Source organism: Pundamilia nyererei, unplaced genomic scaffold (assembly GCF_000239375.1).
Source record: "Pundamilia nyererei isolate P.nyererei 1_Seehausen unplaced genomic scaffold, PunNye1.0 scaffold00033, whole genome shotgun sequence".
NCBI lineage: Eukaryota > Metazoa > Chordata > Actinopteri > Cichliformes > Cichlidae > Pundamilia > Pundamilia nyererei.
In genome coordinates, this window is record NW_005187434.1 from 47,619 (window position 1) to 159,721 (window position 112,103).

A 112,103-nucleotide genomic window follows, 5' to 3' on the forward strand; every position below is an offset into this window, starting at 1 on the left:
TTGCCTGCCTAATTAAGTTATATGAGACAGTAAAGTCACCAAATGTCTAGTTTGGTCTGGCCACAGGTTGTAAACTTTGTAGAAAATCTTCAAAGTGTTATTGTAGAGAATGCAACATACCGTAGTCAGTCTCAGTCTTCCAATGTTATATTGCTTTCAGTTCTCAAATAGTCTGAGATCCCACATCTTTGCTCAATCGTTATGTACCAAAACCTCATTTCCAACCTTCCCAATGATTGCCTCACATTATTTAAACCATCATTTTTGATGGATGTTAGCAAGCATCCAACCCTCTACCCTCCTAGCAACCCCACGTCAAAACAGAGGGCAGCCCTTTCACATCCACTGACCCAGATGCCGCACTTCCTTCAAAGGGCCTAATACAAAGCAGATGCTGTGTGGATGGCACAGGTCTGTTCTATAAGCAGCAGGGCAGTTTTTGTGCTGGCATCACGCATTGTGCCAATTCTGACCCCAGGGGTTTAAGGGGCCCCTAGGATCTGTCTGTCACAGCTAAAGGCGGCATGGAGTGCCTGGCGCAGACCTTTGACATTGATAAGACTGGGAGTCACAGTTCATGTAGAGAGGTGCGCAGAGACACAGTTTCTTTCTTGCAAACACACACACACACACACACACAAACCAGTTTTCATATATTGATGTATTTGGCAGAGCAGCCTAAGTCAGCATGCATCCATAAAGCTCGGTCTGAAAGCTCAGATAGCTAACTGGGTGACAGTCCAGGACACGGGAGAGAAAACACACTGTCCATCACAAATATCTTGGACCCAAATCTGAAAAGATGACAGCTGAGCTGAGGGCTCTTAAATCTGACAGATAAAGCCACAGAAAGCCCCACAACTAAAGAGGCCGCACAATGTGAACATCCAAATTTGCTTTTATTGACTTACCCCATGATCCTGACTACGGTCTACTCACTTACTTTCCTTCCTACTGCATTACATTACTTCCTGGAACACAAACTGCACCTAGTAAATAGGTAGCGCTGCAGTATGTAGTGTTTTCTAAATAGTAAAGCACAATTTTGCACTAATAAGCTAAAGTAAAAAATTAACCTTTGGCCTGGAACAATGCAGAATAATTCTTTAAAAAAATAAAAATTCCTAAACCTGTTGTTCACTGTAATCATTTCTGAGCAGTGAATAATACTTCCAGATTACTTTTACATAAGCAGGCTTTGCCAGGAAAGTATCTCAGTATGTGGACATTGAGCTACAACATTGCTTAGCACTCAAAAGTTAAGCTCAGATCAAAGGCAAATGGAACAACACACATATGCTCTACTGTATACGGGGCATGAGTTCACCATCCAATCACTCAGTATTCACTCATCTCATAAGTTCATTTTTCATGGAGACAAACTTTGTTTTAGTTATCTCAGTAATGCACACATCATCACCTGATACCCAAATAAACACGCTCAAACATAAAAAGCACCATGATGAATCACAGCTACAATATCTGTGATAGGAAGTGGTATTCTGGCCCCAACACCTCTCAGCCCTTCTTGCAAAAAAAACAAAAGGAAAACTGGTGGCAACCTGGTGTTAGGAGCCCAGTTCGTAAAAAACTGTTACATCGGATCATTTGCAGTCACACACATACACACACACACTGACTGATCTATTGGATATCCCTATCAGAGGTGCTGAGGAGGTGTCTGGTTGCAGGGCTGCTCCTGGGGTCAGAGCTTGTTGCTGATATCTCTAGAGTTTCTCCTGACAGTGGCCTCAGCGTTGTAATCTTTAACATCAATTATTCATTATAAGCCTAAGACTTTACAGCGGTAGTAAGCGTGACAGTGCAAGATTCACCGTGTGTCAGCTGCAGTAAGTCAGGTGACTGAGTTAAAGAAATAAATGCTGTCAAATATTATGTCAAATTACTTCTGTTTGCAATGGTTTATTAGGGCAGTGCAGATTAGTTGGGCTCCAAAATATTCCTTCCCTTGGACCCTACAGGCACGCGTTCAGGAGGTGGAGGGGTTGAACCAGCAGGCAGCAGTGAGGGTCAGATAGGACGTTCTGGAGCTGAAACAAACAGCCAAATTTGGAGGGTGTGTTTGATATCTAACACAAGGTACATGAAGCTTGCAGGCTTCAACTCAAGTAGTTTTTCAGTGTTCTTACAGACTCTAATGTTTGACAGTGACTGAGTTAAATTTTTCTCTTCTGTTCATATATAGGAAATTTGTCTTTTTCGACTTATCAAAGACAGCATCTGTCAACCCTTTTCACTACTGGAAGCTTAGTAAAGAAAAAATCCTAGCCTCTGAAACCACAATCAAGCGCTCTGCTTTTCTTCTCATCATTTAGAGGAGACTACTTAGTACTGCAAGTTGTAAAAGTGGAAAGCAATACCCTTACTTCCTTTTTGGTTGAGGATATTGTGGGATAACAGTCTGTCGAGTTTTAATCAAGGGCTTTCCCATGCAGCATCCCTGCCCCGAGGCTTCCCTGAGCCTGAGACGCCCATGGTGACATGGTGAAGGCTATGTGGTTGTATATATATATATATATGCCTGCTCACTAAACGCACACATGGATACACACACATATGCTAACACAAAGCCGTCTAGAGATTTCTGACACAAGGAGGCCTGTGGTAGGATCTCATGCATCAATCTTACAGCTCGGGTTGGTGATCTGGAGTCAGTCTGGCCACAAAAAGAAACTGCTCTGTCATTAACATCAACTAATATAACAGTGTTCCTGGAATGCTTGTGTGTCTGCTCAGTAAAAATTCACACTAAAGACAGACCACGCAAATAGACCGAATAAATGATACTAATCAAGATAAACAGATAAAGTAAACAGCGACAAACAGACAGATGGTTTGGCAGAAAAAGAGGCATACCATAAGAGCTGATATTAAGCCTTTATGTGTACTGCTCTTTATTTATAGCCTGCTAAACCAACCATTCAGTGTTGTAAACACTGGAAAGTGGAAGTGCCCTGTGGACAGATTGAGCAATTTATTATTCAGAGGTTATGCAAAATATGAGCAACTCATAATTTAAGCTTTAATAAGCAGAGTTGGGTTAAAAATGAGCTGCCAAAATTCATATAAGGCTACCACATTTAACACAAAATGAAACAAACCAAAAACAGAATAAAAAACCTATTAATAATATCGCCATTTAATTTAATTCATATGCATAAGCAGGATATTCCTTTTAATAGAGTAGCTGCTGTAAAATGCTAGTTTGCATTTGTTATGTATTTAGCCCCAAACCATAGAGTCTCCTCTGATCTGTTTATTGGTTTGGTCTCTGTTGGAGTTGTTCTCCACACTAAGTGATGCCACCAGGCCAGTGTGTGTCGGGCCGAATGTCAGAAACCACCCACCGTCCATTCTCAGCCCAGCGTAGCCGCGGCTGTCATTCCCGGTCAACTCACAAGCCCATAATTGCACTTCACATGTACTTTCTACATGTATTTTTAGATCAGTGAATGTTCTCGCCATACGGAGAGGTTGGGGTGAGGAAATTAAGAAACTTAATAAGCGAGTAGAGTTAAAACATACATCATTAAATCTAACAAAAACTCGGCATTACTCACTGGGCTTATTTTAGAGGGCTCTACGCAAAAGAAAAAAAGAATCCTATTTATTTGAAGGGGGAAAAACAGAAAACTTAAAATTAGTCCAACAAGAATGGAGAAAGTGTTTTTTGTGAAGTCAGGATGGGCTGATTTGCAACAAAATTATGCCATTCCACATTAGAGGACTTAGAAAACTGTTCAATGAATACTTTTCTAAAGAACAAAAATGCATGAGGTCAGCCCTCCAGCTATTGTCAGACGATACTTTTCAAACCAGGCATTTCTCCTTCAGGGGCAAGAGACTGCCAATCAAGTGCATTTTGCTGTGAAAAAGGAAACACAGAGAGGGAGAAATCTCCTGAGGTATTGTCCATATGGCCGTGGTCGGCTGCTCTTAAGTGGAGCCAATGGCATCTTGCGTCCCCAACCAAAAACAAGAGATTTTTCTTCTTCTTAGTGTGAAGGAAAGGATATAGAAAAAAAGAAAGTGGTTCCAATTGAGTAGGGACCAGTGTGCAAGCAGTTTAGTGGGCTTTCCAGTTTGAGCATTGGCTGACTGATTAGCCTGTATGACAGACAGTGCTGGAGGCAGACAGAAAAACACTTTCAGAGGATTAAACAAGGTTGCGCTCTCCATAGCTTCACAGACCAAAGGGCCAAATTAGAAAGGGTATTACTTCCTTGCATGTAACCGGTTGGGCCTGGATGAAATGCTAATTGCATTTCAAAAGAGTTCACAAAACAGAGAGGCAACCCAGAACGGGGGTGTATTTTCATTGGAGAAGAAGCGGGACTTTACGATTCACTGACCAGCACACAATTTTAAGGAGCAAGGCTTTTGTTCACTCATGCTCCTTTTTGTGTTCTATGTGCATTTCTGACATTGCCACAGTTCTTTTTTTTTGTTTTGTTTCTCCCACTTTTTGGCATGCTAGCCTCCTCTCCTGCAGAATCCAAATCTTCCCATTCAGACTCCCTTCTATTCTCCCAGCTCTCCTCTATCACTTTTAAATAAGGACACACACACTATACACGTCCTTACTACAGTAGGTGTGGGACAGCCCCTTTTTCAGGCTGTTGTAGCCTCTTGAAAACTAAGGGCCAGACGGTGAGGCTGAAGCAAATTCCTGAACGACTCGGGTCAAGAAATTTCATTTATTAGAGAAAAATACCAAAACCAGTAAAAATAAATGGTGATCATGGCTCAAATGAAGCTGTTAATCAACTTTGTTGTGATTCAAAACAACCAACGTATTATGTAATAGTGAATTTGAGACGGTGCACGTGTTCATGTTTGTGGGTCCTGTCCAGTGTCCATACAACAAAACATGACAATTTTCTGGCTTTTTTAAAAACCTTTTCTTAAACATATACCCAGACAATGAGAGAAAGTGGATGTGCACATCTTTTTACGTAAAGAACCACACCCACCACATTCTCGGGCACGCTTGGATCAACCACACAAACATACGAGGAATTCTTCTGACTTGATGAACAGCGGCGCAATGAGAGCAGTGAGAGATAAACAAAGAAGGAAAGTTTGTGCAAATGAAATGTAAAATGATGGGTCTTACACAGAAACTAGGGGGTTAGTGGATAAATAAAGAAAAAAAACTCTATGGAATCACCACACTTGAAGGATGTTCATTCAAAAAAAAAAAAAAAAAGGGACTTCATTAATGAAAAGCAACACTGTGTATCAAGCTAGCACGGATACTGTTTGACAGATTAAAGCGTGCCATTGTTATGTTTCACTGGAATGACACCAGACTAAAGTCCCAGCATAATCTCCTTGGCCAGTGCAGACCTGTAATTCATAACTAAACATCACCTTCAACCAAACCAATCAAACGCAGTCTTTGATCACTTCCCTGTAGCCCGCTGTAACCTTGTTTTCTTCTGTTTAGGTGGTAATGCTGGTTTTAGTTTCACTTTTCTGTATGTAAATCCCATTTCATTCAGCCCATTTCAGGTATATGACAGACAAACATGTTTCTCCCCATTTGCTTTTCATCAGTTTACTTGTGCATTTTCAAGACATACAGTATTGCTTTGAGTTTTCTCTCCTGATGCTGTGACATCTTCCATCTACTAGTATATTTTCCTTTTATAATGTTCCCATACTTTTTAGACATTTTAGACACGGGTGACTGGGAACAGCCAACATTATTTTGCATAATTTCTTTGTCAGATTGATCTGGAAAAAAATGTCATTAATCTGAAAAACAACTGACCTGTTTTACATGAATTTCACGAAGCCAGAATCTTCAGCAATCAAACAAAAGTAGTTTTTATATCATATCTGTGGTCTGTGTATGTGCTTCAAAGTAAAAAACTTAAGAGCGGTGATGCCAAACGTTTTTCCAGGAGTTGTAGATGTAAAACATTGGTGACCTACTTCGATCGGTTTGTTTTATATGGACAGGACACTGCTTTTCTGAAGCTCATTATTTTTCACGCTCTTTCAGACTCAGACACACGTAACACAAGTAAAGTCATTAGAAAGGAGAAATGATGGTTACAAAAAAGAAACAGTATAAGGTTAGATATCCATGATGTCCTTCCAGCCAAATGTGAGGCTGTGACTTGCACCACGGGCGGAGGGCACCACAGGATGCTTTCCACATGGCTCCACGTGGATTTTAACATGTGTGGATTTATCGCCAGACAAAGGGATCCAGGTGGGGTCTTCATGTTTAAAAGAATGGAATCAATAATGAACAACCAAAGATGTAATCATCAAATAAATCTGTGGAGCTTTGGAATAACACATTATTCGATGACTGGTGAAAAGAAAATGTTTTCAGTACTCTTTAAAGCGCCATTTAACTTGTACAAAGTCTAGCCAAGCTAATGTGAAACAAAGGACACAGCCTTCCAGAATGTTCTTGTACTTTTCCCTATGTTTTGATATCTGAGGAAATTTTGCTGTGCACAGATTTTCCATGCTGTTTGCTAGATAAAAAGAAACAGACCAGCTTGAACTTGCAAGGACAGAAATGTAGCTAAAATTGAATGTAGTGTAAATACTACAAAACGAAACTGATATTTTGTATTGATAATTCTGTAACATTTTAGAAGAACTGGTCATGCATCAGAGTTAGAACAGCAGGTAGTAAAGGCTCTGAAATCTATCTGATTTACCACCAAAAAGGTCAGGTTCAAGTTTAGTCCTGGAATGGAGATGGTCAACAGATGAACAAGTACAAGGTCTCCTTTTCGCTCCTAGAGAAGACACTATAACAATAACTCTAAAAGTACAAGTGTGTGTGTGTGTGTGTATGTGTCTGTGTGTATGTAATGAGCTTGTGGTTGTGAAATGTGATGTAGAGGTCACAGCTGAGAGCTCACGGCGGTGACCGTACTAGAATCCTCTCACTGGGAACAATATGTGGTTGGTTAGGCCCGCTAAAGAGACCTCAGGATTGCTGGACATCACTGAAAGGCCACCGCTTTCCTGTGTCTTTGCTCCAAAGACAACAGCTACTAAACCATGATCCTGTTTCCCGTGTGTAAGCACCAACTGTCAAATTACTTTTTAAAAACAAAGTACAAAACAGTAAAACAGAGAGAGAACATTTCAAGACAATTATTCATGGCTCGAATTCGTCAGTTTAGAAAATCTTAAGCTTGCTTCACCAGACCAGGCAATGAAGTATTAGACATAATGATCAACGTTCAGATAAAAAGCAGGGCGACATTTGAAGTTAGCATAGCTCCAGTCTCACTTGTTGCTGAGAAGCCAGAAGGAGCATGCTGAATGTTAATTAGACAAAAGGACATACAACAAGATCTCAACATCAAATATGAACGGTACAGATTACTTTATTTACTTTTTTTAATCAAATACTGTCCTGCATTTTATGTTCTCTGTACCTTTTCAATGTCTCCTAAGGGAGATGAAAATCCTATTAAAACGATCTTCCCAACAGTGTCAGCTGTTGTGTAATCGATATGAAACACACTGGAATAATATCAAAAACTGAAAGAGTTCAATTTGAAAAAACTCCTGCTTGAGGACATTCACCCCAAAGGGTCAGAAATTGTCCCTATTCATTACTGTAATCCAGTCACTATACACAAAACAGAAAAAGCTTAAATCCAAAAAGTCATGTCTTTGATTGTTAGTGGAAACATTGTTAAATTGAGCTGCATGTCTTTTGGATATTTTCCATACTAAAGGTATGGAGAAACCTTTCGCATTTTAGCTTTAAATTGACCCAAAAACATTTATTCTAACAACTGTTTTAGGAATTTGTTTTCATGTTTCACACCAGATCCTTGCATAACGCCAAGTTCAATGTGAAGAATAAGAATCTGCCTCAAAGACGTGATCATTTCAAAGTCGGTGCCCTTTCAAGGTGATGAAATGACAACCTGACCATAAAACAATAGTTTTAACTTATACTGACTGAATCCACTCTTTTTCTTTACACATTTCTTTACTATCCTGTGTTTTTACCATGCAAAAAGATGGTTTAGTAAAGCACAAAACTGTGGATGAAAACAAAATAACTTTTTTTATACTGTCTGCTTATAAAAGCAAACAAAAAGATCACAGGCATCTGTTCACAGATAGTAGCCTTCACGTCATGCATTGTTCTAATTAAACTTCACAAATTTCATTCAATCAAAGAGAGATAGACAAAAGATGTGCTTCACATATCTTGTGAAGCAAGTGATTCAATGGGGGGTGTGTGGGGGTGGGGGTAGCCTGTTGCATGGTGCCTTCATCCACTCTTTCGCTCTATCCCCACACACTAAAACGAGAGTACCTCTCATCCCCACAAAATATCGGTCTCATCCTTTCTGCATCGTGCAACAGTCCAACACCTTTCATCAATGAATAGTCTGTTTATGGCACTGCCCCCCTTTGTACCGTGCAGCCATTAGGGAGGTGAGACAGAAGGAAAGAGAGGCGAGCAGTAAAACAGTTTCCGCCCAGTGAATCACATTCAGCCCCTTGCACAGGCGAATGGGGGCTGACCCCTGCCAGGCAATGACATAAACACCGACAAACAAAGGACCTGACCTCTGAGCAAGTGAGGATCTTAGAGAACCCCAATCTGCAAAAACAAACTCACTCTGACATATGACTTTCTAATGATGAGAATGGAGAGAGGAGGTTAAAAACAATAAAACTGTGAACCCCCTGTCAACTTCTGCTTTTTTGTAAAAAAGAGGGAAAAAATTGATTAAATCATTTTACTAATTTCTACAAAGATTCACAGAAGAAACAGCTGATGGAGAGCAGGTGTAGACGCTGAATGGATACAGAAACAGCTCCCCACCCTTCCTCCCCAGTGAGAAAAAAGGATTTAACTCTGCTGGCCACACCACAGAGGAGGCAACAAAAGAGATTTGCAAAGGACGCACGAAGATGACATCATGTCAAATCAATTAGAGATCAGGAGGAGATGTTCAATTATTTAAGGTCTGCAAACCCCACCCCACGAAATGGTGTAAATTATGGAGCCATCTGCGTAAAATAACCCCCAAAAAAGAAGCAGTATCACAATGGGGCTAAAGGCGCCGCTCGTTTCTTTAACAGTAGCAGCACATGTGCGCAACTCAAAGTATGCCAAGATTACTTATGGCCCGAGTAAGCCTATAGATTAGTCAGTCTATGAGAAGGTCCCCCGGCTCACCATGTGTGGCAGTTGTTGTTTTATTTCAGTGGGAGAGCGAAAACCCACACAAAGCGGAGTAATCACACTGGAGATCCTGGATGTAACCATGGAAGCGTTTGTCTCCGTCCTCAATGGGCTACTCGGCCATTCATCTACTGATTGCGCTGAATCAATATTTAAGCTTTTCAATTTTATTAGCTGCACCGAGGGGTATTTTTGGCACAGGGCAAAAAGAAATTAGCAGCGGCCAACCACTTTTAATCGTTTTCTTATAGTCTTACACAATGCGTCTGCTTGAGCTGTCTGGCATAATTGATGAGGGGTATCGCTACTCATTTGTTTCCTTTATCCTTCCCACTATTAATCCACCGCTGACTCTAGCGGCTGGAGGAACCAGTCATTTCTCACTGGCTTACTGAGAAATAAATCCAAGACGGCTGCATTGTCCTGACAGACTGTAATACAAGAGTGTCACGAAACCACATCGGACGCATCTTCAGCTCTTTGTGAAATGAATCTTGTAAAGTTTTGCTGGTCGCCACTCATCCTCGTTCATAACTCACAAATCACACTGACAGACAGAAAAATCTCAGTAAAAGCACACAACACGAATCGTGTTAACTTACCTGACACCGTGCTTGACCTCTCAGTCCAAAATATTGTGCTCTATAATGTTTATTTCTGTGGATAACATCAGTGTGCGCTCCGAAGATCTTCGGCTCCACGTCTTCTCAAACAGCAGCCGGTAACTGCATCGTTTCGTGTTATCTGACACCGAACCTTCCACTCGGCAGCTTTTAGCTCTCCGTGAACAACGTGGGTAGAAGCGCGTCTGTCATGTAACGGGACTGGAGCTGGCTGAAATAGCCGAGACGGACACGGCTCTGTGAGACCTGCTCCTCTCTACACACAACTCCGGGCTCCTGCGGCCATGTGGCAGCTGTAGCTGTTGTTACTGTACAAACACGGCCTGCTGTCCGAGCAGAAAGCTTACTTTACAGCTACTCCGAGACTCGAGCTCGTCTCCCGGTCGCTGCTAATGAGACAAGATGTTTTAATCCCATTTGTCTCTGAAGGGCGCACACTACCGTGCACACGCTGTGCTGGCCAACAGCTCCACCTTGTGAGCTGAGCAGGCATGGAGAGCCGCTCTCCTCTTCGCTGTCGTCTGCCACTTATACGCTCCACAAACTTTGCAAATTAGCACCTGAGGAATTTCATTTACAGCTGGTCCCAGTTCACACAATTTTATACAATAATATATACAGTACTGTGCAAAAGTCTTGAGCTACACCTCGTTTTTTAAATTTTATGCGCTTTATTCTGGTTAACTTAGGTATTTTTATTTAGTTCATTTATTTATTTTCTCAGTAGCAAACCAAACCAAATTTCATTGCGCTATGTGTAATGATAATAGAAACCATTCATTCATTGCTATACATTACTAATTATTTTAAGTACTCTTGAGCAATAGTTCTTCAGCTTTTCTAAAGTTTTTCTCTGGGCATTGGCTGCTTTTCCACCCATTTTCAGCCCAGTCCTTGTACATTGTCCATGTTCTAAGAATTATATTTGATAAGCCATTTAATACTGATTTATGAATCATTCAAGGTTAAAACAGGCAACTAACTCAAATGAGCAAGCAGTGTTGTCTTTACACGTAACGGATAAAAATAAATACATCAAATTCTATCTTTAGCCAATATTTGAGGAAAATGAACAAGTGGCAAGGCTAAAAAAATTATCTACAGCAGATGAACAGTATCTGAAAATCATATCCTTTAGAAATAGACAAATAAATCCAGCAAAGACGTCACATAGGACATTCGAGATGGATCTGGCCCGTAGATTGATCCATCTTCTGTTTACTAAAGCCTCATCAGAAATGGTCTGTGGAAAAGGTGGCTGTCAAGAAGTCATGAGGAAGGAAAACAAGGAGAAAAAGCTGAGGTATGCCAAATTACACAAGAACGAGACTGAAAATCAGTGGCAACAGGTCTTGCGGAGTGATTACTCCAAACATTTTGGTTCGGATTTTTGGTTCAAATCATTTTCAGTATGTACAGAGTCCAGCCATCTGTGAAACACAGTGGAGGCTCTGTCATTATTTTTGAGCTGCATTTAAGCCACATGGTGTTGGGGAACTTGGCAAAGTTTATGGAGTTATGAACTGCTGTCAGAATTTGAGGCACCATGAAACACAGAAAGAGTGCGGAAAGAGTGTTTCTGGCACCGGCTTTATTTTTTTAGTGTGACGATGATACCAAACACACTTCCCATGCAGTAAACTCACACCCGGAACAGAAAAAACACAGAAAACATCCAAAGAAGAGCTTTGAATGTCTTTCAAGAATCTTAGAGAACTATTCCTGGAGCCTACTTTAAGAAATTACAAGAAAGCTTGTCTAAGAGAGTCCAGGCTATGTTGAAGAAAATGTGGTCATACCAAATATTGACTTTCAGACTTATTAGAATTGTGCAATTTTTTTCTTTTTCTTTATGCATAGTCTCTTAGACTATTTTTTAGCTATACTGTATATCCCAGGGTCAGCAGTGGTAACCAACGGACACGTAATTCAGAATATAAATAATACAGTTTACTCTGTATTTAAGTAGAGTAAACTATATTAACTATATCCTGTTCATAGTGACAGAGGTTAAGACAAAACGGAATCTATCTGGCTTAAGGTTAATCTAGCTGTTTACAGACACGTTTGGCAGGGTTTAGCCCCCATAAAGGCTCGATGTTCACAGCCAACAGTACACTGTTGTACTTTTATAAACAAAGCCATTAGTTTAACCTCGCAGCTACCGCGAATATGAACATGGGTGTAAACTGAGAAAATAAAACAACTCTATCATTTCTATGAAACAAATTTCCAGCTTCCACTCAAGAGGAAGCGAGGCCCGAATTATGTTGCACAGAATTGCAGAAGTGACGACAGCTGCTCTCCAAGAAGGAAAAAAAGACGAACCTGTGAAGAAAAAACTGTGTTGAAAAGACAATACAGTCAGATTTCCAAAGGCAGCAAAAACAACTCTGAGAGCTACTCTCCAGAGAGAAAGAGGATGAGAGTAGACACTGAGAAAAAAGAAACAACAGTGACTCGGAGCATCCAAAAAAGTTCTTCTTCAAGGACTATCCAAGACCAAGTTGAGAAAATGGATGTTACGACCTCGAGCGATACCAAAAGCTCTGAAATCACACTGAAATACAACAAGAGGCCAGGACAAGCACCAGTGACACAGAGCAGCCAAAAAAGTTGGACGCCAAGCACTATCCGACTCCTAGTTAAGAAAATGAACAATATGACATTGAGTGAAACCTCTGAAAACACACCAAACACACCAAAAGACAACAAGAGGCCAGAAGCAGTAGTGACACAGGGCGTCCAAAAAAGTCCCTGAGCCAGGACTATCCAACTCCCAGGTCAGAAAACAAACGATACGGCCTTCGGCTAAGGAAAATTAAAAAAAACATAAATTAAAAAAACATCTCTTACTGCTCTGTTTATTTCTTTAAATGAACACTTGTACTTTTTTGTCATAGAAGAATAAGAATATTAATATGAATATGAACACCAAGGCGTTTCCAGGCCAGCCAAGAGAAACCCGTTCTCACTCCCGACACGCACACGCAGTTTTACTTGACGTTGGGCGCCACCTCGCGGCAAAAAAATAAAGGTTGCGCTGCGGTCGCGTGTGGTAGCGTCATTACGTAAATATTGTGTTGACGTGGCGTGAGCGGTAGCAGTTCAATAGCGGTTAGCAGGCACGTAACAAACAGACTACAGGGAGAGACCAAGGAGAATCCAGTGGAAGTATGGACAGTAGAAAGAACAATTGAGGGATCGGGATTCACTTTATCAGGCAAAGGTAGTTGTAAACGATTTCCTAAAGACATTTTAATCAACTGCTGATCAACGGGACACAAAGCTCATTAGCGGTGGCGATATAATAAATGTGGACTCCAGTTAGCACTAGCCTAGTCCGTGGAGATGGGTCGCTTCTTGTTGGAGAGGATCTGGAAAGTCTGTTTAAGACAGTTGTTTAATGGCTTAAAGAAAGTGTTTCTTAACTTACGCAGTTATTTCTGAAATATAATCGTCCCACACCTCACCGTTGTTTTACGAGAAAAGCGAGAGTGTAGCAGCATTGTGCTGTTCGTAGACAACAACGTAGCTAAATAGTTGCTAACCTTAAATTTTAGCCACCATATCACTTTACGAGCTTGGTTAGTTAATCGCATGCTTGCGTACTTGAATAAGAAGATGACTGCTGGTGTGCCCGTTGTTTAAACCATTCAGCACTAGATGCTGCTTACATAGCACTCGTTGTCTGGCCTTACATTGGTTCAAAAATAGACGGCTTCTTTTTTTAACTGATAACATAGTATTGCCTTGCAGTTATTTCACAATTGTGATATGGTGGACCTTTATCTGATCTGACTGAGCCTTTTTGAGAGCTGACTAGCCTGATCATATAGCATGATCATAGTGGTATAGGTTGAGACTAAAACATTCAGTGTAATCAGTCTTATCTGTCAGATCATAGCAGGATTGATGTGTTTTCTGTATATACAGCCAAAATGTTAATGCCTATTCTGTTGAACTACAGTAGCACATGTTAAGTAAGTTGGATAGCCCATAGATTTTAAGATGCACACTCTAATAAGTTTTTTTTTTCTTGATTCAGTCTATCAGCCTGTGCTCTGAGCCATTGTTTCTTTCTGCCTAAAACAGTGAAGAAAAATGTCCAGCAGAAGCCAGCACTATGGATTCCAGTCAGCCACCATGGTGCAGCCTGCCAATGGCGGGCATGCCTATCTGTTCGGAAACAACAGCTCAGAAAATGATATGTCAGAAGAGGATGGGGAAAGCTATGAGCTTCGGCCTCGTGGCAGAGAGAGACTCCGGAGGAGCACCTCTAAAGAGAGAATGGATGACATTATCTATTTGACCAGAGATATCCAGGAGGGAGACACTCTGAACAGCATCGCCCTACAGTACCATTGCTCAGTATGTGTTTACTTAGATTTGTGTGTTTGTCTTACCTCTCCTTTGCAGCATGGACTGAAATCCTCATTTGTTTGTTTTTGTATACCTGCACTTTTCTCTTTATGTGGGAAACGTACAGAAACATGCTTTGTTGCTTTATATGTCTAGGAAAGCAGGTGAGTTGTAGGTAGGTAAGCTGCTGTTGCTCACTTTATTTTATGATGATAGTGGTTATTAATTTCTGAAATTGAAACTGCTTGCTAAACAAAGAATTGGAAACAACCTAACACCTTCAGATTGAAACATTGTAGTTTTCACTACAATGTTTCAAAATGATTTCTTATTATATGTAAAGCAGCACTTTTTTAGAAAAGATATGTGAGATTGACAAACATCTGTGGAAAGTTTATTATAATCAGTGTTTTTTTAAATATATGCATGTAAAGAGTTCAAGTACAGGTTTAACAGACAGCAAATTGTAAGTGGCTTATTAATTACTTATAATTTTTTTTCCCCTGTGAATCCCAGGTGGCGGACATCAAGCGTGCCAACAACCTTTTGACAGAGCAGGACTTTTTTGCCCTGCGTTCAGTTAAGATTCCTGTGAGGCGCTTTAGTGTCCTCACTGAGACTCATAACGCTGCTACTCTCAAATCTGCCTCGCCCACAGGCACTAGACACCCGCCTCAGGTCTCGCACATTACTTCTCTCCCTTCTGAATCCTCCATGGACTCCTGTTCTTCCACCGACAGCGTGGAAGGATTCCTGATGGAGAAGGACAAGGACATTGAGCGGCTGGTGAAATCCACAGGACCATCTCGGAGCGGCCTCAGTGAGGTTGTGTCCTCTTTAACGCAGCAGCAGCCATTACTAGGAGAAGCTGGATATAAACCAGTACAGAGGAAGGATCCTTATTATGGGGCAGACTGGGGCATGGGATGGTGGACTGCTGTGGCAATCATGCTTTTTGTCGGCATTGTCACACCCATCTTTTATCTGTTGTACTATGAAGTTCTTGTGAAAGCTGACGTTAGCCATCATGGTATGCCTACACAAACTCAGAAAGGCTTCTCTCATGAGTCTCAACAAGGCAACAGTTTGAATGGAAGTAAAGACACTCCTGGAGATGCTCAACCTAGGCTTGCAGTTAATGGAACTCAGCAGGCACGGGTTGCGGACAAAGCAGGAGACGGTGGAGATAGAGAAAATGAGAAAACATAGCATAGCACCTAAAATGTGTCGCTAACTCAGAGAACTAATAGAACTATCCTGATGTTCCCATTTACAGATAACTTTTAAAACATCACTCTAATCCATCTGGCTGAACTATACAGGAGACAATAACTTTGGAGGATTGAAAGATTAAGTTGTGGCCACAATCATAACTTGCGTCTCTCCATTTGCATACAGTTGACAGACTGAATGTGGGTCCAACTCTTTGCAAGATTTACGTCTGGTTTGATAGACCAATGCTGTGCTGCTTCAACCTTTTTAAAAGTGACTGTATTTCATAGTTGGTCTGAGTGTCTCCTGTAAACTCGAGATGGTGTCTTTGCAGTCAGCTGTGCTGGAGAATTTTTAGCCGGTTACACACAAATGCTGCCCAGGGAGTTTGTGGATTTGTATAAAAGCTGTTTGAGCTGTAACTTTTGCCATGTTAGTTACATTGCACTTTCCAATGGTACTTGTTGGAAAAGTTAGGATTGCTGCCACTGTGTGTAGTTAAAATTAATTTATTTGAAGACTGAACATCAGTTTTTATGTACACTACCAGTATTGATCCTCAGTTGGAGTTAAAATGAATTTTTCTTGAATTTCCATCCTGCTTGAAAGAACTGTGGGTTTTTTTTTTTCCCCCAATTAAGAATCAAAAATATAAATAAGAGCATGGTGAGGAAAATGCACAATATTCCCACAATAACGCATTTGTAATTATGTACAATTTTTAGACTTGTTATGTAGCCCTTTTATTTTATCACTGTGTTCAGTTGATATTCTATGACAGAGCATTGTGTGTTCTTAACAGTATGTGCCTTTCAACCTGTGAAACCTGACTAGAGGATGAAAAATAAATCTATTTTGAATAAATTATTGCCATGTGCAAATATTTCAGTATTTCTTATTTACATTAGTCTTTAACGAAAGCTTGATTAGAAAAGAATTCGCTCCACTCTACTGAACAGCTTTCCCAACTCATGTGCAATATTTAACCAAAAGAAGCAGTCACATTATGTTTAACTTCAGCACTTCCTTGCTTGAGAGACGCTCAGTATGTTGCTTCGGCATCCATATTATCGTCACTGTCCGCGGCGAAATCTTCACCGTTGTCGAAGTAGCTTTCTATGTAGTCGTTTTCCTACACGGGACAAATAAAAAGCAATGTCCGATCTAGTTTGCACATATTGATCATTATGTGTAACACATTTTGCAGTACATCTTGAAATTTGCACCTCTTCAATATCCTCCTCTTCGTATTCTTCCTCTTCAATTTCCTCTTCTTCATCCTTATTTCCCGGCTTCTTTTCAGTCTCCTCATCTGATTTTTCAGGGTCATCTTTGTTTGCCAGTTCCTGACATTAATATCAAATTACTCACGAGAAACACCAAAGATGTGGAGAGAGAACTGACAGTAAATTTAAATGAAGCTTACATCTAATTTGGTCAGAATGTTCTCTGCGTCCTTGCGTGATATCTTCGCACTTTTCTTTGTGCCTGTTGGAGTTAAACATTGGGTCTTTATTCTTATAGTAACAAAGAAAGTAAAAAGAAATGTCATTTCATACATATTGTGTCTAATGTACCCGTTTTAGCTCGAGGTCGTTTTCTTCTGGGCATCAGTTCTTTTGGAAAAAGGTTCCAGTCTAAAAAAAGAAAAATGTTATCATCGTCCTCTTTTTTTGTGTTCCACCTAACCCCATGATGATGTGTTACATACGTACCTGGAGTCCATTCATTGTCATCAATCTGGCTTTGCTTCAGGTATCTCTCGGTGTATCTCTCCACTTCTGTTTTCATGTAAACAAAAGAAAGGTCATACTCTTAAAAACACTTACTCTATTGTGCGTCAACACAAACTGCAGTGTTACTCGTGATCCTCACCCCACATTGTCATGGTCAGTAGTTTGCGTACAGTCAATGGCATGAATGTGATGGTAATTCGGGGCTTTAATGATTTCTTTGAACTCTTATTTTTATAGAGTGGAAGGACTGTACAGCATGCACCATTAATGCCTCTAACAACAAAACAAAAAAAACCCCAAAGAATTTGTTACACAAGCTTGGATTAATTTTGGCAGTCCTTGAAGGATGAAAGGATTGATAACACTAAATGGCGCCCACCCAGACGGACCCGACTTTTAAGCATAGTCCACAAATTTTCAATAACGTTGAGGCTGTGGTTTTGGGAAAGCCAGAATCTTAATGTTGGTCTTGCTTTATCCAATCCAAAACCAATGTTGATGTGCATTTGGGAACACTTTCCTGTTTGAACACCCAGTTGTGTCCAAAACTTCAACCGTCTAGCTGTGGATTTAAGGTGAATTTGAAGTTGTTGATTTTTTACAGACGAGAATTTGGCCATGTAGGCAGCTGCAAATTTCAGTTGTTGATTTTGGAGCAGGGTATTCTTTTGTGGTCGGCAAAAGAATTAAAACTCGCTTTAGCGGCTGGTCTTTGAGTAATTTCAATTTCACGGTAGACTTGTGACCCGGTTGTTCTTGGGTTGTTGTGAACATCCTAACCAATTTTCTCTCATCTGAGGGTAACAGTTCGGATCTTCTTCCAGAAAATGGAAAACTTGGAATCTGATATTGTTTAAAAATAGCTCAAATAGACTTTCCCCAAATTATGTAAATGATCAATTCTCCTTCTTGGATCTTCACAGAGTTCCTTCAACTCTCCCATTGTGCGTCAATACACTGAGCCCTGTCAAACAAATCCTCCTTTTTTTCCTGTCAAAGACAGACTAGTTGTTTTCAATGATGATCACTGATGAGAAGTTAATAGGCCTTGGTCTCATCAAGCTAAAAGACATTTAATACTTGTTCTGCTCTACAGCCCATCAACCAGCTCTCTTTTTACTGCAGGTTTGGGATGGAGTACAATGTCTAACAGCTATCTAAGACAGTGGAAGTAGTGCCCAACCGTGGGATGAGAGTCTTGCTGAAGAGGCTGTAGATATGAAGCAGCTGCTTCTCTGTTTATCGGTCATGATGTGTGTATATGTGCTTCTGCACAGAAGAACTGGGTGCACCTCCTTTCCATAGATAATTTCCCTATAGTCATGTTCACCACAGACCTCCTGCTGAATAAGCAATCCCCCCTTCCCCCTATAAAATACACTGACTTCTTTACATAGTTACATTTAGATAACTGTGGAACAGGAGAGTTCTAAAAAGTCAGTAATCCATACAAAAGAAGTCTGTGGTTTCGCAAGATGAGATGTCAGTAACTCAATATTCTGTCATTAATCTGCATCTCTCCCTTTCCCAGATATGACCTTAACTGAAAGTCTGTGTTCCTAAAAGCTGCATTATCTTCCCCAACAGCAGACAACTGTCTTACAGCGTCATTTCAGCTGATGTCAGGCTTCTAATGCACCGCTCTCCTCACCTGCTTTATTGGACTGAGGTTTGATGTTGTGTGGCAGCCGTTGCATTGTTCCCCTCATCTCTTGTTTTAAGGCCAGCATGTAGTCCTCATCCTCGCCAGCTTTCAGTGGAACTGGTTTAAAATCAGTGTTCTGGAGAAGTACGGATGATGTAATGCCGATATTAATGATGTTCAAGTGCAAATAAATTTCAAATCTAACTGAAATTCAGACTGCCATGTAAAGGTGTTCAACTTTTTCAGTATGAATAGTCAAAATATACTACATTGTAAGCATAGCATAGTCCAAACTGTGTTTAAAAGAAAAAAAATCCCCATAAAGCATCCTGGCAGAATCCAAGAGGAATGTAAATATCTGCCATATTCTTGGGGAATACACACGGCCAATGAAAACCTGGCCATGAATTTTACATAAGCACATACATTATTGCCCTTTACCCCCTTTGTGCTTATTTGTGAACACTGTGAGAGACACTCATTGGGTCATAACTCTTAAACACATGTTGGCCATGAGCACGATGAATATACTTTCATCTGCCTTCATTTAAATACAAATGCAGTAAAATGTTTTGTAAATTTCATTACAAAGAATAAACCTTAACTTATTATAAGTAAACGTCCACTGTATATAGTCTGCTATTCAAATTCCATGCAAATTTCACCTACCTCTCTCAAAAAGGTCTCTCCTAAAGTCACTCCAGTAAAGTTTGACCTCAACCCTTTTGAGCATTAGAGGTGAATTTGTTATATTGAAATGCAATCTGACATACTGCTTGTGTGTGTGTGTGTGTGTGCGCTTGTGTGTGTGTGTAAAAGACTGTGTTCGGTACTTACTGGAAACAGAGGACTGGGCCCCACCCTGGCTTCTGGCATGTTGCCCCTGCCGATGCCCAGAGCGTCAATATTGAAGGTAAAAGCACCCACTCCACGACCCTTGCCTGCCATGGCTGCAGGTCTCCTCTGTTCCTGCACACACACACACACACACGTCCACATATCTCCAGTCAACACGTGTTGATGAAAGTTAACGTACTACAGCTTCCATCGCCTTGAGCGTGACTCTGCCAGCGATGAAGCTTTAGTCAGCATCAGAGACGCACTCTGCGTGTATAATATGTTGAAATACTTACTAGAAGCCTGTTAGTATACTGCGCCTAATGTAAAAAAAAAGCACAGTCTACTTCAGAGCTGGACAGCGATATTTAGCTCTTACTGGATCCGCATGTTTCAGTTTTTTAATGTACCTCTCTGGCCGGTTTTATCTGTCCCTCGGCAACTTCTTAAAAATCACATACATTTCAGCTGAACCTAATGAAGATACTGCTTAGACTTTATACTGCGTAGACTTTATACTGCTTAGCTAGCACCGGCTTTGGAAACCTGCACACGCCATACGCCACTGTCAGCATGCGTAAATGTGGCTTTAACTCGCTCCTCCTCTGCGTGACGACAGAGGAGGCGTGGTTTGCGTATAGCCAATTGCAACCCACGTTAAGCTGCCGTCGTTTATCGGTTTGCCCAGTGAGCTTAGTGTCCTCCTACAAGGGTGTGTCTGCGGCCACCATCGCATTAACCTCAATGAAAACATATCATCTGTAGCTGGTAGGCTAGTTACACCTCTCCCCCCAATAAATCACCTGACAGTACGACACCATACTGAACCCTACTTCGACAAGCGAATGAACTGGGATGTCTGCAGTCGACTGGTACGCTCACAAATCGCTCGGAGACGGAATCTTCTGGATCCAGGAGCGATTCTACCAGTCGGAGAACCGAGCCAACATCTGGTTGCTGCGCGGCACACACCAGGACGTGGTGATAGACACGGGTCTGGGCTTAAGGAGCTTGCCTGAATACATCGACGCCAAAGGCCTGCTGGGAAAAGACCCGCAGAGGAAGAACCCGTTGCTTGCCATCGCCACCCACGCCCACTTCGACCACTCCGGTGGTCTGCATCAGTTCCAACAGGTGGGCGTCCACAGCGCGGAGGTCGATGCCCTGGCCAACGGAGACAACTTCGAGACGGTCACTTGGCTCAGCGACAGGGAGATAGCCGAGGCTCCCAGCCCGGGATGGAGGGCAAGGCACTACAAAGTCAAGGCTGTGCAGCCCACACACATACTGCAGGAGGGTAGGTAGGAGATACAGCCCTTGTAGATTTGATTTAGGCTAGAGGGATGGATCTGTGATCAAATACCAGCGTGGTCTAAAAGCATTCACTTAGTGACAAGGACCATAATCGATACAGTAATGGGCTTGATGGATGCACCAGGCCTAGTGTGAGCACAGTACGCTCTACAGAGTCGTTTCCAGCCTCAGATTCTGCACAGCGATTTGGCAGAAGACCAACAATGACTTGCTAGCTCACACATCGAAACGTATTACATATGTAATGGAGGTAGTGGGGATGGGACAAGGGGTCGGTCTGCCAGTAATTTTTACAGTTACAAAGTAGGCTAGAGGAACCAGTTCAATGCAGCAACATGAGGCCAGGACTGGTGATTACACAGGTGCAATTATCCCATTACATAAAACAGGATATTCTATCCAAGGAATGCAGGTACAGACAATTTCTCCCTATTAGAAGTGGATGCTTTAAAAAAAAAAGACAATCAAAAAAATTCCATTGGTAGCAACTATATGCTCATTCTCTATATCTGCAGAGCTGTTCTATTTTAAGCCAGTGTGATGGCTTTGATGTATTCTCTTGCTTCCAAGAAAGAAGAAGAGCATACAGAGACTGGTGTCACACTTAATGAAAGCATCCCTCTGCACGGAGTAACAACCACACAGTCTTCTCTTTTCTTAAACAATTTTTTTTATAGTAGAATAGAATAGAATTCAACTTTATTGTTATTGCACAACTTACAGGTACAAGGCAACGAAATGCAGTTTGCATCCATCCAGAAGTGCTTTAGCCATGATATAGATCTATTACAAATATATATTAGCAATAATATAGATATGTAAGTATATTACAGAAATGGGTCTATTATGGTATGTTATAATGTACACGGTATGAAGTATGTTGTGAATATTCTATAACTATAAGTATGTACAGGTTGTAGTGAGTACAAGCTATGTACAGGCTATGAACAGGATATAAATATGAAAAACTATACAGAAATATAAGATATACAGCTATACAGAAATGTGAACTATGCAAGTTATAAACAGTTGTAGAATTAAAAATTAAAAAATTATTATTAAAAATTATTATTATTATTAGTGGGTCAGAGATCAGCAGGTGACGAGCTGAATCAACCTACTTGATAAATGTGAAAGTGGATACATTGTTTGAAAGCACTGGTCACTGGAGTCTTTATGTAAAGCACACATTCACCAGAATATCACACATAATAATACACAAAGCTTATATCATAAATAATGTATTTGCTGAACCACTATATCCATTGGGGTTTGATGCAAAATGCAGTATTGTAGAGTAACTTGTTCTGCTGTGTCAGAGCCACTACTGCAGTGCAGCTGGTATATCTCATTCCCTGATGTATCAACTTCACCCTTTTTGCCAGTGCAACTCATAACTGGCCTCGATCAAATCGATGATATACTGAATGTCACAGAATCTGTGTGACTCAGTGACATGACAGTCTAAGATTTTAAATGCATAGTCGCCGGTGATTACGGTTCATGCCATGTTTGTATGTGTGAATAATTATCAAAACCTAATGCCTTCTCAACCTCTCTTTCTCCTGCTTAGGTGATGTCATCAATCTTGGTGATAGACAGCTGACTGTGCTTCACATGCCCGGACACTCTCGGGGAAGCATTTGCCTTCATGACCGGGACAATAAGTTGCTTTTCAGTGGCGACGTTGTGTATGACGGCGCAATGATTGACTGGCTGCCCTACAGCCATGTCAGTGACTACATAAGCAGCTGTGAGCGCCTGGTTGGGCTGGTGGACAGCGAACAGGTAACTCTAAGGCCCACTAGAGAGCAGCCTCACAATTTCAGTACACAGTTCCACTTTTTTTCCAGGGGTATTTATCCCAAAGCACCGTATATCAACATTTCATAGATTTATAATGAAAATGTCTGAAATTTGGCATACCAGTATCTATTAGCCTACATATACAAGCTGTGTTTTCTGTGCTAATACTTAAAACAATATAATTTAACATGTACTAAACATTATTTGTTAAATAAAATACATATTTATTGGCTTTAAAATTGATTTAACAGGTCGACCAAGTCCTCCCAGGGCACTACAACGCATTCGGTGCGAAGCGGCTCCATCGGCTTGCCTCCACGTACATCAGCAGGGCTGAAACATGCCCTGCAAAGTTCTCCACGTTTGCCTGGAGGAGTCTGGCTGGGGTGGCTCTGCGGGTGTGCAACCCACGGTGTGCCTGCTAATGAGAGTGGGTCATTGAGCTGCAGGAAGCAAGTGCACAAAGAGAGATGTTTTAGTATGGAGGACATGGAAGACTGGGGGCGGGGTTACCTCTGTTTTATCTGCAACTTAACGTAATGCTGTCCATTTACTTATGTAATCCAGCTGAAAATCAAGTAATTGCCAAACTTTGTGTGAAATGTCCCTACTGGGTTACAGAAGTGAATAATCAGCACCATATGAAGCCTATTATAAAAATATTTACTGGTCTTATATGCTGATGAATATGTATATGTCGGTGTTAATATAATTCAGTGTTTGATTTTTATACTTTAAGCATACGTGAAGTTACAATAGCACAACAATAGCACAACTCTGCACTACAAACAGAACAGGGCGCTTTGGGTTTTCCTCTGAGACATTTGAAACAAAGTCATTATGGCCATAGTGTTCTCTATGCATATTACAATGCTCAGTGAAGACTCAGTGTCGACTACCTCCGATGTTTGTAATTGTGCTTTGTACTATTGACTAATCTGCGGCTTTGCTATCGAAACACAGACAATAAAAGTCTCTGTTCTACCTACTTTTTGAGTCTTTTGCAGCACAGATTGCGGCGGCTTCTAAGTGGATTTGCTTCTGCAGGGGGAACTCAAATGGGATTTGTTGCAAGAGAGGGAAAAAAGGGCAGAACAGAAGTGGATGGAATATGATCCAACACATGTTCAAAGGATAGAGAACTTAAAGTCATTTTCTGATCTGATGGAAACCTCTCTCAATGCATGGAAAGGGTTTAATTTGGGGGCCTTTTAGTGTACAAAATTAAGAAAAGTAGCGTGATTTAACCTTCTAACAGAAATATCAGATTTTATTTTTAAGTTACTAAAGAATTTCACCATAAAAATATACACAGAACATGTTAATTTGGATACATAAGAAAAGACAATTTTTAATTCATAAAACATTTATTTAATGTTATATTATTTAAACACGAGATTTCCACACCTCTCGTTTTCAGTTCACCTCCGAGGATGGCATGCATGCAGAACACGAAGCCTGCCAACACGGGAAACTCCGCCAAGGTTATAACATTCAATGTTATCTGTGACAGTTAAAAGATCTGCACATTATCTAATATTATGATCATCAAATATCAACACAGCTGCATTTATAACAAATTCAGTAATGTAACAAAAAAAAGAAAAGAAACAAATACAGGAGGTTTATTTGTTAACTTATAAAAATTAATTTACAGTAACAAATGCTGTCGTTCAGCGTACGACAGATCTTAGTAAAAATGATTCGAGTTCTGAGTCCCCAAGAGGGCAACGGCTTCCAGAGTCCACAATAAACACGGAAACGGGGAAAAAAAGAGGCAAAGCTTTACTGCACTGACAACGCCAACCCTCCTATAAGGTTTTCTGTAAGAAGAAGTAACTGCACTGACTGTCTAACTAGCAAAAATGTAACAAGAAGTTGGCGGCAGTGTTAAGAAATCATTAAAAAGGTGACTGACTAGAGTTCATGTAAGCACACTTTTTTTTTTAGAATGTTTTTTTAGAATTTCGCCAAGATTAAATCAGTTTTCTTTCTTTGTTGCGTGATAATAAATCGCTGGACGGCAGGATTGGAAACTGAAAACAAACAATGCTGCAGATTAGTATGGCTTGGGTTTTCAATAATAATTGAGCTTTGGTTATAATCAGTTTGCTTAGGAGTTGCACTGTGTGCATACAAATCTATTACTTAGTCTGATGGCAGCCTGTCAATAGTGTGCAGATAAGAGGAGAGCACAGATTTTTTACCCTGAAGAGATCACAGTCGTAACTAGTACAGTAAGTATGAGCACTTGCAGAGTCATTTGAAATGATCTGACAAAGAAATATTTTAACTGCAAGTCAAAACATGCATGAAAACAAAAATGGTGCATAGTCGTTCTGGGAGACCCCACAAATAGCATGAATAATAAGTAGACTGAAACAAGTATCACAGTACAGGCGACAAATAACCCTTACCTCTACACATAGCAGTCTCTAATATTGGAAAAATCTTGACTGGTGTGTTCATATTACCTCATGCTAACTGGCTTCTATACTGCAAACACTGCAAACTTTTTGAACATAACAGGAAACATCCAGTCAAAATACGACTAGTGCATTAACAGACATGTTTGAGTGGCCAGGATCACTGGCCACTCAAAATGTGTGTGTGTTTTTTTTTTACTTTGTTTTTATTTTTTCCAGTTTCAAAATCAGATTTTCAAAGACAGAAAGTAGACCTAGTGTGGCATGAATTTGAGCATGCCCTTATCTGTTAGCATCAACTTCTTCCAAGCAGCATTACCATCAATTCTCAAAGCAAGCAGAGTACCTCCCAAATACTTTTGGACTGTTTTGAAACACTGTGGCAACCAAGCAAATGTCAGAGACTCCTGCAGTGATTGTCACATGTCTTTTGTGTTAGAAGACATTCCAGTTCGCCCAAGAAGGGTCTTCCATGGCTCGTCCTCCACCAAGAGGCAGGCTGGAGGAATCCTTCTCAGGGCTGTGCATGTGGCATCGCAGATTGCCTGAGTTTGGTTCATGTGTTAAGCTAATTAAACCATGGTTTAATAAGCACTGTTGCCTTTAGGCAAGCAAAAAAAACCAAAAAAAACACTGTCAGAAATGAAGTTTACACCTGACTCTGGAGCCAGTTGCGAGGATCAAGTCTGGCCCTGAGGTTTCTTAGGCTGCGTCGAGCTGGGGAGGGCCTAGAGAAGGGGCCTCCCTCTGATGTCTCTGGGCTGTGGCTGCCCTCACTGTTGCTGGAGCTGTTGCTTGAGGTGGAGCTGGAGCACGATAGCGTGGTTTGTGTGCTGTGCTTTGACCGGGGGGAGCGACTGGAGATGGGGAGAGGAGCAAGCAGGGACGAGGGAGGCGGCTGGCAGGAACACTGGAAGGTCCCTCCACCTCCGTACCCTCTCCCTCGAAGGGTGCTGAGCTTAGCATCCAAAGAAAGAGTGCGTGGCCTCAGACGCGAGGGGGAAGATGACAAAAGAGAGTAGCTGGAAGTAGGTTCAGGCCAGCCGTGGTGGTGAGAGCAGGGACTGGTGCTACAGTGGCTGTCGCTATCTGAGGTCAGACTTGCGTCTGAAGACAGCAGGCCGAGCTGTGGGCAGCGGTGAGGACTCACAGGACTCCGAGGCAGTCGATGAGGGGTGCAGGGGCTGTGGCCAGACATGCGAGTACAGTGACGAGAGCGGCCAGTACATCTGGCATTGCTCTCCTCAAACGCAGACATCCAGGTGGGAGAGGTGCCTAGCTGGCTACGGAGCTCCAGCTCCTGCATTCTCCGAGCCAGGATGTCTGACACGGTGCTGCTGAGGTCATCAGATGACTCAATAACTGCAAGAGAAAAACGGCAAATCTTATTAGTATGCCGCCATGGAGTAAACCTGAGACCAGTTTTACAGACTGATCAGTTTTTCCTGGGATTAAATCTAAATTGCAGGGTTTTTTCTTTAGAACAAGTGCTAAAGATAGCAATTACTGTAGGATATTTTTAACATTTTGAGTGTATTCATGACATCTTTCCAATTCATGCAGATTACAATACTGCATAATTCTATTCAGAATGCAGAGTCCAGCTTCTTGGGATTGCAACATTTACCACAAACCAATTCATGTTGAGTCCTAGTCCTGTTACTTCACCTGTCGTTGTAATAGGATGAGAGCAGAGCACGAATCTCAGCAGACACAGCGTTATCCTGCAGCAGAAGACCCTCACAGGAGGGTGTGGCAAGAGGAGCTGCCAGGGTTAGGAAAATCAACAGGGAAGTTGGTGAGAGAGTTGGGATAGAGCAGAGACGGGGATGAGGGAAAAGTTGGTAGTTTGGCAATTTTAATGGACATGACAAAAAAAGGAAAAGGATACACGCTCATTCAAAGAGGAGTGATGGGAAAACAAAGAAAGATTTCATTCATGCATCAAGATAATTCAACCATTACAATGAACGGTGAAAGTTTATGAAAAGCGTGATGAAATTAATTTTACGTTATTTCACACGGAAATAAGGGAAATAGGGGAACAGGAAATGGCGAGGAAGGATAGATATGACATACAAAGGAACGTGAAAAGGAAAAAGAGGAATAGAGAAACAGAAGACAAGTTAGTCAGCACGTCAGAGATAAGAACCCTTCTATTTAGAGCACAGAGAAGTGAAGCAGAGAGTGAGTTTGAGAAATCGGATAGGAAAACGTAATTGACAGCATCTTTGATGCACGTGCACTCAAGAAACAGAAATTCAACACAGCCACATGCAATGCAGGCACAGTGCTTTATTTTTCACATTAGGTTATAAGTGACCAAAAAACACCTTGACACAAGGAGAATTCTTACCCATTTCATGATACAAAGAGCCTTGTTTCGGTGTGATAGGAGCTGGTTTTCGCGGAGATGGAAGTTCAATTTTCATTAAGTCATCACAGCATTGTTTCCACTGGCCTGTACATTGGAGGCAAACGTCACCATCAACAAATCAAGCAGCAGATGGAGAATATACGGCACTATATGCTGTCCTTTAAAACATATGTTAAACGACCACATGTTGCGGGTTTAAATGACACATAAGGACCTACTCATATCGTAGAAATGTTGCCAAAAGGCTTCCATCCAGCGGTGTGTCTCCTCGCGGCTGTCTGTGGTCACAGTGTGCGTAACCTCCTCCCCTCCGTAATGGTTGCTGATGCAGATATTCTGAACTTTACTGAGAGGGTCTTTCTCTGATGCACGTATTCTGGTCTCCTGAAACACAGGAGTGGCAAAGAATACAATCATCTACCGCAAAAATGTCTACAACAGGGAACGAATGGAAGTACAGTGTGGTTCAATGAATAAGTCTCCACTGAAAATAAGCCTTCATTAATAAAGTCACCAATTAGTGCTCTTCCAAACCATTTCCCTCCAGCAATTATCCAACAAAAGGATTCTGACTCCCAATTCCCATAACTTGCTGTACTCTAAATATGGCTAGGTATGGCTATGACCACTAGATGGCAGTGTTGTCCTGTTTACGCCTTTGCCATGCTGCGCTCCCTCTTTCTGTCTCCTCTAATGTGAGCCGCACAAAAGATTATACAGACCTGATCTGATTGACTTGGCTTTAGGTTATCAGCATGCTCAAGGTCAGAGGACACAAAAGACCGAGTGCGTCACTACAGAAAGATTGTGAAGCAGTCTAGGAATCGACTCTTAAAGACACAGGAAATGAGATGATTCAGAGCGTGACTGGCCAGCTGACTGATCTTTATTTGATGCAGGGAAAAATGATGGCAAGAGAGAATTATGACTTCCAATTGGATAGAGGGGTCTTCCTGTGTATACAAAGCTTTGAGCAGTAGAAATGTGCCTTTACAGGCCTGATGAACGTTTCTATAGTCACACCTCAAAAGGTAACAACCGCAGTTTGGTACTCATGAACTCAGTGGAGCTCGATTCTGACAGCTCTAGGTGGCTTTTTAAAATAAACCTTGAGAACCGCTGCAAAGAAAAGAGCTAAATTTTCTCTTTAGGCTCAGAGTCTACCAGTGAGCTTGTTATTTAAACGTGTGGTAATCCACAAGCTTGTTTTCTTACCATCTATTCTGATGCCTAAGGTGTTACCAAAAATATGCAGCTACTGCTTCTCTAAGGCTGGATCGAGCTCAAAGAGATAATATACTGCCTTTCAGATTTCTTTGCTGACCTTGTTGATGCCAATAGTGAAAGCTGGCTCAACGTTAGCCTCCACATCTTCTTGCCGGTAGTAGCAGAAAAGGTTTGTTCCTTTGAGAACGGCGTGAACTTTTGTCCAACTCTGAGGGTCACCTCCACACTGCTGCTAGGTAAAGAAAAAATGGAAAAAAGGAGCAAAAAATACGCACACAAAGAGAGACGACAACATGAGATTGAGAGAACAGGAATGTGGTAGGGGAGAAAAAGAATAAAAAGTGTGGATATATGCCAAAAAATCTAGCACAACCCCTGGAGGAATAGTTTGCAGCAACGCACATTTGCAGGCTTGCCAGCTTACCTTAACTTTCAAGCACCCGCTCATCATCTGTTGGGTCATACAGTGAGGCTGAGCTGCGAGGCGGCAACACATACTACCATAGAGTGGCAGCCAGTATGAACACTCTTCTGCAGGGAGGGAATAGATGGATGGGGAAAAAATAAACACTATAAATAAATAAAAATATTCCCATGCCATTAAAATTCCACACAGAAACATGCATCCACAGACACAAACCGACACACACTGCATCCTCACGTCACACCGTCCCCCCTTTAGCACACACTGGGGTATAAAAGGATGGCAGCTGCAGGGAGTGTCATGCAGTTTGGCAGTGAAACTTTACAGCAGGCTGCAGGGCCAATGAATAAAACACTAGAGGCCTGTCTGTGTTAGGGTCTGGACCCTTGTTATCCAGCATCATTACAGCTTTACACAGCAGTCACCTCACTAGCGCAGCCTTTATTACTGTGACCTTGACAATGGCTGCCTGTCAGAGAAAGTGGGAGGACAGAGGAGGAAAAGAGGAGGAGGCATAGCTGCGCCATATGCTGGTGTAAAGGAAATGATCAGAATGACGGGCGAAGAAGTGAGGCGGTGACGAGAAAGACGAAAAATAGACAGATGGCCGATTTGGCAGAGGAAGCAGAAAGATGGCGAGGACACAGATTGATGGTGGCTGCCACTCACCGTTGCCTGAAATGATGAGGTCATGCGTGCGAAAGCTGTCCTGGACGTGTGACAGTGACAGTGTGGTGTGGGCTAAGAGGTGGTACTTCGGGCCCCTGTCAACACACAAGAGTGAAGAGAAGAATTTAATTTGGTGTTTGAGTATGCATGTTTGCAGTGAGCGATGGTCTCAATAAATATCTGCTCTCTGAAATGACAAGTTATTTCCAATCCATTTTCTGTTTTTGTATAAAAACGATAGATATTATATGAAGCTAAACTTACGGTACAGAGGGAACTGGCAGCAGGAGAGGGGCTCCCCCTCCGTTGCTTACGGGACTACACGGTCCAGGCTCCATGGCTGCCCGGAGTTTCTTCCCAGCTGATCGACCCAGTGAAGAGCTCAGCTTGCTGGCCAGTTTCCTTGGTGTGCTGCCTGCAGAATAGTCGTCCTCTGAGCAGCAGCTATACAACTCAACCCGTAGCTCGAAACCCGGGCTGGCTTCACTACTGCAAGAGAAAATGCTCATCATCACCATCTCTTTAACGGTCATTTTAAAAGACTAACTAAGTGCATCCACTCGAGTACAGTGCTTACTTTCACATACCTATGTGCTTCATGTGTGCTCTTTTATACCTCTCTTGTATAATATTTTGGGCAAAAATGTTGTACAGTATTCATGAGCCTGGTTCTGCTGGAGGTTTCTTCATGTTAAAAGGCAGTTTTTCCTTCCCACCGTTGCCAAGTGCTTGCTCGTAGGGGGAGATCTGATTATTGGGGTTTTCTCTGTATTATTGTAGGGTCTTTAGGTCTCTAGGGTATTGTAGGATAATCCTACAATATGAAGCAACTGTTATTGTGATTTGACACTACATAAATAAAACTGAACTGGCAAAACGATTGTAGTTTGTACTGGATTGCACTTTCAGTTACTCGCCAACTAAATTTATTTGAATTCTAAATACCGAACATAAAATTGGCTTAACAATCAGGTGTTATAGATCGCCCTCTCATTGGTACTTACAGTGTATCAAACAGTGTATTTACTAATTGTTCAACTTTGGATGTACAACATTACAAAACCATATTAATACAATATTAAACTACTGGTTTTACTACAGTCTTCTGTGATGGTCACAGATTATATGGCTGTTCGGTTATAGGACTGACAGGTGACTTACAATACGATAGTGTTGTCAAAGCAAATATCGGTGAGTGTCCGGTCTACTATCACCATGTCTGTATCAAAGATTTCTTCTCCCAGCTGCAACAGGCAGAACACCGCACATCGATGAAGCTCTACAAATGAAAATGTAGAAAGTCAGAAGAGAAGAAGAGGAAACACTTCTACATAACAGTGCATTTTTGAAACACTTCAGCAGCTTTCATTTACTTGCATCACTTTAAAAATCAGAGCCAAAATGGCAATGCAGCAAACATTAAACTGTTGGTTTCAGTTTAATGGTCAGCTGTGCTAAGAATTCCTGGGAAATAGTGAACAGTATTTTGAAACTAAACTACAGGAATCTTTGTGTATGTGAAGATTATATTTTAGGACAGGTTTCACTGTGATTATAGATAAAACCTGAAATCTTTGTGTCTAAGAAAACCATCATTTCCATAACACCAGTGAGAAATTATGAAAGAAACTACAACAGACAGACAGAGTTGGGGCAGACAGGCCTAATCTCTTCTTCTCGAGCAGTTTGATTAGAAAGTTCCAGGAATCTACCCATAAAAATCAAAATTTGACCAATCTCCACTTAAAGGTCACCTTCTTGTACACTGATATAATGATTTCAGTGTTGCCGCTATTTTGAGACGGAACAGTTTGTTGTTTTGAATGATTGCCTAAGGTCAGCGAGACTAAACAGTAGTTTTCTGTAAGAAAAGAAGAGTAGCATATGAGTGGGGTTTTTTTTGTCAAATTCCTAAGGGCTGTGTCCATTGAGGCGTCTGAGCGATGTCCACGTTTCAAAAATAAAAGTGGATGGGTTGCCGCTCTTACACACTAGAGGAGATCCAGTGAGCACCGAAGAGGCACCAATGCCTCTGGGAACAAAACGAGCTTACACGAAACAATTTAAAAATAGCAGCAGCACTGAAATTGGTCTAGAGGTGAGCAAGGACTTGACATTAAAGAAAAGATTGGAAAATTTGAATTTCCCAAGATTCCCAGAACCCTATGATCGCACCTTCACCCCACAACCTCATATTGGGGATAATCTTGTATTTCTTCCTCATAAAACACTTTATAACTGGCACTGGTAAGTTCTACTCGCGCTTCCATGTAAACGGCACATTGACACCTAATGTCCCACACTTCATTGCGCAATTACTATTCCAAGTATGAAATCAACACTCCTCACTAAAATCTGACTGGACAGATGAGAAAGGAACACACTTTGCTCCTCCTTGCCTCAGTTTATGTCTCTGTGTGCTTAATGACCTTGACTTACAGCCTCATTAAGCTTTGTTAAGAGACTACTACTACCTGTCTCAAGAGTTCATTTCCATGCACAGGTCATGCAGATTAATTCATTCGAGTTGCCAAGGGAGAGGCTGAGCACTGAGACTATTATAATGACGGTATGGAGGTTAACACACATTAAATTTATCTAGAGCAGGTGGGATAGAAAATGGCCAATATAAAAAAATTTCCATTGTTAGATTCTCAGCGCTCTATTGAATTTTATCACAAAGACAATTTAATACGAGCAGGTTCACAGGAATATTCCATAAGACAGAAAACTAGAGTGGATCCTTAAACGCACCACAGATTTTATTTGTTTTTGGCTTACAGTTCTCCCATCACTACTAAGAATGAAGCGCTTCATTGCCTTCGTGATTCTTTGTAATAGCCAGGAGGCAAAGCAATCCAGACAGGACAGTGGGTCAAGTTGTGCTTCCAGGAGTAAAGTAGAGAGATAAAGCTAAAAAAAACAAAAAAGCTCCCAATGACTGTGAAGATCATCTCTAACAGCTGCGACTAAAGTCGTTTTTGCACATGCATTGCACCCCTGAATGTTTCTAGGCAATATTAAATGAATCAGTTGAATTGGAAATTAAACAGCCTTCACTGTGTGAACTCCCCCAGTAAGTAGTCTAGTAATTAATGTCTGATTGAGCCCATGTGAGAACTGGGTAGATCACTGACTAGAGAAATCACAGTGAGTGAGTGTGTGGTCCATACCCAACCCACTGAGTAAAGCAGCAAATAGCATATTTCTAGTGCTGAGAATTCATCTGACACAGAGCCTCCTGTTGTGTGCTGGATGTGAGAAAGGGCAACTTTGTACAGATGGATTTTTGCCACACTGTCTGGAGTCTGGGGTGTAAAAATGGGTACAGAGCAGAGAACATGTCACACCGCAATCCGTCCATGTAAGCGTTTTCACCCGGAAGCGAGAAATAAAAGGTCATTTTCATTCTAGAGTCTCAATGAATCTCACATCTCCCCGCCCCATTATTTCAAGGATTTCAGATACAACCGCGGAAGCAACCGAGGGCTACTTTCCACAGAAGCTGATTATTAATAAATACTGGAAGTATAAATCATTCATAAGTCATCAATGACTTTCTTCACACACACACACACACACACACACACGCACACGCACACGACTTCTCACCTCCTTTGTTCTTGAAGTACTCCGTGTCTTTCCACATGAGAGGGATCCGAAGATCTGTAAAGACAACAGGCTGAAGATTAGACAACAGAGGACCAATTGTGCCTTTCTTTATAGTCATGTGAAAAAGAAAGCTTTCACAGGACCCTCAATAGCCCCGTGAAAAATAAAGTATAGCCATACTGATGTCATAGGAATTAGGAGGATAAGTAGCAGTCAGGTGCTGCAAATCAAATGCACTTGATTAGTTAACCATCAGCAAGTGTAGATGCCTCTATGAAAACAGAAGTTTAGACAGTTTGCAGGTCTGGAGCTTTCGGGTGTGTGCTAACACACAACCACTGTCTTCCCAGGACTGCACGTCCCAGCAAATTCACCCCAAGGTCAGAGTATGCAATGATGACAGAAACTGGAAAATACCTAAGAGCTGCATCTCAGACTCTACAGGCCACAGTTAACATCTTAAATGTCAAAGTTCATAACCTTAAAATTTGAGAAAGACTGAACAGGTATAGCTCATTTGGAAGTGTTGTCAGGAGAAAAACACATAGCTGTATAACACAGAATAGGATTGCTAAAAGTGATTCCACAAGCTACTGAATCATGGGAGTTTCTTTGCCACATGACTGTAAATATCCTGCAATAACAACGGATGCTCATATTAACCAAGTCGCAAACAAGGCACCAATCACCAGTGCAAACTTCAGGTTGCACTAAGCGCTCAGCTGCAGACAAGTTTTTGGGTCTAAATGAATTAAAAGAAAGAGGATGTCGCTAATGCGGTCATCTCACAGCTCCAAATGTGCACAGAAAGTTCGCCTGCTGTTCAAATCTTCCATTTATGAGGGACTGCCAGTTGGAATAATGTGGAATTTTATGGCAGGGAGCCTTAAAGCGACAGGAGCTAAAATAACTTGTTCCAGACAGAACTGAACTGATGAACCGAGGGGCTGCATGAAGCCCCGGTTTACTGGGAATAATGCAATTTATTGTCACAGAGTTTAAGAGTAAAAATATGGAGGATTTTTATTCTTAAGAATCTCAATAAGCTTCTTTTGGCTGCTCCCTTATTCACAAAGCGTCACCATAGCAGGTAGCACCGCATGCTTAATTTGGCAGATTTTTACCCTTCCTGATGCAACTGCAAAGGCATTTGTGCCACATCCCGTGACTGAATCACGGATCATTCGCTTGCTGGGTGAATGTGTAAATCATTACAATAATGCTTTTCAAAATGTCTTTGTTTACTTACATTGCATTCTACAAGTAGACAAGATGACAGTAAAATTTGATCTGACTGTCTTGATCTCCAGAGAGATTTTTCATCGATGTGGTGGACAGCAGCAAGTCAGAAAGTACAAAGTAATTTAAAAATGAAACATCCGCTATTAAAGGCTGATGAGAGCAGCTCGGCATTAAATTACAGCAATAAGAGGAAGCTTAAATTTGATCCATTTCCTCCTTTTACTGCTGGTCACAGTCTCTTGGCAACAACAGTGCCACATTTAAATGATAAAATAACTTTAAAAGCTTTCTCAAAATCTTCCAAAATGCTGGGAAAATTTCCACCCTGAACCTTCTCCAATCACTTTTCTCTCAGAAATAAACGCTTTTGTCTATTTCTCACCTGAGATGGCGACTTTTCCTTTACATGGGAGCCTGTCGTCCATCGGCCCTGCATCTGATGATCTGCGTGTGACTTTCTGCATGACCTGAGCCTCCTTCATCCTCTGCAGTTCTGACATGTAGGCCATGATACGGGTGCTGCATGTCTGTAGACTCTTTGCCGCTTCCAAAGCCTGGTCTTTTTGGGAGCAGGCAGCCAGCAGCTTGCAGGCTCCATCACGCATTCGGATCTCATGATCAATCTTCTTCTGAATGTCGCTGTCCTGCAAAGATGAGAGCGGGACAACAGGCATTTATGAGTAATGAAGACCCATTTGAAAGTGAGGTACACAATAGATTCACTTCTCACTGATAGACATTTTAAAAAATGATGTTTTGGGAGAAATAAAGGCACAAAAAGGGTTAGAAATGACAACTTCAAGCAAAGAGTCTGTTTGCATTAGTTTGTGTATGTGTGTGCATGGCCTTTAGCCCTCTTAACAATGAGCCCACACCCCTGCTGAGCAGACACGTCCATGTTAAATCATTTAGTGCAAAGTCACTTGGCATACACTCACACAGACGGAGCGGTAACTCTCAAGTTGGGAGATAAAGAATGAAGCCGTCAAATGCTGAAAGTCTGTGTCCCGAAGATACCCCCAGATACTCAAATGTGCACATGCGTACTTTGCAATTTTAAACTGATTTCAAACAGATTTCCTAAAGAAAAAACAGCACTGCGCTATCAAACTAAATCTAGCCAATGTGCTTTAAGAAACCTGTCACATGGGTGTAGTAAGAAAACGAAAACAAAATAAACCCCCAAACTTTAACTTTGTTCAGAAATGAAAACACAATGTAGATACAGTACTCACAAGTATTCACAAACACAAAAATAAACGCAGGAATCAAACGAAGCTCAAGGAAAAGAAAAGTTTGACTAAGCTTAAGGGTTCATGCTAATCCACTCGGCCTGCAAAAGCATTTGTGTAAATTCCAGTTAAGAAGTATAGAACAGTAAGGTTATCTTTAAACTGAAAACAATCTGTTATTATCATTATTATTTTTATTGTTGAGCAGATGGTGTTCAACCTCTCCCTGACTGCTGAAGCACGTGTGTGAGAGCGTGTCTGCTCGCCATCTCCGGCGATACATTAACAACAATCCGCTGTCCTCAAATATAACCTCTAATGCTCCGAGCGCTCTCTGCCTGATAAATGCCTCGTCCTTTCTCCGCTACTCCAATATTACTCATTTATCTTCTCTCTCTGTCTGATTCCTATGAATTTTTTATTCTTTTCATTTAAGCTTTTATAATTCACCTCCTCTTAGACCCCATCCGTTCCACTCCACCGTCCTCAATCGGCTTTTCTTTCTTGTCCTCCACATGCTCTTTCTCCTTTCTACCTGGCTCTCTCTCTCTCTTTAAGAATAAGTCACTTTTGTTCAGCAGAGAGCCAGTGAATTTGATTTCAATGGGAAAGTTTACATTTGGACGCAGATTCTCGCTGGACTGCACTACAACCTGAGGTTTTGTGTGATTAACCGCTGCACTGAAAGAAATGCTTCTTAGGATATGACCACATTGTTTCTGCATGGTGGTAAAAGCTATACTAGAAATTATAAATCATACATGAATTAAATAACTCCTTGCCTAGAAGAAACCACCAAAAACACTGTCTATCATAAGCGCTCCAGCAGTACTTGCTCCTTACTTGCTACAGTAACAGGATATCACATTAAAAAGGGATGAATGTGAGATTTCTCCACAGAAACACTCTAACAGAAGAACTATCAGGCACAGCAGTGAGATAATGATCACTCTAGAGTCATGCACAATCTACACTGCAGCTGTTAAACACAACGTGGCTAAACAAATAGCCTCCATCATTAAATGAACGCTTTTACTGCCCCAAAAACAATTACAGCACTCTTGAAAAATCAAGGTGATCAAATTATAACAACAGTATAAACATAACAGTTATCAACTGGATGACTATGAGGTACAAGAGGAAATTTTAATTTTCAAGGTCAAGCACTGTTTCATGAGCATTTACTTTGCAGCGGTTTAGGCAATAACGGCTGCGTGTTGAGTTATTTAGAGGGGACAGCAAATTTACACTGTTATACAAGCGGTACACTGACTACTTTACATATCTTCAGTGTTGTCCCATGAAAAGATATAACAAAATATTAACACTGAAAATTGATTGAAAATAAACAAATAGCTGAAGGAACTATTGCCCAGGACCACTTTAAAAAGGGAGTGGCTCAAGACATTTGCACAATACTATACTTGGCATTAAAATGCATGTGAAAAACAAAAGAATTTGCAGTAAAATGTGACATTTTATGCCAAACTTTCCATGATACCAAGTGTTCTTGATGCTTGAGATGCCTAATGTAGACATTTCACTTATTTATCATAGGTTACAGGTTATATGTGAATGCAGGCAATGAGTAAGTTAGTGATAAAATTACTGCATCTTTTTTATGTTATATGGGTAAAGCAAAAAAAAAGGAAAAAAGAAATTTGGAGTGACTCTTAAAGAGTGAAAGGCCAGTGTCCTTGTTAGCAGTAATGCCACAAACCACACATGCAGCACTAGACGTAAGCTTGCCTGGACAGCTCTCAAGAATGCATACACTCCCATAAAAACACACACTCACACATGCATAGGGAGCAAAGAAATTGTCCAGGTCGGTGCAGTAGATCTTAGAGTGACCTGCTGGGAGGAAGTCCTGTATTTATAGCTGCTAATTTAACAGGCTTTTCCTTCTGGGGATCTCAGAATAGAATTCAAGCAGCCTAGATCCACGTCTAATCCAGAAGTCTGGCTCTACGTCAGGCCAGTACGGTACAAAAAACAGACTGAGTTCAACACTTAACAACACAGACATACACACATGCCATAACGAATCGACATTTTCTTATCATGATCTTTCATAAATACTCAGAGGCGTGGACAAACACAACCTCGTAAGCTCACACGCGCTGTGTGTTCAGAGCGGCAGGTGTTAGACCAGTGGGCATTTCTGACTGCCTGTGATGATGGCAGCACGGACAGAAGAAAGAACGAAGATGAAGGAAGGGTGGTTAGGCGAGAGGGATGCAGGGCATGCTGAGCATCAAGCAAAGACACAGACGGGAAGCGGAGCCGTCAGAGGAAACAGGGAGAATCTTGAGGAAAACAGCAGAAAAGAGGAACAGAGACAAAAGGAGCAGATATGTGTTGACAGGGTGAAAGGTGTGGGTGGAGGACGAGAGGAGAGGAAACTTTGAAGGGGAACTGCAAGAATTGAGAAAAGTAACAAAAAATGTGATTATATTTTTAAAAGGTTAGGTACAAAGGATCCCGGTGAGGAAGATGATGAAAAACTGAAGGGTTGATGGAAAACAAAAGTGGCAGCTAAAGAGACAAAGATTTGGCAAGAGGAAAAAGGTGCTTGTTTATATAACAACTCTGCTGTAGATGTAATTAAGCAGAAAGCTCTGTGAATGAGCAGGGGTGAAGAGGGAAAAAAGAACAAGCATGAATGAAGACATGAGAGTCTTTTCAAAGCTCAATGGTTAAAGGAAGAAAATCGCATAATTAAGAGGTTGGCCATTTAGATGTTGTAAAGGTATGTGTAGCAACAATGTTAGAAGCTCTGTGAGGTTTAGTGGTGCTCGGGGCTAAATGCTACCAGCATGCCAACCCTAAGAAAGCATAAAGTTTGCTGTGTAATGCATCTCAGTTTAAGACGCTCATATTTGCTGATGTGCGGAGAGGAAAAGACAAAGAGCCTGATGCAAAGCAAAGCTGAAACAGATGGGAAATAATTTAGTGTTGTAGCATTTAGTCAACCTGAGTACATAAATAGGAATTTTTACTTGTTATACACCAGACAAAACATCAAGGGAATCACCAGAGTGATTAAAAATTACCCCAAGGGAGACATAAATATGCGCACCAGAATTATGTATCCAGCCACACAAAGCTGCTGGCTCTAGTGGGTGACACATTTTTCTCAAAACCACAGAAATCAATCTGATTGCGGTATTAGAGGAAAACACTCCATGTTCAAAACAACAGGATTCATCATGAATGTGCTAATCTGTCCTCCAGATGATAAGACATTTAATAAAGGTAAGAGTAAAGTGTGACCTGCTGCTAGCCCTTTGTAGATAGATTTGGTTATCGGTGATGTTTACAGGGTTCATCAAATCATCTGTGGAAAATTTCATGGCCGTCCTTCCTGTCTAAATATTTCATCTAGACCACAAATTGTTTTTCCTCAGATTGTAACTCTGCTGGGTTGCAGATAATTGTTCGATAATGGAACTATTTAAAAGCGTCATTATGGCACACACAGTATATGCATAATGCTAATGTAACCTTTCAGAAGGTAATTTGATGCCTCACTGGCTACCAGATGGTCACTTTCTGTCACCTCTCTGTCCCCGTCTGGCTGTGTTGATCCTCACTTGCGTGTCTGTGGGTGTGATCACAGAGACACCAACACGCACACCTACACAAACAAGCAAAGACACACGCGCTGCTCCGGGATTTGACGCCCCTGCAGATGGTGTGTAATGGTTTGTTTACGATGTGCTGTTCTGCGTGAATAGCCTTTCCTGTTCAGATCGCTGACCCTTGACCTCTAACCTCTATCTCTACACAGGCCAGACGGCCGTAGTTAAAGCGTGGGATTAGACCTAGGGGTTAGGGTTATTACATAATAATTCAAACAGCCTGTGGGTGAAAGTCACGCAGGGCAGGATGAACAGTTAATACTAGGTCGGGAAGAATTTTCACAGGTAACAGCATGAATCCCTCTGCTTAATTATGCTAAAACGCTACGCACATATATTGAGCATATCTAACTGTCAGTGTGTTAGAGCGCTAATGCTAATATTCAGTGACCGCTCTGCCCACGTGCAGACTCACAGAGCTGCCAGCATGGCTGTAATGTGGACCCTGTAGTCTTGTTAGATTACTGCATCCCTAGCATGTTCACAGTGAAGCGTGGGATGTCTGAAACATGTAGTATATACCACAGAACTCAACGAGGATACCAGCAGTAAATATTGTCCTCCTGCTCGCCTCACCCTGTAAGGGGATAAGAGTACACAAAGGCGATTGTGTAAACTGGGATGGAACGAGTATCCTTCACCAGTACAAAGAATGATTTCTCTTAAGACCACTGAACCATACCACCTTTTCTTTCTTTGCTGACTCTTAACTCCTTGTGAACGAACACCACAGCTGACTGGACAAAGAAAAAAAGGTTAGCAGAAAAGGGAAAGAGGCAGATTTAAAAGAGGTGGTGGTGATAACTGTGAACAATAGCATCAGCAGGACTGAAACACACACACACAAACAGGGAAATGGTATTGTGCAGGCACTCACAAAAACACCCACAATCTGTTAATCTTTATGGCCACAGACTTTCATACTGACACAAATGTGCTCTGGATTTATTACACACACACACACACACACACATCCACACAAAACCCAGGCTAGCAAATTCCTGACCACTCCCATACGTTGGGACTTTACTGACCAAACTGCTGGCTTTCAATTAGCCAGCCACAACTATGTGCCTCGCCTTCCTCTCCACCCTCTTCCGCTACTTTCCCTCTTGCTTACCCTCTTCCTCTCCCACACCCAGAGCATGGCTGTAAGCTATGCTAAGGATGGAGACAGCTGACAGGGTTAAAAAAAGAGGAAGAAAAAAGTAAGAGATGAATGAAGAGAAGTAAAAAAAAAAAAAAAATCAATAGCAAATCAGTTGAGAGAATGAAAAATGAGAAGGAAGATACAGACATAGGGAGAAAGGAGTTTAAAAAATTGAGGAAGCAGAATGGCTAGACTGTGGATAAATGCATAAAAGTAAGTGTGTTGGGATGTTAGGGAACCAGAAGGCAGTAATAGCAGACTTCACTGTTATATTTGTGTACAGACAAATACCAGTGCACATGAAAAATGCATCCCATGCACATATGTATGACTGTTTACATAACATGTAGACTGGAGTAAGATTAGGAGCAGACAGGAAAAAAAACCCTCCAAAAAACAATCCCAAAACCAAACCTAAACCACTGAAAAACAATGACTGCATTCATCAGACAGTCTTTCAGAGTCCAGCTGGTGCAGAGAAGCCACAGCACAACAACACTGAAGGGAACTGGTTTGGCACTGGTCGGGAAAGATAGAGAAGCAGAAATGGGTGGAGTGTATGCTGCTTTTATGACAGTGAAGCTGGCTACAAAGCAGTCCAAGCCTGTTCCATTGGCAGGACGCACTTAACACTTACTCACTCCCTGGGCGCTCACTTGAAGCAAAATGCGCCAGTGTATGCAGGTCTAGGTGCCAACATGCTGATGTCATCACAGAGGTGATTTGTTATGGTGTTGCTCTTATAGCTTAATCACCACAAACTCCCTCTCTTCCCAAAAGCTTATGCATCCAATTATTTGCCAAACAGCAGAGACCGTTTCATCTCTGCTCGCACGGAAAACTACATGCGTATCTGCGTGAGCACTGCGTCTGTGTGTGAGACCGTGTCCAAGTGACTTTGCAGCCAGCTGTTCTCACACAAAGGCAGTATGTTATACTGCAGCTGGGTCCCTGCGCAGACTGGGTGGAGCCAGAGAAGAAAGTGCTAAAGAAAGAAATGATATGCATACGCCTGTGTCCTAAATCACGCTTTAAGGTGCAGGCATATGCCTGCTTTGTATGCAAAGAACCAAATGCAGGCGCATCACTGTGTATTTGTTCTATCGGTGCATTCTGTACTTGCAAGTGTACTTGTTTTTTTGGCAACCTGCCCTAAGGAAAACAACGTTGGAGTGAATTTTGGGCTATAAAACAAATTTGTTTGGAAGTTCAAGAGAGTGCAGGGAGCTCAGAGTCTGCCAAGCAGTGATCATTCAGCAATTTATAGAGACTCTAGAGGTCGACTGCTCTTACATGGCTGTGCACACTAAACCCGGGATTGCATTATTTAAAAGTCAGCATATAGGTGGTGATAACAGCTGGATATATATGTGCACCTGCATGTCGGACAGTGTATCTACAGCATGCGTGTGTGTGTGGTCTCCCAGCATGTAAGTAACAGGCCTGCACAGTATAGATTTGTGAAAAACCTCACACAGTTTCCAGACCAGACTCGTAAATAACCGCGGGCTGGAAAAACAGATATACATTCATCACGCGGGGTACTTTGTTATGAATATCGGCAACACAAGAACACTAATAACAGCAGCACCCCCTCCTGCTTCTCTTCTATTTCACTTCGTCAGGACCAGAGGGAACAAAGTGGGGCGCATTCAAAACACGAAATAATGCCATGTCCCGACACAAATGAGCAGATTGTAAATCCGTTTAGATTCATAAGCCCAAATCTAAAAGCAGTGCTACAAAAACATTACGAAAAAACTTCTGTTGTTAGGGTAATAATCATATTCTTGGGTAGTGCTTCAATAAAATGAAGAAAACACAATCTGCATGTTTAGAATTAGGAGAATTAGGGGACAGACCAAGAAGCCTTCTTTCCGATCAAACAGTCACAGAGGAACCCTAATGATAGTAATTGGCTGACTGAACTGTCTGGCAGCTGCAGGAAGCAGTTAACAAATTACAAAAAAGCACACACACTCAGCAAAAATTGTAACTGCATCAGGGACACCTTATCAACACAGCAAGTGTTGTGCACTGCATGTTGAAACAGCCACTGACTATTAAGTTGACACATTATTATTAACCAAGCTGGCTTTTCCTGTAAACCAAAGACCCCGGCAGAGAATGAGAAAAAAAGGGGTTGGAAAGAGGAATTGGTTTGACGCAGGTCTTTTTAAGCAAATGATCAAAGACTACTCTGATGTCTTTCAACGGGAGGCCTCTGCCAGTACATATCGAAGTGGGGTGATACAGGAAAAGGGATTTAATCCCTTTAACAGACCCACATGAGGCAAAAGAAAAAAAAGAAAAAGAACGATGTGACATTTTAATCCGCACCGTGCAGGAATTTTTCACGTGTTTTCAGAGCCTGTTCGTTTCCCATCACCTGAAGTTGAGGTTTGAAGAGAAGCGTTAGTCTGTGAACGGAAGTTGGCTGTGTTACTTAGCGCTCAAGCTAATATATGGCTGTGAAGGGCCTGAGCGAGGAAGGTGACACAACACTTTCCCTTGAAAAACATTCATCTGAATCTCCTAAGAACTTTGGCGTGTGCGTGCACATTTGTTATGCTGACTGATGGCTCTCAGAATGACACATTACCTCACACCCCGGATGGGTGTGAGAAAAGGAGGAGAACGCAAGGACAGGACCTAGATGTGATGTGCACATTTTCAGGTTGACAGGCTAAAACATTTGCCCTCTTTTTTCACGTTTGCTGTGTCTGGTCAACAGACATGATTTACTTGAATCGGGTGTTTCGTTTTTTCAACCTTTCTACGACGCCCTTCAGTCTGTCATGAGATGGAAATATTGTATGGCTGTAATGTTTATGAGGTCACAGGATGGAGTATTAATCTGGGGGTGGGTGGGGGTCACTGGGACAAATGGCAAATGAGGAGCAGCTTAAAGGCACAAAGGGAGAGTTTAGAAGGCCAAGAGGTCACAGTAGCAGGTTACTGAAAGAGAGAGGCACCTCCTGCTGGGTCCCATACCATTAAGCTTCTTTTCATCCTCAGCGTGGGTGAGGGGTGACTAGTTATCTCACTATTAGAAACCAATCAAAACACTCGAAGTGAATTGTGAAGCTCTCATTAGCTGACTTTTGCAAATCCCTCGAGTTTCAACAGCCGTGCACATTTTTGGAGATACACACTCAGTAATCCAGAGCTTTCCTTCTCTGAATCAGGACGAGGAAATCTGGGCTAATTAGCTCAGCTGGCCTAACTAGCATTTAAGCCTGACAAACACTCCCCCCTGTTGTCTTGCGCTCTCTTTCCTGTACAGCAGACACGCACGGGGTGATTCAGTTGAGTTTTATGCATGCGGGGCCAAGACCATACTAATGTGGGTAAATCTGAAAAGTGAATGCTTCTAGCCCTCTACTTATTTAGACTATATGCCTGCATGTGTATATAACCTCATGCGCCTGGCCCATGTGAGATCCGATCGCCACTTAGGTTTTATAAACTAGAAAGATAAAGAAGAAGACATGCTAACAAGGCAGAACAAATGTGCCCTCCCGTATTTGTGTATGTGTGTCCGTGAACCACTATCGACGAGCAAGAGCTCTGAAATGAGTTCATTATAATATTCATGAAGCTGCTGGATTACTGAGCTGACTTAGAGAAGAACTAGATATCACTACACTGACCCTGGCTCTTTGCCCTGAGGGTGAAATGACCAAAAAAAGGGGACAGATGAGGCTGGAAGCTGTGTGTGCATGTGTCAGTGTGCAGGGGCTGACTCTAGCTTTTAAGATGATAAAAAGAGGCACTATGATCTACCTGCCTTTACTATCTACTGTAATATATAAATAAATAGGTTATGTTATGAGGTATCCTTAATTAACAGCATTCTGAAAGAGCCACACTCCAAGATCCAAACGCTAAGGGAGGTATCACAGATAGTAAAAGCAGTATTTGTTTCAGTGGCTTGATTAATGAAAGTCATATCAATGTCATGTGTCATGGGAAACACATGTAAAGTGAGAGCCACTTACAGTCCACGAGCCTGCCTGTGCGCCACTTTACAGCACTTACAGTCTGCTCTGGTTTCTAATGGTCCACATTAACCCTTGGAGTCTCCCTGTGCATGTGTGCACACAAATGTGTGTCAGTTTAGTGACAGACAGTGAGAAAATGAGTCGGGAAGGCAAGAAGGCGGATAAGGGCAACTGAGATTGAAAAGCGAAAAGAACAAGAGCACGAGGAGCATAATTAATCGCGGGAAATGCGCCCGTGTCCACGTGCGCTTCTTATCTCTGCCGTACAGAACATCTTCAACAGACTAGTGGTGTGGCGAGGTGTTCGTATTTACATCCATACACACGAAAGCAGTGAAAAAACTCAGTCATTTACTCAAGCATTTATCTTCAAAGAGAGAATCCACAAGGAGACAGACAATTCGACAATTTATTTAGCTTGAACAGAACATTGTACGGCCTTTTTCTGCTGACATGTAAATCTACTGGAAGTAAACGCACGCTGAAACGCACACACACAAGTCGGGCTGGACTGTGTTTCCCAGGCTCCTACATTAGTGCTCACGTTGAATCCCATTTGTCCTCACATCCTGTCAGCAGGCATTTATCTGGAAAGGTTAGGTGCACTATTCTCAATGTGCACAGACAATTCAGAAACATTTTAGCTCACTTGAAACTGATAATAATGATGCTTTTCCAGTCTTATTGACATCACAGAGTGCATGCTGCTGCAAGGTACAGTCACACATTCTTATACACACATGATGAGCCGGTGATCAGACCACTACTCAGAGGACAACCTGCTCTACATCATGAGCCACAGCTGCCAGAAAAAGAGGACGTGGCCACGCTCACTGCTTAAAGACCTTTGATAAAATACCAGACAGCCACTTGTGCTGGTATTCATCCAAGTTAAAGAAGAAGTGATGGAAGTTCCTTAGTAACCACTGCAATTGGTTTCAACTGTAAATTGCTCACAGATCTCCATCTGAGAAAGGTTTCCTGTCTTGTTTAGAGTAAAATATGGTTTTAAACACTGAAACGTAAACATTAACTTGATAATTCAAACTTAGGGAACATAGTTGGCTATTGGCCCAGTATATCCAAAAATATCAGAACTGGTTAAGCTGTAAAAAGACAGAGGTCACGGGTCACTCACTGCTCAAGGCTAAAGTATTTATGGAGGCTCTACTCCAGTCCACAGAAACCCTCGTACAGAGAGACAAATACATGCATTTAAATACATTACACAGCTGATAGTAGCAGGACATTTCAAAATTAGTAAGCATGTGTGCCCATCCTTTTTCCATATTACTTGCTGAGCAAAATCCAATATTTTCTATCCTCTGTCACACGTGTGAGGCACACAGACACAACATGTCTGCAAGATTTCATTGTAGCTCGCAATATCTTGTGAGCGGCACGATGTATGGGGAGAATGTGTTTACTTTTTGTGAGCGAGGGAGTCTAAATCTTTCATATTATTATTACTATCGATTCTATACAGCCGTGCTAGCATTTCATCAGAGGCTCATGGGAACGGGATGAAAGATGGATTATCCATCGCATGTGATCTCCACCTATCAATTGTGTATGCTTGTGCTCATTTTGCGGCCCCATCAGCACCACAAGAGCAATTCCTCTGAGCAAACATAACCAAAGAGTTGACTGACTGCGTAGATGCAGAGAAAAAAGAAGACAAACAAACCTGATAAGACAAGCTCGTCCTCTCCCATGAATCATCAAGCTCTCGTTCTCAACTTAGTTATGTGACCTCTGTGTACATGTATCTGTGAGCATCACCATTTCGCAATGAGGCTCCGTACACAGTAAGCTGCCATTTTGCACCTTCAGGTACATAATTTATACCTGGTTATGGTATGTCATTAGCGAGCTATAATGGTGAAAGCAAACTGCTGCTCTACTGAAAACATGCTGCCTCTGCATAAAAGACAGACAGGCTGTGTTTGCTCAGAATATCGAGCTTCTCTCAGACTCTAAGGGGCAAAAAAGATCAATTAATTGGCTACAAGCTGTTATTATATTGGCATATGAAAATCCATTGGTTTATCTCTAGTAGCAGGAAGAAGATGGCCTGTCAGGTAGGGATGTGTAAACGGCTGACAGATCAGCATCTGTTTCCTTAGACAGACGTGATAGATGGACGTGGATTGGGCCTGACTCTGATCCACTTGTCTGATGAGCTTGTCTGATGAGCTGTCTGGGATTTAGCTCTTTCCTCAATGACCATCAATCCTGACAATCTCTTTCTGCATCGTGTGGTTATCACCCTTCCTTAATTGTCTGTCTCTTTGTTTACCTGCCTTACTTATGATTGTCCATCACACTTGTCCTCATCAACAGCATCTGCATGATCACACTGAACCACCTGTCTATTGTGTAACAAAAATACACGTCTTCCAATGTGATTCTTAGACTACACGGGTATGTGGCTGTGGATCAATCTAGTCTGATCAATTTTCTTGCGTTTGCCTCTTCTTCTTTCATTCTGGGGCACTTGTGAAGCAATTAAATTTGGAATGAAACTTACTAAGAGAGTGCTGCCATGGCACGTTGAGCCAGATTTAGAAGTTGCTTTGTTTAGCGTTCGTTTGGGCAATGAAGCCAGAATGCGAAAGCCAGAGAGGAGGACTGAAGCTGGCAAGAAGACTGTGGGAAAGTAAGAAACCCCGGGAGAGAGAGAAAGGGTGTATATGAATGAGTTGGAGTTAAAAGATCTATAATTGGGTGGGCGGCAAGGCAATATTGTGGTGGAGTACGGTATAAGTGGCTCATTTTTCTTACAATTTCTTAGACAAGAAGCTCAATGAGAGAGGTTTACTCTCTCACACACACACACACACACTACTCCACAACTGCTGTCGTACTATGGAGTACACAGAGTAATGGACTGCAGTTCCCCCCTGTGTTTCTCTCTTGCAGCCTCACCTCCTATAGCGAAAAAGCAATGGACAATATCAGCACTGGAAACCGAATGACCTCTACTGCAGGCGCACAGCAATCCAGAGACAGGCCAGCAAGGAAATAACATGTGACTGCAAAGGTGAATGAGGACTGGGAGGGAAGTGGAAAAAGGAAAGGCAGGCAGATACAACCAGAAGAGACACTGGAGATTCACATCTCGATAGAGACAGCGAGAGAGGGAGATATAGAAGGCTGTGGACAGGCAGAGATTTGACTGCAGAGAGCTCCTCTGCAGTAAGTGGTTATTGATCGTAAGACAAGGGCCCAAAGATTCCTCGGCTAGGGAAATTGCACAGGATGCTGAATTTTTTCCTCCTTGTATAAGAGCAAAGGCGCTGAAAAGCACAACACGATATGCACTTCAAAGCAAGAAGAATCTGTTTAAGATCAGCATATAAAACTGTACATCAAATAGCAACATCCATAAAAGATTAACAACATTATTTACAACATTAATAACAATAATGAAACAATCAGCATGAACTCTGTGCATTGACGGTGCCACGTGGGCACTAAGGAAGAACTCTGACATATCTGTGACCTTTTCAGTGCTAATGATCAGAGATGGCTGTGGCTGTAACAGTAGTCAGGACAAAATGAACACATACTGCTTTGAGCTTTATATGCACTGTGTGTGCACAGACACACACAGAAGGATGTCAAGAGTGGAAAGATCACATCGGTCTTGTTCTTTCAATCCAGATATGAGTGATGCAGGTGACCTTTGAAATGAAAATCTAAACACACACTCTCTCTCACACACACACAGACAAAAGGAAGCAACTTTTCACGTAACCAAAGTGAGGCCATGAAGAGAGAACAATGCCTCTGTTTTGTTGATCCATACATTGACATCAAGTGGTCTTATCAGCCTGAGTGTGCCTGGCTCTCTGTACTTAAAGTATAGGATACTGAGAAAAGCTTTTTTGGTACTCATACTCCATGTGTTATTTTATTTTCCCTACGGCTTAGTCTGTGTGGAAAGCATGGTGAACTAAAACAGAAAAAAAAAATATATATATATATCTATATATACACACTGTGTATGGCATGGAGTCCACACCAGTCTTTTTTTTTACAGAGATGTGAAAACATTCACATGTGAGGGCATTCTCAAAGCCCATGTTAAGTTTGTAAGTGTGGCTAATTCTGTCCTGCCAACTCGAGCCATTCAGGAAAGATTTGTTCACAAGTGAAGGGAAAGGTTGATGACTGGGAGAAGTAAGTCATTACTGCAGTCAGTCTCACAGTTGTCATGTTTCTCTCACTCTGAGAGGCTGGGTGATGCCACTGTGTTGCCACAATAATATATTGAGTTGCCAGCCCTAGTAATAGTACACACAGTATCATTATACAAAAAAACCCCAAATAAAAACAAGTGATGTATTGCTTTTACTAATGAACAGGTCATTGAGCCCTTGGGAAATGTTGTTATTTTAATAATAACTGTTCCCATGGCCGAACGCCTACCAGTTAGGGACTTGTAGCACAATCTTATGATCATTTGTAAACTTCTACTTACTGCCAATCACTGTTTACTTTGGTACATACAGTGTTTATTATTTCAATATTCTTCAACACGTTTAAAATCATGGCACCAGAAAGAGCGATGTTGGAAAAGCATCACGTTATCAACACGGGCTTCTTCTTTAGGGCTCGTGTACGGTCATGTGGGTCAAGCCAGAGTGTAACTGGGCTATACAAACAACAATTTCAATTCCATCAAGGCAATCGCTGTCAGCCTTTCCACAGTAAGCAAAACAGCGAACCTTACCCTTTGATTCTTTGAGTTATTCATCCTAACCAAAGAGAAGCACTCCGCTCTCCTCCAACTCTCCAAACTGGAAGCACGGGGGCTTTACGCAACAGCAGGGTCCGTTTAGCGTCTCGCACACGCACAACGTGAAATACCTCAACTCAGTTTTTCCCTTTGAGGGACCTCCATTTATGGGCAAGATGAAATATCCACTGAAAAGCCGAAAACAGGTACCGCTAATTGGCTTTGGAAGTTTTAAGGATCCGCGCAGAAACCAGAAAGCTCGCTGGTTTTGGTGGGAGAACGAATGGCGGTCATATGTTTGAGCCCGTCTGCGCCGTCTTCATTCCCGTCACCGTCTTCATTGTCGCTGTCCGAGTAGCTCCGCTGCTCCACTCGGGACTCGCACACACACACACAACATCGCCAGCACAAGGGAAGGATGAAGACTGACCGGCTGATGGACCAACCGAGAGCCGCTTCTGAGGAGGCGGGTGTGTGTGTGTCTGTGTGTAGCTGCGCGCAGAGAAAAGTGAACTGTCATTTTAAACCTCCGCGGGTCCCTTGGGAGCAGCATCACAAGGACACTGCCATGGGGTAATGACAAAAAACGACTTCCGTATTTGCCCCCACCAAAAAAAAAAAAAAAAAATGTTTGCGGGAATTTCAATTATTATAAATGACTTGTTGGCCTATAAGCTGTTGGCTTGTAATAAAAGAATATTTAAATAAATCTGTCAGACATATCTCTAAAAAAACTGTTCAGCAGTTTGTTGTCATGAAATGCAGAGGCCTCTACGCAGACACGTATTTCTTTTCCAATGGGACTCTTCCAAAATCTTCCAAAATATTTAGGACTAACTGACAAGAGCAGGATTTTTTGGCAGCTCCAAATTTGGCCAAAAGTTAAAGTGGGTTGTAAGTGTGTTCGTAAACTCTAACGTGGCTGCTTTGTGCCTGCACCGCCTACACGGTGGCAAAGAGATTTTTTCTCTTTTAAGTTATGACTCAACTTTTTTTTTTTCACAAGCACTGTCAATATGCTGTTTTGGACTGTTGCACAGCACAGACAAAACATCCATCTTCTCTCATGTCCTTGCTTCAGCAATTCAAATAGTGAGTGGTTATAAGAGTCAGGATACATTAATAACAGATTTTTCAAGAAAGCAGAATAAAGGAAAAAGTCACACAAATCCTTTGTTTTATTTTATGAACTGCTTGCAAAGATTTCGAGGGCACGAAACTGCTGCTGCAAAACCTCCACAGAGCTGAGACATACTGACAAATGCAGCCTTTTTAGTTCAGCATATAAATGGAATGGATTTCATTTATATGCAGCAGGTCACTCTCTGATAAGAGGCACAGTCACATTTATGTATGCTATTAGAACATTATGCAATACTATTTAGTATTAAAAAAAAAAGTACTACAGACACTCTACTACTAGCATACCATAAATTATTGCACTAATGAGCTGCTTAATCTTAACTGTAGCTTGAATTTTTCAATAAAGGCATCACAATGTGGATAAAATAACATTAGCTGGCAGCCAACACAAGCAGACATGCATGTGTAACTCCACTGACAGAGCAATTTATCAATTTGGACAAACTAAAAAAAAAACAAGTATGGTTCTCCCTCTGCATTTTGTCTTTGCATGCCTGCCACTGCCTTTGCTCATTGCTTAACCCATGCAGGCACTCTGGGAAGTTGTGGAGCAGCGGAGCGCATCACCTTGTCAGCTGATGATATATGAGAGTGATTTGTGGGCCGACGGAAATGGAAAACACAGATGAGTCCAGCCAGAATTAGGTGTGGGAATAAAGCGAGGGTGCATCGGCTAACTACTGAGTTAGGCTCCAGGAAATCCACGCTGCTAAACTAATAATAGAACGTTCAGGATGTTTTTTATTTGTTAAAACACAAGGAGGATATTATGAAACTGTATATCTGCAGGAAATAAACAGAGATCATCAAAAGTGGCCCTAGTTTTGTTTTAATATTTTCCGAGATGCCAGAGCAGTGGATTGGATACAGTCTCGGGGGAATGAAGACAAAAAAACGCAGTTGTTTTGTTATGTGTTATTTGTGGGAGGGCTGAGAAGTGGAATGAGGCATGCAGTCAGAAGATGCAACAGATGACATGTAGGAGGATTGGGATGGAGGAAGAGAGAGTCAGTCTGTGGGCAGTCTTGGCTAATAGCAATAGAGCAACAAAGTCCATTCCAACAGGGCAATGATGCATCTGTGCATCTGGATGGGGGACTACAGCTCTTTAGCTCTAGCTGAGGACATTTGCTGTGGGAGCAGAGGACACCCCCACAAAAGCCGAATGCACCACGTACCAAACAAATATGTGACCATACCCATACTGTACTTAAAATTTGCCTCCAGTCCTCTCATCTCTCTGTGAGTTTAGTCTCGTGCAACAAAAACAAGATGAGCCTTGATAGCGTAACACTCAGAGCTGTAAATATCCCACAGTTAATCAGATTAAGATTTAATCAGCAACTAGCTGCGCAGGAGCCAGCCTTAAAAGTTGCTGTCTGGGGCAAATTTTCACTCGCAGTTGAAAGGGAACAACAAACATGAGTACCAGCACCAAAACAATGATGCAAAGATTTAACACATAAAAAAAAAAAAAATTAAGAAAAAGGTTAAACTGTGCATGTTTAGCAAATGGCAGTACATACACTGAGTATGGCAAAAGATAGGATGCTCACAGGGTCAGGTTCAGCTTTCTAATGTTGCATAACTCAGACGGACCAGCCGAATGAATGATAGCATTTGTGTCATTACGCTGCATTTCACAGGATGAGAGGAAATTCCTCGAGCCAGACTGGCCTCCTCAGCTCTCTCCCTCTGTGATCCAAGCACTTCCTATTGACTCTATAACAACAGCCCTCATCCCCAAACAAGTATTTCCCCTCCTTTCTGCCGTTACTGTATGTCCTCAGCTCCTTTCCTTTCTGCCAAGAGCCTTTTATAGTCGTGCATCTAATTATAGAGCAATTTTCTGGACGTTCTCAGATTGATTTGCAATCTTTTCATCAGCTTGAACTAGAATGAAATCTTAATTACAATCATGGCTTAAAGGACGGATAGTATATGAAAAACAAAAAAGGATATTAAATGATGGTTGAGGCAGTTTTACATAGACTAACCCACAACATCCAACCCCATGAATAAGCTCTGATTTCTTTATTGCACGGTACCAGTAGTCACAAAAAAAATTAAGTTATTAGTAAGTTAGATGATTGTTTGCTTTGCTGTGTCACAGTCCTTATAGTCTATCATTTACCCAAATACTACTGTTCGTGTAGCTTAAACTAAACTGTAGCATACACAACTTTGAAATAGAAACTGCTGCTTTTGCTCTATTCTACCTAAATCAAAATCACAGCTTTATTAGGTTAAGTTTTAGTTTATTAGAGAAATCAAGCATGATGAATGAACCCCAAACCTTTTTTTTTCTTCTAAATATAGCAGGGAATTAACCAACTTCTGTTTTCAAGATGGTGAGCCTACAAGACCCCTGCTGGCCTTAAGAGAACATGACAACCTCTACAGACAAACGGGGTCATTGATCTGCTCCCAGTGTCAGGCTGCCTCAGGCACTGTATGGCTGTATGAAAGTTTGAGACCTTTACATGTTCAGTGTGATATTTTTCTTTCCTGAAAAACCTGATAGATATATATAGAGTCAGACATATGCTTTCACATAAATGCCAGATGTAGATCAAATATATATAAATTAAAGCTGCATATATGCAAATTGACATTTCATTTCCTTTTCTTAATTTGTCAGAAGTTTCAAAAGACACAGATAAAATGAGAGGTGGCATTTATTCATCTTTCATGACTGTGTATCTTAAATACAGCTGTAACAGTTATGTGGAGCTTCAGCAGCCTGTAAATCTGAGTTATATAAAATGTTATTTCAATTATTATTTTGCTAAAGACATAAAAATATTGACCCTGACATTCATTATCACTAAAACACCAGAAATCTAACAGCCAGCGTGATAAAACACACTGCCTGGAATATTATGCAAGTTGCATCAACAGTGATCGCATTCAGTTATATATACACTCGCTGTCAATCTTCATGGATTTCACAGCTTTGGTCACCAACTGTGAGGACATCAGCTGTGTGTGTTGTTATAGGCCTGAAATAGCGCCTCAGTGAACTGACTCGTGTAGTTGTGTAATAACCCAGTGGCCGTCTGTGCATGAGGACGTGCTGACCCATGACACAGTGCTTCAGAAAAGACTGGTTTAGGCGGCGTCTTCGGCAGAGTTAACTATCTGTCTCAGCCAATAATACTGAGACATCCTCCTCTACAGAGCCAATAAGAATCCCTCTCCACCTTCTTAGTCCTGGTGAGGATAAACTAGATTAACCTTTTCATCTCCTAAAGAAGATAAGATTGGAAACAGATATTGTGACATATGGAAACTCATTACCTGCCTATAACAACACACACAGCTGATGTCCTCGCAGTTGGTGATCAAAGCCGTCCCTGTGACATCAGTGTCACCGTCCACAGTGAAGTGAGTTTAACATCGCAGTTAACTAAGAGGAACACTGTACCGCGGTACAACCTGTCAAGCATGGTGGTGGTAGCATGATGGAAGCTTGCTGATGGCTACCAAAAGCATCTGGTCGAGGTGTGACGTGCTAAGTGACATTTAACAAAATATTAGTGCAAGTGTATGTATACATTTCACCCTGTGCAGATTAGAGAAAATCCCAAATAAATCCAACCGTGTGCACCCAATTTTGGTTTAAAGTCATTAAAAATGCATGCTGTGCAATCATTCACCCTAGAACAAGAACGGTTGAAAGAAATCATTAAAAGCCCCAAATTACCATGATATTCATGCCCATGAGGAGCGGATGTAAAGCTTTGATCACAACTGTATGCATATGTGTACGTGTAAGCAGGAAGGAAAGAGATTAAAACCAAAGATTTTAGAACAACAGCTCCAGTCAAATTCATCCAGCAGGAGTATATACACCCACCCAACACACACACCCTCCTATTATCACCCTGAGCTTTTGACCCCAACTACAAAACAGTAGCATGACATCATCTAGCTGGAGAGTTTCTTCCAGTGAGATCATCATGATGAGACACTGTGCTTTTTTTTTGATCTAGTAGAGTTTGTGTGGGACGTGGCTGGGGGAGGCATACAGTTCTGCCATGCCAATCAACACCCCTCTACCACAACAAGAGGCCCCATTCAGCAGCCTTGGCCCTCAGATCTACCTCAGTCTTAAGCCCCAGCTTCTGCTGTGTCCCGCCTCCAAACCCTGGAATTCCCCTATGCCTTTAGGTTTCCCTTTACAGCAGAGCCATTCATCGTCTACCCACAGAACCGAGACAAGCTGCATAAAACACAAGCTGGCCAGGTTGCTTTCTGTCATTTTACATTTGTATGAGTCAAACATTAACAATAAAGCAGCCAAGCCACAATCTATTATACTAGGTCTCACAGATGATGTGAAAATCAGAGTGCTAAATAGATCCCTCTTGTCCTTGATGAAGACAGAACTGTCAGATGGTCAGACAGCAGCTCTGCAAATGCTGACAGAGTTGTTCCACCTGCCAAACACAGACACCCACCAGCGACACCGCTTCAGAAGCATGCTGCAACTCAGTGGCAAAGCATCCTGCAGTTAGTAGTGATTCAATTAGGCACTTTGGACTGCTGTAGAAACACAGGGACACAAACTCATGCTGCTCCTGAAGAGACATCTTTAAGGGTTGTATATTAGTGATGCTAGTCATGCTTTCTGCAGGGGAATTCACACTGGGTAATGGATTGGTTTAATGGGGGTAACTGTTCACACTTGTTCTCCATCACTTTAAGCTTCCACCTGTTTGATGGAGCTCCTATTGCATGCAAGCAATTTTAAGACAATCAAAGATCAAAAAACAGCGATGCACACGATGGAGATAAATAAACTGAAGACAATCATCCACACTGCAAAGATCCCACACATACAGTACATAAACCTCATCAAAGACATAAAATAAATGGTCTGCAAGACTCATAAACTTCCACACAATAATGAACACCATGCAGACTTCGTCTCGCAAGCTTAAATTGTATCCATATGGATGCAAACACAAAAGCAACATCTACAGGCTTAATTAAACACACAACCAAATATTCTTTTTTAACGCAACGTATGCTCCCACCATCTGATAACCAGCCTGCGCCACCAGCCTGCGCCACCAGCCCCGGCACGCTCAGATGTTTTTAATTTCACATTTTACAAATGGAACACACCATTTTAAATACCTACGCTTGACACTGACTTGTGAGCTTGAATGCACAAAAAGTCAAGCAGAGATTCAAATCCAGTCTGCAGGCTTGAATCATGCCTGTAGTGGCAAGTTCAAGAAGCTCCAATTTTCTTTGGAGGATTAAAGAAAGGTGAAGCTTGAGGGCTAGATAAAACACAACGTGGGGGGAAAACAAAGCGACATAAGCTGAGGCGGTTGCGCAGACAGAGTGAGGCTATCCAATAGCTTCGGAGACAAATAGCAGGGATAGGAAAGTGAATGACAAAATAAGGCAGGCTTGAAAGATGCAGGGAGGCAGGTCGATGTTCCAATAACAACACCTTTTGGCATGTTGTTTTCTGCTTCTCACTCTCCTGGCTCACGCCTGCTGTTTTTCAAAGGAAGCTGGCTCAGGCTCCAGCATCTAACTGGTTCCTGCTCGCACAGAGCGCCTATTCAGACCTGTTCTGTTCCTACTAACCGCTGAATGGGCGATGCCTGGGGTGAGGACTGAGGTACACAGCACTGTGCTAATAACCATGGGGGACAGGGAATGTTGGGGTGCAAGCGTGAGGAGGGGAGCCACCTGATTTGGACTGCAGTCAGCAGGATTGACGTTAGCTGGATGGCCGTGAGTAAGGAGCTAGACGTGCTGTTCCAAGAAAGAAGAGGGCTCGGTGGGAAGAAATGGGTGTGTGTGTGATGTGATACAAAGCCCCCTTTCTCCTCTAGCTCCTACACACTGTGCTTGCTTTTGGCATACAGCACTGAAAGAACTGGAAGGTACTGTAGTAATCCATGGCACAGAAGTCAAAAACACACAGCAATCAGGCTAAAACACATATACATGATTCTTATAAGTAAATAAGTGCGGCTATTTCCACCCATTTGAGGTTGTAGAAAATCGCTTCAACACCTTTCATCTTAATTCAGATCAAATGAAAACAGCTAAATAACAACTTACACTGACACTGAAATCCAGGGCATTAAACCAAAGGTCTCTAATCAAATAAAAGATTAAATAGCTCACAGTAGTGGATCATTACTCTTTGCAAATATTTACTTACACACATTCTTAGAAGCACAAAGATACACACACAGCAAGCAGTGGAGCGCAATCAAGTGGTCTGTTGCAGAGGAATGTGTTTTGGCTGAGACTTGACTTGTGTATCCTGTATCAAAAGTGAACAAGTGCTGTTAGCTTTAGCATACGTTCCACTTGTGTCTGCTGTAACACAGGCTATGAGCCTCCCGGCTGAACCAACACATGTGCGCACCTACAGATGCACGCGCATGCAGATTTCATCTACTGACTAGGTGCTTCATTAGCGGGGTATGGTGGGCTTGAATGCTGAAATTCATTAGACAAAAGGATGAATGAAACATATAGTGATTAAATTCATGGTGAAAATGAATATAGATCAGAAACACAACAACAAGATGAAGGAGAATAACAACAGAAAAAAAAACACATTAAACAGCAAAAACTATAGTCTAGGGACGCCAGTGGAATGACTAAATCTGCACCATTTCTGTCCATTAAAAAAAAGAAAAAAAGATTAACCTTTGCTCTTGCTACGCATTCGTCATTGGCGCATCAAACCCTCCAGTTACAGGGCCCAAGATACTGGTTTACTGTCCCAAGGCAGATACGGATTAACTGCTATCAGTCTGGCCTTTGCCCCTCCAACACCGCCTCCATTTAGAAATGGCATTGGTGGGGTCTAAAGGGCTCGGAGCTAAGAAATTTCTGCTACCGGAGCGCACACTTTGTGTTTCTGTGTGTGTGGTTATATAACTGAAGCATGTTCTCAAGCACATGACAACATGCACACAAGGGGACAGATGAACAGACGAAGAGACGTGAATATGAGTCGATGGATATTTATGGCAGAGTCCAGAATCTGTAAAAATATCTGAGGCACGGCCTCAGCTAAGTTTAGGTTTTGGGAGCGTGTGACCAGTCGAATACGACTCTCGGGTAAGGCAGAGAGAAACTCCCACATGACCCCCCACCACCCCCAATATGAGCTCACAGTTAACCGGGGTTAGAGATGACTGACCATGACTGCATGACTAAAGTCACTGCTGCTCTTCAGCAGCTGTTTTTGACTTTACTTGTCTACGCTTCCAGTTTGTGCTCTCCGCATGTTCAGCAAATGATGCTGGGTCATCATATCAACATATCTAACAACTGTGGCAGAATCCAGAAAAAGAGAATCTCATTATTCTTTAATCAGACGACATCACCGGCATGAAAAGCAGCAGGAAGACAACAAACACAGAGAAAGAATTGTATTTTCCCAAACAATGACTGATCTACAGGCTAAAGTGCTGTGCACAAATCCTCATTTTGCAACTTGAGCAAAAAAACAAGACCTCAGAAGAATAGTTGCAAATGTCACCATTTAACTCTGCAACTCAGAAGAAGAAGTAGACCAGAAACTAGCAATCAGTATGAAGTAAATAAGAAAAAAAAAGTTATATCCGGCTTAGTATGGGGGATATATGACCAGTAATGTCAATGGGTTCAATGACATCATGTTGTCTCTCCTGGTGGGAAACAATAACTACTCATGACCATTTCCTGTTTTCCTATCAGCTATGTCTCCTTTGGGGTAAATCCTGCATCCTGCAACGCAAATGCTTTTAACATGTATATAGAGCTAAAGAAGAAACTACCACAACTATGGTACGGCCTCATAAAAGAGACAGAATATTGAAAACATCTGAACCACGAATGTAGCAACAGCTACTCTAACAGACTTGTAAAAACATGAAGAGGAGAGATGTTGCATCTTACTGAGCTTGAAAATAAATGTTCCTTCCTCCCTCCTAGCGCTACAATTATAAATGCTTGAATAATGCCTCAGCGCCTCAGTACACCTATGTGCAATCTCCTTAATTTTTTCTTTTGAAATGCTCTCTTCACTTCTGAAATAATCAGTGAAGAAAATCTATAACAAAGAAGGACTACCTCTACATCCCTCAGATATGTTGTACATATAAGTTATGTTGCCGCAGGGGGGGAAAAAAAATCACATGGAGGAGAAAAGGGCTCACATGTAATAACTGCAAGCTCTGATGATCCTAAAGGACACTTATGAAAGACCCTGGAGCAAAAAACACCCATAGCTAGCTGAAATTGCAGTCAGTGTGGGCCATGCAGCGCAGCTCAGTCAAAGAATCCTTGTCTCATAAAACCACCCAGGCACAGAAGAAATTGTGGCAGGGGGGCGGGTGAATGAATGAGCATTTGAGCAAACAACTGAGTGTTTACCAGTCAAAAGTATGGAGCAAGGCCATCCACCACACTGAAATTCCCACAGGTTAATGCAGAGTAAAGCCTCTCTGCAGCTGACACTTCACCTTTGAACTCCCTGTGAAGCAGGGGAAGCAACAAGAAAACTTTCCCACATGACTGAATTAGAGGCCATCATCTTGTTATTGCACACGTCTACCCTTGTAATTGCATTTACAAAAATTAAACTGGAACCGAGACGGCTCAATGCTTACAAGCACAAAGATCTTGAGACAGAAACTCCTCGTTATCTACATTCCACAGTAATGCCTTAGATTTAATACTCAGACAACGCACCATTTTCTGCTCTATGTCCAAGCAGTAAACAGCATTCTTCATCAAAAGAGCCTCTGTAGCAGCAACTAACACCCTGATTAGTGTTTGATCACGTTGTCATTAAGAACTTGTGTAGCTATTTTTAGGCACACATACTATAAAGATATTCTTGAGCAAATTGAATGATACATTCAAAGACAGTTCAAGAGTCAGAAAAACCAAAGCATCCTAGAAAAAAAGAATATACCAGGCCTCACTTAACCTGGAGTTGGCAGCAGTCTCCATGACTTCATAGCTTCTTCCCTTATGTGATGAAAAGCCAGACACCTGGCATGCTCTGTGGCACTTGGCATGGGTACACAAACAAAGAAACACTTCAAATTCAAAAACAATGCCAAATGCTTGCAGGTACAACACAGCATGAGTAATATCACCTCTTATATTGCTTCCATGTCACACAGTGTAAGACTTTTTGGACTAGAGTTCTGTTGACATGGTGAGAAACAAACTCTCTGCTTTTGAAACCTCTGACACAGCTGCAGCACAGACAGGCAATATTTTTTTCAGCTTATACAGACAGAAAAGAAAGAATATTAGAATATCTCTTTGACATTCCTGTAGCATTTCCAATGGCCATATGTCTCTTCTGCCTTTTAACTCTATTGAATGAAGCACTCATTCTTCAGGTATTTCCTCCAAAAAGGAAAGAGGAACAAAGACAGTGGTGATTTGCAAAAGGACGGAGGTTAGATAGTGCATGCTCAATAAAGCTTTTGTCAAATTAAACGGATTGATTCCCTTCTGTGTCTTACTCGGAGCACAATAGCACACTCTTTCTCACATACAGACATGCATGCACACTCCCACAGGGACTTGTGAGGCCCACATGTGCAGCTGTGGACTGTGTGTGAACCCCAGTTGGGAGGGGAGACACTGAGGGAGAGATGGATGGCATGCAGTGTTGTTTTCTGTTTGCTGTCAGTAAGAGCTTTGCCATCTGTAAAAAGAAGAGCCCGCACCAGCGTCAGTGCAACTTGTTTGTCACATAGAAAGATTCCTCAAACAACCCCTCTGTAAACTTTGCAACAGCTGCAGACTGCAGACAGAGGATGCACTGTACTTTGGGGAGCACATATTTGAAAGTAGAATTTCATTTATCGGCCAAACTGGTTGTGCTCACAGTTGATCAATCGGGACACAAAAATTAATTTAAAAAACCCCCAAAACAAAACACTTTTGCTAACATACCCAACTTTGAAATGCTGTAAACTAGACACAGCAATGCCAGCAACAAACATAAAACAAGCTTGCAAAAGTCAGACAGAGGCGATTGCCCATAACAAAATTAAATCTGCCCTTTTACCTGCAAACTGAGCGCAATCTGACGAATGTACATCATATTGAGATCTTCCAGTATCCACAGTTTTTCCTCCATGTTTGCGTGCTTATCAACTGGCATCCTTTAGGCAGGTAACGAAAAGATAGACTTCTTTTTGAAGTTGTCGAGTTCAGACCCCTACCCCGCAGGAACCGGGGACATTGAGTTCATTATGGCAGTGTCCTGTTCAGTCGTCAATGATTAAGAAAGAAATCAGTGCGTAAAACAACGCGTAAAAGTTCATCTCCGCATCCAAAACAAGCCGAGTAGGACCGGGAAAGCAGACAAGAGGTGGAGTGGATGACAGCATCGACTGCACTGTAGCAACCCTGTCCATAAAATTCCCCCAACTCGTTCACGGCGCGTATTCTTCTTCTGTACTTTTCTCTCCGGGCGACAACGATCCTCTCAAACACCCACAGTCAACACCCAGCGGCAGCTGGAAAAGAATGGAGGCTTTTAAAATGCAATTGTTCTCTTTGTGTCTCTGTGTCCCGACTGTGAACGCCGTCTGTCCTCTTTGACAAGAGACCTTTTCCACAAAAGGGCATCGCCTCTGCGGGAATGATAGGCACAACTACTCCACTGTGTGCGCCCTCACGCTGCCCAACTCGGCGCTAAATTAACCCCTACGACGCGCCTCTGGTGTTGATAATAACTCTTAAAAAATAAGAAACGGAGGAGAGAGAGAGAGACTGCCAAAGCAGAACTCACGCCCATAAAGCAAACACAAACATAAAGCAAATACCGCACCAGCACGCAAGCACAGCGGGGCGGAGAGCTTTGTTCATCTTAATAGCCTGATAATAAATGGAGAATTACAGTGTCAGAGTGGAGTAAGAGTGGGAATGTACACCGAAATATCACAGAAAACCGGCTTAATTCAAGAAGAGGTGCTTCAGGAAACATTTAAACAGTGGAAATACTCATATTTGACTCATTTTGTACGATTAACTTTTTTAAAAAAATATCACGTATCCCAAAAGAGTCGCTCAATATACATAGATCAGGGTCACACGCGTGAGCACAGTTCAAAAAGACCTGCTTTGAAAACAGACTGCGCAAACCTTTCATGTATCAGTGGACAACTGTTAACTCTCCAGGAAATTCTTAAAATATCCAACAAATATTTTTGGTTCTTCAAGTCATTTTTTTGCGTGTGGGGGTCCTTATCAAAGCGAGAATATTCCCTACTTTGAAAATAAAGCGCTTCTTTCCACGCCAGAAGTCGGTCTCCTTTCCAAAGATCACAGCTGGCTGCAGTTTCCTGTGTTCTCAACAGAGAGAATCCCAAAGTTTCACTCCATGTGACTTTCAGCCACAAATTCCCCTGATGGTTGCGTTTATGTCTGGGAAAAACTGTTTACAGTCAATCGGAATCTGCTCCACACAAAATACGGTGTGGAAGAAAAAACAAAAGTCACCCCAGTCTCCTCTCCAGTGCGCTCATGCCCGCGCTGCTGTGATGCGTGTATCCTTCCTTGTGCTGAGCAAACCACAAGCCGACCCCTCAACAGGAAACCGGCGTTACGTTGCAGGCTACTTACTCACTCAGACACATTAATTAAAAGGACACAAATTCTTCTGCTCTTTAACACTGAGGTGAGTCAGAGGTCACCAGAAAGGATTCATCATTAGTCAGATCACCCCTTAAAACAAAGTTACATGACATAGTGACAGGATGTTTTCCCACCACATTCCTCAGTTTTACAAGATATTTGGGATGACTCTTCTCTACACACATGTCCATATGGAACTCCATCACCCTGGAGCATGTCTCCTAAACTTGTGAACACATGCAAACAGTGAAAACAAAAGCGCTGATTAAGCCCTTTCACCTCAAAGAGGCAGAGCCAGGGGCGCCAGCAGTAAAGCCAGGTCATTTCCCCAAGAAAAGCCTCCACCCTTAGAGTTCAAATCAGCCGGCTAATCTGCTGCAGATACCAACATATGCAGTAAGACAGGAGATTTATTGTTCCGGGGGTGGAAAAAGAAATAGTTGAGTTAAAATGCAAAGAGGTGCTTTTTGGCATCTCTTTGTGTGAGCGTGTGCGCGTCTGACTGGATACATAAATCACTCAGAATCTAAAATCACATGCAGCCGATCCTCTGTGAAAGGTGACCTGGCATGCTGCTGAAATGGAAAAATGTTAATCCAACAAGACCTCAGAAATATGCTGAACTCTGTACTACTGTACTAACCTGTGCTGAAACAAACTTAATAAGTCAGCTTATCTTATCTTTATATGTTTTTTTAAAGAATGAACAAACAACAAAAGATAAAATCAATATAAAATATATAAACTACTCCAATATCACTTAATCTATTTAGTTTGTCCTTAAGCTCCATTACAACAGCAGCAGTTCCCCGAGGCAGAACTGGCTGCAGGTAAATCTCCCTGCAGTAAACCACAAAGACTTACATATTATGACAAATGCCTAGAGGCTGAACAAAAACAGACAGAAAACAGCTATTATCTCAATGACAGGGCATACTGACAGGCGGTTTAACCAGCTCAAACACTGCATCTTGGCCCAAAGCCACTGAGAATAGGGCAAACTCAGCTAGCCAGAGACAGCTGATTAGAGGGATGTGTAGAAGCCTGACACCTTTGGGCCTCACCGATTTTGCGATGTTAAATAGCAGTTACCTGATTGACTGTTGCATTAGCAGTGACTGTTCTTCTGACTGAAGCAGGGCCAGATGTGCTAATTGGCTGCTATGAGGGAGCCAATGTATTACACAACCAGTTAATCCCTCACCAACTCTGAGGTTTAATGAAAACAGAGAACACACACACACACACACACACACACACACACACACACACACACACACACACACTGAACCTTGCATAATAGAATCACAGAGGGTTGAACCTCTCTAAAGACAATACCCGGTGCCTCTGTTGTTCCTGAAAGGAAGTGTGGAGGAATATGGAAAACTTCCTGTCTGTACACCTAATCGGCTGGAGGAAAACACACTGGAGTCAAAGCACAGAGTGACCTGGTGGTGCTCTGCCAAACAACATTAAACAGGAAATATTATACCTGCCCTGTGCCCTGTGATGGACCAGCAGCCTGTCCAGAATGTGCCCAGCATCTTACCTCACGTTGGAAAAACAATTCCGAAAGATGGATGGATGAAAAGCTGTTATACCTGCTTTAACAAGTTATAAGATTGCCCCACATATCTCCACAATGTGCACTTCAAGTTTCAGCTCAGGATACCAGACAGATCCTTCATTCTGCCAGGCCTATAATAAACCTGATTTTAGCTCTGCTCCAAACAGGCTGTTTCACTGTCTGTAGTTCTAATTCCAGCAGAAGTGCTGCTGCCCACGGTCCGTTCAGCTTCACGTCTGTGAGTGACAGAGCACAGCAGCAGCACGTTCAGATGACCACAGAGGAAACAGACCTGAATGAAAGATTCTGTCGCTTCCAACATATTGTGTAAATATAGTCAAAACCACAGCACAGCTGTTGTTTTTAACTTTAGTGAGTGGTGACTTGGCAAACAGGATTCAAATCAGGATTTAGAATAAAAGAGCAGCAGCTTGGAAAATGGCAGTAGGTGAGAGCTAGTTAACAGGCGTTTTAATGGGCATGGTTCAGCCACTGTTTTTTACTTGTTCGGCTGTCTGACAGCAGAGACACATCAACATGTAACACAAACTGGTTTTATTGGGCGCTTGGCTGTATAATATACAGAAACTGTCCGTCAGCACTGCAACTGCTCGGGACACAACTGCTTGGGTTAGCATACATGAATCTAGCCGAAACAACAATGGTGGGGCTGTTCTTTTAGAATTTAACTGTGCAACTTGGACAAGTCTTTTTCTCCACTTTAACATGACACCCATCTGTAAATCTGAAGTCAGAGGTGCTTTTCAATTTAGCGAGAAAGAAAAGAAACAAGAGGTTGATGTTATTGTGTAGGACAGACATTCTGGAGACACTTTGTTATGTTAGAAAAACATAACAATGAAAAACGGCAGTGTGCATGTATACGTTGGAAAAAAAAGTACTTTGGCTTAAAGACGGATTTATTATTGTTTTAATCTTTAAAAATCTTCCACATGCATAAATGACAGAAAGGGCTGGGTTTGGTGGCACAATTCAAAACACCCAGGTTTCCTTTATCAAATGTTTTCAAATGTCAAAAAGCAGAAAGACATGTTGTAATAAAACATCATCGGCAGATCCCACAAATCTGAACACAGAGTATTCCTATTGTTTAGACCAGCAATCCATAAATATAAAATAATATTAGGGAGATAAAAAAAAAGAGTGTAAAGAAAATAATCATACTGGTGATTTTCAAACAAATGTAATGTTAAACTTCTAATCAGCATTAATGAGTAACTCGATTATTTCTTTATGTAAATCGATATGTGTAAAAAGTTAAATGCTGTCTTTGGTCTGAGGCACAGTGTGGCGGCAGAACAGGGCAGGGAACCACACGAGGGCCTCAGGCAGCCGTGCCCCAAACCACAACAAAGAAGTCTGACTATCATCAAAACCAAATCTGAAATCTGAACTCCACCACGACTCCCACTCGCTTAAATTACACACAGGGACACAGACAGCAACCCACGCTTACATACACAAATGCACATCTAGACATAAATAGATATAAACAAGTTGTAAGAAAAATGGTCTCCAAATTTAGACAAGTGCCTTTGATCATGCTCGCAAATACTGTTGTTAAAATGAAACGGGATTGTTACAAACGTTTTTCACACGTTCAAGTAGATTTTTGGTCACACAGAAGAAAAAAAAAGACCTCCCAGACCACCAAATCAGCCACTGTACACCAACATTTAACACAAAAAGTCACAAAGGTGAAGTTTTTTTTTGTTTTACATTAAGATAAAATTAAAATATTTTGTGATTGCACACAGTGAGGGAAAAAAATGCTCCGATCAAAGTAAGAACAGGCGCACAGAAACAGAAAATCTGACTCAACAGACTGGAATATCACAAGACTTCAATTACTTGGCAGTGTTAGGGTAGTTTAAGGCAGACACTGCTCAACATGATGAGAGCCGTGCGTGATGAGCTGTGAAACCAGACATTTCATAAGGAAACCCCCTCCAGAGGTCAGTTCTCAGTTACAGAGCATGAAAAACCTGCGGCGACAGCCACAGAGTCATAACTCAGGCGCAGAAACGGTGTAATGACATTGTAAATCGCAACAACAGCCTAGCTTGTTATTAGGTGTATCGGCTTGAAGTGTGATACACTTAATAAGAAATCTGTCCAAATGATGGAGCTTCTACTTTAAGGTTAGGTAAAGAGGATGTTGTGGTGATGTGTGCAACGCTGAAGATGAAAAGTCAGACATCCGGCTGCAAATCACGCAACAGATATTCTTCTTTCATTGGAAATCCCATACTGTAATAGATGCCTTCACCCGAACCCATGGGTTAGCATACAAGATCTGGGCGAGGAGGCTGCCTAAGTCAGGGTAGTAGGCCAGGGAGTGTTTTAAGTGCTTAGTTGGAGGGCTGATCTTATTTCTCAGTATCACCCATTTTACTGATAGCTGTGAAAGAAAAACAGACTCTAATACAGACGACTATAGAGACAGTTCAGCAGTTCAGCGGCAGTTTGGCTGCTCCCCAGAATCATTGCTGACTTTCAGGAACGCTAGCTCAGCTGGTCACAGGAGACTGCAGCATCTCATCACTCTGAAGGACCAGACATCTCAGTGAAAGAGGAACTCTCTCGTTAGGAAATTCATCTCAATTGATTTCTTGCCTCAGGGGTGCAGGCTGTGCAATATACAAGGACATGTGTGTGGCTCAGGGAGGATGTGTACACCAAGGCAATTCATTTACGTTTTTTTTTAAAAATGTGAATTATTTTCTAAAATTAGTATTCATGACCGTAACATGAATATAAAGTGAACATTTAAAATTGTGAAGGGAAGGAGAAAGACGCGGCTCAGCAGCTGTGCAATGTGAAATGGAACAATGGCTCCCCCTGCAGATTAAGCAGCTGCAACAGCAAGATGTGCCGCCGAGGGAATCACTGTTTAACAGTGCAAGTTACAGAGTACTTCACAGAGAAATAATGGTTACACACAGCCTGAAGTGAAAAAGCTTTGATGTCTGTGTGGTGCACTTAAAAGCCTCTAATCTGGGGAAGTAAAAAAAAACAAGAACAACAAAAAAAAGGGAAAAGGATGTAAAAAAAAAGCTCCTGTTTGTTTCCAACTAAAACCAGACGTGACAAAGATGACTTTCACAGACACGAGAAGTTCAAAAAGAAGAAGAAGAGGACAATGTTTCCAAATATAAACAGTAAGATTATAAAAACAAAAGGTTGAAAACCTGTAGTTTTATTAGGCATGAGGTCATGCCTGCTGGACTATAAAACTTATTTTTATCACTGATTGATGCCAAGGCGCTGTTTGTTTGTGGGTAAAAACCAAAGCAAGAGCCACTAATTGAAACATCTGCAGAAACAATACAAGACTAAACACCTGCAGAGGAGACATTCAGGAAACTACAAATCAAACAAACACTGCATCTTTATGCTAGGTTTAATACTTTTGCCAGCTTGGAACGAGGAGGGAGAGGACCTAATGTGGCATTTTAATCAAAAAGGTATGGAAAGGCAGCATTACCTTATACGAACTGAAGGTCTTCGTTGTTTATAAATTCCCCCCTCGATTCAGAATATTCAAAAAATAATCTTCAGCACTGGAATGAACTTCTTGATAAAAATGTTTCTTTCATATTCACATGACACCGTGCAAATGATTTATCTTGCAGCCACTAGCATTTCTTAGGTTTTCTGACTGGCTGGCTCATTGTACTCGGGGGAATTATGCAGTGAGGGTTGAGTTTGGACACAGGCACAGAAAGATAATAATGCATAATGTGCCCTTTATGTAAAACCAACAACATGTTGGGTTTAATTTTTTTATACACATCGGTGATTTTGTACTGCGCTTTTTCTTCAGTTAGTGAAGTATTAATTTAACCTAACTTCAGCAAATACACTGTTTAGAAGCACATCAGATGTCAATGGGGAAAACAATCATGCCGGATATCTATACTGATATGAACTGGGTTATGTTTTAAGAAGAAAAGGATGTCACATAATTTGAGGGAAAGGTTCATTCAACTTACAGAATTTAAAGACATGCCAGAAATCTAAGGAAAGAAATATGCTGGACATGATGCTTTCTCCACAGCTTCTCCACGCCCTTTCACATTTGCTACATATGCTCAGGATAAATCTGCTCTCATCTGTGAAAAGCACAGGAGGTCGGCGATGGACCTGCCAATTATGGTATTCTATGGCAAATGCCAGTCGAGCTCCACGGTGCCAGGCATTGAGCACAGGGAAGACTAAAGGATGCTGAGTCCTCAGGCCACCCTCATGAATTATGTTTCTGATTGTCTGGTCAGAGACATTCATACCAGTAGCCTGCTGAAGGTTATTTTGTAGCTCTGGCCGAGCTCATGCTGGTCCTTCTGGCACAAAGGAGCAGACACCAGTCACGCCGATGGGTTAAAGACCTTCTACGGCCCTGTCCAGTTCTCCTAGAACAACTGCCGTCTCTCCTGGAATCTCCTCCATGCTCTTAGATTGTGCTGGGAGACACAGCAAACCGTCTGGCAATGACAAATGTTGATGTTCTGTCCTAGAGGATTGTGTGCAGCCTCTGTAGGGTCCAGGTATCACCTTATGCTACAAGTAGTGACACTGACACTAGTCAAATGAAAAGATGAGGTAGGAACAAATGCCAGTAATCTTGACCTGTAAAACAATTCCTGCTTTGGGGATTGCCCTATTGTTGTTCGACTTCACCCATCGTTAACTGCAATAACACCAAAGCAGCTGAAACTGATTAACAACCCCCTCTGCTACTTAACTGACCAGATCAATATCCATGACGTTTAACTGACTGTTTTTTTGAGCAGTGTAGCAGAATCTTCCATAAGAATTCTTCAAACTCTAAGTGCCTTCTTCAAATTACCCTTTTGTTCAAACAATGCCTCCAATTGATTTTCTTAAATTAACTATGAAACATAAAACAGCACATCATAGCATCTGTGAAGCTGTAATTAGCAGAAAAGTTCATTTTCTGGCTAGACAATTAATCACAAGATTGACTGATTGCAGTGTATTTCAGTGTGACGTACAAGAAAAGTCCAACAAAACCACGAACACTACTATAAAGGTGTATCAGATGGCTGCATGCTGTGAAATACTTTTAAGGCAGTTTTTGACTGATTTTTCCTTTGTGCTGTTATGACATTTTGAAGCCCTGATTGGCCATCCTATTTTACTGCTGTCAAACGATGCAAACTGGCATTCGATCTGCTCTACCTAATATCTTTTTGGCAATATGATTGACACTACAAGTGCTTTTTCACATCGAAATGCGGCTCACATTTGATGGTATAGTCACAAAGGTATTCAGAGTATCATTCATATCTGACGGCATGCATAATTAAACATCAAAAATCCGCATGAGTGAACACCTACAATGATCGCTTTCGTTCCTTGAGGTAGGCAATAACGAAAAAACACAGGGACAGACCACAGAAAATAAGTGCTGAGACATCAGCAAAAAACCCAACCTTACTACAATATGTGACAGTGCACCGTCTGCCACTGGGCCCAGTAAACACACACATTAAGACGCAGGCATGCTGGCAGGGACTTGTACACTGTGCAGCATGCTGGGAAAGCAGACATGCATAGTAGAACCATCTGCTCTCATAAAGTCAAACACCTGCTTGGCATCAACAAAACAGAGAACATCGCTGGCGCTTGTGCCCCCTTTGCCCTCTCCTCTCCACGGTAACATTCAGAGAACTCCCCATTAGGCTGCGCTGCAACAAATTTAAGATGCGGCTGTGAATTCAGAACCAACGCCGCACTAAATTATTTGGTACAAAGAGCAACACAATACCTACATCTGAAACATCCACAGTTTATCGGTTATTACATGCCGTTCACAGTAGGGTGCAGTCGGTCATTTACCTTGAACACATCACTTTGTATCTCAGTGAGATTACACAAAATGAAAACAATAGCCTGGATCAGTGCAGGAACGGGCATGCACAACACACCCGCTTGCCCCTCTGAACATTTCTCAGTATTGATTCCTTTCACTGTGCGTTCCCCTGTATAAAAGAGAGGCCCTGACTCTATCTATTTCATATTAATGTTAGGTGGTTATAAGCCTCTTTGTGCAGAAAAAGAAATGAAAGACAAGACCAGAACAAAAAGAGCTGTAGAAAAAGGTGTAGCACAGTGGGCTGACATAGACATGCCCCATATCCTTCAGCCTTATTGAATGTGTGGAATTGAAGGTTAATGACTTGTCCCTGGTGAAGTTACAGGCTAAAGTTAGAATATGAAATGTTGCAATGAACCCACACAGCGTGCAAAGCGAGTTTTTTTTTTCCCTCACTGTTGCCCTCTTTGGCTTCTAGGGCCATACAAGATGTAGGAAACCTCAAACCTCGGGGGTTTTATAATTTCATAAACCCAAATTCCAAGCGCGACATACAAACGCCAACATCTACAAAGATTTCTATTTCAAGCACAGCATGTTTGTCAGAGAATGGCATTTTTCTTCATGGAGACAAAGCCGCTCGTGTTTCTAAGCCCTCGGTAATAAAAGGGGCTGACGACAAGTGCCTCGGACTGTAAATGATACCGCATGTTGGAATTTGGGTGTGCATGTGTGCCTTTTTGTCAATGTTTAACAAAGCTGTACTCAGTGGGGGTCTTGTGTTAGAAGGAAGAAGATACTTCTAACATAAGACAGTCAAATGATGTTGTGCAGTGTGTTTGAGCTTGGCTGAACAAGTTGGCTGAATAATAAAAAAAAAAAAAAAGTAATTTAAAAAACAGAGACTAAAGGAACATAAACCAAATCGTCTGTGGCTTTCCATAAGTAAAGAATCTGGATCAGTAAAGTGGGTTAGCCCTGAAGTATGTGTCAAAATGGACCCATTTCCCTGTTTCATCAGGGGATCTGAGCCCGAAAGCAGTGGAGTGGCCCACATAATATGGCTCTTGGGAGAAAGAAGGTGTTAGGAATGATAGAATTAGAAGAACAACGACTGGCAAACGGATACAGAACAAAGGGTTTACCTGCTCTACATTCCATTAAATTTACCATTTCTGTCATACAATCCAGAGGAAATCACACAGCGCTGTTCTACTACCTTATTCAGAGCCTATTCTAGTTCATGTCATATTTCTTTAATGCCATGTCGCAGCCATTCATACTCTATACGTGAGCTTAGTTCACAACAACGGACGAACACAAATCCTTCCATTGTAACATTACCCTCTTTCCCAATATTACGAGAGGATGGAGACAAGAAGGGACTTGTATGGCAACAAGTCTGGGTTACTCTGACTCAAAAGCTTTATCCACCTCACTAACTGAGGTAGTAACTGAGTGAGACAGCTCTGATGATGCATGGAGGAAGTTTCCCATCTGGGAGAGTGGGAAAGTATCCAGTGATTAAGCCTCCAATACTTAGCTCTCTGTCTGTCTGTTAACCGAATCACTGCCAGTGACAGCCTTACACAGGACAGCGTATGCTGGGTGAACAAAGGAGAATATGCAATGGACCTTACTCAGAGAGACACTGGTGCTTAGTCACTGTCTGTATGTGTGTGTCTGTGTATGCGTATGAGGCAGGGGACGACCGAATGATCACATGAATGACTAACAGCAAGTTTAAAACATAAGCTTTCATTCATAATACTTGTTGGTACGGTAGGCAGGGACTTCACAATGTACAGCATGTGTGAATTAGATACTGGCTGTAAGTGGGACTCACTTCCTCTATGTGCCTATATGTATATTTTACACGCCTGTTCTGCTATCGGTCTTGTCGCCTTGTTCACAACAAAACCCTTTAATGTGCAAAAGCGCATATCAGTGTTTGGGTGGGGTTTACTTGCAACATAAGAAGCAGCAGACCCTCAGCTGTTAAACTGCACCCTGACACCAGCTGCCAAATAGAGACACTAACCACACAGCAAGACCAGAGCACTTATGTCCTTACACAAAGGCAGCCTAACTTTCCATTCACAGCAGCAAGAAGCTGGAAGTAGATCACTGAACTAGAATACTGTAACAAAGCCACAATAGAGGGTAAGAAAGTAGTGCGCTAACACTGATTGCCTAAAAATGAAAAGTCCCCACAATAACCCTGAAATGTAGTTTTATCTTTTACCATCATGAGACTAACCATCTCTGCAACCCAAGCATTAAAAGTTTTATCCACCCAATGGGCCTTATAGATAAGATAAGGCTGTGAGGAAAGTGCTGCCAGCACACAAGGACATTCTGTATCTCTGAGTCTAATGATGCGTGCATGTTTGTGGGTCACAGAAACCCCAACAAACAGGTGTACTGTACATTTTGTTTTATATGTAACACAATATTTTTCCCCTTGGCAAATGTAAAGACTCACAGCAATGATGAAATTCAAACAACTGAGTCAGTGTTGCAATGGCAATTTAGTTTATATTATACTGTCAATACAAGAGCTTAAGGGCTTTTGTAGACACACCTAGACTACGAGGTGACTGTCAGCTGTTTCTTTGAATAGCTCACTCACTGAGTAAATGAATAAATTAGACTCAAATCACTATTAAGACATTAAGAATTGTTGATGTGAGTTTTCATGCCAAACAACAGATCGTTGTGTTAAATAATAAACTACAGCATAACCTTGCCTTGCTGCATGAAAATAATAGAAATTGGCGCGTGGGTTGAGTTCAACAGTGAAAGAAGTTAGAATCTATTTAATACTTTATTTGAAGAATAAAGCTTTGTTCTCACTATCACCAAACACATTAGGCAAACAGTCCAGCCATTACCACGGGGAACAATGGCAGGCCATTGGTTGAATTTTACCCGAGGCTCGACGAAACCGAGATTAAACAATTTTAATTTGTGCGAGCTCACAGACGCTGCGTGGGAAAAGTCCTCCGCAATGACGTCGCCATTAAAAAAAAGAAAAGAAAAGTTAAACATTTACTGGTTAAAACATCAAACCCAGAAAGTCTCCCAGCAGACAGCTCCAGTGGCGAAGCTTTGTTTAAGAAGAGAGGTTTCACAATGGCTAAACTTTTCCCTGGCATCTCTCCTGTACCCCTGCAGTGTTAAAAATGCGAGAAAGCCCTGAGGGTACACATGTGAAACACACACGCGCATGCACCCACACACACACACACGCGCACATATCTCTATGTAGGGCAGTCTTCAAGCAGTTATTCAAGAATTCAGGAAAGCGGAGTGCATCCAGTCTTCAGAAAGCTCAGGCCTCTGAGTCCCTTCCCAGGCATTTCACGCCCCAGAACAGTGTTTAGTTTTTGGCAACAGTGCAGCGCAATAAGCCAATTGTTTTTTTGTTTTGTTTTGGTACACAGGCCTGCCTTGAATGTGAGACTTTCAGCATTCCTTCAAAGTGAGTCTTCACTCAGCGGGTGCACGGCTTGGGGTGCTTTGTCTTTGTTGGCAAAAAGTGTTTTTCCCGACAACATCTACGCGACCTCTCTCCCTTCGTGTGTGCTCTCAGGCAGATATATGCTTACATAAAGAGGTCACAGTCTTCTGCCAGGCCACATGAAACACCAGAAGCGGCACTTGGAGGCCGCTGCCTCTGTGAACTATAAAACACACGTTTAAACATCTGGAGAAAACATACTGGTTTGTAACTCCAAAGTAGATCAAATATTACCAAGGTGCAACAGTTTCGACTGATAAAAGGTCATAAATGAGTAAAAACAAAACAAAGCAAATAAACCTTTCTCTAGCTGACTAACGTGTTCTTTTTATGGCCAAATGATAAGCAAAGACAGTTAGTATCCAAAATTTCACTAAAGCCACAACTATGTTCACTTTGGATACTTCCTTTAGAGAGCCTGTGGCTACACAGGGTGGAGGAGAGCATGACACCAAAGCCAACCACAACCCAAAACTGTTAAAGCTTTTTCCCAACAGAAATGGCACACTCCCAGACCTTGCCATACACTGTTGCAGGCTGAGAAAAGAGTGTGGGTGGATGGGCGCGCCATCGCGTATACCTAACCACTTCCTGGCCCTTTATAGCTGGTATTAGACACAGCGCTGTGGACCAGTGTGGTCCATCCTTGAATTAAACATGGCACGACGGCAGAGCAATGAAATAGTGGACATTCCACCACCACCTCCATAATAACTGCACTATCCCAATCTCCCACCGCATGCCTGGCTGGCTTCAGCTGAAAGAACAGAGCTGGTGAGGATGGAGACAGTGTGTGTGTTTGTGTTTTTGTGTGTGTATAGACTGTGTACAGATACACTGGTGGCCTTGTGGATCAGAGTGAGAAAGCAGATGTGCTCTTCGCTCCCACTGAGCAGGCAGTCAAAGGATCGACGAGACGGCTGCAGTGTGGACATCTGTACAAATCACTTGTTCGCTTTCTCACTCTTCCAGCTTGTGGCCATATCACCCTGTCAATTTGTGATACAAAAACAGCAGAATGCCTCGGCTCTATGCCGCAAAAGACGCAGAGAGAGAACACTGCAAGACAGCCAGCCAGGACCTTTATGTTTCGATAATGTAGAGACACTCGAATTACATTCAAGCAGCATAAAAAAAGCTTGCCGTGGATGTAATATATCTAAATGTCGAGCAGAGCCTGGCAATATTTTAAACATTTGAATATTTTATTTGCATAACTAATTGCACTACTTAAACAATTTATGGAAATCACCAACGTCTGCCACTGGATTTTTTTAACGCCATTTAAAGGATAAAAAATATGCAATGCAAATTCATAATTGCACTCCTGTATATCTGATGGAATATAAGGGCCTGGATTTGATAAATGGTGTGTGCGTTTCATTTGTTGATAACATGTCACTGACTTAGAAAAATTCGACACAGGCCACCTTCGCTCGCACATATTTACATAAGAGAATCAAGTGCTGGCACATTCGCACAAACGTGATACTCCCTGGCACTGTGAAAACAGGGTGCTTTCACAGCGCTTCATTGAAATGCTGCAGATTGGTTCCACGGTGGCACAGAGAGAGCCCCGTAACACAGGGAGCCAGAGGAAGGTCCCAAGTTCCTGAAAGAGGATCATTAGCATTGGCAACAAAGGCAGAGACACAAATTACTCTTGTATGAGAACCAGTGGAAAGCAGATTACAGAGTTAAGGAAGTGATCATTGTTGTCGTTGTGAAAAGAAAGGAAGTCTTTACCCTGATAAATAACTAATACAGAGACCGGGGGGAAGTAATGAGAATTAGAGGTGGAATATTTATGAAGCTAGCTTTGAGGCTGGTGTTGCTAGTCATTTCTTATCAGTACTTCAACTGTTTTTGGTTTAATTTCCCAAAAGAATAGACAAAACAGTACAAAAATAGGTAAACACTAACCTTCACTAAAGCCCACTGGCTAAATTAATGATTACTATGTAATAAGGTTAATAACTCCTGCTCTGCACACTAAAAAGACTGTGCTATTTCCTCATCCCTCTTATAACAGTGCCTTTGAGAATGTTTGTTTATGCAATTTGTAAGCTCCTTTTTTTATTTAATGTCTGATCTTCAGCTCGCACCACCTGATAGAAACCAGACAAGACATGAGATCATCCCCTCCTGTCTGCGAAGCTGTACAGACTTAACCACATTAACACCGCTGCACATCTAGTGAGTGTAACTGGCCTGTGCGGGCCTGTGTGCCAGATATGATATATACAGGCTCCTCAGACGCCGGATCCGAGTAAATCTGACTGCGGATCAATACGATGGAGTGTGCCTCACCTCCCAGGGGTTAGTAGTGTTTTCTTGTGACATGAATTATAAACAACAGGTGAACATACAGTTGCCTGACAATGTTTATGCCTGCACACGGTTATAAAGCAAGTGAGATTCAGGGATGTAGGAGAGAGCAAATCAATACCCTGCCTTGATCGTTTGCTATATTGCACCATTAACATTCCTTATGTATCCTCTTACATCTGGGCCTCCCCGTCTCTTTGCTCACACACACTGTTTCACACGTACACATCCCCTTGTCTTACTCCTGTCTGGCAAAACAAAATCCCAATCATCAGCTTCCAGAACTGCAGACACATCTCATATGTGAGCGTACTTTTAATTTAGCAGATCCAAAAACAACAAGGACGTGCTTTTGACTAAAAGCAGTTTAAAATTAACATGCAATCTAATGAGGGCTCACAGGCAAGTGTGCATGTCTGGAAGGGAGTGCAAAGAGAGGTGCACAGAGGCAAGACTTCCACCCAAACACTATTAAAGTGGATCGTGAGTAAAAATAATTAGAGGTAAGTTTGGAAGTCACTTCTAAGCCTGCCTGCTTTACTGACAAACAGTGGCTAATATGAAGCAGATGCTGACATGGGCGATTTGTAAGCAGGAAGAGGGAAAACATGCAGGAAGAATTGCAGTTCTAATCCAGTGACAAACAGCTGAGGGGGGAAAACACAGGACTACAGCTTTGACCTAGTTCCCAACTTATTGTTGAGGATGTATTGCCCAGCAGTCAAAAGTGAAACATTTAAAAAGAATTAAAAGTGAATTGCTTTGAGAAAGTTTGCAGATAAAATGTCAGAGAGATGTATAATGATTGAATAATGTAATACATTTAATGAAAGAAAAAGAAAAGCATCTGAAGGTTCAAGCATCATAACCAAAACTACACAATACAAGGCTGAACCTCTCGGGGATATTAAAGCCAACCTCACTGGGGAAGTTACCATAGAGACACGTTAAAGTCTCTGCGGGTACATTATTAGTTTTTATTTAGAGTCGGGTAAAGCGGTTTGGAAATGCTGCAATTAGACGTTTAATTTGAAGACGTGAGCGCAGCAGCAGCAGCAGCTCTCCTGTGCAATTTAATTACGTTTTTTTGTGTGTGTGCCGAGCAAAGCAGGCTACACTCTCGCATTCGGAGCAAGATTAAAAGTCTACCAGATATTTTGGTTTGTAGAGGGAGTGAGATCAGTCGAAGTTGTAAACAGAGCATTTCTCTTCTCTCTCTCTGTGTGTGTGTGTATGTGTGTTTGAGACGGCTGCGATAAGAGAATCGGAGAATCAGAGTCTACCTGGGATGTGTCCAGGAAAACGCTCTTTCTGAACTTCCCCCGCCGTATCTCCATTTCAAGGGCAGAGCCGCGAGCAACGGTGGCTCTCGCTGTTTGATTTCGGCAAAACATCGTTTCTGCTTTCTGGCAACTTCAGTCAGGGCAAGCCCCGTGTGGAGCGTTTTAGTTCAACTTGAATGGAGCGCAAAGCGTAAGAAGCCGCTTCGAAAACTGCCGAACAACCAAAGCGCACAAGAACCAGGTTGGCATAAAAAACAAAAAAGCCCACAAAAATTTAAGCAACCACCCCAAAACACCGGCGCTCCTTCTGATGTGAGAGGCTGAAGCAGGTCTTCTGGCAGGAAAAGAGCGATTGAAGGGCCTTTCCTTGTCAGCAGTTTCCCAGTTTTCACAGCACTGTCCCGAGTGCGTCCAGCAGTGACACAGTGACACCCCATGTGGTACAGCTGACTGAGACCTAACTTTGCCCTGCTCTGCATCCAGAGACCTCTACTGGTGATGAATGGCAGAGACTCACTATTGCACTTCGAAAACCCTGTTGCAGGCCCACTTTTTTTCTTTTTCCTTTCTTTTTTCTTTTTCACTGAAGCGATTACTTGGAAACTTTTTCACAACACAAACTATTTAAGCATTAAGGTGTAGTATGCACCATGAAATAAATTACATATAAGCAAATAAATAAATAAGAAGGGAAAAAAGTCCAATTAGCCTTTATTTTGAGAGCCTTGTCTGCTTTTCCAGTGTTTCCTAGGCATTGTTGTCAAAGTGTAACACATTGCTATTCTTAATCCCATTTCCATATATATTTTAATAAGCTAAAGTTTCTCAGTTGTATTAATTGCTCGTGTTCACATCACTGGGATGACAATGAAAATCGGTTTTATCGGCAGCTTTAGCTGCCAGCTGAAGGCTTTCGTAGCCACTCATAAAAGGAGGCTATAAGGATCTTTTTAAACATAATGTTTATAACAGTCATTATGGGCTCCTCTGGAATTCTCTTTTCCCTAATATCAATAATGTAGCCACTTTACGGGGCTGTAAAGATAGGGGTATGGACTTTACTTTCATGGTAAGACGTTTTATTTATGAGCATCTGCAACAGAGCATGACGACCCAGCAAGAACGTGAATCAGAATTTGTGACTGTGCTGGAGCTTCTGGGTCAGAAGGTAATCGAGGCTCTTTCTCGTTGACACCGAGGTCACGTCCACGAAAAGAGACAGAGGCCTTCATCCAGTTCAAAAGCATAAGAAAATAAATCAGATACGCATGCCTTGAAGTTACTGTATGAACCGGTTGCCTTTGTTGCAGGTCATCAGCACAAATGTCTGATACTTTGCACGTCTTGTCTGAATGCTTCAAATTCAAAAAACCCTTTTCTAGATCTGCTTTCTTTGATAAATTGAGCAATTCACTTGTGATATTTCAACTATTCAAGGCAAAAGAGAAGTCTGGGCTTTGTCAGTTATCCATCCATTTACTGCAATCCCATATTTCAAATACTCCTTTATGCAAAAAAGACACACAAAAGTTAAAAAGCCTAGGCTGGAAATCAGTTCAGCAAAATAAAGTCTTAGACAGGAATCAGTGTGAGTCAATGCTGGCTGTAATGATCTCATTATTTATTTTAAGTACTTTCATACATAATATGTAATTACCTTGGTATCATATATTGCTGTTTTTTAAAATTATTATTTGTTTTGTTGACTTCTGTCTGAATCATAAACAGCTGTCTGTCTGCCAATATTTAAATATTAATTTTGTGATTGTTTGCTGGCACTTCTTTGTATGTAAATATGTAAATAGCGCTGCTTTTCAAATTCTCTGTCACAGCCACTTTACTCAGGTTGGTACGCAGCCCTCACCGACACTTTAAATCTGTGATTTAGCACATAGAGCTGAGTTTTACCAGTTCTGCTTAATAGTGCAAATTTATATTTAACTGTGTCAACAAACATTTTGTTGCGTTTTGTGTTAATGGTGTTTGTGCCACTATTTTCAAGATGTAATGTTGACTGCAGTGAATGTTTGGCGCTCTATCTTTGTGGAAAAAGGAAAAGGGGTTAGCACAGCTCCCGTTTCTCTAAAAATCCCCCAAAGTCTCTTATCTAAAAGCAGGTTGTTTGTTGATGTTGGGAGCTTGGGTAAATAGCTAAAGGCACTGTAACTCATGCAGCAATGCGATCTCACTTGGATGTCTGTCTGTTTCCTAGAAGGATCTATGTGAAATGCAGATTATGTTTACATGCCTCATGTAGTTCTGGTCAGTAGGGGGTAGACAGTCACAGAGGGGAGCGGTGCTTTCCCAAGCAAGGTCTGACCCCCTTTCAACTCCTCACTGGGCTCCACTGAGCCCTTTGGGCAGCTCAGTTTGCTGCAGAGTCAGGCAAGCAATGGGCTTATGTGCAAGCCTCGCCGTGGCAGATTTTAGACCCATCTGTGGGGAAAAGATATGTCTGGTTTATCACCCCTCATTTATAGTGCATATTCTATTTGTAAATTCCACAAACTACATTTTCTCCTGTTACCGTCCCTCTTTCTTCTCCTGTTCTCTCTCTTTTGCCCCCGCACATGCACACAAAACAGCAAAAAAAAAGAAAAGAAAAAGAAAACAAAAAGACTGCTGCAGTGAGAATCAAATACAGCAGTAAACACTGGCAGTCACAGTGGGCAATAAAATGCCGACCACAGCCAGTACACAAACAAAGAGACTGCTCTCCTGTCAAGCAATGGCTATGGAGCAGCTGGAGGAAGATCACATGGTATAAAAAAACCAACAAAACAAAACAAAACAAAAAAGCCAGGAGACAATCATGCTGTTACAACCTATCACAAAACCATATTCTGTTCAACCTTCTCTCGCTCTCACACACAAATTGCTCACCACTTCAGGAAGAATGAGCATAAAGTAGAGGAAATATAGGAAATATGTTCATGAAATGAATGTGGCACAGTTTCAGCAGCATGATTGTGGCTGTTGCCACTGTAATTGCATGTGGTTTTCTATATTCTAAATATAAAAATGAACAAAGTATCTGCAACCATCGTCCCATTTCCTCCTCTGTTCCTACACTATTAAACCTCAAACATTCCAGCATAGTTTTCAGGACATCGGAAAGAAAGTCGCGAGCAGACCCTGAGTTGTCATTATACAAAATATTAGAGCCAAGAAAGTAATATGCCTAATTTGTGGCAAAATGGAGTTTTGAAATCTAGGTGTTCCTACTGGAAATATCTCCCAAAGAATTTGTCAAGTACAAAAGACATTAAAAAGAAAAATTGGCAGAGAAATTGCATTAGAACTGCTTCAGTCCTCGAAACATAAGCCTTTTATTAAATATTCCCTCATTTGATGTTGATTGTGTTGGAGAGTGCCCACAGGTCCAAAATATTCCAAAGGCGTTAATTGGGTGATTGTTAAGGCTGTAGCATGTTAATATATATTTATCCACACCGTGACGCCTCCACAGATTTTTCCCTCCATTTGTCTGTATCTGTCTGTGGTCCTAATGTCTCAGTACTTTTCTCTAATCAATCTTTATCTGCACGACTAGTTCACTGTAATACTGTCTGTAGCTGAAACTGTGCCTTCTATCAGCCTGAAATATGCGTGTTCGTGATGCGAGCTGAAAAAGATTATGATGGATGTGATTCTATATCGGGCAGCAGATGAGGGAATACCTCAGGGAAAATGGGGAGCTCGTATCCAAGGAACATATTGGAAAGACTCTCTGAATTAACAGTGTGGAAATCACCAGAGGGACTAAACACAGGACTGAAGTCTGGGTTGGAATCGAATTCTAAGGATGGCAAGTGTACAGTATACAAACTAATGGTGGCATAAAATGTTCCTTTGTGCGGCCGTTGTTTTGAACAGGACTTAAAAAACAGCTGATGATGTATTCATGCCACATTTTCCTATAAATACATTACACCAGTCTGACTTCTACTGGACAATATTTGCCATTACAACCATATGCTACTGAGTTCATCACATACACACAAGTAATATCCAGTAATCCTTTGGGTTTTTTTTGCCATTCTGTAAAATCAATTAGAAAATATGTTGTTTTTTTTAAAGTGATAAAGTGGATCTTATTAAGCAATTGCACTGTACAAAAAAATAATGTATACAGTCTTTTCTAGCATAATTGAAACTATATCCAAGAACAGGTACCCGCTGTGTTCTCATAGTCTTTATTTCATCTATTTACAAAGAATACAAAACTTTCTTCCATTACTTCATATGAACAGACAGACATAACAAGCAGGGCTTCATTTGTGATGCTGTTTTGTCCAGTTGGAAGCTTCTTTGCGCCCTTGTTTCAGCCCCTACGAAAACACAATAACCCCCAAAATATTACTCATTTTATGAATCCATGACTTTTACATATTCCTAAAAATCTGAAAGGAAAAATAAAGCAACTTAACCAAAAAGGCAAAGCATCAACATTACCATAAACAATTGACTACTATTTACAGCATAACAAAAGGTGAGGTATGTACAAGCTCCAAATCCATGTTATAACCTCCCAAGAAGCCAGCAGGGCTCTGTGCACGTACCAGATAGTATCCTGTGTGATATCCACTCATATACCAGGAGATGAGCATGCTGCCCAAGGCTTCATCATCCACCATGTCAGGGCTCATTGGTGGAGGTGGAGGAACCATCTAAGGTGGAGGCATCAACAGCAGAGCGAATGTTCAGGATGCAGTTGTTGGTGTTTAACGTTGCCATTTGTTAGACCCTAACATGTTATATCCTAAACTGTATCTACATTTAACCTGCTGTAGAGTAAACACACTCCTTTAGCTTTGCTAAGGGTAAAAATTGATCCCAACTCACCGGTGGACCAAAAGGCATCATGGGAGGCCATGGAGGAGGTACAGGCCCATGACTACCAGATCGCTTGCTGCTCCCCTGGTGCAAGACAAAAGACACAAAGGTGGAAGTCAACAGCTTGTAATATCATTACCACATAAAGTACCCAAGATAACGAGAGAGGCTTGAAACTATTTTCATTAGGGAAACTTATCTAAACTGAAGTAAGCGCAGTCTGATGTCTTCCAATTCTTTTACTCAAAATAACTTCTTCTCAACATGGACATAAATATCATGGAAATATTAGGCTTTTATTGATATCTTTGAATTGCTCTGTGAGGCAAAATGATTGCACATTGTTAAGCCTGTGGAGCTGAGACCAGCCTGATAGAGGTGATGTGGTAGTGGTAGGGATTATTAAAAAACAAATCCACTCCAACTGTTAATGCAAGAGGTCTAGAAAAAAAGGGCAAGGTGCATGGCCTTTTAGCTTTGGTTAGTGTCTGCCTAAGTGGTAGCTTTTCTGTGCCAAGGAAGGTTAGTTCAACAACACTAACTGGATTGATCAATACCAACGAAACATCGTACAAGGCAGGAATGATTACTGTAAGCATTTCTACACCAATGCAAATTCAAAGATAATCACAAAGTGCAGGCTTGTCATGAAACAGAAGCTGCTTAAACAACATTGTCACAGTCCAAAGTTAGTGAGGTTTTGGACCAAGTGGCTGGTGTCCAAAATCAAAACTTTCGAGCTCAAATAAAGTTTGTTGCTTCCCACATGAGAATAAAAAGCACAAAATCTTGACACAAGTCATTTAAAAAAAAAAAAAAAAAAAGCTGAGACACTTAAACCTCATCATGATTGTTACGCATGGTGGTGGCAGCATGATACTGAGAGGCTGATCTACTGCCAGTTAAATTAATATAAGCACGGGTGCACATAGGTGGTCCGCAGGTGCGCATTCGCTGGCAAAATAACAGACACGCACCAGATAAGAAGTTGCAACGCGTTTGCGTACATAGGATTTTCTGGAGGAGGACAGACATTTGTTTAGAACTCTTAAAGATGTCGAAGAAGCAAGCTCCTTTAAGCAATTACTTTGGTGTTCCTCCACCTCCAAAGAAATGTCAGAAGGAGTCCGAACCGCAAAAGCAGCGCATATTCCCGGAAAAGTGGTGAGGAGGTGAGCTGGCTTCAAACAAACGATGAATGCACAGAGATGTGGTGCAGAATATGCTGTGAAAATCCCACTCTAGCGGACAAAAACAGTGCCTTTTTATATGTATGCAAACGCGCGTTGCAACTTTTTATCTGGTGCGCGTTTTTTTATTTTGACAGTGAATGCGCACCTGCGCACCACTTATGTGCACCACTGAATATAAGTTAATGAATGAGAAGGACTTTCCAAAATTCTTCATCATAAGCTCAAAACATCAGATAGATGTTTGAAACCTGGAAACAGTTGTGTCGTTTTGCAGGACGATGATCAAACACTCATTAAAGTTGGATAAAACACAAAGCTCAGTGTAAAAATAAGGCATTTGAAATAAAATTCAATAGCTGAATACAACCATATAAAAAAGTGAAATATGCTTAGTAAGAGCTGTGCCAGAAGACCATAAATTCAAGATTTTAACTTTTGTCAAGTGTAAGGAAGAGGACTCCAGCCGCTAAGGGCTGCCCTGTTACACAAGAAAAGAGGTAAAATATGTATATCATGGTGCAAACAAACAAACAAAAAGGAACATTTAAGCAAATTTGTTGATGATTTGTATTTATAACTCTGATGCTTTTTGATTTCAAGTCAAAGATTAGTTAAAACTTTTTTCTTTTTAATATCCATCATTATTACAAGCATTAGTCCCCACATTTCCTGGAAAGCACTAAAAGCCACAAATTCATGTCCATAATAAGTGTATGTATGCTTTTAAACTGAACAGTCAGCATGTAGAGGCTCAAAGAAGGCTTAAGATAATGTACAATATTTTTTAAAACACACTATTTCTTTTCTACTCTTTACAGTTGGGTCCACATAAAGAAATTGGGCCTATTACAATCCAGTCCTGCAATAAATGTTCATATTCTATCTTTAGTGTTCAGATTATAAACACTTTGCTCACGTTTCCTCTTTCTGAATACAACAAACATTCAACCTCCTATCGGGAATTTAATTAATACCTGAAAACGATTTAATCACAATTTAAAAACAAAAATAAGCATGAAAGTAATTTTGTTGGCAGACTAATAATGAATCAGCTCCCTAAAGAGCCTTTCTTCTTACCTGTCTGAAAGCATGCATGGGAGGTGGTACTGGAGGAAATCCAGGAAAACCAGGAGCCCACATAGGAGGTGATTCTTTGTGGGTCTTGGACTTGTGGCCCTTATTAGGTGACTGTTTGTGCTGGTTTGGAGTAGCTGACCTGTCACTCTCCTCCGTTGAAGATTCTGCTTCATGCACCTATGGATAGCAAAGACATACTGCTTTGATCTTTCTCCCCAATTTCACACCACTGGGAACAAATACACAGAAATCCATAAACATATCAGAATTTGTTTGGGAAGCAGTAAGAAATGATCCAGACAAAAACAGAAAGCGCTAACCCATCTATCCATCCTTAGTCCTAAGTTTTAATAGACTAAGAAAGCAATCTGTTAATCGGCAGTGATTTCCATGACTCACCATTTGACAAAATGGTAAAAAAAATATTTAAGCCTGATTTGGTCACAATATTAGTTTTGCTATTTTAACATTCATGATGTGCATATGTGAATAATGAAGGTAAAAACTATGTGCAAATTGTGTCAGGGAACAATACTACCATTTTCTAATAACTGAATTGTTATTTGTATTGTGCTGCTGTTATGTGAATGCATTTATTTGCACTAGTTTACCTTAGTATTTGATTCCTCATCACCCTCCGAAAACTCTGACAGCAGGTCTTCAAGATTCTGCTCCTCCTCGTTGCCATAGCCTGTATAAACAACTATACAAGTGCCTCTCTTCTTGTCTATGGAGGCGATCGTGGCTGCATAGAGCTGCCCATCCTCAGACCAGTAAGCACTACATGAATCCCCAACCTGCCACTGTGACACAACATAAACTGTAATTAAAGTGAAAGTGTAAACATGTGTAAACAACACTGTTTTTGAATGTCTCTGAATTACCAACAGGATACAGTTGTGGTCAGAAAAAAATACTCATCATGGGCATGAATGTCATGGTAACATGGTGCAGAAGATGTGCACAAGTTTAAATTAAATTTATATGGGATCAAAAGTATACATAAGGCAAATATACATATACCGGTACTCCGAATAACGCGTTAAATGTCCCTGAGCAAGTCGCATCTCCACCAGATGGCTTTTGGTAACCATCAACAAGCTTCTGGTGTATTTCTGGTTAAATATTTGATCATTCTTCTCAGCAGAACTACTAGAGTTCATTTAAATTTGTTGGCTTCCTGCACAAACCCAGGTTTTAAGCAAAGTCCACAAATTTCAACGGGGGTGCGGTCGGGCTTTGGGAAAGTAATTCCAAAAGCTTAATGTTAGCCTGCTTTATCCATTCTAAATCCAGTTTTGATGTGTGTTTGGGATCAATGTCCTGTTGGAACACCCAGTTTTCCCAGTTTTTTAAACTTAACTGCTCCAAACAGACCTCTTGTCATTGTGGACAAACAGCTCAACCTTTGTCTTGTTTGATCATAAAGCTTTTCTACACAAGGCATTTGGCTTGTCCATGTGGGCTGCTGCAAATTTCAGGCAGGCTTGAAGATCTTTGGATGAAGGTGCTTCTTTCTTGGTTGGCACCCTTCCACGTCACAGTGATGCAAAACTTGCTTCACTGTGTACAGTGACACTGATGTTGCAGCAGTTTCCAGTTCATGGCAGACTTGAGCCTCAGCAGTTCCTGGGTTGTTCCAGGACATCCTAACACATTTCATCTAATCTGAGGATGTGACAGATTGGGTCTTCTTTGAGACCTTGGATGAGAGGTCACGTGTCCAAGTAACTGTTACTTGCTTACAATTGTTTAAACTGATTATCTTAAAATCTGAAGTTGTTTAGGGACAGCTCCGAAACCATCCCAACTCGTATAAATGTACGAATCTCCTTCTTAGACCTTCATAGAATAGCCTGGAGTTTCCTATTGTAACAAGCACCGGTCAATCCAATAACTGCTGCCATGCAAATCCTATTTATGATGGCAGAGAAACTATTTGTTTTAGTCAATCATGATCACTAATGACAAGTTAATAGGCCTTGCCAAGTTCTAAGTCATTGTTGAACCTTCAGCACCACTTACTAAAATATTTAAGTGAACGTATGTATATATTTAAGCCTGCATTTATACTTTTCACTCTGTGTGGATTAGAGAAAATCCACCTCCCAAAAATGAGTTGTCCACCACATTCTTGATTTTAAAACCCATTTAGGATGTATGCTGTGCAATCACTCCACAAAGTAAAAAGAACAGTTCAAAGAAATCATTAAAATCCTTAAAATTATGATGACAATCATGCTTGTGATAAGTGTAGTTAAACTTCTAACCATAACTGTAGAAACTGTAAATGAAAGACACATTTCGACCACTGATTTGAAACACAGAATCTAAACTGACTTATGTTAAAATGTACTCTCCAGTTTGATACCTCTGACAACTTTGTAAATCATGTGTAAATATTTAACTCTAAACCTTTTCCCCTTCAAATGTATCTGTAGCTTTAGTTCCAGTTCCTCACCTCTTTTTCTGGTGCTGCATTGTTTCTTTTCCTACTCTGGTTCTTCTTGTTGTTCTTGCGTTTCTTTCCTGGTTGGTTTTTCTTTGAGACTTGTGGCTCATCTTCACCCTTAAGGGCAGTCTAACACGCAAATCAAGAAGAGACTTTAAAATAGCAAACAACATTTAACATTCACACATACTGCAATAATCCCAAGTTACCTTGAAAGATGCAACTGCCTTGTCATAAGCCTTTATCAGTGCGGTGTCATCCCAGATGTCTGAATCATCACTCTGGAAGAGAACAACAAATTTGGAGTCTTTACAATACAAACATGTATTTTTAATGGGTATAAATAAATAATGGCTAAACATTACGTGATTTAAAAATAATAAATAATACCTGCAAACCAGATGACATTTACAGCCAATATTTATTTGATGTGTCAAAATAATTCACTAAATAGTAAAAGACGGTGTGCTGAAGAGCAGAAAGACTTTAAACTATTTATGATGAATAATTAATCAATTTCTTTCGTAGAAAACAGGATAAACAGCATACAAAAAGACGAACACATTAAATGTTGCTAAATTATTATTATTATTTTTAAATCTGTCTTAAATCCACAATTATAATGAAGCATCTTACAAGCAGTGCATGCAAAAACAGAGGCAGGATGCAAAGGATTTTAGGCTTATTGTACAGTACACCGTTGTCTCCTATGAACTGTTGCAACTCAACCTAAAACTACTTTGTAAAGCATTTTTGTAACGCATATCCACAATGGTATATTCCAATAAAGCCACGTTTTGTTTATTGAAGCACATCTGGTATATTGTGTATTTCCGGCTTGACTTCTTTTATTACTTTTCTCATATCTTAACTTAGCCTAACTCAACGTTGGTTTATAGCTTTTAGCTATATAGCTCACCGCCTCAAACAACTGCACAGACAGCATAGAAGCGTCATATAAGTCATGTTCCTCCGCGTAATACTGCATTATTACTCGCCTGTCCAGTTCCGCGCGTAAAAAGCACTTCCTTGCATCCGTTCGCCATGTGAACAATTGCTGTATCCAGTGCTAGCCGCTAACTCCTAAACATCTAACTAGCAGCGTGCGTCGGAAATTGTGACGTACAACATTGCGACGTCTATATCTTGCGACGCAGTGGTTGGCTTGGCAACGGCAATTGACGACTTTCCCCCCTTAAGAATCTGTAAACAAAGCATTTGTTGTGTTCTGTTATAGAAAAACCAGAAAGCCTCGGAGACTATAACCTTTTCTGTGCGATGATTGAGTCGTCTGTAACTTCTTTAGGTGCGAAAGTTGTCCTCGTTGCATCCAGCGATGAAAATCACCCACCAGAAAACATTATCGACGGGTGAGTGCTGGTTTTTAAGCTGTGATTATCTCAGCATCTTTGTCAATTTTCATATATTCATTTAAACAAAACGAAACAAATTATGTGATTTTGCTACAAGCTGCTACTAAAAGGCGCCTGAAGATGCAACTTAAATTTGCTTCTTTGCTAAGCTGTCTGTTGTGTTGACATAACACTGGTTCGTCCCTTCAAATTCAAAGTCAAAGTAAACTTTATTGTCATCTCTGCTAAATACAGTTCAGTATATAGAGACGACGAGGCTCCAGTTCCATACAGTGCAAAAGAACAACAAGAAATATATAAAGAGTAAGAATAAAAAGAATAAATATATATAGACTTTGAGACTGAGGTAAGAGGAGTAAATATACACTTTGAGGTAAAAGGGTTAATAACAGTCTAAAATTTACAATTGAGATTTAAGGTGACTTTGAAGTGGTTTAAAATGACCATGATTCCTGAGAGTAGGATTCTCCATAGAGCAGCATCTGTATTTACAAAGGCAGTGGTATGTGGAGTCCGGTAGAGTCAGTTAGTGGTTTGTGTGGGTGTATTGAGGGGGGTGGGGGGGAGGTCTGGTAGTGAGTTCAGGAGTCTGATGGCTTGTGGGAAAAAGCTGTCTCGCAGTCTGGAGGATCGGGCCCCAATGCTGCGATAGCGTCTGCCGGATGGGAGGAGGGAAAAGAGTCCATGTGAGGGGTGTGACGGGTCACGCATGATGCAGGAGGTCTTACTGATGCAGCGTTTGTGAAAAATGTCCAGTAGCAGAGGGAGAGATGTTCCAATGATCTTGGCGTGGCTTTCTTTGCTTGTGTGTTGTTCAGAGCATCAAACCGTGCGTAGAACTTGTTCAGCTCCTTAGGAAGTGTGGCATCTCCATCACAGGTGCCTGTTGCAGGCTTGTACTGTGTGACGGCCTGAATGCCCTGCCATAAACTGTGAAAGTCCTTTGTGTTGTGGAAGTGGCTCTGGATCTTTTGTGCATGTGCATGCTCTGCCTGTTGAATGCCGCGGGAGAAATTTGGGTGTCTTGAATTAGGGGCTTTATTTTTTGCTTGAATGAGTCACATGATTGTGCAAATGACTGGAAAAGCGGTAGGACTATTGCTTTAGCTAACATTTTTAATATTTCAAGAAAGTCTGGCTACATGGCAGCAAAATATGAAGGTTTTTTTGTGCAATATTGTATATCTACACAACAAAAGTTGATATCAAAATGTGATCTAAAAAGGTCTCATCAATGGTAAAATGTCATGATTTTCTGTCTTTCTTATCACTCAGAAACACTAAAACGTTTTGGATGTCCACTGGGATGTTTCCTCAAGAGTTCATCATTCACTTCCCTGAACCTACAAACATTGGCACTGTGACAGTGGACAGCTACAATGGTATGGAGGCTGTGTGCACCTTAGGTCAAACATACATGTCCAGTTCTAAAAACGTTGGGTCCATGTGTAAAATTTGATGAACTGAATATAATAATTTGCAAATCTTATAAACCCATATTTTATTCATAATAGAACATAGAAAATTAAAGAATTTTAAGAAAAAATAATGGTTCATTTTTAATTCAGTCGTATCAGTACGTCCCAAAAAAAATGTCAGGGCTGTGACTACACTGCGTAGTATCCCCTCTTCTTTTAAGAACAGTCTGTAAATGTCTGGAAACTGAGTGACCAGTTGCTGGACTTTTCTTGTCGGACATTCTAGCTGTTCAGTAGTCATGGGTCTTTGTTGTTTTTTTTGGGTTTTTTTAGTTCATGATGAGCCAAGTGTTTTGAACTATTGAAAAGTTAGGACTGCAGGAAGGCCAGTTCAGCACCTAGACTTGTCTATTATAAAGTCAAGCTGTCGTAATAAGTGCAGTATACAGTTTAACATTGTCTTGTTGAAACATGCACGGTCTTCCCTGAAAAAGACGTCATCTAGACAAGAGCATGTGTTGCTCTAAAACCTCTATATACTTTTGATCACTGATGTTGCCTTTCTAGATGTACAAGATGTGAGTTAAATAGGCGCTACCATACCATCAGAGAGGTTTTGAACTGAGTGCTCATAACAAAGCAGTTGATCCCTGTCCTCTAGTCTTGGGACTATGCAGTTTTTATGTCTTCCAAAAAAATTTTCCAAATACTTTTCCACCTTATCTCAGTCAATTTTAAATGAGCCTTGGCCCAGAGAAAGCGGCGGCATTTCTGGATTGTGTTCATGTATGGCATTTTCTTTGCGTGATAGAGCTTTAACCTAAGTTGAATGGATGGTACAGTGAATTGTGGTAACAGACAGTGATTTCTGGAGAGGTTCCTAAACTCATGCAGTGATTTCCATGGCATAATCATGCCTGTTTTTCAGTGCTGCCCGAGGGCCTAAAGATCAAGGGTATCCATGTATTTTTAGCCTGTATTTATTTGTCCCTTTCACACAGAGATTTCTTCAGATTTCCTGAATCTTTTAAACAGAGATATTCTTTTTATACCCAGTCATGTTACTGACCTGTTGCCAGTTAACCTGACTGGCTGCAAAATGTTCCCCTAGCTGTCTCTTTTTAGTATCACGTACTTTTCCAAGCTTTTGTTGGCTCCGTCCCCACTTTTTTTGAAATATATTTCTGCCATCAAATTCAAAATGACCTTATTTTTTTCTCAGTTTAAATATCTGTGTCCTTTTGTGAAAAAATGAGGGTTTATGAGATTTGCAAATCAGTGTATTCATCTTTTATTTACATTTTACACAGCATTCCACAATCCCAGCTTTGTTTAAAATTGGGATTATATTTTGTGTGGATTGTATGCACCCCTCTGAAGTAAACAGGCATTAAAATGATTTTATGTAGCACGGCTTGAAAACACTTTTTGTAGCCACGTAGTATTGCAGATTAGCTGCTCTTCAAGGGAATTATGAGCACCTTTCCCAAAGGTTTAGGTTATGCTTTTTAAAGTAATGTGTGGGATAACAAATTCTTAGTGGTGTTATTGTAGAAATTGACCTTTTCTTTTCAGCCAACTACAGGATATTTCCATTTATAATTTGCCGATATACGCATGAATCCATTCTTGTCATTGTTGTTTCCGCTCCTTCGGAGCCCCCAAAGTTTTAATCAGTACTGCACACTCAGGTGATGTGTTTTATCTCTCCACTGCTAATATTCAATACCAGGCAGCGGTATTGGTTGGGGGTTAGGGTTCTTTCTGATGACTCTTCCATGCAGACATAATCACCCCTTCATGAAACCTTCCAGCAGCTCATTTGCAGTCATGATGTTTCTGCAGTTTATTTGAAAAATTTCTTGGGCTTCCTGAGCTTTACGTGGCCTCAACAAGCCCCCCTTAAGTTCCTGTCACGATATGTCAATAAAACTGTAATTAAGTGGCTCAGAAAAAGGAAACTGATTAATCTGTCAAACACTGGACAGTAAATGACTGCTGGGTCATTTAAAGGAAGAGAAACGTCTCAAGGATGAGGTGTAACATTGTTCCATATTTAAAATGCTTATTGTTAAATATTGTTTTCTAGACATATCTATTTCCTTTAAAGTTTGTATCTATATCTCATGTTGTTTCATGGCTTCTTTCCAATTTTTAATATCTTCTGCTGATTTCTTTCTAATTGTTTTGCAGTGAAGCACCTGAAAATAGAAAAAAACACCTCACAAAATGCTTCTCAATTTGAGCCTGTTGCAGAGAAAGGTAATAAGGACATCCAGTCAAAGCACCATTCACAGTGTTTTTAACTGGGATTAACAAACTCTTTGCCTTGCAGAGTTTGAAAGTACAGAGGGACATCTTCAGTCAAATGCTATAACAGTAGGTTCAAATGGAAATGTAAAGTAAATGTAGAATGAATAAGTTTAATGAGAATTAATGAAGCCATGACTTGTCTTTATTTTTCTCTTTCAGCTAAATGGATGCAGTGCCACCCACCTTCGTTTCATCATCACCGCGGGATATGATCACTTTGTCTCAGTTCACAGAGTCAGTGTAAAAAATTAACACACATAATTAAAATGATTGTGTGTATAACATTTACGAGGTGTGATCATAAAGTTATGCGGCGAACCCATAAAAATCAAAAACCATACTTTATTTAAATTTGGCCTGACTTGAATTTAATTTTGGTTACACATTTGGTTTAGCCTAGAATGGACTCAGTTGGGAACCTGGATAGCTGGAGACCCAAGAGCTGAGTAGTTATTCCTGTTATACTTCTTTAACAAGTCTGTGTGGTTACAAGAATAAAAAAAATGGCAGACATTAAAACATCCAGACAGACCCTCTAACCATCTGATGACAAAATTTACGTCACTCGGACCCTAGCGGACTCGTGGATACAGAATGTATAAAGCAGAATTTATTTTTCAGCAGAGGTAGCGCGTTTGCAGTCTGGTGATGGCGAGCTCTGTTGTCAAGTATGGTAAATGGCCTGTATTTATATAGCGCTTTACTAGTCCCTAAGGACCCCAAAGCGACAAAGGCAACGGGTGAAGGACACAACGACCGAGACTGTCCAAGCCAGGGCTCGAACCGGCAACCTTCCGATTACAAGGCGAACTCCTAACTCTTGAGCCACGATCGCCCCATGTATGTAGTACAGGCAGTCTGTAAGCCCCTCTTGCTTGTGTTGTTGTTGGTCAGTCAGCCAGCTGTGGAAAAGAGCAAAGTTCTAAAAACAGTGAAAAGTGTCCGCTGCACCGATTGTCTGTAGTTTTTGATCTTTGAAGTTTATTTCATGGTTTCTCCTGTTCCTGTTGAACTCCACCTTACCTATTCTAGCCCACCTCTGGTTATAGAACTCCACATTGACTGCTTGAGTGCTGGCTCAGATCCAGAAGTGCACAAAAAGATGACCTTGAAGTCATGGATACTGAAATTTGAAGTGAAATCAGGCATACTTTTTATTTTCATGGGAGTTGTGTAACGTTGTGAGCTCATCACATGTATAAAAATAATACGACCATTTTTTTTTCATAAGCATATACAGTCAGGTCCATAAATATTTGGACAGAGATGACTTTATTCTGATTATGATTGTGTACATTACCACAATGAATTTTAAATGAAAATACTCAGATGCAGTTGAAGTGCAGCAATTTTAATTCATTGCTTAAAATGTGAGCAACTAAAGTGTGTTTTTTTTTTTTTTAAAAACAAACTCAATCTCTTCGTTCCAGGGGCTCAAAAGTCGTTGGTCAAATTAAATAACTGAAAATAAAAGGTTCATTTCTAATACTTTGCTGACAATGACAGCTTGAAGTCTTAAACTCATGGACATCAGCAGATGCTGGGTTTCCTCCTTTTTAATACTGTGCCAGTCCTTTACTGCAGCAGCTTTCAGTTGCTGTTTGTTTGTGGGCCATTATCCACAGCTCCATGTGGATAATGTGGATACCCTCAAATGAAGGTGGAGAGTCTCCACATTATGTCCGTGTCCATTACAGAACTATAACTGGAATATGTTTCTGTAAACGGGTAAAAAAAACAACACTTGTGTCAGTGTCCAAATATATATGGACCTAACTGCATGACTTTGTGGTATTTCATTTTTAATTAAACAATAATAAAAACAAAACCATACACACACGCATTATTTGACATAGCTGGGGAACTATGAATCTTCCTGTGATATGTTTGATAGAGAAAACATTTGAATGCATTTTTAAGCCTACCTTATGATTAGGACATTTGTGTCAATTCATTTTCACAGTTTTTGCCTATTTAATGTTATGGATTCACTAATGGGCCTTATTTTAAATCCTACATTTGACTGTTCCTGCCTATTTCACAAGCTGATAATAGGCAAAGCCTTGGAATAAAAGAGCCGGATGGTGATGAATGGTAGAATTACTTACAAAGGAAGTTTCTCTCTCTGTGTGAGAGATAGAATTAATTAAGTAATTTTGAGCAGCAGGGGCTTAAATTGGAATCCATACAGCCCGCCCACCACCCACCCCCATCCTCACGAACAGAATTTGACATTGCCACAGACATTTATAACCATGGGCAACCTTGCTGGGGGGTTGGGGGACCAGATGGTTTCCCAGCCAACGAGTGAGTGTCTAAAGACTCCAGGCCTGTTCACACAAAATATTCAAGCCACCTCTTCTACTTACTGTATATATCCTTTACACACACACAGTAACGCTTCCTCATAAACACTCATAAACCTATCTACCTCAGCTGCCATTTCAACATGTCGGTAGCAAAGGCTTCAGCAGTATGTGAGGACCCTTTGGGACTCCCTCCCCAATTACTTTTCTGACTGCACGAGGCTTGGGGATTTGCAGAGCCTGTGTTTGTTATAGCTTGGTCTGCATGCAGGGCCCTGAATAAACCAATAAAAATATGAAATAGTTGCCTGAATAACTGGCCTCCTGATAGTTTAGAGCAACTAATTGCTTAGGGGTATAGTTCGGATGGAGCACATTTGAGTATGTGAGTGTGTAATGAGTAATGAGGCCAAGGCAGAAACTGATACGGTGTTATTGACTCTTCTATTATTTACCAGTATGGAATATTTATTATATTTTTGAAAGTCAGGTTTGGACCGTGAAATGCAGTGCTTCAGAGTCATAGGAGTACATTTTTCCCTCCTCGGTAGTTCAGGTGTGAATTTTAATTCACATGTTTGCTTTAAAAATGTAACCAAAGAGCCTCGCTTTGCATGTTGAACAGGTCTGAAAAAGCTCCTCTGTGTTATTAATGAATTCAGGCCCTTTTGTGCTTGACTATCAGCCGATCAGAAGAAACACAGCAGGATATGAGTGCATTATTATCATGTCACTGCAGGGTAGGGCTAAATTATCACCCAGTCTACTGATGGCTGTCTAACTGCTGTTCAGTCATACTCAGACATCTGCTAGACCAGAACTCTGTATGTTCAGCTGAGTCTATAAAAAGAGATCGGATCCTCCCTGAAAACCCCTGTTCAGTAGATGATACAGCTGACAGAGGTCGATATTTGTAAAATTATTAAAAGCCCACAATAAATATGTATGCATGCAATATATTTTTCAGTTAATTATCAGTTAAAACACATTAAAATGGCTACGTTTCAAAATCACAGGAAAAACATTGCATTTTTTTATTGCAATTGTGTAAATATAGTTGATGTTTTGTATGTGGTTATTTTGAGGAAGAAATCCGCCACCCACCCCAGCTCTGTTATTTTCTTTCACCAGCGACTCTGAGTTTCTTGTTATCTCTTCAGTGTGGTCCTCCATTCACGTTGGTGACGAAGCCACTGACAATGGGCCTTAATTTGATTTCAGTTCTGATTTGGTCTCATCAGCTCATTTATGACAGAAGCTGAGACACAACGAGCTGTTGTGAAAGGAAGGAAGTGGTATCAAAAGGCCGAAATTAGCTGATTAGATGGGAGAGGGAAACAATCTTCCTATTATTTAAGTCCAACAGGAATGGAGAATGATAGTGAAGAACTGACACTCATATTTATTTATGAGTTTAATTCTAGCAATTGCTCATCAAATCCACCCTCATGCAATTCAGTTGAGAAACATATTAAAAGATAGTTGTAGTAATGATTAAAAACAGGCATAATGGGAATTGGTGCTGCTTCTTTGGGAGATGGAGAAAGCTCTTTAATCTGTTTTCTGGCAAAATTAGTCTCACTAAACCGGTTTCCAAAGAAGCAGCCAGTGTGTGTATAACAAAGAAAGAAAGAAAAAATCCAGCTCACATCTGATGTAATGTGCTGTCGTGATGCAAACCAGAATGCAGTATTGGGCCTCTCTGCAACTCCTACTGACCTTGCAGTGGCTGTCCCTTACCCCTACACCAGCCTGGGGGTGTGAAAAAGCTTTTGTACACTATGCTGATCCACCTGTCTCCATGCTGTCAGGCTGAGAAAAAGAAGAGCTGTCAGATACAGGGCTAGCCACTGAAAGCACCTAGCGAGCATAGTACTCCTCAGACATCTCAACCATGCTTATTGAGTGGCTCCTCAGTGCCTTTGCTACGTAGCAGGGCTTCATAAATTACTGTCAAAAACCAGAATCATATTTAAAGCATGGATTTTCAGCCTAAACTATAGATGTGTTACATAATAAATATTGGGGCAGTGGGACTTCTGCTTCATATTTAAAGAGTTAATTTAACCCTTTAAACCCAAGAAAACCCACAGGTTTTTGTGACCTTATGAGACTTCTACATTATTAATGTATCAGATTAAAAGTTCCAGAGATGGTGGATCAATGCTTGTAAGCGCGGGAACAGGAAGAAAACCTCTATTTACTGGCCATGATCTTCAGACATGAATATGGACACAATTCTGTAATAGAAAATTACTACAAGGACAAAGAGCAATTCCAGAAACCATCATCAATGAGCACAATTGTGGCTTCATCCAGAAATGCGAGTTTAAACTCTTCCATGGTGCCAGCCAGACAACATCTGTGAGACAGCGCTAAACCTTTCTGCATGTATTACAACAGCATGGCTCCATAGTAAAAGAATACAGGGGCTAAATTAGCCTGTCTACAAACCAGACAGTCAGCCACTAAAAACATTTGGTGCATTATGGAATAAAAGCCAATAAACCAGGCTCCCAAACTGTTGAGCAAGGAAATTCATTGATCTAAAGCCTAAATGGAAAAAACCCTGTGCTTTCAACACTACATCAGTTTGCCTCCTCAGTTTCCAAATAGAAACAGCTCAGACAAAAGCACTGGAGTGCTGAACTTTTCTAGACATTACACAGCAAAAAAGCACGAGAAAACGCAGTCAGACTGAAGATTAAACAGTCTTTTACCTGCAAGGTCCTAATGCTTCTACATGAGAATCAGGCAGGTAGTATATGTCTGTTAAAGTCAAAGGAAGTACGCTTTTTCTCCTGCATGCTCTATCCAGCTGTCACCCTTGCCTAAACCAAGGGCGTGTCTTCATATCTGCTACATTTGAAAAAGGGCAACTCAGAACAATGATCAGACCTGATTCTCCCAACGTTTTAGTTTAGTTTAGTTCAGTTGAAAATATTGCCGTTCTGTTTTTATTTCAATTTCACAGCATTGGAAACACTGAAATATCTTTGTAGAAGCAAAAGTCAATTTTGAATAATCTTGATTTCAAAATAGAGCACAAGAATTTTGTCAAAATTACAAGTTGTGATGCACAAAAGGCAACCATTTGCAACATGTTTGATGTGCTTTGCTAATCAGCTATGTTCATACTAACCCAGGATGAGTTAGTAAAGATTTTTGTCCATGATATACAAGTTGCTCTTTGGCTGATTGATTTATTTTTGAAAATGGGGTTTCAAGCATCTTCTTAAAACCATTATCATAGCTGCAATGTCCACCATCCTTTTGTTACTTTCCTTGTTTCACCAGTTTCTGTGCCTAGGCTTAGAGTAAGTAAGTAAGTAAGTACTTTGTATTGAGTGCCTACTGGTTACAGCCACCCAGCTTAGATTCCACTTAGTCTGTCTGCCTCCAAATCTTTCCTGACCTGCAGGCAGAATCATATATTCTGCCTCACTGTCTGTCTATGTTAGTGTTGAGCTTGGTGGAATAGTTAAACTTTTGCTTCACAAACTACTTTGCCCTTGTGGGAAGTGGAATAGCTCCAGAATATTAGAGCCAAATGGCTGGGACTGTAGCTAGGAAGGATTGTTTGCCTCCAGTGGGAGCATCGCCAGCTTACTTTTTCGCAAAGTTAGATGAACGGTTTAGATAGACATTACTGGAAAATCGCCCCTTTTTAAACTTCTAAAATATTTGCTTTTATTGTAGATTATCCAGCTCCCTTCAATCTGTCTCCTTCTCACAGAGCACAAAATAGATGCCAACGTTTACACTTGGTGTCTGTTAGAGGTCTATATTGTACTTCATTAAGTTCTGGAAAAATATGGGTGGGGTGCGGGCTGAGATGCCACTGGAGATCATCCATTGGATCTTTAAGGTGTAGTAATTTGCCGTGCATGTGGCTGCCACATATGAGGTAATGTTGTAGGTCTCTTACCTGTTTCCTAACAGGAAACTCCCAAGGCCTAACAAAAAGCAGCTTTTAACTAAAGGAGCAGGAGCCCTCATCATTGCTTCCTTTGGCCCACAAAAATACCCTCAGCAAATGAGAAGACCAGATAAGCAGCGGCTGAAAATAATGAAAAACAGACACACATACACAGTCCTTCTTTTATCAGAGAGATGCACAGTGAACATTTTTAATCCCTGCTTGTGTTTGTAGAATCGGCTGTAGTAAACAAATTTGAACAATTGCATTTAAAAATACATATGTGTTCAGTGGACTAATGTATACATGATAACAGGACTCTATGTGACTTCTTTTCAGCAAAGTTTATCAGTGTAAATTTGCTAATCGCGCAAGTGAACTTTAAAGAGCTAGATGTATTAGTGCCACTGTTGTCTGTTTGTATATAGACCTCTCATTATACTGCAGAAGACTCACAATGCGTGGCAGCTTAACATGACTTCATTATGTATTTTGTGGATTTCTTTTGTTACACCGGTGTCTCTAGAAAATAGCCACGATTTATAATTGTGTATAGTTTTTGAAATGACTAATAAAAAAATGCTTAAACTACATTCCATGCTCAATCCCATTACGAATACAAAATGTGGGAGCGTAACAGTGAGATGGATTAATTAAGCAAATTAAAAGGAAGAAGCCCAGACTCACAGTAGATGATATCTTTGTCATTTGGTCATGCTGGGAGAGACAGATGTTAAGCAGCTACCATGCTTATTGTGCATTGCCATCAGACATTAATCATGAAGGAAATAAGTCAGCTGAACATTAAGTGATCCTGTTAGACAGAAAAACAAACAATCCCCCCCGAATATTAAATAATTTAGTATTTACTTTTAAACAAGTGATAACACTGTCATCACCAAAAGCTAATCCGTCAAATAACTCTTTAAGCACACTAATTAGCAGTGAATGAACTCCAGTTGGGACGTTGCCTGAGACACAGAGACAGATAATTTTCTACGGCTGAAAAAAGCAGTCAGTTTTCAAATCTCTGTGGCAATAACATCATCATAAGTTTGTAACCCTGAGCTGTAGGCGACATCCATGCTTAGCTCTGTCCGGCTCTCCAGTTCTGCTGTCAGCTCCTTCAGGATCCTTTCCAGGTCGTGGTTCTTCCTGTGCATCTGCAGGTAGTTGATCTGGAGCTGTTTCTGATACCTTATAACTCTGTCTTTCTCCTTGTTCCACGTCTGCCTCTCCTGTTCAAAGCTGCTGGCTAGCCTCTTTTGAGCATTCTTCTCCTCCCGTAGCTGCTGCTTAAGTCTGTCCACCTCTCTTTGGAGGGATTCTGTGGAGGTGTGCTCATTGTTCTCTCCCTCTCGCCCCTGGTCTGTGGATTCTGAACCTTGGCTTTCTGTCTGAGACGGGGAATGGGTTCTGACTTGCAAACTGTGCTGCAGCCTTTGCTCTTTGGCAGTGACTAGATCCTGTTTCATTCCTTGAATGTCTTTCTCCAGTTTGCCCACTTTCTCCCTCAGAAGATCTGCCTCATTCTTTTTGCGCTGGAGTTCATTTTGGCACACCTGAATTAAAAACGGAAAATGGTCAGAACCTAGGCAGCAATTATAAGACTGTTGTGAGGGATGTAACAGGCTCTAATTATACAAAGTGCCAAATAAGCTCACTTTTTAGGACTGTAATTAAGTGTGCTAAAACATGGAAATTGAAAACACTTTACTCAACATGCGGCAGTCAAATATAGCACATGATTGCAGGGATCCTTCCAAGCTATTGTCATATGAGCATTGTGTGAGCATTTTATGCACATGTCCGTGTCTCATCTCTGCAGTGGCGTAAACTGCAATCAGCAGACTAACCTCAATGTCTATGGTGCGGGAGTGAAGACTGTCCTCGTGGTTTTTGTTCTGTTTCTCCAGAATCTCCATTTTTGCTGTTTTTTCCTTCAGCAATGCCCTGAGGCCGACTATCTCATTCAGCTTGTGGCTGACATCCGCTTGACACTCTCTTAGCTGCTGCTTCAACAGTGAGATCTCTCCTGTCTTTTGGCACACCTACATTCAGACAAAAGACAATTATGAAGATGAAACTGTGAATTATCGTCTGTAAAGTAGGCAGTTAGGGAAACGTAAACAACTGCTTAGCCTCATGCTGTTTTAATATTGAATTGCCCCTTAATGTGTCTTTTTGTGGGTGTATTTGCCTCAAGATAGCATATACCCACAGCATTACGGATTCAACTGTAAAGTTTGTTTTACAATTAGTCTTATAAAAATCTATAAAATTAGCACAGAAACCGTGAAAAAAAACATTAATACATTTCTCTGCCAGGAATGATTGTACGCATGAAAAGCAACACTTTCACGTGCCAAAGATTAACTGTAAAATAGATAGTTAATAAATAAGCTAATAAAATTCTGGACTCCTTGTAGCTATTTTTTTTCTTCACCTTAAATTGTTAAAGGCTTGTGTTCAAGAGCTGTGTTCTCTAAGCTTAGTTTATCAGAGCAGATTCTTGCTGCTGATAAATGTTAGTGAGGGGTCTGGCGAGACTAAATCAGATTAGTGCAGCAACCAAACAATGAGGTGAAAGGTGCTGAAAAGCTTCTTGGAGTTGGAGTTGAAGGGAGCTGCAGAGTTGGTGATAATTCCCTTGGCAGCCTCTTTGATTGTATATATAGATCATATATATAGAAAATCAATCAGCATTTCTCCCAAATTCTTAGGAGTTAAGTTTGCAGCTACTCACAATATAAACGTATCAATATGCACTACACTGAATGCAGTGCAAGTGGCTTTCAGTTCAATTCAAGTCAATTCTTATAAGTGATAATGAAAAAGCATAAAAAATAGAAGATATTCAAATGTTTTCTCTGGTGATGGAAGGATAGCTGGTATCCCACTTCAGCTCTATATTGTATTACACTGTTTTTCATGCTACAAGCTTTCATGTCTAACTCACAGTATATCACATATATAACCCATGACTTACCTCCCACTGAGTTTCCTCGAGGGTCGGAGCTAGCTGTGTGCTCTCTGCCTCATAAGCCTTTAGTCTGAGCTCAATAAGCTCCTTCTCCCGAGTTAGCTTAGAGAAGTCTTCCTGAAGCCTTTCCTTCTCTGCCTGCACGAGAATTTATTTTTCCTTTCAATTATTCAAGTGGTCAAGTGTTACATGAAATATGGTTGGTAGGATAAAGATGACCCAGGAATACGTGGTTTTAAATAAAGGCAGACGAGGGCTGACCTGGAGCTGGCTGACTTGCAGCTGGAGTGCTTGCTGTGTTTTTGCAGCCATTTGGGACGCTTGGCGTAGCTTTGTGGAGCATCGCTGCTTCAGCCCTTCCATCTCTTCAGCACAGTACCTTTGTCTTTCCTCAAACAGCTGGCAGGTGTCTGTTTCCTTCTCCTCAAAACTCACCTGTTGCAAAGTGAAAGGCCTAATTACTAAGGAGTGTTCATTTTCATCGTGATTAAGAGCACATGCTGGTTTTTTTTATTTTTTATTAACCTCTACTTTTTGTTCACGTGACAGTTCTGTACCTGCAGCTCCTGTAGTTCACTTTCTCTCTCCAGCAGCTTTTGTTCCAAGCGTTCAATCAGTGACTCATCTGTAGTTATGGGAGACCGAATCCCACCTGCAGTCTCAGAGAGAGCGCTTGGCTCATCTGCAGAGAGTGGGGAGCTGGCGTCCTCATTAGCCTTAGATACCAACCCACTGCTGTTTAAATCAGCACCGTAACTACAGTCAAGGTTAGCGCTATTCCCGTTGACCCATGGAGGGAAATTGGGTTGTACTCCCTCGCTGAGGCTATTTGCAGGAGCGGAGCTGCCATCGCTGTGACTGACAGGGCCTGTGGAAGCACTTAGGCTGCCGCTGGTGCTGTGGGTGGGAAGGCTAGACATGGAGTTGCGTCCAGAGTCGGACAGAGTGCCTGAGGGGAAAGAGATAACATCGGGTACGTTCGTTTAATTTTTCATTCAACCCAAGCAAAATGTATTTTAAAGCATCAATCCATGCGTGAAATATAGACGAAAACCTGAAGTGTCCCGCTTGTCTCTAATATTTGGATTGCTTGCTTTCTTCAGAGGACAAAGGATGTGGTCCAGGCTGTTGTGGCCTGTCTCTGTGGATGAAGTCCTTGTGGGATTTACGCACTTGAAGGCAGTGGAACGGACCGATGACTTCTCAGCAGAAGTCTAGAAGAGTGAAATGGCACACAGTCAGGGCTCTTCTTCCCTACTTTTGTATTTATATTCACTGGGTTCCTCTTAGTTAATATCACAGCCAAAAGCAAGTCCTTTTTCACAGAAGTATAAAGGGCTGAGGATGAGTCACATTCTTAAACTTAAAAATCATAATGACTGGCTTTACATAGATAAATATTGTCACATGCTGGAAGTCCGTACAAATGAAAGGGATAGATTTTTTTGTGTCTGTCTTTTCATATTAGAAATAGAACCACTGAAGCGTGCAGAATTGCTTCTCTACAAACTGCCGGTATTAAAAGACACACAGCAGTAGTTGCAAGTAAAATTCACCAGACTGTCAAAAAAGGGAAAACTCATTTCAAAGATGAACTTATACTCCACATGCCCCATCTGGGCTGTCCAAGAATGTCACATGCAGTGCCATACCTTCGCTTCTTTCTGTCCTCTTTTCCTTCCTTCTGCATCCCATATCTCTCCTCCATGTGCTGTCTGAGGGAAGATGAATAGCCCTTTTCAGTGATATTAATAATATGAGCTATTGCTGAAGTGTAAGAGGTAAAGCTTGTGAACTCAGCATTCTTTCACACTGACTTCATGGCTGGGATGCCTTTCCTTATGTTTTTTTCTTTCTATCTCTCAAATTCTCTTTGGCCCTTGATCCCTCGCTTTATTTTTTATTTTTCCTTAGTCTGTGCTGTCTACTTAAATCCCACCCTTCCTCCTCCTCAAGGTAGCCAAGCCCCGTTCATAAGGCCTAAAAACCTATAGAAGACGATGCTGTTTGCTTTGGTATTCTTGGCACAGAGAAGACTTTTCTGAAAAGATCAAGGCACCCTTAGGTCATTAATCTGGGAGGGAGTGATTAATAAGCTGGGAAGGTCCTACACAGGTTATGAGGAATAGCTGCTACTTATTAAACTACCTGCTGTGCATGTTTTATCCTCCACTTCGCTGTGAGGTTGTTAAAGTCTATTTCAGCTACTCAGCATGACTTCTTAATGGTTGTCAGGATAACCATAGCAACTGTTCCAGTTAAGGAAAGCACAGTGAAGCTACATTTTTTATAAGGGCATGAAAATACAGTACATCATGATCTCAATTAATATCTAAATGTATTACTTTAAACTTATTTGCTTGATGTTGTGGGTTGTCAAAGATGAACGCAGCAGCATCTAGGATCGGAAACTAAAGACATATGAAACTGTGTTAGAGTTTCATTCTTTTTTATGATGGCCAACAGCAAGAGGGTCTCTTTTTGAGAAACAAAAGCAGACTGGGCAAAAGTCAAATCCAGTCTTTGCTTGTGACGTTGCCTGCTTGGACTTGATAAACCATAGACTGACATCACAATGGCTCCATACATCTTCCACACAGGAGCCTATGACATATATAGTCATGTATAAAATTACGTTTTTCACAGGACTCTATGCAGTCTACGTAAACCCTTACTGCTTCTGTAGGAATTATGAGAGTAATTAGCAGCCAGGTGATGCTAATGAAATATACTCTGTTAATTTACCATCAGCTCAAGTGTGGGTGCCTCTATAAAAGCAGAATTTTTAGTGTAAATGCTCCAGAACAGCAAGTATCAGCAATGATCTCAGTAAAACTATTTTTGTTGCCCATCTTTATGGTTATATGGTCTATGGATATAAGGCCACAATCTAAAGTCTGTCATTATACAGTGAGAAAGATTATTTACAAGTGCAAAACATTCAGGACAACTGTTGGTCATAACAGGAGCGGAGGAGGAGGAACAGGAGAGGATCTTCCACCTCCAGGTCAAAATGTTTGGCCATAATGCACAGCATTATGTTTGTTGAAAACAGAACACAACATTTCAGCCCAAACACCTCATAAGATCTGTTAAACACAGTGGTGGAGGGCTCATTATTAGGGCTTCTTTCTTTTGTTCTTTTTCTTCAGTAATTGAGGGCATGCAACAGGAAAATGATCCCAAGCACGGCAGCAACTTTTCAACAGAATGGCTGAAAAAGAAAAGAAGTCCAGACCTCAACCTAATTGAAATGCTGTGACGGGACCTTAAGAGAAATGTGCATAAACGAATGAGCTGAAGCAATGTTGAAAAGCAGAGTGGACCAGAAATCCTCCACAACAAGTGGAAAATGATTACTTCAAGTTGTTGCTGTTAAAGGTCTGTCTACAAGCTACTGAGTCGCAGTTTACCCCGTTTTTCCATGGACTGCATAGAGTCCTGTGAAAACTTTCTTTTTCACCTGACTGTGAAAAAGAACTCAGCTAGCAACCAGTTAGCGTCATGCTGGAGGGAGCTGCCAGCCTGACTGTGTCTGATGTATAAACTGTATAAAAGAATGAGATAGCTGCTGTAATTTCAATTAAGTGGATTGTGGGCAGTGGCTGTGAAGCCTGTGGGCACCATCGTCTTGGATATATTGATCACCTTGGATTAGAGGATGGAGCCGAAGAGGAAAGATGGTCGAATCTGGCTGAAAATCAATCATTACAGTAGCCAAGCTCTGCTTTATTCTTTATAATAAACAGTGCAAGACCTATAACATGAAGCTAGTCAAGGAAACCATACATCTATTAGAAAAAGGTTAACAGAGGTAATAGATTACCGTAAGCTAAATTCTAGATCAGGTTCTTTTTGCCACCTGCTGGCCATATGAAAAATGCAAGCCCAAGGGACATCTTTCCCTAAATTAGCCCCACCTTTCATAAACATGGACTATACCTGCTACTTTATTTACAGTTTTTTTGTTGTTTTTGTAGCCTTGAGCACTAACTTGTAGGCGTCTCATTGCCTAGCAACAGCTGTAATGAGAAACAGCTGGAATAAATCGGTTAATTTTTTTGTGCTTAACCTTTTAAATCTTGTCTTATATTCTAAGAATAACACGATTAAGCATGGAGGAAGAAAACAACAACAACACCAGGCTCACCTTCTCAGTCACATTTCCAGACATGAGCAGCAGTTTTGGTTGCATCTGCCCATCAGATTTCCCATTTCTGTTTACCTGTCCCTCCGCTGACCTCTCTCTGTGGTGCGTTGACCTTGGTTTATTGCTTACCTTGTGTGAAACAAAATAAATCTGTTACCCCAAAGCACCGTTGCATGTTGTAATTTTTTCATTCTCACATGCCATCAAAAAACACGTCATCTCACCTTAATATAAAAAAAATCTTCGCTTCTTCCAGACCTTGAGTGGGAGAGGCCTTTGGAGGGATGAGTGGAGGATGAGGAGCCCTGAGTGAAGCCGCACTTCAGTAACCCGTCAAGGTTGCAACCTCCACTCTTTCTGTGGCTGCTTGTTCCCTCCTTTAACCTGTGCTGAGATGCCTTGCAGTGTTTGCTGCCGAGGCTGTTGTCATTGAGGACACTGCTGACGCTACCCATGGTCCTGTAGGCAAGCCCACGGGCGAGATGCAGCTAAAGTCTAAATGGTGAGGTTACACTGAAGTAAGGGAAAGGTACATCTCGTGACCCCACGGAGGTTCTGTCAGTGGCTTCATCTGTGAAACAAGAAAAGGATAAACATAAAGGATGCACAGTATCATTAAACAGAAGATTTTTGTTCCATGGAAAGGATACAGCCTTATTTTAGTTTACTCAACTCATAGTTTACTTTTGATGCGTATCACTGTTGTTTAATTGTTGTTCAGTCTATTGTGCAGTGTTGAAGCAGGTGTTTAAATTTGCAAAGCAAACAAAGTGAAAAAAAAGTGTCTATCTTGGCACTCTGCCTGGCTGTGTATGTTTAGATTTATGACTCAGCTGTTAAATTTGACAAATAACCCTTTGGGTGCCCTTCCTCTAAACAAACTGGCAATTAGACTACTTACTGCCTTCTCAACAATTGGCTGGGGCTGCCATCTGAATATCATTTTCTATTTGCTATTGTTTTGGAACATATTACAGATAGACCGGCAGAAATTATGAAATAAAGATTAAGTGCACAGAACCTGTGTGAATTTATGTAGTTAATATTTTTAATTACAGTCTACAAGGACATTTATTTGCACAGTCACACGTTATGAGTGTGACTGTGCAGTTGTCCTCATTTTCCTCGCCTTCTTTCAAAGATAACCAGACCCCAGATGTTGCTATCATGCTCTCTAACCCACAAGGGAAAAGTCCCCTCGGCAGCAGATAAAGGGCTCCTAGAACCACATGGTCCTGAGCTTTTAAGCATTTAATAATGGCCACAGCAACAAAGCCTGTGACTAACGACCTCCTATAAGTTATATATATCTAAGCTATTGCATTTGGCTTGAGTTTAATTCATAATTTATGGTTGCCCTCCAGTGTTTGTAAGGAAACTAACTCTCATTGTACTGTTTCTGAGATGCCTCATAGGGAGTGCTGATCAAGGCTGGGACTTTTTATTCAACCCTAAAACAAAAGTAAGGGAATTAATACATTTAAAAAAATGTTTTTAAAATCAACAAGACACCAACTGACACAGAGTGGCATTCATACAGAAGAATAAAAGTATATTGGGCTTTTAGCAGAAAAGAAATATTTTTTGATCAGTATAGATGAATACAAGAAAGGAAAGCACACCCAGAAATACACAAAGACCACTAATAATAAGAGACATCTTCAGCACTGCTTCAGTTTTGATTCTCAGTTTTGTTCAGGATAAAATTCTAAGTATATTCTACAAACTAAACATGTACTGAAAATGTTGAATAATGGCTAATGATGGTAAATTCGTACTCGCAAGAGTCTAAAGCGAGGCAGTCCTGTGCACCACTGTAGTAAAGAGTCTCTGACATGCCTGTGTCTGCTGCTGTTTTATTGTCCCTGAGTGACTGCTGCTAAATCTAAACTCTAGCCTTCACCATCACTCTCAGATATTAGCATCTACCGCTGACATGGGACTGATGTAATGAACAATAGATTTTACTTACTGCCAGGTCAAACTAAACATCCATCTCTAGCAAGGCCGCTGCAGAGTCATCTATCCAGTCACCGAAGAAAACAAAAAAGCAGACATGTGTACATCTCTGTGCGCGCGGGTGTGTGCATGTGTGTGTGTGTATGAACGAACAAGCAGCAAATGCAAACACTATCACCACGGCCAGGGTCTGCTAACTGTTTGTGAAGGGGGTGGATCTTCCTGCTTTTCTTTTCAGCCTGTAACCGGCTTTGCATCATAACTGACATGTAAATTCAAGTGTGTGTATGTGTGTTGTTGGACCTCCCACTCCTCTCAGGGGATCCAGTGTACAACATGTGCTCCATAGAACTGGCGTGTGCCGCTCAAGTGATTAACTCTCAGCCTTCACAAAAGATCTTTTACACTCCCCCCCTTCACAGTGCACCTCCCTCCACTCTGCACAATCACCCACAGACACCCCGTTTGTGCATCCACTAACTGTGTTATGCCCATTCATCCTTCCCTCTCTCCTTTTTTTCCATCAGTCCCTCCCTCATCCATCCGTCCCACTTGGTGCCCTGCACCCACCCTGAATAAACAACAGTTCATCTTAAGGAGAAAAAAAGGCGCTCACCCTCTGTCTTTTGGCTCTTTGTCTGTTGAAGTGTGCCTTCTTTGTGTGGACTCTTCTGTGCCAGTTGATGTATTCTCTCCAAACAGCCCAGGACCATATTTGACTGTTAAATAAATGACTAGTCCTCAAAATAAGAGCGCTGGAGAGCATCGGTTTTAGAGCGATTTACCACCATTCTGCCTTTATGCTGTTTGTTCAGGCATACACCCACAGACCCACTCTTTCACACACAACTTTGCGTGTCAACACAAATTGCACACACTCTCACAGTGTCATTGCTGGAGTCCAGCTCTCTCTAAGGCAGTAAAGCATTCAGCATCCCACAGAGCCCAGACTGTTGACAAAAACCCTTGTGGATGAAATACAATCAAGCCCGGCAACAGGAAAATATACTAGGCACTGTGATCCACATAACAAAAAACAACAACAAGGGAGAAGATATGGCCTTTCTCTGCAACTGACAAAACAAGTTTAAATCTTACAACCCATTTTTGTCACAAGTAAACATATACTTTGTGTTAATGTGAGGAAGCAGAGTGCTTTGCCATGCATCTAGACAGAACACAGCAGATTTACTGATACTGATAATGTGAAACAAAAATCAATGTGACAAAAATCACTTGTTTAAAATTGAACTAATAGCGTGCTGTGCAAAGAAGCAAAGCTCTATACTATGGGCTCTGGATGTGCAGACAGAATTGCAGAAAAGTGAGTCATATTGCATCATACTGTCTGAAACCTTTCACCATAAAGTGTTTTCACAGTCATTTTGCTCTTTATGTAATAATATACAATATTTCTGTTGATGTGCCATAATTTTTTTCAGCGAGGCTATTCACTCATGCTTTCAGCTGGCTGCCATTGTTCCTCAGTTAGTCGTGTTCAGACCCTGAAGCCTGCTTTCTGAACAATGATCCTGACATTTTACTTTTGTTACTACTGACATGGTACTCAGAACTGATCAATTTCACGTCTGTTTGACGCAAATATAGCAATTTGAAAATCTTTTCATTGCCCCTTCATTCGAAAAATTTAATAAGCAATATAAACAGTTGATTCCACAGCCTTTGAGGGGAAAGCGTGATTTAAGACCTCTGGTGTGTTGGGACTGGGGAGTGTGAGTGTGTGTGGATGCATGCAGATATCTAATCACATATCTGACTGCCTGCATGTTTTTCAGTGTCTGCACAAAAGAGTGTTGTGCACTCGCTTATTGTGTATGTCTCTGTGTGCAGGCAGGGGATGATGTGTGTGTGTGTGTGTGAGCGTGGGCGCTGTGTCATCTAACCCCAGCTGACCTGCTTGACACAAAGCCCTACCCCGCACAGGACCAGCTGACACTACACACCCCTATTCCCCACCCCCCACTCCTCCACCCGAAAACACACTCACACATACACACACACACACACACACACACTCACAGAGCATAGCCAATCCATTAGCCCAGCCAATGGCAGGCAGCAGTAAGTGTGTTATAAACATCCAGGATTTATACCTGTCTCACAATGACCATGAAACTCTCCTCTGTTCTCACTGTACCTCTACACTGCCACTGTGCCAGATGGCATCTTTTTAATTCTCACTCTTTTTATGGTAATTTCTAACAGATGCATGGCTAATCTCTCCGGTTCACTATATGTTTTTTTAGGTCATTCTTGGGCAGCTTATTTTTCTTTGTTCTCTTGTGCATTCAACATCATCAATCTCATTTGTTTTCCTTACATTTCAGAGGCCAGCGTACTTAAAGTAAATTTTAAGCTACTAGTTCTAACTACTGTTTTGCTTTGCGTAAGGCTAAAATTCATTTAAGTTTTTGTTGTTTGAGGCTTTTAATGTAAGTTAAGCTAACTTGAATTAACTTGAACATTTGAACAAAACAAGTATTATCTTACCTAAATTACAGGTGTTTTTTTTAAATGATTGAATTAAACATGAAGTGGTCAAAGGGTGAGATATTTTGATATTTGGTCATTTGTATGACTATCAATTCAAAAATACTTCCCAGAATGCAATGCTCATATCTTAAACCCCTCATCTGAACAAAGACTACAGTTTGAAATACAGCATTTCTATTCTATTCATGTTACATCACTACTTTTTTGGAGACATGTAAGGACACCATACAGAGTATCAAGAACAACAGAAGATTTATACAACAATTTACACAGAATATAAATTATTACTAAATAATGTACAAAATCTGCAGTTGTTGTTCTCTACCAGTAAAGATACCGATATTACGTATCGGTATAGGTCCGAAACTGACCTAAATTACTGGATCGGATATCGGAGAGAAATATGTAGTCCGATCTGAAGTATCACAAAATCACCTCACAAAACTCATAAAACTTGGCGTAACCCAGGTCGGCGCATCGGAGCAGTATGTGTCACGTGATAGAGCGGCTGTTGGCGGTCTGTTGGAGCATTTGGAGCCTCGCTACATGCTTCCTAACCGCAGCATTTCATCTCGGCGAAAACTATCCCAGATAAGTAAAGCAAGTGTGTAAGTTCATCCTTGAATGTTTGCATAGTATTTCCACGTTAAGCTTAACAACTGATATGTTGAGCCACAGCTGGACTGACCATCAGAGTTCCATATTGAGGTGAAAAGGAAGCGATTTGTCCCGTACTTCAGCTAGAATTAAAAAATAGACACAAAGCTGGAGTTATTCCGTCTTTGCTGCTCAGTTGCATCTACTTCTCTCATTCACTCCCCCTCCCTCTCCTGTTATTACTTCAAACATGAAACTGATCAATGATCAGCTGATCGGCTTTTCTGCCACAAGTCTCGTCTTTCTTGTTTGTTTATCGCCCACTTTGCGCTAGAAAGAGGACACCAGTGGATAAACAACAGCAGCGCGTTAAAGGGTGAAAAGCTGTTGTTAATATTTATTTAATATTACTTTCTAGTATCAGCTGATGTTTGCTGGTCATGATATCCGTTTGGATATGTGGTGAGAGGGAAACATGAAGATGAAACCAGGAGATGTCCTTACTGAATCATCAGAGCTGAGCAGGTGATGGAGAAACAGGTTTACCCTTTAGGTGACATGAATGAGTTGAAGGGAAGTTATGAGACAAATAACACCAGGATCCTTTTCTATGTAGCTGACGGCTGGTAACTGTGCAGGGGCGGGTCTAGCAAAGTTTTGCCAGGGTAGGGCATTAACAGGAAAAGGGGGGCACAAAGAAATATTTTTCTTTATTATGTCATTTAAAAACTTTGAATAAATAATTATCTGAATCTTACAACAAAAGTGGTCACCTGATTAAATGTATAGAAATCCATTATTGTATCAACTAATAAGTCTAATATACACCCTAGTAAGCTATAGTACTTTTTCCTTTGGGAAGGTACCATCTGTGCAGTCTGCAATTCTGTTGAAGCAAGATGTTGAATCTATTTAAATATTGTAGAAAAATAATTGATTTCTGTGCATTTGTTTTACACTTGCATTAAATTAAAGTTGATTACATCGATTAAGGGAAGGGGGTGGTTCCCTAATTTTTGCTGGGAGTTGGCAACCCTATTAGTTAGGTTGCTTAATATTTCCAGTACAGTACCAAAGTACTCTTTAAAATACCAGAATAGGGAGGATGGTGTTGGTTTAAATTTATTAAATTGATCAGTGTTGCTGAACTATAAAATGTTTTGGGTGGAGTGTATTTTTTGCATACAGGTATAGCAGAATAGCTTCAGTGTCTTGTTTTTTTAAAATTGAGTATGAACTTATACAAAATACAGCAAGATATTTATAAAAAGAAGTTTTATTGATTACAAAATACACTTTTCCTGATTCATATCGGTATCGGCAGACATCCAAATTTATGATATTGAAATCGGTATCGGACATTAAAAAGTGGTATCGTGCCATCTCTAGTAAAGTTATTATGCTCAAATTTGTATGCATATAATTTTTAATCTTAACTTTTGATTAAAAAAATGGAGATGCGTGCAAACGCATACTATTTTAGCAAAACCTCATTTGTTACACAGCATGCATGCCTGCTTATCAGTGTATATTAAACCAGACTGTGATTTTACAGTCAGTATATGTCACTGAGCTTACTGTAGGTTTCCCCATGAGGAGCTGTAAAATGATAAATGAATTATGCTAAAGGCATTAGTGTGTCCCAACTTTTTACCTGTAAAATGTGGATTGCACTTCCAGCCACGTCAGTCTAAATGAATCTTTATAGCCTACGGTTCGATCCTCTGAATGCAAAATGATGAATGCGCTGCTCACAGTGTGATGTAACGCATTAGATAACTGGAATCAATCTTTGGCTCACACTAAGTAAATAATGGTTCACAGACAATGAAATGGACATTCCTATTATCCCAACATGACAGTGAAAATTAAAATCACCAATTACGGTGCGAAGAGAAGAAGACACAGTTTACATATGACAGCTGAGTATTTCACAGAGACTAATCGGTGCATAGGTTGAATTATTGAAAAGTAATACTCTTTCTCTGTCATTCTCTGAAGGCTGTCAAGGCCTCAGTCTCTCGTCTCTCTCTCTCTCTCTCTCTCACACACACACACACGCACTTTCTCTATCTTGTGTCTTTCTCACAAGACTGAGTTGTGGGGATGAGTAATGTGGCCTCCAGCAGAACATCAACTGGGAATGAAGTGTGGAACAGAGAC

The 112,103-nt window shown here is 41.2% G+C and overlaps 8 protein-coding genes across 15 annotated transcripts in view; 3 read left to right on the top strand and 5 right to left on the bottom strand.

Annotated features, from left to right (window-relative positions):
• Positions 1 to 10,205, bottom strand: part of LOC102206074 (G-protein coupled receptor 98-like) — a gene marked incomplete at its 3' end in the record, with an annotated part of 57,056 nt that extends 46,851 nt beyond the window's left edge. The window contains exon 1 of the mRNA XM_013909877.1: positions 9,820 to 10,205. The remainder of the gene's footprint in view (positions 1 to 9,819) is intronic.
• Positions 10,206 to 12,928: 2,723 nt separating this feature from the next.
• lysmd3 (LysM, putative peptidoglycan-binding, domain containing 3) lies at positions 12,929 to 15,907 on the top strand. 2 transcript variants are annotated; one of them, XM_005729347.1, is made up of 3 exons: positions 12,929 to 13,069; positions 13,936 to 14,211; positions 14,719 to 15,907. In XM_005729347.1, exons 2-3 carry the CDS (start codon positions 13,945 to 13,947, stop codon positions 15,409 to 15,411), a joined length of 960 nt encoding a protein of 319 aa, XP_005729404.1. In that variant the 5' UTR covers positions 12,929 to 13,069; positions 13,936 to 13,944; the 3' UTR covers positions 15,412 to 15,907. The 2 variants fall into 2 exon arrangements, with proteins under 2 accessions (XP_005729404.1, XP_005729405.1); XM_005729348.1 differs by lacking the exon at positions 12,929 to 13,069 and adding an exon at positions 13,205 to 13,224.
• Positions 15,908 to 15,993: 86 nt separating this feature from the next.
• polr3g (polymerase (RNA) III (DNA directed) polypeptide G) lies at positions 15,994 to 20,263 on the bottom strand. Of its 2 annotated transcripts, XM_005729349.1 has the most exons (9): positions 20,043 to 20,263; positions 19,929 to 19,952; positions 19,633 to 19,764; positions 18,802 to 18,931; positions 17,130 to 17,195; positions 16,992 to 17,051; positions 16,841 to 16,902; positions 16,641 to 16,760; positions 15,994 to 16,546 (listed from the first exon to the last, which is right to left on the bottom strand). In XM_005729349.1, the coding sequence occupies exons 3-9, from the start codon at positions 19,741 to 19,743 to the stop codon at positions 16,457 to 16,459; spliced, it is 639 nt and encodes a 212-aa protein (XP_005729406.1). In that variant the 5' UTR covers positions 19,744 to 19,764; positions 19,929 to 19,952; positions 20,043 to 20,263; the 3' UTR covers positions 15,994 to 16,456. The 2 variants fall into 2 exon arrangements, with proteins under 2 accessions (XP_005729406.1, XP_005729407.1); XM_005729350.1 differs by lacking the exon at positions 19,929 to 19,952.
• An 82-nt stretch (positions 20,264 to 20,345) lies between these two features.
• Positions 20,346 to 23,741, top strand: mblac2 (metallo-beta-lactamase domain containing 2). The gene is made up of 3 exons (XM_005729351.1): positions 20,346 to 20,929; positions 22,520 to 22,734; positions 23,004 to 23,741. Exons 1-3 carry the CDS (start codon positions 20,488 to 20,490, stop codon positions 23,175 to 23,177), a joined length of 831 nt encoding a protein of 276 aa, XP_005729408.1. The 5' UTR covers positions 20,346 to 20,487; the 3' UTR covers positions 23,178 to 23,741.
• Positions 23,742 to 24,100: 359 nt separating this feature from the next.
• Positions 24,101 to 77,272, bottom strand: rtkna (rhotekin a). 5 transcript variants are annotated; one of them, XM_013909909.1, is made up of 12 exons: positions 76,851 to 77,272; positions 35,112 to 35,373; positions 33,488 to 33,541; positions 31,037 to 31,154; positions 30,140 to 30,364; positions 29,876 to 29,970; positions 29,207 to 29,313; positions 28,880 to 29,014; positions 27,774 to 27,939; positions 27,535 to 27,639; positions 26,847 to 26,943; positions 26,472 to 26,540 (listed from the first exon to the last, which is right to left on the bottom strand). In XM_013909909.1, exons 1-12 carry the CDS (start codon positions 76,959 to 76,961, stop codon positions 26,534 to 26,536), a joined length of 1,482 nt encoding a protein of 493 aa, XP_013765363.1. In that variant the 5' UTR covers positions 76,962 to 77,272; the 3' UTR covers positions 26,472 to 26,533. The 5 variants fall into 5 exon arrangements, with proteins under 5 accessions (XP_005729413.1, XP_005729412.1, XP_005729414.1 ...); XM_005729356.1 differs by lacking the exon at positions 26,847 to 26,943 and having other exon boundaries at positions 24,101 to 26,540; positions 28,880 to 29,011; XM_005729355.1 differs by lacking the exon at positions 26,847 to 26,943 and having other exon boundaries at positions 24,101 to 26,540.
• A 3,760-nt stretch (positions 77,273 to 81,032) lies between these two features.
• On the bottom strand, positions 81,033 to 87,531 carry smn1 (survival of motor neuron 1, telomeric). The gene is made up of 8 exons (XM_005729354.1): positions 87,407 to 87,531; positions 86,618 to 86,689; positions 86,418 to 86,537; positions 84,568 to 84,759; positions 83,957 to 84,133; positions 81,696 to 81,770; positions 81,413 to 81,520; positions 81,033 to 81,181 (listed from the first exon to the last, which is right to left on the bottom strand). The coding sequence occupies exons 1-8, from the start codon at positions 87,452 to 87,454 to the stop codon at positions 81,125 to 81,127; spliced, it is 849 nt and encodes a 282-aa protein (XP_005729411.1). The 5' UTR covers positions 87,455 to 87,531; the 3' UTR covers positions 81,033 to 81,124.
• A 16-nt stretch (positions 87,532 to 87,547) lies between these two features.
• hspb11 (heat shock protein, alpha-crystallin-related, b11) lies at positions 87,548 to 91,850 on the top strand. The gene is made up of 5 exons (XM_013909910.1): positions 87,548 to 87,778; positions 89,057 to 89,163; positions 91,393 to 91,461; positions 91,535 to 91,578; positions 91,672 to 91,850. Exons 1-5 carry the CDS (start codon positions 87,687 to 87,689, stop codon positions 91,762 to 91,764), a joined length of 405 nt encoding a protein of 134 aa, XP_013765364.1. The 5' UTR covers positions 87,548 to 87,686; the 3' UTR covers positions 91,765 to 91,850.
• A 1,448-nt stretch (positions 91,851 to 93,298) lies between these two features.
• The window catches only part of lzts1 (leucine zipper, putative tumor suppressor 1), a 22,146-nt gene continuing 3,341 nt past the window's right edge, over positions 93,299 to 112,103 (bottom strand). Inside the window, exons 1-10 of one of the 2 annotated variants that reach the window (XM_005729352.2) lie at positions 106,843 to 107,006; positions 105,095 to 105,441; positions 104,871 to 104,999; positions 102,373 to 102,435; positions 101,775 to 101,934; positions 101,278 to 101,669; positions 100,982 to 101,155; positions 100,727 to 100,858; positions 99,594 to 99,788; positions 93,299 to 99,299 (exon numbers count right to left, since the gene is read on the bottom strand). In XM_005729352.2, the coding sequence (XP_005729409.1) occupies positions 98,760 to 99,299; positions 99,594 to 99,788; positions 100,727 to 100,858; positions 100,982 to 101,155; positions 101,278 to 101,669; positions 101,775 to 101,934; positions 102,373 to 102,435; positions 104,871 to 104,999; positions 105,095 to 105,325 (2,016 nt within the window). In that variant the 5' untranslated portion in view covers positions 105,326 to 105,441; positions 106,843 to 107,006 and the 3' untranslated portion in view covers positions 93,299 to 98,759. Of the gene's footprint in view, positions 99,300 to 99,593; positions 99,789 to 100,726; positions 100,859 to 100,981; positions 101,156 to 101,277; positions 101,670 to 101,774; positions 101,935 to 102,372; positions 102,436 to 104,870; positions 105,000 to 105,094; positions 105,442 to 106,842; positions 107,007 to 112,103 lie in introns of those variants that run through there. The other variant, XM_005729353.2, reaches the window with a different exon arrangement.

Excerpts from the sequence above, each read along its gene's own strand:
- polr3g (XM_005729350.1), bottom strand. The coding sequence starts at position 19,743 with ATGGCAGGCAAGGGTCGTGGAGTGGGTGCTTTTACCTTCAATATTGAC. Across the intron at positions 16,903-16,991 it reads ACGACCTCGAGCTAAAACGG|GCACAAAGAAAAGTGCGAAG; the intron begins GTACATTAGACA and ends TAACTCCAACAG. Across the intron at positions 16,547-16,640 it reads AAGAGGAGGATATTGAAGAG|GAAAACGACTACATAGAAAG; the intron begins GTGCAAATTTCA and ends TGTCCCGTGTAG.
- smn1 (XM_005729354.1), bottom strand. The coding sequence starts at position 87,454 with ATGGCGAACGGATGCAAGGAAGTGCTTTTTACGCGCGGAACTGGACAG. Across the intron at positions 86,690-87,406 it reads TTACGCGCGGAACTGGACAG|AGTGATGATTCAGACATCTG; the intron begins GCGAGTAATAAT and ends GTTCTCTTCCAG. Across the intron at positions 84,134-84,567 it reads ATGAGGAATCAAATACTAAG|GTGCATGAAGCAGAATCTTC; the intron begins GTAAACTAGTGC and ends TGCTATCCATAG.
- mblac2 (XM_005729351.1), top strand. The coding sequence starts at position 20,488 with ATGTCTGCAGTCGACTGGTACGCTCACAAATCGCTCGGAGACGGAATC. Across the intron at positions 20,930-22,519 it reads CACACACATACTGCAGGAGG|GTGATGTCATCAATCTTGGT; the intron begins GTAGGTAGGAGA and ends TCTCCTGCTTAG. Across the intron at positions 22,735-23,003 it reads GGCTGGTGGACAGCGAACAG|GTCGACCAAGTCCTCCCAGG; the intron begins GTAACTCTAAGG and ends TTGATTTAACAG.
- rtkna (XM_005729355.1), bottom strand. The coding sequence starts at position 76,961 with ATGTTTTGCCGAAATCAAACAGCGAGAGCCACCGTTGCTCGCGGCTCT. Across the intron at positions 30,365-31,036 it reads TTTGACAACACTATCGTATT|TAGTGAAGCCAGCCCGGGTT; the intron begins GTAAGTCACCTG and ends TTTCTCTTGCAG. Across the intron at positions 27,640-27,773 it reads GCAACATTTCTACGATATGA|GCCAGTGGAAACAATGCTGT; the intron begins GTAGGTCCTTAT and ends TCCAATGTACAG.
- hspb11 (XM_013909910.1), top strand. The coding sequence starts at position 87,687 with ATGATTGAGTCGTCTGTAACTTCTTTAGGTGCGAAAGTTGTCCTCGTT. Across the intron at positions 87,779-89,056 it reads CCAGAAAACATTATCGACGG|AAACACTAAAACGTTTTGGA; the intron begins GTGAGTGCTGGT and ends CTTATCACTCAG. Across the intron at positions 89,164-91,392 it reads GACAGTGGACAGCTACAATG|TGAAGCACCTGAAAATAGAA; the intron begins GTATGGAGGCTG and ends ATTGTTTTGCAG.
- lysmd3 (XM_005729347.1), top strand. The coding sequence starts at position 13,945 with ATGTCCAGCAGAAGCCAGCACTATGGATTCCAGTCAGCCACCATGGTG. Across the intron at positions 14,212-14,718 it reads CCCTACAGTACCATTGCTCA|GTGGCGGACATCAAGCGTGC; the intron begins GTATGTGTTTAC and ends TGTGAATCCCAG.